Source organism: Sorex fumeus, unplaced genomic scaffold (genome assembly GCF_029834395.1).
Source record: "Sorex fumeus unplaced genomic scaffold, SorFum_2.1 ptg000014l, whole genome shotgun sequence".
Lineage (NCBI taxonomy): Eukaryota > Metazoa > Chordata > Mammalia > Eulipotyphla > Soricidae > Sorex > Sorex fumeus.
This window is the reverse complement of record NW_026606071.1, coordinates 34569641-34713819: the sequence shown is the minus strand read 5'-3', so window position 1 is coordinate 34713819 and position 144179 is coordinate 34569641. Positions and strand designations below refer to the sequence as shown.

At 48.5% G+C, this 144179-nt stretch overlaps 2 protein-coding genes and 1 pseudogene across 2 annotated transcripts; 1 reads left to right on the top strand and 2 right to left on the bottom strand.

Annotated features, from left to right (window-relative positions):
• The first annotated feature begins 32222 nt into the window (after positions 1 to 32222).
• Positions 32223 to 32742, top strand: LOC130021173 (D-aminoacyl-tRNA deacylase 1-like; annotated as a pseudogene).
• Positions 32743 to 48076: 15334 nt separating this feature from the next.
• RPL37A (ribosomal protein L37a) lies at positions 48077 to 50707 on the bottom strand. The gene is made up of 4 exons (XM_056111861.1): positions 50644 to 50707; positions 50198 to 50326; positions 49732 to 49814; positions 48077 to 48187 (listed from the first exon to the last, which is right to left on the bottom strand). Exons 1-4 carry the CDS (start codon positions 50644 to 50646, stop codon positions 48124 to 48126), a joined length of 279 nt encoding a protein of 92 aa, XP_055967836.1. The 5' UTR covers positions 50647 to 50707; the 3' UTR covers positions 48077 to 48123.
• A 9786-nt stretch (positions 50708 to 60493) lies between these two features.
• Positions 60494 to 143921, bottom strand: SMARCAL1 (SWI/SNF related, matrix associated, actin dependent regulator of chromatin, subfamily a like 1). Its single transcript, XM_056111981.1, has 18 exons — positions 143911 to 143921; positions 143826 to 143834; positions 141120 to 141964; positions 139548 to 139598; positions 130550 to 130780; positions 129036 to 129086; positions 121751 to 121931; positions 119708 to 119858; positions 116477 to 116641; positions 113685 to 113750; positions 101154 to 101294; positions 94576 to 94791; positions 86606 to 86676; positions 82329 to 82431; positions 70281 to 70463; positions 69154 to 69254; positions 68312 to 68408; positions 60494 to 60726 (listed from the first exon to the last, which is right to left on the bottom strand). Exons 1-18 carry the CDS (start codon positions 143919 to 143921, stop codon positions 60508 to 60510), a joined length of 2892 nt encoding a protein of 963 aa, XP_055967956.1. The 3' UTR covers positions 60494 to 60507.
• Positions 143922 to 144179: the final 258 nt, after the last annotated feature.

Genomic DNA, 144179 nt, shown 5'->3' with positions numbered 1-144179 from the left:
GGGTTACTCCTGGCTTTGCACTCAGGAATTACTCCTGGCGGTGCTGGGGGGGGGGGGGCCATATGGGATGCTGGGAATCAAACCTGGGTCGGTCGCGTGCAAGGCAAATGCCCTACCCGCTGTGCTATCGCTCCAGCCCCCGCAAATCTATCTTGAACTTACTTCTGTGGCTTCTGAGTTCTCTCATGCCACAACTATCAGAGTTTCTTCAGTTTCCCTAGCACTGCCTTGACCCAGGCATTCCTGTGCTCCTGGGGCCGTCAGCACTGGGTGGGCACAGCCCCTGCTCCCTAGACTAGGGCTCTCGCTTTCCCTTTGCTTCCAACTGGGGCTCCTCCGAGGGTTCCTGGAAGGCCGTCGTCCACACTCCCTCCCCATCCCGCCAAATTCCTGGCTCCCTAAGCCAGGTAGGGAAGCAGTTTCGTTTGACCCAATCTGGCACTTTCTCAGAACTTCCTTTGCCTCTGGCACAGTCTTTGCATTTGGGCAGGACCCAAAGAGCCGGAGAATTCCTCTCCCTCCTTAGCCCGGTCCCGTGTTGGCATGCCAACAGCCCCAAATATTTAAAGCAATCATGGAAATGAACTCGGAGGCCCATGCCAGAGCCTTGAAAGGAATTAGGCTAAAAAGCAAGACAAAGGAAGAGGTGAGGCCAAACGGAAAGTGGCATGAAAGGCTCTGCCCAGCATGGCGGGGGCCCAGGGTGCTCCTCACTGGCTTCATTCATCTGCAGCCAGGCCTGCGCTGGGCGCTATGGGAGCAACGTGTGCTGCATCCGGAGGTTGCCCGCGGCGTGTTCCCCATCCAGGCCTGGGAAGCCAGGCTAGCCCATCACTGCATCGTTGCAGGTCCTGGGACAACACTGGGTGGATTGTTGTGTGTGGTTGTATGTGTGTTTGTGTGTGTGTTTGTGTGTGTGTGTGTCTGGGCCACATCCTGGTTGGCTCAGAAACTACTCCTGACTCTGCTTACTCGGGTGGCAGAGGGGATTGCTCCTGGTGCTGCTTAGGACTAGACAGTCCTGGGTATTGAACCCCAAGTTCCTAAATGCAAAGTACGTGCACAACCCATTGAGCTATCTATCTGGCCCTCCCTATCCCTTTGTTTGGTTTGGCTTGGTTTTGGAGCCACACTGGGAGTGCTCAGGGCTTACTCCTGACTCTGAGCTCAGGGACACCCATTGGGTGCCAAAAGATTGAACCTGGGTCAACTGTGTGTAAGGAAAGCACCCTTACACCCTGACTTGTCTTCTGTAGCATCTCTCCATCCTTCTTTCTCTTTATGATTAAATGCTTCTGGCAGTCTCTATCTGCCTACTGTAAACTAGGCTACACTAACCCCCTATGCAAGTAATCTTGGCTACAACCTCAAAACATCAGGGTTCTTGCTAGTCCCACTTACAGAGGAGAGGTCTCCTCACAAGACAAATGGAAGCTCCAAGAAGCAGTGGAACAGGACAGAGGACATTTAGCAGGGGAAGGCATTAGGGACTGAATAGTGTTGCCCTCTGAATTCAGAGACTCAAATCCAAACTCCCAGCATCTTAGAACACACTTGGAGGTGTGTGTGGTTGTATACTGTGAGGTGCATATTGTGTAGTATATACTGTGCGGTGTGTACTATTTGGTGTATTCTATGTAGATCAGGGCTGGAGCGATAGCACAGCGGGTAGGGCGTTCGCCTTACAAGCGGCCAACATGGCCGACCCGAGTTCGATTCCTCCGCCCCTCTCGGAGAGCCCGGCAAGCTACCGAGAGTATTCGATATGCCAGACACAGTAACAACAAAGTCTCCAATGGAGACTTTACTGGGCTCGCTCGAGCAAATCGACGATCAACGGGAGGGCCTTTACCTTTACCTTTTTATGTAGATCAAGGTGTATACTGGTCAATAGAGTAGATGGATCAGGATGGCTTTGCTTTGCTTTAGGTTTTAATCTCTTTAAACCCCATTTTTCATCCCATGAATTCATGGGATGAAAATCATGCTTTCCAGGCAGGAGGTTCCAGGTTCAATCCCCGGCAATGCATGGTCCCCCAAAAACCCCTGGGAGTGACTCCTGAACACAGAGCCAAAAATTAGCTCCTGATCACCTCTGGTGTGACTTTCCAAACCAAATGTAAATGAATAAGAGATTTTTTCTTGAGTTAATTCGCCAGCGTGGTTTGGCGCATGCCTCAGGCAACCGCAAGCTAACGTCCGAGCTTGCAAAGCAGTGCAGAGATGCGATCAAGGAAGACCTCAAAGAGAGAAGAGCAGAAGTACTGGTAGATGCGGCAGAAGCCGGGAAAAGTATTCGTAAGGCCCGCCTGTCCTTCGCCAACTATAAGAGCAAGATGACTGCCCTCCGACGTCCTGATGGATCCATCACATCCTCCAGAACGGCAATGGAGAAGATTATCCATGACTTCTACTCAAATCTCTTCGATAGCCATGTCCACTTGCCAACATACCAAATTCCACAGGATGGGTATGTTGTTCCCAACGTTCTCCCCTCCGAAATCCGACACGCCATTTCGTCGGTAAAGAAACAAACAGCACCCGGCCCAGACAAGGTCAGACCTGAACACCTGAAGAACCTGCCGTCAGTACTCATCAATACACTGGCTCGGCTCTTCACTCGCTACCTGTCTGAATGCAAGGTTCCATCTCAATGGAAAACCAGCAGGACCGTACTACTGTTCAAGAAGGGAGACATCCATGACATTGGCAACTATCGCCCGATCTGCCTATTTTCTGTCATCTACAAGTTGTTCACTCGAGTCATCCTGAATAGGATTGGCAGAACATTAGATGAAGGACAACCATGCGAGCAAGCAGGGTTCCGCAAAGGATTCAGCACCATCGACCATATCCACACGATAACCAAACTCATTGAGGTTTCTCGGGAGTTCAAGATGCCGCTCTGCTTAACGTTCATTGATTTAAAGAAGGCCTTTGATTCTGTTGAGACGGAAGCGGCCATTGAAGCCCTAGCCAATCAGGGCATTCAAGCCCAATACATCAGGATCCTCCGTGAGCTGTATTGCGGATTCACTACCAGGATCTCACCATTCTACAAAGAAGTGATCGTTGATGTCAAGAGAGGGGTGCGGCAGGGTGATACCATTTCACCAAAACTCTTCAGTGCCACCCTCGAGAACATCATGCGATGACTGGAATGGGAAGGAATGGGAGTGAAGATAGATGGTCGGCAATTACACCACCTCCGCTTTGCTGATGACATTGTTTTAATAACACCAAACATCAGCCAAGCGACACAAATGCTGGCCGACTTTGACCGTGAGTGTGGAAAGGTAGGACTACAGCTGAATCTTACGAAGACAATGTTTATGAGAAACAGCCTTGTTCCTGACGCCCCATTCGCTCTCAATGGAACGACCATCTCCGAATGCAACAGCTATGTCTACCTAGGTCGAGAGGTCAACATGACAAATGACCTGGCACCCGAGCTGCGCAGGAGGAAGAGAGCGGCTTGGAACGCCTTCAAGAACGTCGAAGAAATAGCTAAGAGGATGAAGAACCTCCGGCTCCGGGCACATCTCTTTGATTCCACTGTTCTTCCTGCATTAACATATGCCTCAGAGACCTGGGCCCTACGCAAACAAGATGAGAACGCTATTCAGGTCTCCCAAAGAAGAATAGAAAGAGCTATGCTTGGAATATCACGTTTCACTCAAATGAGAGAACGAATCCGGAGTTCTGACATCCGTCGACGATCAAGGATCAGGGACGCTGTCTCATTTGCCAAGGTGTCGAAAATCAGATGGGCTGGTCACGTAATGAGATTTAAAGACGACCGTTGGACTAGAGCTGTTACTGATTGGATTCCACGGGATGTCAAAAGACCGCGTGGCCGCCCACCTACCAGATGGTCAGACTTCTTCGTCAAGATCATGAACGATCGGTTTGAGGCCCTTCATGTTCCCGGAGCGAACAGATGCCATTGGGCTACACTAGCACGCGACAGGGACAAATGGAGACATTACTGGCGCCCGCTCGAGCAAATCGACGACTAACGGGAAGTTAAGTGATTAAGTGAAGAGATTTTTATGTCTTCTGATTTCATCAAACACAAGTCTCAATTTCATCAAACACACCCATCAATTTCCATGCATCTGGGCACCTCCAAACCATCAGGAGCCCGAACCTCTGGGATGCACTAGGTGGGAGGAGACTCAGGGGTCCTCAGGTTATCTATAGTCAAAAAACAGTGCAGGGCAGCCTCCTGCTGCGGCCCCCACATGAGTTCTGCAGACGTGGTCCTCCAAGGCTCCCCCTGAGCCACCAATGGCTCCCTACTCACCATATTCAGATACTAGGGCTAAATCTAAAGCAAAATCTTCTGCAGGCTGGACATCTGGGGCCCAAATGTGGCCAGGAGTGGCTCTTCTGAAAGCCCTCCCCTGGCCAGGGAAATGGCTGTTCCTCTCTCTGCATCTTCCTGCATCTTCCTTTGCAGGGCCAGTGATAAGGGACTAGGAGCCTCACCAAACTCTCTTTTAACATAATGACTTCTGATTTATTTAGTTATATTTGGGTTGGAGAGTCACACCAGAGGTGCTCAGGAACTCTCTCTGGATCTGTGTTCAGAGGTCACTCCCAGGGATGCTTGGGGGACCATGCAGTGCCATGTAGGATATATCATATGGTATGCAACACACAGCATACACCTCAAAAATACACCTCACAGTAAAAACTTTAAGGCCATGCATGGGTTAAAGGTGATAAAGGGTATGTAGACCGGTTTTTCCACCCTCTTGAGAAGAAAAACTGGTATCTCCACGTTCTCACACTACCTGGACCAGCCCCTGAGAGCAGGTCAGTAATGAGGTCAGCCATCAGCACCTGGGCTCTCAGATTCCTCAAAGCAGGTTAATCATTAAAGGGAGGAAAGAGGAGAAAATGGAATCTCGACGTTTGGCTACATTAAAATTAGTCTGGTTAGAGGGAAGGGTTTCGGAAACCCCAGTTGGTCCTGGAGAACTGAACAGAGGAGACCCCCATGGCTCTGGACTCCTGCCATCAAAGTGGAAGTCAGGAGCCAGAGAGACAATTCAGCAGATTGAGCCAGCTTTGCCCGTGGTAGGCCCAGGGGTGAGCTCTAGTACCACGTGGTCCCCTGAGCACCCACCGGGGAACTCCCATGCCCTGAGCTGAGAGCAGCTCCCGAGCACCACTAAATGTGGCGAGGTCCCCAAACCAAATCTACATACAAGTCACCAGGAGGCCCCAAGGAGCGAGCATGCCACTACTTGGCGGCCCCCAAACAAAACAAACAAACAAAAAAGGCAAGACCTCAGTTGTTGCCCCTGCCAGAGAAGGACCCTAGGTATGACATGGAAGAAAACCTTGTTAAGTGACCAGGGACCAGCCTGCTTTTCCCAGCTGGCTTGTCCTCTGCAGCTGGTGGACATGGGAGCCCCACCCCAACCCGAATCCCAGCAACCTTTTAAACTTAAAACTGCATCCTCTGAGAAGCAGGGGTGGGAATGCATCCCCAGGAGAGCTGGGGAGAAAGGTGCCATGCCGGGGAACTGTAATTTCTCCCCAGCCCCAGACATAATGTCCCTCCCTTAAATAAGGCTGGGAATCAAATTCCTAAGAGCAGACACTCCCATCCAGTCTCCCTGACACGACACAGGCAGTGCATTCCATTTCTCTCCGTGGCATGTGACAGGACACCAAGGGCAGAGAGGGGTTCTGCCACTTGCCCGGGGGCACATCCAGATCTGTCTGACTCCAATGGGAGGCGATGTGAATGCACAGATGAAGTCACTGAGCGGATTGACAGGTGGGGCAGCTGAATGGTCCATAAGGGCTGTGGAGGAGTCGTCAGCAAAGAGGGATGGCTTAAGGACACAGTGGTCATTGAGGGGCTGGAAGTTCTGATCCTTGGCCTGTGCAGGGGTCCATCAGGCTGCAGTTCTGGAGAGTCCAGTTCCACCACCACCATCATCCCGGCCCCCTACCCCATGACTGGTCCACTGCAAGCCAGGAGGGAAGCTGACCGCCAGACTGCCGAAGGGAGACAGGGCCAGGGACATTGAGGCTTGGAAGGTGAGAACTTGGAACTGAGGCAGGAGAGGGGAGAGACTGGTGAGAGCGGGGTGGGAACCTTTGACCCTTTGGGCCCACCCTGTTTTTAATGCCACTTCTTCAGGTTGGCAGAGTCGCATCTGGAAGGTGAGAGCAGAATGAGGAACAATGAAGCCAGTTTGAAGATGGGTGCAGAGAAGGAAGAGACAGGATAGGGGCAAAGGCACTGATCAGACATGTTTGATGCCCAGCACCATCTGTGGTCCTTGAGTCACCACCAAGGGTTACTCTTGAGCACAGAGACAGGAAGAGCCCATGAGCATCACCAGATTGGCCCCCAACACACACACACACACACACACACACATATACACACACACACACACAATACACAGAGTTTAGGCACACAGTTTTATAAGGAAGTCTTGTTTGTCACAAGAAGTTCCCACTTTTTTTTTTTTTTTTTTTTTTTTTTGCTTTTTGGGTGACACCCAGCGATGCTCAGGAGTTAGTCCTGGCTCTGCACTTAGGAACTACTCCTGGTGGTGCTTGGGACCATATGGGATGCCGGGGATTGAACCTGGGTTAGCCACGTGCAAGGCAAACGCCCTACCTGCTGTACAATCGCTCTGACCCCAGAAGTTCTTACTTGTATGAGTGTGATAGGAGGGCATCTGTCTGTCCTTCTCCCCTCCTGAGAGCACAGGAAGGTACCAGGAGGGAAGAGACACTTGCCCAGCCTGCACCCTCCTTCTCAGGGACCCCTCCCTTTCCCCCAAATGCGCACAGTGCATTCCACATTCCTGCCCAGGGCCTGGGTCACATCCCCCTCCCCCTGACCCCCACCCCCACCCCGGGGCCTCCCTCAGCACCAGGGAAGCCCTCCCAAGCTTGCAAGAACAGCTCCAGAGCTGTCACCTCGGGGAGAGCTCCAATCCTCCCAGCCAGAACAGATTCTCTGGGCCTGAGGCGCCTCAGGTCAGTTAGCAGATTCAAATTCCCACATAGTCAGCCAGATGAGCCTCTCCACCCACTTCACCTGTGGTCAGAGGCTCACCTCCACGTGGCCCCTTGCTTGCTTCTTCACTCTTAGAAATGAGGACTGTGTTTTCTCACTTATAAATTATATTGGGGGGGCGGAATTACATCCCACAATGTTCAGGGGTTACTCCTAGTTCTGCACTCAAGCATTACTCCTGACGGGGCTTGGGGGACCAAGTGGGATGCCAAGGGTCAAACCCAGATCAGCTGCATGCAAGGCAAATGCCCTATCCACTGTACTATCTCTCCAGTCCCTCACTCACAAATTTTTGATGAGGGACTGAAGAGATAGTACATTTACATAGGGTGCTTGCCTTGCATGGGGACGACTCAGATTTGATCCTTAGCACCCCATATGATGCTCCAAGCCTGCCAGGATTGATCCCTGAGCACAGTGTCAGGAATAAGCCTTGAGTACCACTGGGTGTGGCCCAAAACAAACAAAAAATGAAAAAAAATTTTTAATAAAAAGTCTAATAAAAGTAAAATATCAAAGTGTATGAATCTGAAAATTCATTAATATTTAATAAACATTAATGATTTCATGAATTCCCAGGAATTCATTAAAATTGTGACTATGTTAGCAATAAGGGGAAGGAAAAATAGTCAGCCATGTATTAGAAGATAAAGTGCAAATTATGGAAAAACCTTTCTTTTAGCAAGTAAAGTATTCATAAAGTTTTGAAATTAAAAAAAAAACAATTTTCAGGGGTTGGAGTGATAGTACAGTGGGTAGGGTGTTTGCTTTGCAATATAGCCCACATGGGTTCCATCCCCAGCATCCCATCTGGTCCTCTGAGCCCCTCCAGGAGTAACTCCCGAGTGCAGAGCCAAAAGTAAAGCCTGGCATCGCTGGGTAAAATATCTACTTTGGGGCACGGGGCGGGGCGCGGAGGGATGGGGGTAGAGGGTTGGTCACTCCCAGTGCTGCTCTGGGGTGACTCCTGACTCTACAGTCAGGGACCACCCCTAGTGGCATTCGGTGGGGGGGGTGGGGGGAACCATATGAGATTGACGGGAATCAACCTGGGCTGTGGCCTCAGGCGAATCCGCTATCACTCCAGCCCCAAATATTTACTCTTTGGTTCTTAACAGACTGCACTGGCCCCAGGTGTGGATCAGGTGGCCCTGACCACCCGCCTTTTGCAAGGAGCGCCCCCTTTCCGTGCCTGCTCCAGTGTGGAGAGCAAGCAGCCTTCATCACAGTCTGAGTTTCCCCCTGGTATGCAGAGCCCGGCGCGGGGCAGCGACCTCCCCTCCTCCCACCTGGTGCCGTGTGAAAATGAGAACTGAAGGCAGCTCTCGACTCCCCCGGGCAGGGGACAGGCCCGAGCAGGCCTGCGGAGCGGGGAGGGGGTTTCAGGAACGCCCGCAGCCCCTGGATTTATGGTCACTTGTCACGTCTTGTTCGGCTTGAACATGCCCGGGGCCCCAGGCAGGAGCAGACAAGCCACAGAACAGGAAAGCGCAGGGACCTCCCAGCCCACCGTGCCCCCACCATGGGCAGAGACAGCTTCCCTGTCTCCCAACCTCAGTGTCCTCATTCGTGACCGGAGAGAGTGGCGCTTCTGCCCTGGTACCTGCAGCAGACAGGTCCTCTCCTCTGCCTGCACACATTTCTGGGTACGTCCCCCTCCAATTGTTCTTCCTCTGTGCCCCAGCGGGCTGAATTCCAGAGAGCAGATTCCGCTCTGGGGGGCATCTATTCCTCCCTCCAGAGAGAACCACTGACAGTCGCTGGATGCCCCACTTTGTAGTGAGAACAAGATCTGGGGATGCTTGGGATGGGGTTCAGGAGACCAGCTCAAACTCCTCCTGAATGACCCCAGCAATCTCCTAGACACCTGGAGTGCCCCTTAGCTATCTGCACCCCTCCAGGTGCCCCGGGAGTCATGCTTTTATGTAAATGACCAAACTCACAAGTGCCCTGGCATGCTGAGGGCCCCTGCACAGCTCACCAAGTTCTGTGATCAAAGAAGGAAGCTGAAGACCACAACACCCAAAAGGAGAGAGAGAACAAAAGAGAATGCCTGAGAGGCAGGGTGGGATGAGGGGTGGGGGATAGGGTGGGGGTGGTGGGAGAGATACTGGGATTATTGGTGGTGGAGAATGGGCACTGGTGGAGGGATGGGTACTCGATCATTGTGTGACTGGAACGCATGCACAAAAGTTTGTAACTCTGTAATTGTACTTCACGGTGATCCACTAATAAAAAAAATTTTTTTTTAAAAAGAGGGAAGCGGAGCTTTACAGGGCCCCAAACCTGGAGAGCTTCCAAAATCTGTGCTATTCCTCCCACACCCCATCAGGATGCCTGAGCTGAGTGTCTGCATGGGGTAGGAGAAGGTGATTTAGACAAATGTCTTAGACAAGAAAACTTGTTAAGCCCTTACCTGGCATCAATCAGAGCATTGACTCAAAGAGTCAAACCCACTCCCCACCATGCCCGACAATGAGCACAGTCTTTTAAAGAATCATAGAACTCTTGGTGAGATTTGTTTTCACTCCGGGGACTCAGTTTCCCCATCTGCCAGCAAAGCTGGAGCCAGAGAGAAGACTCAATGGGCTGAGTGCAGGCATGAAACGCAAGAAGTGCAGCCCTCCGGGGACCCCCAAGCACCATGGGGAATGACCCCCTGAATAACAGATTGGGAGTAGCTCCCAAGCACTGCTGGGTGTGGTCCCCAAACAAAGACAAAGCAGTTTTACAGGACATGGACCGAGTGAGACAAAGCCCCCCCCTCACTTCACGACTTCTCTCTGTCCGTGTGCCAAGAGTGCTTGGATGCAGGATTCATGGCTTGTGTCGAGCAGGAATCCCAAAGCTCAGCCCTGGGGCTAGTGTCAGAGCCTTTAAAAGACAGGTGACAAGTAGCTGAGCTAGACAGGTTCAAACCACAGAACTAAACCGTCAGGGAAACTGAAGCCAGGACTCTATAGAGATGCCTGTCTCCTTCCTAGTTTTCTCCTGCTTAGTTTTGGTACAATTGTTTTCTAAAAGCAACCTTGGCTTCTGATTAATTTTTTGTTTGTTTGTTTTTGAGCCACACCAGGAAATGTTCAGGGCTTACTCCTGGCTCTGCACTCAGGAATCATTCCTGGTGGTGCCCAGGGGACCATTTGGGATGCCGGGGATTGAACCCAGGTAGGGGAAAGTGCAGCAGAAAGAAGGCTGGGGCCAATTATGGGGAGAATTTAGGCAAACTGTGGCAGTATTTTCTTTCTTTCTTTTTTTAATATAGAGAAAATAGGGGCCAGAGAGATAGCAGGTAGACAGCAGGTAGGGTGATTGTTTTGCATGCAGCTGACTCTGGTTCGATTTCCTGCATCCCATATGGCCCCTGGAGTGCAGAGCCAAGAGTAAGCCCTAGGCATTGCCCAGTAATAGCCAAAAAGAAGATAGAGAGATAGGCTGTAGAGAAGGCTTTAAAAGTCTGAGTGCATCCCAAAAGAAGAGAGAGAACAAAAGGGAATGCCCTGCCACAGAGCCTGGGTGGGATGGGGGGTGGAGGGTGGAAGGGATACTGGGATCAGTGGTGGTGGAGAATGGGCACTGGTGGAGGGATGGGTACTTGGTCATTGTATAACTGAAACCCAAGCACAAACATTTGTAAGTCTACAACTGTACCTCATGGTGTTTCACTAATAAAAATTTAAAATAAATAAATAAATAAACAATTTTTTAAAAGTCGGAGTGCATGCTGAAGGAGACCTAGGTTTGATCCCCACCACCATGGGGTCCCCTGAGCACTACTCAGAGTGACTCCTTCGCACTGATCTGAGAACCACTTGTGTGGCCTCCAAACAAACAACCAAACAACAACAACAGCAAAAAAGAGAAGGTGGAGTGAGGAAGGGAGGAAGGGTGGAAGAAGTACTGTGAGGTCTTTCGGGAAGATAGCTGAGTTACAAGTTGACTTCGGTGGGAACTAAGAAGGAAGAAAAGGAGCTAAGAAGGATTAAGAAGCAGAGTCTGGAAATAGAGCTGTCATCAGTGCTTTCAGAGTTAACCCTATGATTGATACTCCACTAAACACACCCTAGAATCCCCTACCCCCATGTCAGTTTCCATCACCATTCTCTAGAAAAGCAAACCAGCTCCTCAAAGAAAGGTTTTCGGACTGAGGCAAGAAATAAAAGCACCAGGAGCATCTTGCAATAATAAGAAACTGAGAAATTCAAATATCAAAATCAAGTGGAGGGGCTGGAGCAATAGCACAGTGGGTAGGGCATTTGCCTTGCACACGGCCAACCCGGGTTCGATTCCCAGCATCCCATATGATCCCCCGAGCACCGCCAGGGGTGATTCCTGAGTGCAGAGCCAGGAGTAACCTCTGTGCATCGCTGGGTGTGACCCAAAAAGAAAAAAAATCAAGTGGAAACTGAGAAATTCACAGCAATTTTTTTTTTGCTTTTTGGGTCACACCCGGTGATGCTCAGAGGTTACTCCTGGCTTTGCACTCAGAAATCACTCCTGGAGGTGCTCAGGGGACCATATGGGATGCTGGGAATCAAACCCGGGTTGGCCGCGTGCAAGGCAAACGCCCTACCCGCTGTGCTATTGCTCCAGCCCCCAAACCAATTTTTAAAAATCCACATTGAGAAGGCCCTGCAGAGTCACACAGGAGCCAGCTAAAAGAGTTGTCACAGACAGAGCTGGAAAAATCTAAGTGGATGGGAATGTAGCTCATCGGCTGGAGAGCATTTGCCTTGCAGATACATGTTCAATCCACAGTGCTGGAAATAGAAAATTCTGAGCAATAAGTTTTAAAAGATAGCAATGGTCCAGGAGAAACCCCTGAGCACCACCAGGTATGGTCCAAAAACTAGAGCTGTTACTGACTGGATTCCACGGGATGTCAAAAGACCAGGTGGCCGCCCACCTACCAGATGGTCAGACTTCTTCGTCAAGATCATGAACGATCGGTTCGAGGCTCTTCATGTTCCCAGAGCGAACAGATGCCATTGGGCTACACTAGCACGCGACAGGGACAAATGGAGATGTTACTGGCGCCCGCTCGAGCAAATCGACGACTAACGGGAAGTTAAGTGATTAAGTGATTAAGGTTAAAAATATGATAAAATCTGGAGCTGGAGTGATAGTAGCTGGTAGGGTGTTTGCCTAGCATGCGGCCGACCCGGGTTTGATTCCCAGCATCCCATATGGCCTCCCAAGCACCACCAGGAGTAATTCCTGAATGCAAAGCCAGGAGTAACCCCTGTGCATTGCCAGGTGTGACCCAAAAGGCAAAAAAGAAAAAAAGATAAAATCCATAATAATAATATCCCAGCATCCCCTCCCCCCCCAGCCCCCATCCCACCCTGCCTCTGTGGCATTTTTGCCTCTCTGGGATATATTCCCAGGAGTGGTATCGCTGGGTCAAATGGGAGCTCAATTTCTAATTTTTTTGAGAATGTCCATACTGTTTTCCAAAAGGACTGAATTAGTCGGCATTCCCACCAACAGTGAAGTAGTGTCCCTTTCTCGCCACATCCGCACCAGCATCGGTTGCTTTTGTTCTTTTGGATGTGGTATGGCAGACAATTTCCCCCATACTCTCTCTCTATTTGGGGGCATTATGGTTTGCAATTCAGATACTGAGAGGCCATCATGTTTGATCCTTTCTCTACTTTCAGCACACAGCTCCCATCCTGATTGATCCCTCCAAATATTATTGACTTAATGATCCTTTCTCTATCCCAGCTGCCTTCTCCCTCAGCTCATGAGGTAGGATGCCAACCATGAAGCAATATTCCTGGCCCTTGACTCTACTGTCTTTGGGTGTGAGTCTCACATTATGTTATTTTATATTCCACAAATTAGTGCAGTCATTTTATATCTGTCCCTCTCTTTCTCACTCATGTCACTTAGCATGAGGTGCCAGCTCTCTTGATTAGGGCCATCCCCTCACCCATGACCACATTTAACTGCCTCACAGGGTCCTATATCCAGCAGACAAATTATAGACAGAAACAAATACTCAGTCTATAACTACATACAAGAGACAATGTACAAGAAATCTTCTGTCACTGTCACTGTCCTCCCATTGTTCATCGATTTGCTCGAGCAGGCCCAGTAATGTCTCCATCGTGAGACTTGTCACTGTGTTTGGCATATAGAATACATCATGGGTAGCTTTCCAGGCTTTGCCATGCGGGCGAGATACTCTCGGTAGCTTCCGGGCGGAGGAATCGAACCCAGCTAGGCCAGACCGGCTGCGTGCAAAGCAAATGCCCTACCACTCCTGAAAAATAAAGTCATGAAAAGAAAAAATATATACTAACCCCTAGCTAGCCGTGGATTTAAATGGAGAAGAAGCCGTGAGACCTAACTTCATGTCCTCCATGAAACCAAAAACAAGGGATATGGAAGGTGAGGGGGTACAGAGGGTGTAGACTTATCCGAGAGCCACCCAGTGGACCACTTTGGACCACGTGATCTCTAAGCCAGTGTTCTCGTTCTGTCTTGGGAAGGGGTTAGGCTGTTTGTAATTTATCAAATTGGTGGTGCCTTATGATTCTGAGATATTTTAATCTCTGTGTCTATGCAGGGGGCTGGAGTGATAGCACAGTAGGTAAGGCGTTTGCCTTCTACGTGGCCACGATCGACCCTGGTTAGATTCCTCTGCCCCTCTCAGAGAGCCCAGCAAGCTACTGGGAGTATCTTGCCCACACAGCAAAGCCTGGCAACCTACCTGTGACGTATTCTATATGCCAAACACAGTAACAATAAGTCTCACAAGGGAGACATTACTGGGCCCACTCGAGCAAATTGATGAACAACAGGAGGACAGTCTGCTACAGTGACAGCGTCTATGTGATAGCTAAGGAATACGAAAAACTCAGCTGAAAGTTAGTCCATGGGAGATTTTTCTTTTTCAAGTGAAGCAAAATCATTTTTACAGAAAGAATATAGAGAAATATAAGGGGAGGAAAAAGAGCTCCATGTTCAAGAGTGAACAAGAGCTTCTACAGAGGGAGTAAAAAAAAATCATGGGAGACTTTGAAGTGCTAAATTTAATAGTGAGTGAAGGTGACACCCGAAGATTTAATTAAACAACGAAACCATGTAATTAAACTTGGATCTTGCTGTTTCCTTTTGTGTGAGTCTTTCTTTTTTCCAGGATTTAAAAGTTTCTAGGCATCAGCACAGACTTTCAGTTGACAGGCCCTAGAAGTAAGTGGCAGCAGAGGTAGAAACCCCCACTCCCCCACCCCAAGTCCCCAAACCAACATCTTCTGGGAAGACCAGCCCTTAGTAGAGGGGTGAGATGGGGCCAGCTCACACACTGTTGGTCAGAGAGTTAAATTCCTTCCCTTCGCTTACTTTCACACAGAGGCTTTAAATCTATGGAAGAGATTGGAAGAGAGGACAATAATTCCTCCAGAATTTCTCCCAGATCCTGTACCAGGCTGAATTGCCCTGGGGCAACCCAGAGTGGGACAGGTGAGCCCAACACCCTCCCAAACAGAACCAAGGTAGCCGAAAACCTCCACACTCTACAATTGTTGCCATGCTCCTGGCTGGACCCCATTGCTCAGATGAGCCTCATCCAGAAATTAATTTGTTGAAAAAAATATGCAGTTTTTGTGACTGTACGCTCCAGCTTTCATGGGGTGAGGGATAAACTACCTCCCCACATCTCCCTGAACTTCTGGAAGCCGGGCAGTCATGACACTCTCCAAGGCTACCAGTCAGTTAAGAATTTAACTCCACCTGTATCACCCCATTAGAAATTTTGGAAACCAGAGCAATAGTACAGCAGGTCGGGTGTTTGTCTTGCACATGCTGACCCAGATTCAATTCCCAGCATCCCATAAGGTCCCCCAAGCACCGACAGAGTAATTCCTGAGTGCAGAGCCAGGAATAACCCTTGAGCATCACTAGGTATGACCCAAAAAGCCAAAAAGTCAAAAAAAAAAAAAAAGGAAAGAAAGAAAGAAAAAAGAAAAGAAAAATTTTGGACACTCTGGATTGCTCTATAACCCTGATAAACCAGGAGTAGCACATGAAATTGGGTCACATGTAATATAAAAGGCAGCCAAGATTAACAAAAAGTAAACACAAAAGGCTTAACCTGTAACAATATCTTAGTAATCTCTTATACAGGGGCTTAAAGGCTCCATGGTGAGATATGACAATCTTCACTAACTTTCTTCTAAGGAAACATTTTTTTATCATCCTTCTAGCAAATTATTTATAACACTGGAGGAGGACACTGTCCTCCCATTGTTCATCGATTTGCTCGAGTGGGCCCAGTAACGTCTCCATTGGAGACTGTGTTGTTACTGTGTTTGGCTTACCGAATACATCACGGGTAGCTTGCCAGGCTCTGCCATGCGGGCAAGATACTCTCGGTAGCTTGCTAGGCTCTCCGAGAGGGGCAGAGGAATTGAACTCGGGTCAGCCATGTTGGCTGCGTGTAAGGCAAACGCCCTACCGCTGTGCTATCGCTCCAGCCCGTGAGACTTCTTGTTACTGTGTTTGGCATATTGAATACTCTCAGTAGCTTGCCAGGCTCTCCGAGAGGGGCGGAGGAATCGAACCCAGCTCAGCCAGGCTGGCTGCGCGCAAGGCAAATGCCCTACCACTGTGCTATCACTCCAGCCCAAAATACATTTTTGCAGGCCTGCTATGGGACAAACTCAAGAGTAGTTGGGAAAATTGGAAATAATGGTGGTGGAACTGGTGTTAGAATATTGAATATCTGTAACAAAATTGATGACTTAATAAAGTTATTTTAAAATAAAATAATTCCTCCAAGCTCCCCACCCATACCCTTGGGCCTTGAAATAACATGCAGTAACCCCCTTCTCAGTATCTCCTATCAGCCCAACAACTCCATGAATGGCCAAAACTCCAAGGACAAACCGCCTTCCAAGTTTTCCCAGAAAGAATTGACATTTAAACGGCACTCGTTTGTGGAATATAAAATGACATAATATGAGACTGACACCCAAGGACAGTAGACACAGGGCTGGGAATATTGTCCTATAATTGGATGCCTGTCCCATGAGCTGGGGTCTCCAGCTGTAATAGCGAAGGGATCACTAAGACAATGGTGGTTGGAGGGATCATTCGGGATGGGAGATGTGTGCTAAAAATAGATAAAGGACCAAATGTGATAACCTTTCAGTATCTGTATTGCAAATCATAATGCCCCAAAGTAGAGAGAGTATGGGGGAAATTGTCTACCATGGAGGCAGGGGGAGGGTGGGAAAGAGGGAGTATACTGGGGACATTGGTGGTGGAGAATGTGCACTGGTGGAGGGATGGTTGTTTGATCATTGTGTGATTGTAACTCAAACATGAAAGCTTTATAACTGTTGTAACTGTATCCCACGATCATTCAATTTAAAAAAAATCATTTAAAAAATTGCCATTTAGCAAAACAAACATGTCTGGGTGGTTCTTGCTGGCCCAGGCCTGAGCAGAAAGACGGTGAAACTGTCAGTTCTGGACTGCAAGTTGGGGCCTGCCAGACCTTCTTTTGCAGTAACAGAGCACAACCCCAACCCCACCCATGACTGTTCTCTGGAAGCCTGGTTCTTGAAGATTGGGATGGCAGAGCACTATGGAGTAAGCATTTCATGTTGGGAACAAACATACAGATGAAGGTGAGCTGGGACCGGAAACAGCCGAACAGACAGATTGCAAAACTTCCCGCCCTAGTCCCAGTTTCTCCTTCCTTTTAGGGGTCCATGGGAGCACCACAAGGTAAAACATTCTGTCTGGCTTACAGGCGATGGTGGTCCATGGCTTTCACGTCTTGCATCTTCTCCTGCGTGTGTTTAGAGGACATAGCAATCCGCTGTACTCGTCCATCTCAGATAGCACCCAGGACACAGAGCCACAAAACCAGCTTTGCGTTTATTCCCCCTTGGTAGGTGCAACTGTGGGTTCTTTTCTCACCTACCACCTGCCCTTAGCCACTGAATTCCTAGCCTGGTTCAGGACTTCACCTGGCCCCCACAGGCCTGCCCAGAACCAGCTGCATGAGCAAGCAGAGAGCACTTCCCTTCACTGGAACCCACCACCAGTCCCATACCATAATGATTCTGATTCCAACTGACAATAATTCCTCCAGAATTTCTCCCAGATCCTGTACCAGGCTGAGTTGCCCTGGGGCAACCCAGAGTGGGACAGGTGAGCCCAACACCCTCCCAAACAGAACCAAGGTAGCCGAAAACCTCCACACTCTACAATTGTTGCCATGCTCCTGGCTGGACCCCATTGCTCAGATGAGCCTCATCCAGAAATTAATTTGTTGAAAAAAATATGCAGTTTTTGTGACTGTACTCTCCAGATTTCATGGGGTGAGGGATAAACTACCTCCCCACATCTCCCTGAACTTCTGGAAGTCGGGCAGTCATGACACTCTCCAAGGCTACCAATCAGTTAAGAATTTAACTCCACCTGTATGACCCCATTAGAAATTTTGGAAACCAGAGCAATAGTACAGCAGGTCGGGTGACACTCTCAAGCTCCTTTCTCATACCAGGGATCTTGTGCATTGCTTCCGTCTGGTCTCTTCTCCAGCACAGAACAACTCTCTGAAGTACAGAACTTTGCTATCACCATTTTACAGATGGAGGGAGACATTGAGGCTTGGAGAAATCCAAAGTCACACAGCTAGAGAGACTTCTGTTGAAAGACCCCCAATGGTCCCCTCCATGAACTCTCCTCTGATCACTGCTTCACACTAGCTGGTGACCGGTGCTCATGCTCCCAATGGGAGGAGCAGTGGCCCTGAGACTGGAAGATGACCTAGGAGGCCAGTGTCTTTGCACGTTTTGCATACCAGAGGCCCAGGGTCTGTCTCTGGTACCTCATGATCTCCCCCAAAATCACACTGGGAGAAGCACCTACACCACCATGTGTGTCCCCACCCAAAAAAGAATCCTTCAAGGGGCCAAACAATAGAACAGCAGTCAGGGCACTTGCCTTGCACGCAGTCAACTGGGATTTGATCCCCAGCACCATAAATGGTCCCCAGCACCACCAGAAGTGATCCCTGAGTACAGATCCAGGAGCAAGCCCTGAGCATCACTAGGTGTGGCCCCCCAAACAAACAGACAAACAAAAGAACCCTCCAAGGGATTCAGAGTGTCCTCAGAGAAGACAGGAGGAAACTCTCCAGAGCCCATAGTTGTTTGACCTGACTTCCTCTTACCAGGTCAGTGATTTCTCTCCAGTCACGACTCTCCTAGGGCCAGAGAGAGGACAAGTGGATAGAGCACTTGTTTTGCATGTAGCTGTTCCAGGTTTGATTCCTAGCATCCCTGAGGACTTCCAGGAGTGATTTCTGAGCACAGAACCAGGAGCAGTCCCTAATCACCGTTAGATGTGGTGCCAAAACGAAACAAAAGAGACTCCCCTAAATCTTCTGTTCCTTGGGTTTCACAGTACCACCCAACTGGCCTTATGTAAAGCAACAATTTGCCCACTAGAGAAAAAAAAAAAAAACATTACTAGTCTCCTAATTTTTTTATTTCTTTCTTTTTTTTTTTTTTTTTTTTTTTTTTTTTTGCTTTTTGGGTCACACCCCGGCAATGCTCAGGGGTTACTCCTGGCTCATGCACTCAGGAATTGCTCCTGGCGGTGCTCGGGGGGACCACATGGGATGCTGGGAATTGAACCTGTGTTGGTCATGTTGGCTGCGTGCAAGGCAAATGCCCTACCCGCTGTGCTATTGCTCCAGCCCCTTTTATTTATTTCTTTTCCAAAATTTATTTTTACTAAAGTACCATGTATCACAAAATTATTCACAGTTGGGTTTTTTGACATACAATGTTCCATCACCAATCCCGCCATCAGTGTCAACTTCCCTCCACCAGTGTTCCCAAATTCCCTCTCCTCGCCTGTCCCCCATGAAAGCCCAACCTGCCATCGTGACAGGGACCCCTTAAATTTGGTTATTAAAGTTTGGGTCCTGAAATTTCAGTGTTTCTGACTCTGCGGTTTGGATATTTAGCTCTATCATTCCTTAAGGTCACCAATGTGCCTGGGTCCTCTTGTCCCCTACCTCCTTTGCTTCTCATCTGTCTCTTCTCTCCTCCTTCACTCTATTTTTTCCCATTTTTCTCTCTATACTCTGGGGCCAAGGGTGATTTAGGACTAATTCCCTTTAAACCATTGCGTTTCCTCATCCAGTTACTCTCAACACCACATATAAGTGATTTCACCCTGTGTTTGTCCTTCTAACCAGCCTTCTAATTCTTTAATATTGACAGAGTTCAGAGGCCCTTGGGGACTGAAAGGAGATGAGTTAGAAAGAGCTCAGTTAGGTGAGGGGCCAGGAAGATAGTGGGCCTTATAAAACCCCTTCCTCGTTTTGCCCAGCTCTGTCCAGCTGACTGCGTGCCACCATCCCTGCTGACCAGGCCTTGGGAAGCTGCCTCCCTCGTCTGACCTTTGCTTCAATTCTCTCCTCTGCTTTCTCCTCCTTATCCTCCCCTGGGACACCTCATTCTTGGGGACCTACTAATGTGAAGAAGAAGTTACTGGGGAGGGTTATAGAAGTTTCCTGAAGGAGTGAGTTTCCTGCCAGGGGCACTGTAGCACTGTCCTCCCCTTGTTCATCGATTTGCTTGAGCGGGCCCAGTAATGTCTCCATTGTGAGACTTGTTGTTACTGTGTTTGGCATATCAAATACGTCATGGGTAGCTTGCCAGGCTTTGCCGTGCTGGCAAGATACTCTCGGTAGCTTGCCGGGCTCTCGGAGAAGGGCGGAGAAATCGAACTAGACCAACTGGGTTGGCCGAGTGCAAGGCAAACACCCTACCCACTGTGCTATTGCTCCAGGGCAGGTTGATATAAATAAAGGCTCTGTCTCCCAGGACCCTAGAGTCATAGGTGTGACATCAGTGATTGAATTCTCCAACACGGCCCTCTTCTCCAGCCTGGCTGGCTTATTGGCTGCTTTATGTGACCTTGGGCAGGTTGCCTCTTTTCTCCTAACTCAGTTCCCTACATTGCAAAATGTGCCCAGGAAGAGTACCCACGTTCACAATGTTGGGTAAAGAGCAAACAAAACAAACCAAGCACTTTGTCAATTCAAAGCTGACAGAGAGCTGCCCCTCGTCTTCAATCTACTTATCACCTTTAGCCTTCATTGGCAGCTACACTCACGAAATGAGTCACAGATTCTACCATGAAATTGTTGTTTGTTGGGAAAGATGAAAAGGCCAACACACACACAACACACACACACACACACACACACACACACAGAGTTAGTCTAAGAGAGCAATCTTGGGGAGCCTATTCCAGACTAAAGGTCACAATCAACAGCCTGGACAGACACTTGCCAGGTTCTCTGACTTTTGCATCATACATCAAAGGGCATCAGCCCCTGACTTATAGGTAATACAAATATTTTTTACTATTCCAATGTATTTCTTTGTTCAATACACTCACCCCACGTTCCCTGGGCCCTCCTCATATTTATCAATATTATGGCTGCTTTCTAAGTAGTAACCCTCAAATTTAAAGCATAATTGAAATAAATTAAAAATAAATAAATAACATACATGATTTTTTTAAATGCCTGTTTCTGGGTTGCACACCCAGAAAAATCTGAGACATGCACCCTAAGTATGTAATATAGACAAGATTTTTTTTTCTTTTTGTGTCACACGCGGTGATATTCAGGGGTTACTCCTGGCTCTGTTCTCAGGAATTACTCCTGGAGGTGCTTGAGGGACCATATGGGATGCTGGGGATCGACTCCATCGGCCGCTCGTAAGGCAAAGCCCTACCCTCTGTACTATTGCTCTGGACCAGACAAGATTCTTTTATTGAGCAAGGGAGCTGCACCTGGCAGTGTTCAGGGGTCACTCCTGGCTCTGCGCTCAGGAATTGCTAGTGCTGGGCTCTAGGGACCATAAGAGATGCAAGGAATCAAACCCAGGTGGGATGTATGCAAGGCAAGTGCCCCGCCCATTGTAATATTGCTCCAGCCCTAGACAAGATTCTTGGGACACTCACTCCAGGCCTGTTTTCAGATCTTCTGCTTTTGTTTAGTTCAATCCTAAAGGACATACATGTATCATTGAATTGCTTGGCACTTTCAGAAAAACCAATTGCTAAGACATGAGAAATATGTTAGTCTGAAAACTGAGATGTTTTTGTTTTTGGCGCCCAGGGCTTAACTCCTGTCTCTGCACTCAAGGATCATTCCTGGCTTAGGGAACTGTATGGGGTGCCAGAAATCAAAGCCAGGTGACCATACACAAGGCAAACTGCCTACTTGCTGTACTATCTCTCCAGTCCCTCAATGCCTACTTCTTTTTTAAAAATTATGTATTCCCTTTATTATTTTTATTTTTTTAATTGAATTGATGTGAAATATACAGATACAAAGCTGTTCATAGTTCAGTCGTACAGTGTTCAAACACCCATCTCTCCAACCAATGAACATTTCCCACCATCAATGATCCCAGTTTCCCTCCCCACCACCCCAGCCTGTTTCTATAGCAAGCACTCTTCTTTTACCTTCCTTCTTTCTTTCCTTCCTTCCTTCCTTTCTTCCTTCCTTCCTTCCTTTCTTCCTTTCTTCCTTTCTTTCTCTCTTCCTTTTTTCCTCTCTCATTTCTCTCTCCATCTCCTCCTCCTCCTCCTCACTCTTTCATGGATTACAATGCAGACACTGAGGGGTTATTAAATTTGTTCCATTACCTACTTTTCTTTTTTCTTTTTTTTAAATTTTTTTATTAGTGAAACACTGTGAAGTACAGTTGTAGACTTACAATTTTTTGTGCTTGGGTTTCAATTATACAATGATCGAGTACCCATCCCTCCACCAGTGCCCATTCTCCACCTCCAGTGCTCCCAGTATCCTTCCCACCCACCCCCAAGCCCCCCATCCCACTCCAGCCCTGTGGCAGGGCATTCCCATTCCATTACCTACTTTTAACATGCAGTTCTTATCCAGAGTGATCATTTCCAACTATAATTGTCATAGTGGTTCCTTCTCTATCCCAACTACCTTCTCCCCCAGCACCTGAGGCAGGCTTCCAACCATGGACCAATCCTTCTCACCCTTGTTTCTAGTGTCCTTGGTTATTAGTCTCATATTATGGGGTTTTTTTATATCCCACAAATGAGTAAATTCATTCCATGTCTATCCCTCTCCTTCTGGACATGAAGAGTATCATGCTGAGTGAAATATAAACTTATTAAAGACACCACAGTCCCAGGAATCATCTCACGACTTTCACCAGCTGCAAGATTCCACCCCTTCTTGTGTGTGTATGGTGGTGGTGGGGACATTAGGCCACACCCAGAGGTGCTATGAGGGTTATTCCTGGCTCTGTTCTCAGGAACAAGTGCCAGCTGCATTCTGGGGACCATATGTGTGCCTGGAATCTGAACCAGGGAACGTGGGGTGCAAGGTAAGTGCTCCTGTACTATCTCTGTCCCTTATTCCACACTTTCTTAAGAATAAAGAAGCCAAACTACTAGGCCAAGTGTTAAAGGTAACTAGCTATCTCTTTGCAGTAAAGAGAAAGGAAAAGAAAAGAAAAGAAAAGAAAAGAAAAGAAAAGAAAAGAAAAGAATAAAGAAGCCTGGGAGAAATATACAGGGTGAGGTTGGTTCAGAACCGAGCAACTTACTGCAGGGATGGCTCCAGACACCAATTATTTAAATGTCTAGAATCCCAGGAGCACACTTGGGCACTTTCAGAGCCTTGCAATATCTCATACTTTTTTTTTCTGCTGTTTTGTTGAATCACTGTGAGATTCAACAGACCTTTATAGACCCTTACAGACCCTTATATTCCCTTCATAATAAAGGTAAAGGTAAAGGTAAAGGCCCTCCCGTTGATCGTCGATTTGCTCGAGCGGGCCCAGTAACGTCTCCATTGGAGACTTTGTTGTTACTGTGTCTGGCATATCCAATACTCTCGGTAGCTTGCCGGGCTCTCCGAGAGGGGCGGAGGAATCGAACTCGGGTCGGCCATGTTGGCTGCGTGCAAGGCAGACGCCCTACCCACTGTGCTATCGCTCCACCTCAAACCCTTCATAATAAGCAATGCAAAATAAATTACCTAGCATCTGCCTGAGGGGCAGTCTTGAATGGTGGTGGTAAACTTAGAGATAATGGTGGTGAGAAAGTGTAATGGTGATGGGATTGGTGTTGAAATATTGAATGTAATCAATTATTGTGAACAACTTTATAAAAGTAAAATTAGAAAACTAAAAAAAAAAAAGGAATGGAGATTTTTGACTCATCTAGGGTTTAAGGTTTTTGTAAAGCTGTTTATAGCACAGCGGTAGGGCATTCGCCTTACAAGCGGCCAGCATGGCCGACGCGAGTTCGATTCCTCCGCCCCTCTCGGAGAGCCCGGCAAGCTACCGAGAGTATTCGATATGCCAAACACAGTAACAACAAAGTCTCCAATGGAGACGTTACTGGGCCCGCTCGAGCAAATCGACAATCAACAATCAACGGGAGGGCCTTTACCTTTACCTTTGTTTCAAGAAATGGGGATGGCTGGAGGGAAAGGGCAAAGGTCATGGTGCTTGACTCAAATGCAGCTATGGCCACAACCTTGGCTCGAATCTCAGCACTGCAGATGGTACACAGCCAGGTGTGCCCCTGGGCACCAGTGGGTGTAGCAAAAATAAATAAATAAGAACAAATGACATTAATAACTTCTTTTTATATTTATTTATTTATTTATTGAATCACTGTGGGAAAAGTTACAAAGCTTTCAGGTTTAAGTCTCGGTCATGCAATTATCAAACACGTTTCCCTTCACCAATACTTATTTTTCACCACCAAGAACCCCAATAAACCCTCCCAACCTCCCTCCCAACCCTCCCAATGCCTGTGAGGCAGATGAATTCTAGTTAACACTCTATCTACTTTGATTAGATTCATTGTTTCGACAAAAGATGCACCATTATTATTTAGAGTTTACACCCCAAAATCTGACCTGCTTGAAAAGGCATTGTGAAATAATTTGTTTTCTACAGCTGGTTACAAGAATCAAATGATGATTCTTGTAACAATTGTGGCCACAATCGCGGCCGCACGATTTTGGATTTCTGATATTTTACTTTTTAAGCCTGGAAGTATTTCTGCCGAGAGTCAGATAATTATGAGATTGGTTTCTGTGTCTCTAGAGCCATGACTGTGCCGGAGAGCAGCTCATGGGGGGCAACTCATGATCTCGGTAGGGCCTGAAAGACGAGCCGGGACTGCCCCCCTTCCCATGAGGTTTCAGTCATCCTGTCACGACCAGCTCATACCTGGCTTTCCAAAAAGCTCCGAGGTGGCCACCGTCTTGCTGTCCAGAGGGGAAAAAAATATAGCTACTCTTTTTAGAGCCAGAGAGATAGTACAGTAAGTAAGGCCTTTGGCCAATCTAAATTCAATCACTAACACCCCGTATGATCTCCCAAACCTCATCAGAAGTGATCCCTGAGCTCAGAGCTAGCAGTAAGTCCTAAGCCCTGCTAGGCAGGACCCAAAAACCAAACACAAGCAAACAAAAAAGAAAGGAACATTAATAGTCACCCCTAGTAATACAGAGAAGGGTTTTTAGTGTTTCGTACTCACGGTAACATTTGGAGGCAGGTGTTTCCATGGGCTCATGCCAAGGACTTCTCACACTGAAACATCTTTGCACAGGAAATTGCTATGCCAGGTACCACTCCTCACCTCTGTCCAGTTACCTCCTATCAGGGATCGTGCTCACCCACACTGTTGAACTCCCTGTGGCCCTATGGTTTGCTTTGGCTCAAAAGTGTGAGCGTAAGTGATTAGAACCCCTTCTCAGCATATACCATGAGAGTAGCCCTGCGCGGAACCTCAGTAAAGAACAAGAAGCCTTGCGCTGCAGCCAAGCCCCAAGCTAAATCACAGTGCACAGATGTTTCTGTTCCAAGCTCACATGCTGGGGAGTTGTTACTGCGTTTTCCTCGGGGCTCATACCCAGATGCCCACGAGTCTTCTTTTGTTTAATGGATGGATGTGTTTATATACAAAGGGGCTGATTGTATGATGTTAGAGACAGCACAGGGCTTAAGGCACTTGCCTTGCATGCAGCCAACTGGGCCTTGATCCCTAGGACCATATATAGTCCCAGCACCATCAGGAACAATCCCTGAGCACAGAGCCAGGAGTGAGCCCTGAGCACTGCCAAGTGTGGCAAGGAAGGGAGGGAGGGAGGGAGGGAGGGAGGAAGGAAGGAAGGAAGGAAGGAAGGAAGGAAGGAAGGAAGGAAGGAAGGAAGGAAGGAAGGCCACATAACATATTTCTCATGTCTTAGCAATTAGTTTTTCTGAAAGTGCCAAGCAATTCCATGATACGTGTATGTCCTTTAGGATTGAACTAAACAAAAGCAGAGGATCTGAAAACAGGCCTGGAGTGAGTGTTCCAAGAATCTTGTCTAGGGCTGGAGCAATATTACAATGGGCGGGGCACTTGCCTTGCATGCAGCCCACCTGGGTTTGATTCCTTGCATCTCTTATGGTACCTAGAGCCCAGCACTAGCAATTCCTGAGCGCAGAGCCAGGAGTGACCCCTGAACACTGCCAGGTGCAGCTCCCTTGCTCAATAAAAGAATCTTGTCTGGGCCAGAGCAATAGTACAGAGGGTAGGGCCTTGCCTTACGAGCAGCAGATGGAGTCGTTCCCCAGCATCCCATATGGTCCCTCAAGCACCTCCAGGAGTAATTCCTGAGTACAGAACCAGGAGTAACCCCTGAGTATCATCGGGTGTGACCCAAAAAGAAAAAAAAATCTTGTCTATATTACACACTTAGGGTGCATAACTGAGGTCTGTGGACCTCAGTTTCTTTGTCTTGTAAAGTAAGGGAGGGGAAGAGAATTTCATGATTATTATATCAGACATTCACCAGGTTCTTATTACATGTCAGGCTGAGCCCTTTAGGAAGAGCATCACATTTTACCTTGTCCACAACCCTATGAGGTGAGCCAGCTTATTGCTGTCCTCATTTGGAGACAAGGAAACAGAGCAATTAGGACTCTGGCCCAAGAAAAGAAAGATACCAAGACTCTTTCCAAGTGATGAACTGCAAATGGCTGAAAGCAGAGCCAAGTCTCTTGACCTCTGACTGTCTGCGGGGTCCTCGCTCAGGCCTTGCCTACATGAGGATGTGCCGAGACCCTGTGACTTTCTACTTGCCATCCTCAGTCCTGCGCTACCTCCGTAGGTAGAAGAAAACCCTTTGGGTTGTGCTTGGAAGGTCCTGAGGGAGGCAATAGGGAAAGAGGGTGAATGTCCACTCCCTGGGCCAAGGCACCTCCCCAGGAAGCATGTAGTCGCTCCAGAGACTCTCCCCGCACAATCGCCCCCTTGCTGTGTGAAGAATGTGCCTCTGAAGCAGAAAGACTTCCTGCTCTCTTGCTGGGAGGTTTTTATTTGTGGGTGAAGGTCGTTTACTGGAGAAGTGGTGGCCAGCAAGGGGCCTCTCCCTGGGCAAGCTGAGGAGAGAGGGTGTGACCTCATCCTGTGGTACTGGACTCAGGCTTCATGCCTCTGGTCTCAAGGAATGCGGCTCCTATTATCCGGAAATCTGACCAAGAAAGAGACTGGCTCTGGGGTGATCAAGAGGGAGAGCACTTTACACACTCATGGACTCAGCCCTGCTCTGGGGCCAGCCTTAGACGCAGCTCTCAAGGAGCTTTCCTAGGCTAGATACAGGCTCCATCGTTTCTAGGAAATATTTTCCCGCTGACACAATGTTTGGAACATGGGTGCTCACGTATGCATGGTTGACACGGTCATCAATGAACACTGTTAGTTTCAAGTTCCATAGAGACATTTATTGATAGCTTCTGTGACCCAGTTTCCTTCTCACCCAAGCACCCTGATTGGTTTTGCTCCCTTGTTCTGTTCTTGCCGTGCCTGTGTGATTGATGACCTATTCATCTTTGTCCGGCTCCTAGGATGGGTCTCTTAGAGGCCCTACCCCTCAGTTCCCCCACTAGACCACACAGGAGGGTCCCTCAGAAGAACAAACGTCCTGCTCCTGTCCGAACACTGATTGGGGGGGGACACACACAGGCTTCCCGGGTGCGTGACCTCACCCTCCTGCCCTTGCATGGGCCGAAAGACTGTCCTCAGATGTTGGCATTCGCGTGGACCTTCTCTCCAGGGCCTGGCTCTTGAGAATGAAAAAATGCTTCCAAGTCCCACAGATCTGAAGAGAGGCTAATTCCTCTGAAGATGAGAAATGTCATAAAGAAAACCTCCACAACTTCATAGCCCTGTGAGCACTCTCTCACCCTGTGAACCATCTCTCATCCTCCAGCCATTTTCAATTCCTCCCAGGGAGTTTAGATTGGGTGCAGCTTTGATCCAATAGTCTCTTCATGGAGAGGGCCCTGAATGATGCTTTTGGTTCTTTGGTCTGAAGTTGTATGAGCTGGAAGGTAAGCCAAATTGCTTCCATTCTCTACATCGGTACCTCCTTCTCTTTAAAAGGATGGTGTTAGAGATAAGGACCAGGAGGATTGCTCCATGGTTTGGAAGCTGGCCTCCAAACCAGGGAAAAGGCAGCTCAGATAGAGAAGGGACCACCAAGCAAAGGATGCTTGGAGGGCTCGCTCGGGATGGGAGATGTGTGCTGAAAGTAGACTATAGACCGAACATGATGGCCACTTAATACCTGCATTGCAGACCACAGCACCCAAAAGGAGAGAGAGAGAAAAAGGGAATGCCCTGCCACAGAGGCTTGGGGCGGGGGGGGGGGGGGGTTGAGGGGGAGTGGGAGGGATACTGGGATCACTGGTGGTGAATAATGGACACTGGTGGAGGGATGGGTACTCAATCATTGTATGACTGAAATGCAAGCACAAAAGTTTATAAGTCTGTAACTGTACCTCACAGTGATATATTAAAAAATTAAATAATAAATAAATAAAAATAAAATGCTGATGTTTGGGGACCAGAGAGATAGTACAGGTGTTAAGGGACTTGCCTCGTATGTGGACAACCCCAGTTCAATCCTTGGCATCACATAAGGTTCCCTGAGCCTGCTACTACCAAGAGTAGTCCCTGAACAGAGCTAGGAGTGAGTCCTGAACACTGCTGGGGATGATTCAGATCTTCTACCCCCAAAATAATGATATTAGATGAGAGAACCTCTAAATGCATTCCCAGAAATGCGGCTCCAGGTGCTGCAGGACCTAGGGTTCTGGGGACAATATGGTATAAGTATCTTGTCCTATCCCATCCACTCCCTCCTTCTTTTGTGTGATTCGAGGGCTGGTTTCTCTCCTTTTTTCTGCTTGGCCTTCCAGTCACCTCCTCTCGCCACAGTTCCCAAGGTGGAGTCTGCCGAGGGGAGGTACGGAACAGTGCCACCGAGTGTCATCAGCCCTTCAGTTTTGACAAAAGAATATGACAGCGTTGCTGTTGGGACTTGTCTGAGAATTTCACTCTGTGCCTTTCCCATCACCCATAAGCCAAGTTCACAGAGATCTGATACCCTTTCGGGATCTCCAAAGTAGAGTTGAAGCGGCCAGAGAGATAGTACAGCAGGTATGGGGCTTCCCTTGCGTGTGGTCGACCTGGGTTCAATCCCTGACACCACATATGATCCCCTGATTCCTGTCCTGAACTCACAGGAGTAAGCCCTGAGCATAGTGAAGTAAATAAATAAGAGGATAGTTGAGGGGCCAGAGCGATAGTACAGCCGGTAGGGCACTTGCCTTGCATACAATCTACCCGGGTTTGATTCCCGGCACCCCTTATGGTCCCCGCATGCCCATCAGAAGTGATCCCTGAGCACAGAGCCAGGTGTAAGCCTTGAGCATCACTGGTATGGCCCAATACCCCCCTCCAAAAAAAAAAATAGAGTTGAAGCCTGAGAGGAATAAAACTGGGTTTCTTAGGGTTGAAGCAATAGCACAGCAGGTAGGGCGTTTGCCTTGCACATGGCTGACCCCGGTTCGATTCTCAGCATCTCATATGGTCCCCTGAGCACCTCCAGGGTAATTCCTGAGTGCAGAGTCAGGAGTGACCCCTGTGCATTGCTGGGTGTGGCCCACAAAGCAAAAAAAAAAAAAATTAAATTAAAAAAAAAGACTGGGTTTCTTTCAGGGCACCCAACAATATAAGGTGATATCTTGTATTTTTCCACAGTGTCCCACCAACGGCTCAGCTCATTGCCCCAATGTCCCCCCACAATGGAGGGACACTCCACTCTGATACTCCTCACCAGGCCTCCTCTGGAGCCACGAAATTCTTCCCCCTCCCCGTGTCCTCCCGCAGCTGATCTTGGCCCTGACTTAGAGGTGCTGACTCAACAAAGAGAAGCGGACCCCTCAGGCAGCGGCCCCTGGCACCGGTCCAGAGCCTACAGGAACGGAGGGAGGGTGAGCGGAGGGGAGGGGGCACCATCCATCAGCCTGTCACCAGGTCTTTGCTGAGTCCCCAACACCCCCTCTCCCTGGGACTTGGCCCCAGGCCGAGCTGCACGGTGGGGTCCCAGAACAGGCCCAGGAGAAGACAGGAGGCTTTGAACTAAAGCTGTGAAGTTGGAGGTCTTTCATTAAAGGGGCCCCCCTCCAGCGCAGCGGGATCTAACCCACCTCCTCTCAAAAAGGGGAGGGGGGCTTGAGTATCAGGAGGTAGCGCTCCCACCTACTGAGCAAAAGCTGGGAAGGGGCTGCCGGGAGGGGGGTAAGAGGGGGATGGGGGGGGGGCGGTGTGGAAGCAAAGCTAGAGATTTTCAAGGCTTTGGAGATCCGATTAAGATGTCAGTTGTTTGGAAGAAAGGGAGAGGAAGTAAATGGAAACTAAGGAAGCGAAAGCCCTGAATCTAAACCCTTGGCCCTCCTGGCCGGCTGGCTGTCCACCTCCTTCACTTCCAAGAATTATGTTTTTTTTTTTCCCTCAATTTGGTCATCATGAAATTACAAAGTTGTTTATTCATGATTGGGGTTCAGGCATACAATAAAGCATTATGCCTTTAAAATGTCCCTGCCCAGATCATGAAGAAAATGATGGCTTGAGGAACCGGTCGGGATGGGAGATGTGTGCTGAAAGTAGATAAAGGACCAAACGTGATAACCTCTCAGGGCCTGTATTGCCAACCATAAGGCCCAAAAGGAGAGAGAGAGAGAGTATGGGGAATCATGTCTGCCATGGAGGCAGAGGGAGGGTGAGGAGGTGAGGGGTATACTGAGGATACTGGTCGTGGGGAATGTGCACTGGTGGAGAGATGGGTGTCTGATCATTGTGTGATTGTAACTCAAACATGAAAGCTTGTGACTATCTCATGGTTATTCAATAAAATTAAAAAATAATAATAATAATAAATAATCACTATATCACGGTCATGCTGTTGTTCATCGATTTCCTCGAGCTGGCACCAGTAACGTCTCCTTCATCCTAGCCCTGAGATTTTAGAAAGTGCCGTATTCAAGGCTCTTTCAGGGTCAAGAGAATGAGCCCCATCAATTGTTACTGGCATTAATGAGTACGCCACAGGGAGTTTCCCAGACTCTGTCATGTGGACAGGATACTTTCGGTAGCCTGCCAGGTTCTCCAGAGTAAGAACTAGAAAATAAGATAAATAAATAAATAAATAAATAAATAATAAAATGTTCCTGCCCAGCATTGCATTTCCGGGGTGGGGGGGGGCACAGTCCTTCCGATAGGTAGGGGCTGAGCTGGAGCCATAATACAACGGGGGGAGGGGGGGACTTGCCTTGCACACAGCCCACCAGGTTGGATTCCCAGCATCCCATATGGTCCACTGAGCCCCGCCAGGAGTGATTCTTGAGTGCAGAGCCAGGAATCAGCCTTGAGCATCTCCGGGTGTGATGATCCCCAAAAACAAAGAGGTGGGATCACAGGAAAGTGACATAGGGGTGAGGGGGAGGTGGTACCCCAGAATCCAGAAGCCAAAGAACAGAGCCCCAAGGCTTGCGGCTGACGCTGTCACATCCCAGCAGCATCCTCGGTGTGATGCAGAGAGGAACAAGGGCTCCTACTTCTCTTAAAGGACATTATATGTGGGTGAAGACCAGGGCGGAGAAGGTCATGACTTCTGGGTCCAGATTGAAGAGTTAAAAACATTGTCCAGGGCGCCCTCTGCTGGCCATTCACTGCACTGCCTGGGCACCAAGGGAAGGTAGAGTTTGGTTTCCATCCCCAATATTGTGTACTCCGTTCACACTGACTTTTTTTTTTTTTTACAAACACGTACTTCCTATATTTTTATTTCAAGTAGACAACTGCATCAAAATACATATACTCAGAAGTTATGATAAAAAATCAAGACATACCAAATAATGTATCTCATAGTTACCGATAAGAAGTGCTTTAAGAGAGGATAGCTCTATATATGTAAGCATTAATATGTAGGAAGTCTGCAAATAATGTCACTTTATGTAATATATTTATGATAGCATTGAGGAGAGGAAAAGCAACTCACAGATATAATCAGTGTGCGGAATTTGCATAACCTCTCCATTTCTGTATGGACTTTTAGTACTCTGGTTTCCTGCTGCCTCCCCCACCCCACTTCCCGCCACACACACACACACACACACACACACTATATATATATATATATATACACATATATATATATATATATATATGCTGCCATGAAGGCTGTGGTACAGCATGTGACCCGGGCTAGCGTCACAGAGTCCGAAAGATTTTATTTTTTTTTCTTAAATTTTTTATTAGTGAAACACCATGAGGTACAGTTGTAGACTTACAAATGTTTGTGCTTGGGTTTCAGTTATACAATGATCGAATACCCATCCCTCCACCAGTGCCCATTCTCCACCACCACCAATCCCAGTATCCCTCCCACCCCCCCCACCCCATCCCACCTACCTCTGTGGCAGGGAATTTCCTTTTGTTATCTCTCTCCTTTTGAGTGCTGTGGTTTGCAAAAGAGACATTGAATGGCAATCTTGTACGGTCTATAGTCTACTCTGATCACGCGTTTCCCATCCTGAGAGGAACATCCCAACACCCTTTATTTGGTGCTCCCTTCTCTATCTGAGATGCCTTTTCCCCTAGCATGTGTGGTTGTCCTCAAAGCCATGAAGTAATCCTCCTGGTACTTATCTCGGCTATTCTTGGGTATTAGTCTACTATTTTTGTTACTTTATGTTCCCCAGATGAATGCAATCTTTCCATGTCTGTCCCTTTCTTCCTGAGAGTCCGAAAGATTTTAAACCTGCATGTATTTGAGGATGAGAATGGAACACACTGGTCGAAGAGTGTGATGGACAAACAGTATGAGGTACTGTGTGTTCGCCAGTTTACCTTGCAATGTGTCCTCAAGGGGAACAAGTCCGACTTCCACTTGGCAATGACCACAGAGCAGGCAGAGAGCTTCTACAACAGCCTCCTGGAGCAGCTGCAGAAGACGTACAAGCCAGAGCTCATCAAAGATGGCAAGTTTGGAGCATATATGCAGGTCCACATTCAGAACGATGTGGACCCGTGACTATAGAACCAAAGTTCCCCGCTCCCGGCACGACTGCCTCGGACCCCAAACAGCTGTCAAAGCTTGAAAAACAATAGCAGAGGGTGGAAAAAAAAGAGCCAAAGGGCCTTCTGAATCCAGCAAAGAGAGAAACGTGACTCAGAAGGAAGATCGGAGCACGAGCAGCGGGTCCGAGAGCGACGTCTCCTCTGAGTGGGAGCCATAGCCGAGGAACATACCGACTTTTGACGTCGTTCTTGCCTTCACCTCCTTCTCGCCCTCCCCACATTTCAGGCCAAATGTTCCCCATTCCTCCAAATCCCCCACAGTCACCACTCTCAGGAATCTATCTCTTTACCTGTTTAAAAAAAAAAACAGACTACTACAACAAAGACGGTTGGAAATGATCACTCTGGACAAGAACCAAGTGCTGAAAGTAGGTAAAAGGAGATACATGACAATTTTTCAGCGCCTGTATTGCAAACCATAAGGCCCAAAAGGAGGGAGGGAGAGAGAGACAGAGAGACAGAGACAGAGACAGAGACAGAGACAGGAACAGACAGATGACGGACAGACGGACAGACACACACACACACACACACACACACACACACACAAGTAAAATGCCTGCCATAGTGGCAAACTGGGGTGTGGTGGCAGAAGAGAAACTGGGGAAATTGGTGGTGGTGAAGGGACGGGTGTTGGAACATTGTATAACTGAACCCCAATCATGAACAATTTTATGAGCGTGTATCTCACGGTGGACTGGAGCAATAGCACAGTGGTAGAGCGTTTGCCTTGCGCGCAGCCAGTCTGGCCGAGCCAGGTTCGATTCCTCCGCCCCTCTTGGAGAGCCCAGCAAGCTACCGAGAGTATCTTGCCCGCAAGGCAAAGCCTGGCAAACTACCCGTGATGTATTCAATATGCCAAACACAGTAACAAGTCTCAAAATGGAGACATTACTGGGCCCGCTCGAGCAAATTGATGAACAACAGGAGGACAGTGACAGTGACAGTGATCTCACAGTGATTCAATTACAAAACAAAAATGCTCCGAGTTCACTGTCATAAAAGACAGAGCCACAGGCAAACCACAGAACTTCTAGGTCAAGTTCCTCCTTCAGCGTCCCATATGGTCCCCAAGCACTGCCAGGAGTAATTCATGAGTGCAGAGCCAGGAGTAACTCCTGAGCATTGCTCGGTGTGACCCAAAAAGCTAAAAAAAAAAAAAAAAAAAAAGAAAGAAAGAAAGAAAGAAAATTGTTGTTTATGGGCTGGAGAAATAACACAGCAGGTAGGGTCGCTTGCTTTGCACACGGCTCATTCGGGTTCAATCCCTGGCATCCCTTTTGGTCTCCCAGGTACTCCCAGAAGTAATTCCTGAGTGAAGAGCCTGGAGTCAGTCGCGAGCATCACCAAGCGTGGCTCCAGTCCCCCAAAAATTGTTGCTTGGGGAGGGGGCAAGAGCTACTACAGGGATTGGAATGTTTGCCTTGCATCCCTCTGACCCCAGTTTGAACCCTTAGTACCTGCATGTTTCCCCGAGGACTGCCAGGAGTCATTTCTGAGCACAGAGCCATGAATAATCCCTGAGCACAACAGGGTATGACCCACCCCACCCGCCCCATAGTTGTTTGGGAGGAAAGGAAACATTGGAGACCTAGAAAGTGAAGAGCTGCCTGTCACCCCTATAATATTGGCCTTTGTTTTGCGAGGTCCCCGGGATCTGACCAGGAGCGCACCCAGGTGAGACATGTCTTCTAGCATGATCAGTGCTGGCCTTAGGTGTCAACAAACTGACCACATGTCCATCATGGTCACCACACGTGCATGGGTACTCACAAGGCCCCTCTCTCCTACTGGCTGCCTTTTCGTCCAGCTTGCACTGACCTCCCCATTGGCTCTGCCCAGTGGTGGCACCATTAGGATGTTTCCCCACACCTGTGTAAATTTTTTGACCTACTTTAACTCTGGTGGTATGGTGGGGATAGGTAAGAGGGTCACAGTCTCACTGAACTCCTTCCACTCGTTCATGTTTTCATTGTTCTACTTACTCAGCTACAAAGCTGAATGCTTCTGGTGGTGTACTTAATACATTTCTCCTGTACTAACCTTTTTATTTATTTATTATTTATTTGCTTTTTGGGTCACACCTGGCAATGCACAGGGGTTCCTCCTGGCTCTGCACTCAGGAGTTACTCCTGGCGGTGCTCAGGAAAACATCTGGGATGCTGGGAATCGAACCCGGATCGGCCGCGTGCAAGGCAAACGTCCTACCCGCTGTGCTATCTCTGCATCCCCATAACCTTTTTAAAGGGGGGGGGTAAATTTAAAAGACTGAAAATATGGTCAGAGAACTGCATGCTGAATGTTGAGAAATATTTTCAAAATAAAATCTTACTCAATTGCACGTAACTTAATGAAGAATTATTAATGCAGAAGAGTTTTATTTTGATATCCGGTAAAAAAATTGTTTTTGACACTATAAGCAAGTAAAAATGACAAGTTAAAACTTTTTCTTCCAAGTAGCAGATCCTACCCAGGAAATAGGCCCACATTCATGTTGATTCTATGTTAGTGGGTTATTTGTTCCAGGAGACCTGTAAGAATTAACTCTGGTCTCTTTTTTTTCTCTACCTCCATCTGCTACCGTATGGGCAATTAAAAATCACTTGGTTTTTACTTGGCTTACTCAATATTCACACGTTTTTAATCTTTTAAGTAAGTTCTTAAGATGAAACAACAAACCTTGAAAATTGAGGTTACATTACTTTCTTCTAGTTACACTGCGTCGCCCCCTGGTGTTTAACACAATTCATGCATCCGGTCTTAGACTATTTTACTGCTTTGAGGACCTATCTGCAGATACATAGTTTTCTGATTGACTCTGAGGAACAGGACACGCCATCCCATGGCCGTGGGCAAAGGAGACCCCACAAAGCCAACGAGGGGCCAAATGTCCTCGTTCGCCTTCTTCTTGCAGATGTGGCGGGAAGAGCACAAGAAGCAGCACAGCCAACTTTGCAGAATTCTCCAAGAAATGCTCGGAGAGATAGAAGACCTATGTCTACTGAAAAGTCCAAGTTTGAAGATATGCCCCAAACTGACAGGGCCCGCTAGGACAGGGAGATGAAGAATCACATGCCCACCAAAGTGCACAAGAAGGGTAAGAAGAAAGAGACTCCAATGTGCTGAAAAGGTCCCCCCACCTGCCTTCCTCCTGTTTTTGCTCTGAATGAACTCCCAAGCGGTCATTCAGAGGGAAGGAAACTGGGGACATTAGTGCTGAGAAATTACACTGATGGAGGGATGGATGTTGGAACATCGTATGACTGAAATCCAATAATAAACAGCTTTGTAATGCTCTAGCTCACAGTGATTCAATAAAAAAAAAATACAGATTTATAAGTACAATTTTTTTTGTATAGCTGATTAAATTCTTTGTAGAAAAAATACTTTTCTTTAAAAAAAAAAGGGGGGGGGAGGTCGTGAGACTCACAAATGAATCGCAGAACCAAGCAGCTCACCCAGGAATGTCTCCGGACCTTGAGCCAGGCTGATTTCACCGGTTACCTCAGACAGGGGCAGGTATCGTCCCTCCACCTGCCCCAAATGAATTCCAGCAGCCTCGAACCTCCAGAACCCAATGAAAAACCCAGGCACATGGGAGCAGTGACTGAAAAAATACTTTTCTTTAAAAAAAAAAGGGGGGGGGAGGTCGTGAGACTCACAAATGAATCGCAGAACCAAGCAGCTCACCCAGGAATGTCTCCGGACCTTGAGCCAGGCTGATTTCACCGGTTACCTCAGACAGGGGCAGGTATCGTCCCTCCACCTGCCCCAAATGAATTCCAGCAGCCTCGAACCTCCAGAACCCAATGAAAAACCCAGGCACATGGGAGCAGTGACTGAAAACTCCGGGCCTCAAGGGACTGGGGATGAGTCATACCCTCCCATCTCCCCAACCCTTCAGGGTCCTGGCTGTCATGCCCACAAACTACTTCTGAGCGCTACAAAAGCACATTAATGGCCATGATTCAGAGACTCACAAATGAGTCTCAGAACTAATCAACTCACTGCAGAGATGCCTCTGAACCCCAATTTAAAACTTTAGAATTCCACCAGCCTGCAGTGGCTTTTGTGGGTTCCTGACATCTCATGCTATTCATAACAAGCAATACAAAATAAATTATCTAGCATCTGCCTGTGGCAGGCAGGCTTGAGTGGGAAAATTCTAAATAATGGTGGTGGAAAGGTGTAACGGTGGTGGGGTCAGTGTTGAAATACTGAACATGGGAATATGGTGCCGCCAGCAGATCAATCTGTACCAGTGAGGCGAGTGCATCAGCAGCCTGATGGCACCTTCAGACTTCCAGATACTCCAAAATTGCTGCTGTACCTTTGGCCAGACCCCAAAAACTTGGGGCAAAGTTTACCAAGAAAAGTAAATGGCCAAAAGTTAGGTATGTGGGAGACACACCCACAAACTACCTCTGACTCAGCTATATAACTGGAGGCATGGCCTCTCTGGTTCCTGATTGAACTGCTTAATGGCCATGATGCCAGAGACTCAGAAACAAATCTCAAAACCCAATGGCTTTTGGCAGAAATGTGTCCAGTCCCTGCAGTAGGTTACCGGCGTCGGACCACCCTAGGTGGCAATAAGTTTCATGCCTTGGCCTGTTCCACCTGGTGGCCCGGTGGCCGCCATCCTCCAGAGACCACTGGACAGTCAGGTTTGGGTCCGCAGTGACAAGACATGCAGGGCCTCATGGGATGGGGGTGGAGCTGGCCCTTTCCTCCCCACCCCAAAGAGACCCCGAGTCGCCACCCATAAACCCGTCTCTCTGGTTCCTGATCAAGCTACTTAAGGGCCATGATCCCAGAGACTCAGAAACAAATCTCAAAACCCAGCAGCTTTTGGCAAAAATGCATCCAGACCCCGCCGTGGGTTACTGTTGCCCGGCCACCCCAGGGGGAAAAGGGTGCTGTCCCTCCGCCTACTCCCCCTTGGTGGCTTGGTAGCCTCCATCCTCCAGAGGCCATTGTACAGTCAGGTTTGGGCCCTCAGTGACGAGACACATGGGGCTTCATGGATGGGGGTGGAGTTGGCCCTTTCCTCTCCACCCCAAAGAGACCTCGAGTTGCTGCCCACGAACTGTCTCTCTGGCTCCTGATCAAGCTGCCTAACGGCCATGATCCAAGAGACTCAGGAACATATCTCAGAACCCAGCAGGTTTTAGCAGAAATCCCTCTAGATTTAATTGTTAAAATTTTGGAATTTCAAAATCACACTGCCACTACTGCAGCCGTGCGACATCATGTGTTATTCATAACCAGCAATAGAAAACAAATTGTTTACTGTTGCCTTTTTGGCAGATCTGTGTGTTGAGGTAAAATCTCAAATAATAATGGTGGGTCTGGTGTCAAAATATTGAATGTAAGCAAAGTAAGTAGAGGGTAATGTGGAAATCATCTGCCCCACAGGTAGGGGGAGGATGCAGGATGGGGGTATACTGGGGGTTTTGGTGGTGGAGAATGGGTACTGGTGAAAGTACAAGGTGTTTCATTGTATGACAGAGACTTGAACCCAAAAGTTTTGTAACAGCTCTCACAGTGATTCAATAAATAAAATTATAAAAAATGGAAAAAAAAAAGTAAGGTGGAGTTCATGCCCAATTCAATCAGCCTAATCAGTGGCTGAATAAATAGCAGTACTCGTACATTTAAAATATATATATTTATATCACGGTGATTTATTGCATTCAATATTCCAACACTAATCCCACCACCACCATTACACATTCCCACCACCATTATTTCCAATTTTCCCAACCACCACCCAAACCTGTCCCAAGAACAGGCCCTGAATAATTTATCTTATGTTGCTTGTTATGAATAATTCACTAAAAATGATCAAAAAACATTTCCTTAGAAGAAAGTGTGTGAAAATTGTTGTATCTCACCCTGGAGTCATTAAGCCCTTGTATAAAAGATTCCTAACATGTTACAGGCAAACTTTATGAAAATAGTTTAAAAATTTAATTTAAAAAATTCCGGTTGTAAAGCTGCAGAGATGCCTTAGGATCCTGTGCCAGACTGAGTCTTATATCCGGGGCATCCCAGAGAGGGAAGGAGATCCCACCATCTACCCAAACAGAGCCCCAGCAGCTGAATACTTCCACACTCCAATCACCACCATGCTCACTGCAGGACTCCACAGGTTTGGGATGAGCCTCATCCAGGAATGAATCTGTTGAAAAAACTCAGGTATGTGGGGATTTTGACCAAAATCTCCAGGCTCTCCCAGAGTCAGTGATGGGCGACCTCCCTGCCATTCCCCGGTTCTTCTGGGAGCCTGGCAGTCACACTCATGAACTGCCTCTGGTACCATATAAGCCCATTAATCGTCCACGATCCAGAGACTCATAAATAAATCTCAAAAGAGATCAACAAGCTGCAGAGATGCTTCCAGACCCCAAAGTCACCATCCAGTTAAAAAAAACATAACTCCAGCTGTAACACCCCATTGGAAAATTTGGAATTCCCGGAGCGACATCTTAAACTCTACACCACTGTTATACCAGGAGTAGTATACCACATTGGTTGGGATGTAGAATAGAAAGCAACCGATCTCAATTAAGAAAATGTCACCACACAGGCTTAACCTGTAACATGTTAGGAATCTTTTATACAAGGGCTTAATGACTCCAGGGTGAGATACAACAATTTTCACACACTTTCTTCTAAGGAAATGTTTTTTGATCATTTTTAGTGAATTATTCATAACAAGCAACATAAGATAAATTATTCAGGGCCTGTTCTTGGGACAGGTTTGGGTGGTGGTTGGGAAAATTGGAAATAATGGTGGTGGGAATGTGTAATGGTGGTGGTGGGATTAGTGTTGGAATATTGAATGCAATAAATCACCGTGAACAACTTTATAAAAATAAAATTTTTAAAAATAATTTTGGAAGTCTGCCAGTGGGGTATTTATCTGGGTAGGGTGGGTCTCCTGTGCACAATTCGATCTCTGGGTGGTTGATGGAAGCAGACAGGGCAGGGTAGGGTGGGGCTCCTGATTAGAATCCCTTTGTCACCTGTGGTGGTGGGAGCAAGCAGAGAAGCTCTGTCCCTGGGTCCGCCGAGCCTGGAGTCCAAGGTCTCAGAGAGTTCCGCTTATCTTGTTCTGTGGGTCTTCAGTTGTGCGTGGGTCTCGGCCGGAGCTGCCGCGCGGGTCCGGAAAGCGTTCTGGAGTGTGGCGACGGCTGGGTAGTGGAAGTCGTGTCCGACACGCCATTTCGTCGGTAAAGAAACAAACAGCACCCGGCCCAGACAAGGTCAGACCTGAACACCTGAAGAACCTGCCGTCAGTACTCATCAATACACTGGCTCGGCTCTTCACTCGCTACCTGTCTGAATGCAAGGTTCCGTCCCAATGGAAAACCAGCAGGACCGTACTACTGTTCAAGAAGGGAGACATCCATGATATTGGCAACTATCGCCCGATCTGCCTATTGTCTGTCATCTACAAGTTGTTCACTCGAGTCATCCTGAATAGGATTGGCAGAACACTAGATGAAGGACAACCATGCGAGCAAGCCGGGTTCCGCAAAGGATTCAGCACCATCGACCATATCCACACGATAACCAAGCTCATTGAGGTTTCTCGGGAGTTCAAGATGCCGCTCTGCTTAACGTTCATTGATTTAAAGAAGGCCTTTGATTCTGTTGAGACGGAAGCGGTCATTGAAGCCCTAGCCAATCAGGGCATTCAAGCCCAATACATCAGGATCCTCCGTGAGCTGTATTGCGGATTCACTACCAGGATCTCACCATTCTACAAAGAAGTGATCGTTGATGTCAAGAGAGGGGTGCGGCAGGGTGATACCATTTCACCGAAACTCTTCAGTGCCACCCTCGAGAACATCATGCGACGACTGGAATGGGAAGGAATGGGAGTGAAGATAGATGGTCGGCAATTACACCACCTCCGCTTTGCTGATGATATTGTTTTAATAACACCAAACATCAGCCAAGCGGCACAAATGCTGGCCGACTTTGACCGTGAGTGTGGAAAGGTAGGACTACAGCTGAATCTTACGAAGACAATGTTTATGAGAAACAGCCTTGTTCCTGACGCCCCATTCGCTCTCAATGGTACGACCATCTCCGAATGCAACAGCTATGTGTACCTAGGTCGAGAGGTCAACATGACAAATGACCTGGCACCCGAGCTGCGCAGGAGGAAGAGAGCGGCTTGGAACGCCTTCAAGAACGTCGAAGAAATAGCTAAGAGGACGAAGAACCTCCGGCTCCGGGCACATCTCTTTGATTCCACTGTTCTTCCTGCATTAACATATGCCTCAGAGACCTGGGCCCTACGCAAACAAGATGAGAACGCCATTCAGGTCTCCCAAAGAAGAATAGAAAGAGCTATGCTTGGAATATCACGTTTCACTCAAATGAGAGAAAGAATCCGGAGTTCTGACATCCGTCGACGATCAAGGATCAGGGACGCTGTCTCATTTGCCAAGGTGTCAAAAATCAGATGGGCTGGTCACGTAATGAGATTTAAAGACGACCGTTGGACTAGAGCTGTTACTGATTGGATTCCAGGGGATGTCAAGAGACCGCGTGGCCGCCCACCTACCAGATGGTCAGACTTCTTCGTCAAGATCATGAACGATCGGTTTGAGGCCCTTCATGTTCCCGGAGCGAACAGATGCCATTGGGCTACACTAGCACGCGACAGGGACAAGTGGAGACGTTACTGGCGCCCGCTCGAGCAAATCGACGACTAAGGGGAAGTTAAGTGATTAAGTGATTAAGTGATTAAAAATAATTTTAAAAATGCAGGTTGTAGGGGCTGGAGTGATAGCACAGCGGGTAAGGCGTTTGCCTTTCACGCAGCCAACCCGGGTTTGATTCCCAGCATCCCATATGGTCCCCTGAGCACCACCAGGGATAATTCCTGAGTGCATGAACCAGGAGTAACCCCTGTGCATCGCTGGGTGTGACCTAAAAAAAGCAAAAAATAAATAAATAAATAAATAAAAATGCAGGTTGTAGATTTTTGAGGGGCTACTACATAGTTAGATTTTAAAGCTTCTGATATTGAATGTTTCTAAATATGTAAGTGTTTCTTTAATTTTTTATCTTGTGTATGGTAGCACAGCAAATTTGTAGAAACTAGTATGATACTAAATTTTGGGTTTTCTTTAGAATGTTTCATTTTGTTTTTTTTTAAATTGTGATAAAAATTATGTATACTTAAGAAAAAATTTTCCTGATTTACAAACTGGGTTCCCACAGAATATATGTAATCCTGTTTGATTGCCAACAGGTCTGCAAGGCCAACATGCACTATATAAACTTTCAAAAATATTTAGAGCATGAAACTTTAGGAAATAAATTCTTGTTGAGAACATAGAGAAAAAAAATTAGGGATGAATAAAGAACTTAAGACTATATCATGACACCTTCCTTACCAAGGCTGTTTTCCAAAGTCAGTACACAGACAGTGAATACATTGATGTAAAAGCAACAGTAATTATTCCCTCCTCTCAGTTGATAGTTTTTGGGATTCCTGAAGTCAATGAAGTCAGTCTTTACACCAATCCCAGAAATAAAATGGAGTTAGTCTTCAGTAACAGAAAAACCATAGAGAAAGGGGCTGAAACAACATTTTAATATGTTTGCTCCATAGGACTATTTCTTAGAAATTATAAATAATTCAAATATCTTCCAGCTTATAACAGTTTCGGTCTGCTGTGTCTTCTTGGTCATTGATTATCTTTGTCGAGTGTATTCGTTTTTCCACTAGCCAGTGTTTCTCTGAATTCTTCCCTTATTTTTAAAATTTCCTTCTCAACAATACCTTCACCAACCAAATATCTAGTGTTCCAGATTTTTACCTGGGACATCCAAATGCAGAGAAATCATGTACAGTTTTGGAAAGAGAGTCTACATCTGATTGTGCTCAGGGGTTACTTCTTGTTTTGTGTTTCCAGGATCAAACCAGAGCTGACCACATACAAGACAAACACGACAATAGTATCTCACTAGTTTCCACATATATCCTTTGTTTAACCATAAAAACACCTTTGTCTTTAATACTTTTCTGGCTTAAACTCCTCTGCCAAATATTAATATAGCTTTTTACAATTGATCTGTGTTGACAGGTATATATTTTTTCATCTTTTATCTTAAATTATTTTCCTTTTTTAATGTGTCTGTCTATCCTTGTTAGGGTAAGATTTATACCCAATTTCTTAATTCTTTAGATTCGTATTGAATCCTTATATTTTATTTCCAATTTGGCTTTCTTTTCATTGAAGTATCTAGCCCATATGCAATGGCACTGCTGATTCATGCACACACACACACACACACACACACACACACATGTTTATACTTAAATCTAATATCTTGCTGTTATTTTTCATACAGGGGCTGGAGTGAGAGCACAGCGGGTAGGGCGTTTGCCTTGCACGCAGCCCACATGGCCAACCCGAATTCGATTCCACCACCCCTCTCGGAGAGCCCGGCAAGCTACCGAGAGTATCTCGCCCACACGGCAGAGCCTGGCAAGCTCCCCATGATGTATTCGATATGCCAAACACAGTAACAACAAAGTCTCCAATGGAGACGTTACTGGGCCAGCTCGAGCAAATCGATGAACAACGGGAGGGCCTCGAGCATTTTTCATACTAGTTTTTTTCCTATTCCTCCTTTCATTTTATTTTCACTGTATTTTAGTAACTTTGTTAAAGATTTTCTCTTAATGATTATCAGAAATTACAATTACATTTGGTTTGTCCTTTTGTTACAGCAGAGTGACATGGTGTTCTTATGGACAGCATGTTAAGATTAGCAATGCTAGGGGCTGGAGAGATAATAGAGCGGGTAGGGTGATTACCTTGCACACAGCTAAGCCAGGTTTGGTCCCCGATTTCCCATATGGTCTCCCAAGCACCACCAGGAGTGATCCCTGAGTGCAGAGTCAGATCCCTGAGCATCACTGGGTGTGGCCAAAAAAGAAAATAAAAAAATTAGCATGCCAACCATCAGTAGGCCTTCTGCTTTACCGTAAATCTAGTACAAGGAAGGCAGGCAAGGTCAGAAGCAGGAGTAAAGGTAGCGACTTCTACAGTGACCTGAGCTTATAAACATTAAGTAGTCTCACCCCCAGGTATTTATTTGGTTTTTGTTTTGGGGCCACACCCGGCTGTGCTCAGGGCTTACTCCTGATTCTGTGTTCAGGCATCATTTCTGGCAAGTTCAGGGGACCATATGGACTACTTAAACCAGGTCCATGGCAAGCAAGACAAGTACCTAACCCCCAGTACTACTTACTACAGTTCTGACTACTACTCTGGTCCCACCACTTGGTTGTTTCTGCTATCTGATTAGCTATACACTATACGATCATCTGATTGAAACAAGCAATGTTTGCAAATAAGGCCAATCAGCTTGCATGTGCCCTTATAAGGGCATGTAAGAAATGATGCCAGTGGTCCTTAATGCAAAAAAGGACTGAAGGATAACCAATCAGAGCACGTATGGAAATGACACCTTGTAATATACTCACTCCGGCAGAGATATGGTTTCTCCCTCCTGGTCCTCTCCCGGCTCAATTCCTCCCTGGCAGTTTGAGCACTTCCCAAACAATGAAAGAATCTTCAAATAGTTTAACATGATTCGCCCATTTTCTTCTATTGTGGAGGGAGTCTGGGGAGTGACAAGTGGTGCTCAGAGGACCCAGGGCTACTCCAGGCAATTCTCAACCTGGCTACACCAGGCCTTCAGTGCTTGGGACTGGCAGGGCAGTAATACACAAGACTTACTTGATCCTGGGGGCATCAGGCTGGCCCCAGTTGTGCTGGGGGACCATGTGGTGCTGGGACCAAACCTGGAGCCTTCACATGCAAGGTATACACTCCTGCCCTTTCCGTTTGTTTTTAGGCCACACCTGGAGATGCTCTGGGCTGCTCCCGACTCTGCACTCAGAAGTCAATCCTGGGAGCTGGAGAGATAGCACAGCGGGTAGGGCGTTCGCCTTGCACGCGGCCGACCCGGGTTTTGATTCCCAGCATCCCATATGGTTCCCTGAGCACTGCCAGGAGTAGTTCCTGGGAGCAGAGCCAGGAGTAACCCCTGTGCATCGCCAGGTGTGACCCAAAAAGAAAAAAAAAAAAGAAGTCACTCCTGGTTAGTGCGCAGGGAACCATATGGAAGAGCAAGCCCAGGTTGGCTGAGTGCAAAGCAAGCACCTTCCTGGCTCTGTTATTGCTCCAGCCCCTGCTCCTGCCCTGAGTAATCTCCTTAGCTTTCACCTTCCTTCTTAAGCTGTATGCTGTTAAAATACATTTTATTATCATATTTAAAACGCATTCAAGCAGTGTCAAGGTCACGGTCCTCCCGTTGTTCATCGATTTACTCCAGTGAGCCCAGTAACGTCTCCATCATGAGACTTGTTGTTACTGTGTTTGGCATATTGAATACATCAGCCCGGCTGTGCGCAAGGCAAACGCCCTACCCCTGTGCTATCCCTCCAGCCCCAAGCAGTGTCAGTTACTTACATATTTTCTTTTTGTATCTTCAAATCTCATTGTATTATTTACTTTTGGTTCAGTATGTGACAGATGATCTACTTTGTTTCAAATTGTCTATTATTTTAGCTTCATATGTATATGTATGTATATATATATATATATATATATTTGCTTTTTGGGTCACACCGGCGATGCACAGGGGTTACTCCTGGCTCATGCACTTAGAAATTAGTCCTGGCGGTGCTCGGGGGGACCATATGGGATGCCGGGAATCGAACCCGGGTCGGCCACATGCAAGGCAAACGCCCCACCCACTGTGCTATTGCTCCAGCCCCTATGTGTGTGTATATTTTTTTGTAGTGCTAAAATTAAACCCAGGGTCTCACACATGCAAGGCAAGAACTCTACCTCTCAGTTACATCACCAGTCCCTTTTGTTTGGAGGGGTGGGGATGAGGGGAGGGTTGGGTCACTTCCAGTGTTGCCAATGTCTTAGTCCTGGCTCTGTGCTCAGGAAACACTCCTGGTGATGCCAGGGATCAAACCAGAGTCAGCTGCAGACAAGGCAAGTCCCTTAACCCTTGTACTATTTCTCTGTTTCCCTATTTTTAAAAAAGAGGCCACTTGGGCCGGAGCAGTAATACAGCAGGTAAGGCCCTTGCCTGATATGTGGCTGACCAGCGTTCCAAACCCTGCCAGGAGTGACTGCTGAGCCCACAGAACCAACAGTAAGTCCTGACTGCAGATGTGGTCCCCAGAGACCGTGTCTTGATGCCTAGGCCTACAAGGGCTGACTGTAGTGTGACATTTTGGCCCTTAAAACTCATTAACATAGAATCTATCCCTAATTTTTCTTTTCCCTATGAAACAGGAGCAGTGACGGCAGGTCTGAGTTCATCCACGGTTCCCAGGTTCTTGGATATTTTCAAGAGTGAAAATACTGAATAATATAGATGCTCAGACTCAAGAGTTAGAAAACAGAAATTGGAAGGTAAGAGGCAACACTACTCTGCAGATGAGGAACTCAGTATAGGACTAAATTAAGTATGGCTTGTATTGTGGAATTTTTATAGGAAAACTGGGTTTTTTGGTATTACTTATCCAAGTATGAGAGGAGTCCCATGTTTTCCAGAAATGTTAATCTGTATTAAGACCTACACCTTGTATGCAGTTAGGGTATTTTAGGGTATGTGATCCTCTCCCTGGGTGTTGTCCATTATCTCTTGGTCTCCAGTAAGTCACAGAGCTCAAATTGTCAGCTACCATGGGAGCTGCAAGAAACAGTTGGGCAAGGGTGGGGGGGGACTGACTCCCCATTTTCAGCTACTGCTTTTGGTCCAAGTGTAGTTCTTCAAGTGGCATCTAGTTTACAAGAGAAAGACAGCATTTAACTTTGCATAGACTGCTGGGTTCTGGATACCTTTCAAGGTTATTACTGCAGGAGAGTCTCTCCATATTCCATCACCCCAGTTTTAGTAGGCCATTTGACTCAGTTGATGCCTCCCAATGTAATGCTTACCCAACCCCAGATGGCAGCAAAATCCTAGCAATCCCAACTGGTAAACTCCTGAAAGACTTGTGCCATTACAAGCCTGATAATTGATGTTACCTGATATTGGTCCTACTGACCTCAACTGTGTCATAGTACAAAAGACAAGATAACATTTCAAGAACCTCAAGTTTACTATGCATAAGGCGCAAACTTAAGAATTTGATAGTTATTAATGCTAGGTGCTAAGGATACAAATTGTAAATAATAAACCAAACCAACCAGACTAGTTAGCACATGTGGCATGTAGTTCTGAAGACAGCAGCAATCCATGGCCAGCCAAAAGCTTTTATCACTATTTACTGGCTTTTTGGGTCACACCCTGCGATGCTCAATAATCACTCCTAGCAGTGCTGGGAGGAGCACTTGGGATGCCAGGGATCGAACCTGGGTCAGCCACATGCAAGGCAAAACACCCTACCCACTATAACTATCACTCTGGCCTCAGCCAAAAGTTTTTAAGGTTTTTTTAAAAAGGATCTACATTGCTTAAAGAACCAAGTCTTTTGTCATGTTGTTTTCTGGGTCATTCCAAGTCCAGCATGCTCAGCACTTACTCTGGTGGGCCTTCGGAGATATGGTCCTTTAAGTGGGGAGACTTTCCTTTTAGGATCCTAAGGGCAGCTCACATTGAAAAACCAACAGCTATCACTTAAGAGAACCAATTGATAAACTGAATAAAGGTGCCAGAGGCTAGTCCTAACTATTCACAACTCCTCAAAGAACTCAAGTTTTCATATAAGTATGTTATCAATTTGAGAAATTCAATCTCCCATGTAGTCAAGCTGGAAACTGGTATAGTTAAAAATACGTCTAGATTTCCTATTTCTGTTATCTAATTCTGACCCACCCCTCAAAAGCAATCATCAAAAATGTTCTTACAATGACACGGTGTAATCAACCAGACAAAATGAGAGGTAGTAATTATATGCCATTCTTTTAGTACTGAAAAAAAAAATTCCATATGGTCCCCTGGGCACCACCAGCAGTGATTCCTTAAGAGTAGAGCAAGAAATAACCAAGCATCACCCATGTGCCCCCTGCCCCCAAACAAGAGTTGGATGATAGTAAAGTAGGTAGGTCTAGTGCGCTTGACTGGTCAACGCCCCAGGCGCGATCCTGAGTGCAGCCAGGAATAAACTGAGTAGAGCTGGGTGTGGTACCCAGAAACAAAATATTTTTTGGGTCACACCACACCTGGCAATGCAGAGGGGTTACTCCTGGCTCTGCACTCAGGAATCACCCCTGGAAGTGCTCACGGGACCATATGGGATGCTGGGAATCGAACTTGGGTCAGCCGCGTGCAAGGCCCTACCTGCTATTGCTCCAGCCCCCAATAAAAATGTTTAAAAGCACAATTTAAAACAATATTATCTCAAAAAAGTTGACCAAACGATACTAAGTGTAATGCATGTCAGAACAGCTAATGAACAAAACAATCCAAAAACACTTTACATAAATTAACCCATTTATTACAGGCTAGCAATGCTTCAGATCGCAGGTCTACTGGTCTTTCAATTCCTTCAGTCTTCTGATGGCAGATTTGACTGTGACAGCAGAGGTGGTACTGGAAAATAGAAGAAATTGGTTTGCAATCTAACTGTTCACACAACCCAGTATATTGGTCTCATTTTCACATCAATGAGGAAAAAAAAGACTGTATTTTCAGGCTCTTGTAGCATCTGACAGCTAATCTCATGCTTCTGGTTTCTCAGACAACAGAGCACGAAGAGGGTTAATAGAATATGAAAGGTAACAAGACACCCAATTTAATTCAGTATCAGGGAAGGGACAAAAACACCAGCACACAGTATAAAAAAGGATAGATTACAATACTGAGGCACTGAACCGGAAGTGCATCCACCTCCCACCCCTTTAGGGGTGCAAGGCTGGCAGTTCCCATCACTACACCAGGAGGGCACTCTGCGCCAGCTGTTTCCAACAAGATGTTAATGAAGTAGGTGCCCGGGGGCACTAAATAGCACAAGTCTCCAAACTGGCACTGCACCTCAATCCTCAGGATACCCAATCAAGTCCAAAACCATAAGCTTCAAGTACTTCCAGAAACAGACAAGAGCTCCTAATAAGCCATCAGCAGATGCTCACCTGTGCTCCCCTCCCACCATAAGTTGCTTAAGTTCAAGCAGTGGGCTTGCTGTTCAAGCCTTGCCTTGACCCACTCCACCCCACCCCACCCCATTTACTTGTCTGTTTCTTTGCTTACTATTTCCATCCTGGAGAAGCCCCTGTTCTCTCCTGAACACACCCATCTCCCTCTTTCCCACCCTCACCATCTTTCTAAATTTAAGTTAACAGAAACTATCTTTTCCTTCACAGAAAATAAAGCTCTGGCAGTGTCCTTGTTTCCAGACGAACAAGCCTCAATCAAGACCTCTTCATTTCTATCAAAACACACCACCATGCAAATCAGGGTTCAGGACAAACCCAGGCCCTCTAACAAAATGTAATATTCGCGACGGCTATGATAACATCACCCAAGTCACTTTATTTCAAGTCGTTTAGGAACTCAGGTCAAGTCCTCAAAGCTTGTTACGTATTTATTTATTTTTTAAAGCATCTCAAGAATATCTGGTTTGGTTTTGTTCAAATTCAAACTCACCCCCTGGGAGATTGTCTGCCATGGAGGCGAGGGGTGGGATGGGGGTAGATACTAGCGACATTGGTGGTGGAAAATGTGCACTGGTGGAGGGATGGGTGTTTGATCATTGTATGACTGAAACTCAAAGCATGAAAGCTTTGTAACTGTGTATGTCTGTCTGTCTTCCCATTGTTCATCGAGTTGCTCGAGCGGGCCCAGTAACATCGTGAGACTTGTTACTGTGTTTGGCATTTCGAATATGTCATGGGTAGCTTGCCAGGCTTTGCCATGCGGGCAAGGTACTTTCAGTAGCTTGCCAGGCTCTCCGAGAGGGGCAGAGGAATCGAACCCGGCTCACTGGGATCACGGTGATTCAATAAATAAAACAAAACAAAACAAAAAACCCTCGACCCCACAGGCTGTCAAACCTAGACTTCTTTCTGCAAGTTCCCGCGGAAACCCTCCACATCCTTACTAAAAGCCCCCCCCCCCACCCCAAGAAATGAACTCACTTGTAGGTCCAGGCGCCCCCCGCGACGGTTTTCATGCAGGAACCACAGTGCCAAATGCCCACGGCCCGTCTCTTCATCTTGGTCTGTTGTAAAAAACAAATTAACAATAAATAATAATAATAATAATAATAATAATAATTCACCTTCCCCATGAACCTTCGTTGTGCTTAATTTTTAACTGCACATCTCTGACCAGCACCCAGCGCTCTGATGGAAACTCAGAAAAAGGAAAAAAAAAAAACCAAAACACCAAAACTCTGCATATTTTCTTATGCTGGAGTTTTGGTGACTTGCTCCAGCATTCCCAAATGCATCCTCCGGGGTGCCACCCCTGCCCTGGCCGTGGCCGTGGCCCTAGGGGAGGTGGCCAGCCCCCGCTTCCCACCCCCGTGGGCAGACAGGTCTCAGTGCTCGCCACCCCCGCCCAGCCCGGGAAGCCCCCCTGGGTGGGGGCGACCCCCTATACCTTGCCGCAGAAGGAGCATGTGTACTTGGCGTGCTGGCTGATCTCGATTTTCTTCACCATCTTCCGGAGGGAGGCGCCGTAACGCGTCCCGTATTTACCCACGATCCCCACCTTCTTGGTGCGTTTAGCCTATTAAAAAAAGGGGGGGGGAAAGGGTTAAAAAAAAAAAAAGTATTTTTAAAACAAGAGCGATCTGGGAGGGAAACAACGTGGGGACTCCCGAGCACCGAATAACCGAGCTCGTTGGAGCCCGGGCAAGCGAGCGGCGCGGCCCGGCCCGGCCCGACCCGACGCCCCGCTGGGTGCCCGGCGGCCGCGGCGAGGGTCGCCGGAACCGGGGAGGGGACGGCACAGGCCAGCGGGCAGCGGCGGAGATAGGGGAGAAGCCACGGGAAGGGCGGATGCGGGCGGATACACTCGCCGGCCTCCTCGACACCGAGACTCACCATGGCGCCGCCACACAGCTCAGGACGCAGAGAGGAAGGAAGGGAGCGCGCAGGCGCGGTTTTAGGCCGGCTAGCGGAAGTGACGAATGAGCAGCCCAGCTAGGAACTGAGCTCTATGACCCGGAGGTTTTTCTTGCACCTCCCCCCCATCCCTTCACAACCACTATCACTAAGGCCAACTTTGGTGTCATTAAATCAATCCAGATTTGCCAGTTTGTAAGGATGAACTACCGGGATCTGCCCTAGGCAGTCTTTCAGTCGCTGCCTCCCCTGTTCCTTTAGAGGAGACAGCCACAGAGAACTAGGATTTTTTTTTTAAGTCCTGGAAGTGGAGATTGCTTTGGGGTGACCAAGGCAATGTCATTTCTTTCCTTTTGTGTTTTGTTTGGGCCACAATTGGTGATGCTGGGGGGGAGGGGGGCGGGGGGCAGCGGTGGTTACAGGCAGTGGTGCAAGGGGAAATCATTTAGTTGCTGGGATGGAACCCGGGCCTTCATACAAAGCAGGCCTCCAGTGCTCTCGGCCAGCCAGCCAGCCTGGAATGTTAATTCTTTACAGGGAAAGCCACAGTAGGAAAGTTTTGCTGCCTTTTCTGAGAAAATGGTGAAATGCGGGCTGGAAGGATAGTACAGTGTGGGTAGGGTGCTTGCTTGCCTTCTACATAGCCACGGGATTCCATCCCTGGCACCACATGTGGTCCCCAGAGACCCACCAGGAGCACAGAGCCTGGAGTGAGCCCTGAGAGCTGCCAGGTGTGGCCCCAAAAGAAGAAAAACAACAGAAAATGGTTAAATCCAAGAAGGGGAAGCAGAGAGAACCAGAGTGAGCAGGTTAGAGCAGACCCATGGTTTAGGGACAAACAAGACTTAAACGCATTGAAGTGTACATCTAGATTCCAGTGGGGACTCTGGTAATAGCTGTACTTGACAAGTTGAGGATAATTCAAGAGTCTTGGAACATTTGTATGTCTCCCCTTTGGTGCACAAGCTTATTAAAAATTTAATTACGAAAAGTCACCCCTGGGAGGCATGGGATAGTATGGTGGGTCTGGCACTTGTCCTAAATACAGCAGACGCAGGTTCGATTCCCAGCAATCTCTATAGTTCCCCGAGCACCCCCAGGAGTAATTCCTAAGTGCAGAGCCAGGAATAACTCTTAACAGTTGTCAGGTGTGGCCCCCAAAATAAGAACAAACCAAAAATCCACCCTGAGATATAACACAGGGATACCCCATTAGCACTGCATGTGGATCAGGTTGGATGTTCAGCACTGAACAACCAGCACTCGTCACCTAAGTAACCGCCAGGAGTGATCCCTGAGCTTAGCCAGGTATGGCCCAAACACACTTTACATCCAAGTCTCAGTTCCCACCACTATTCTCCAACAAAAGAAACAGAATTCCTGGGAGAAATAACAGAGGATGGGGCCCTGGCATATATACAATTAGCATGGAGCATATTCAGAGCCATAGAAAATGTCAAAAATAATAAATAAGAGTCTGTATTGATGGAGTTCTCTCTTACATAGATTTCAAGGAACAGGAGAGTGCCCAGTGGATCAACTTTGGAAAACTTTGAATAAAAATATTAACTAATATTGATGTAGAACCCCAAGAATACTTATGTATAATGAATATTGATGTATGACCCCATAAATATTGATATATAACCTCAAGAATAAAATAAATACCCCATAAAACTATGGTGATGTAAGTGTACAAATCAGCATGTACGCGGAGGAGATAAATTTCTCTAGCAAAATAATTATGTGGGTTCTGTCTCTCAGGAAGGGGAGCATATGCACTGCTCCTTAAATGTGGGCTGTACAAAGCAACTCCTTTCAGATAAAAAGGGTCTATAAAAGGGGGGGAAAGAATAACATTAAGAGTGGAAAACCCTGATAAACACAGTCAGTAACAGTTCCAGGTTAATCTCAATAGCTATAACTCATATAGCTAGAATGTGCCCTACCCCCATGTGTAATGAAAATGGCACCTTATTTGTTATTTATTTATTTATTGCTTTTTGGGTCATACCAGCGATGCTTAGGGGTTACTCCTGGCTCTGCATTCAGGAATTACTCCTGGCAGTGCTTGAGGGACCATAGGGGATGCTGGAAATTGAACTGGATTGGCCGCGTGCCAGGCAAATGCCCTCCCCTCTGTACTATTGCTCCAGTCCCAGCACTTTATTTGAATGATCCTCTCCACCATGTCTAAGCCTAAGACCCCAGTTGAATTGTGAGGGGAAGAAAAAAAATCAAACTCCAACTGGTTATTCACCAGGTACTCCTTGAGTACCTGTGCAGTACACAAAGCTGTCAAGGTTATAAAATAAAGTCTGAAAAATTGTATAACTAAGAAGAGTATAAAGAGACATGAAAAACTAAACATAAAAGGGAGCCTGGGGCAAAGTAAAAACAATAGGTAAAAATGGATTTTAGGGTGTCTGCCTTGCACGTGGCCTGCCCGGGTTCGATTCCTTTGCCCCTCTCGGAGAGCCCAACAAGTTACCGAGAGTATCCCGCCCACATGGCAAAGCCTGGCAAGCTATCCCTGATGTATTTGATATGCCAAAAGCAATAACAACAAGTCTCACAGTGGAGACTTTACTGGTGTCCGCTTGAGCAAATCAATGAACAACTGGAGGACAGTGCTACAGTGCTACTTTTATTTATTTGTTTGTTTTGTTTTGTTTTAGGCCATACACAGAAATGTTCAGGGGTTACTCCAGGTTCTGCACTCAGGAAGTACTCCTGGTGGGGCTTGGGGGATCCTATAGGGTGCTGGGCATTGAACCTGGATTGGGTGCATGTAAAGCAAGAGCCTTACCCACTATACTGTCTCATTGACCTATATATGTATAAACCTTTTACTTCCTCATTATTGGGCTAATCCTGGATCTGTGCTCAGTTGTGACCCCTGCTCAGGGGAGCTTATATAGTGTTGGGGTTTGAACCAGGGTTGACCCAGTGGTCACAGGCAAGGCAAGTGGATCTCCAACTCCCCCTGAAAGTGGACTATAGTGGATGATAATGAATTAGCGTTGGTTCTTCATTGTAGCAAACGTACCACAGTAATCCAAGATGTTAAACGTCGGAGAAAGTGGGAGAGGGCCTTTAGGATCTGACTGGACTGTGGCCTCAATTTTTTTCTGAATCTGAAACTTTTCTCAAAAACCAAATCTATTTTAAACAAACACCAACAAAGTCACCCTGAGAAGGTCTCTTGTCACAATTGTCACAATGGAGACATTACTGGGCCCACTGGAGCAAATCGATGAACAACGGGAGGACAGTGATGTGACAGTGACCTGCTAATGAGGCCTCCAAGTCAGCAGGTGGCGCTCGAGCTCTCTGGTTCCCACCACAGGCCCCATCTTCCTCTGCCCTGGGAGAGTGAAGATCAGGAAGTCGTTTCTTCAAAGAGACACATCCTCATTTAAGGGTGGGGGTTATGATTTGGAGACAGACACCTCCCCACCAAAACTATGCTCTTGCCTCAAAATCAATAAATAACCCTAGAAATTCAAACAAAAGAGTCCAGATATGGGGCTCCGTGGGTATCATGTTTGTCTGGCAGATGTGGGGGCTCAAATTCAGTCCCTAAGCTGCCCCAGCCCTGCTGGGATCCCTGGAGCCTCGATTTGGGAGACTGATTCCCCAGCCACACCCAAGGGACCCCTGGACAATGCAACAACAAAGGGATGGAAGCGGGCTTGGGGGCGGGGAAGGGATGCAGCCAGGTGGCTTGTGGCTAGAGCAGCTTATTCAAGTCAATGAATGTTATTCGTGTTGGTGCAAAGGAATGGGCAGTGGGAGGAAGGTTGAGAAATGAGCTGTTTGAAGATCTTCCTGCCCGGTGGGTGGCCCCGGCAGAAGGGAGGCAGCAGGCTTGGTTGGAGATGACCCCCCACCCCCCTTGGTTCTGGAGGCAGTCAGAGCAGAGGGCAGGGTCCTTAGTGCCTCTAGTCTAGTTCTGATGTCAGAGAGCAAATCTTCCAACCCTGCCCACTTGGCCCGCTGCAGGGGGTCTGAGTGAGCCAGAGAAGTGGGGATGCATTAGGAAGAATGCCATCCAGTAACTGAAAATGAGGCACTCCATAACAGGAGGAAATTGTTCAGGCTCTGGGCAATTTTTGTCAAAACAATTCTCTCTAAATGGCAAGCTCAAGGATGTGCAAATAGCTCTCTCTTGTGAAATCAGCTCTAAGTGACTTCAGAGTATGGTGCCGCTCATCAAGTTCTCAATTTGTCTCATCTGTGGGCTAATAACTCTCCATCCCCATTAGGGGCGCAGCAGGCTTAGAGATTGTTAACTGGAAATGCACACCCATAAATGTTTCGGTAAAAGTCTCTGCTAAGTCACCCCTGCTCCTCGGGAGCACTCAAATTTTATTTTTCTGCCTTTAGAAAAATAAATATGTTTCAACTTGCCTCCAGAGGAGTTCTTGGAGCTGTTGAATCAACCAGTTAGTTCCCTGGAGGTATATATGGAACATGTTATTCTTGAAAGAAATCAGAAGTCCAAGCACCACCCCTACATCTTGTCTCTTGTCAGGGACATAAGGGACCCTTCTCTTGTGGAAAGGACCCCAGGTTCCACTCGGGGCATGCTGGGTTCTTGCTTGCCTTTCCCTGAAGAATCTGGTGACCACTGACAAGTGTGAGATGTGTTCCAAACAGAGAATGGCCCTGGGTCTCCATGGGGCCAGGGGGAGGGGAGGTCTGCAAAGGTCAAATACAGTCACCTCAACAGAAGGGATGGGGGAAGGGGTGTCTAAAGTGGTTCCAGCACACGGATTCCTCTTCCGTCCATCATCTTGCCACACACTGACCTTAAATGAAGCTGGAGAGATAGTACAGGGGGTAAGGCATTGGCCTTGCGTGCAGTTGACCCTATACCATACTCTGTTCTTCCGGAACTTCCAGGAGTAAGACCCAAGCACACACTCCCCAAATTTTAAACTCATTCATTCATTCATCATCCTGTTATTCGTCGATTGCCTCGAGCAGGCCCCAGTAACGTCTCTTTCATCCTAGCCCTGAGATTATATTCAAGGCTCTTTAGGAGAATGAGACCCATCATTGTTACTGGTATTTGGCATATTTGGTGCGCCACGGGGAGTTTGCCAGACTCTGCTAAACTAATTAAACTAATTCCACAAATATTTTTATTGTTGTTTTGGGGTGATGCGCAGGGTTTACTCCTGGCTCTGCACTCAGGGATCACCCCTGATAGGGCTCAGGGGAGCCCTGAGACGGGATGCCAGGGATTGGGCAGCTGCATGCAAGGCAAAGTGACCTACCTGCTGGACGACTGCTCTAGCACCTGTTATATTTTATTTTTAAAGTTTTTTTTTCTTTTGCTTTTTTTTGAGGGGGGGATCATACCTGGCGATGCACAGGGGTTACTCCTGGCTCTGCACTCAGGAATTACCCCTGGCGGTGCTGAGGGGACCATATGGGATGCTGGAAATCGAACCCGGGTTGGCCACGTGCAACCCCTACCCGCTGTGCTATATTGCTCCAGTCCCCTCTGTTGTATTTTAAAGGTTTTATTTTTCTTCTACCATCGTTGTTTTTTGTTGTTATTTTTGGGGGGCCATACCTGGTGATACTCAGGAATTACTCCTGACTCCACTCTCAGGAAGTACTCCTGGAGGTGCTCAGGGGACCATAAATGATGCCGTGAGTCGAACAGGGTCAGCCATATGCAGGACAAGCCCATTACCCACTGTACTATCTTTCCAGCTCCTAATTAATTTTATTTATTTTGGAGGGGTTTGGTTTGGGGACCATACCTGGTGGTGCTCATGGATGACTCTAGTTCTGCACTCAAGGGTCACTCCTGGGAGTGCTCAGGGAACTATATGCAGTCCTGGTGATTGAACCGGGGTTGGCCCTGTGCAAAGCAAGTGCCTATTTGGCTCTCGGTTGTATTTTAAAAAATGAATCTTTCGCACCGTGGATAGGCGTTTGCCTTGCATGGGGCCAACATGGCCGACCTGAGGTCAATTCCTCTGCCCCTCTCAGAGAGCCTGGCAAGCTACTGAGAGTATCTCGCCTGCACGGCAAAGCCTGGCAAACTACCTGCGACGTATTTGATATGCCAAACACAGTAACAATTGTCACAACGGAGACGTTACTGGGCCCGCTCGAGCAAATCGATGAACAACGAGAGGACAGTGACAGTGACAATGACACAGAGCATTTGCACGGGCACTGCATCCATCAGGATGCGGGTTAGATAGCAATTCCTAATTGGGAGGCAGCTGGTGGGGGTGGGTTGTGGAACCGGGGTGGGGGGGAGGGGGACACCTGGAGTTGCTGAGGCATACTCTCAGTTCAGTGCTCAGGGACGCTGCAGGGCCAGGGATACAACCTGGGGCTCCCACAGGCAACACATGTGTTCCAGCGCTTTGAGCCTGTTGGAGATAGAGCCCATCTCCTGAGCATATGCAGTGACTACTTTAAAAGGATAGGGTAGATTGATCTGACAGAGGCAGTTCTCTCACGTGTAGAAAAGAGCTTGTATACTTTCTGTAAAAATACTTTCTGTCCATACTTCTGTCCCTGTGTGTGTGCATGGGGAACCAAACTGCCCCTGGCTTCATCCCACCTGAGCTCTGTCACCGCTGGGATGGAGGGTTCAGAGCTGGAGGGTGGGAAGGGGAGGCAGAAGGCTTTCATTAGGATTTTGTGTGTTTCTGGATGAATTTACACATTTTTTTTCCCATCAAGCTCTCAGGGTTGAAAGGAGGCCCTGCAGGACAGTGCAGAAAACGGATAGACTTTTCACTAGAGTCACAAAGCAAAACCCTCGCCTTGACTGTATCTCGCTCCAGGTACAGAAAACAACTCCAGGTAGATGGTGGATCTCAGCATTCACAGGAAAACAACACGGGTTCTAGAAGCTGGAGTATTTATAACTTTGGGGACGTGCTGATAGGGGTGTATATTTGATCCTATTTTGTTAAACTGTAAATTTGCTTTACAAGCCTGTTTGTGTATTATGCTTTAGGTCTCTCAAAGGGGTGATAAAAAGAGGAAGCGTAATAAAGGATGTTTGGAGGATCCTCCCAGGAGGGGAGATGCATGTCGAAAGTAGACTATGGACTGAACATGTTTGCCACTCAATGCCTCTTTTGCAGACCACAACACCCAAAAGGAGAGAGAGGACACAGGGGATTGCCCTGCCACAGAGACAGGGGGGATGGGGGGATGGGGGTGGGAGGGATATTATCCATGGTGGTGGAAAATGGGCACTGGTGGAGGGATGGGTATCTGATCATTGTATAATTGAAACCAAAGCACAAAAAATTGTAAATCTACAACTTTAAAAAAAAATAAAATAAAATAAAGGGAAAAAAAAAAAAGAGGAAGCGTGTTTGGTGTTCAATAAGGAGCCTGAAATGCATTGTGGGGAAGGGGGCAAGTATGTGGGCAGGGATGTTGCAGAACCAGTAAGTGCTGGCCATCACAACACCCGGATAACAGTGTCGCAGTCTTGTCAGCATGCAGGGGTGTGCTTAGAATCCATTTCCTTCATTGAGACCACACAGGAAAAGCCGAAAGTGATAAAACAGGTGTGAGATAGGGCATTCATCTGGGGAACATAAAGTAACAAAATAGGAGACTAACACCCAAGAATAGCTAAGTACCAGGAGATTCATTCCATGGCTTGGAGGCCAGCCGCACATGCTAGGGGAAAAGGCAGCTCAGATAGAGAAGGGGGCACCAAATAAAGGGTGTTGGGAGGATCCTCCCAGGATGAGAGATGTGTGCTGAGAGTAGATTATAGACCGAACATGATTGCCACTCAGTGCCTCTTTTGCAAACCACAGCACCCAAAAGGAGAGAGAGAACAAAAGGGAATGCCCTGCCACAGAGGCAGGGTGGGATGGGGGGATATGGGGTGGGAAGGATACTGGGATCAGTGGTGGTGGAGAATGGGCACTGGTGGAGGGATGGGTACTCAATCATTGTACAACGGAAACCCAAGCACAAAAATTTGTAAGTCTACAACTGTACCTCATGGTGTTTCACTAGTAAAAATTTAAAAAAAAAATCTTGAATGCACTGTAAGAAGTGAGAAGGTGGTCAGATACCCAAGAGATACTACAGTGGGTAACACGTTTGTCTTGCACACAGCCGACCAGGGCTCAATCTCCAGTATCTCATATGGTTCCCTGAGCCCTCCAGAAGTGATCCCTGAGCACAGTGCCAGGAGTCAGGCCTGAGCACTGCCAGGTGTGTCCCTCTCCCCCACTGAGCAACAAAAAAGTCCAAACAAAAAAAAGTAAGAAGGTGGGGAACCGAGGATATCCCTTTGGCTCCTTTGCACATTACAGGTCATTTTATAAGCATTCAGATTATCTCTAGGCAAGAATGTATCAGCCGGGGCTGGAGTGATAGTACAGTGGGTAGGGTGTTTGCCTTGCACGCGGCTGACCCGGGTTCGATTCCCAGCATCCCATATGGTCCCCTGAGCACTGCCAGGAGTAATTCCTGAGTGCATGAGCCAGGAGTAACCCCTGTGCATTGCCAGGTGTGACCCAAAAAGCAAAAAAAAAAAAAAAAAAAAAAAACCCAAACAAATAAAAAATTAAAAAAATAAAAAGAATGTTATCAGCCTGGTGCCCACCTCCAACACACATACAGGGGTGGGATTCAGGGCCAGCCCCTTTGCTCGGATCTTCACTGCTTCCTACAGAACGAGGGAAGCCACTAAGGGAGAGATGAGATTCAAGCACCAGGGAGCCCAGGCAAGCACGTCCAACTTTAAGATAACAAGATTAAAGAAAGAAGCAGAGTGCGAGGCGGAGAGCTGCCCTTGCATGCAGTACACCTCTGTGCAACCCCAGGACGGCTTTGAGCACTGCTGGGTGTGACTCAAAATAAACCAAAGAGAACAAAGAGCAGGTGTTCGGGTGGGGCTGGAGTCATAGTACAGCAGGTGGGAATTTGGCCTTTGCACGCGGCTGAGCCAGGTTGCATCTTCGGTCCCCCAAATGGTCCCCCAACCTGCCTGGAGTGATCTCTGACCACAGGAGCCAGAAGTAAGCCCTGAACACTGTTGGGTGTGGCTCCTCCCCCCCAAAAAAAGAAGTGGGGGGAGGGTTGGAAACAATAGTACAAAGGTTAAGGTGCTTGCCTACCGTAAGGCCGCCAGCCTGAGCTTGAATGTGACCGAATGTAGTCCCCTGGACACCTAGTGGTAAGGCTGCTGGAAGAATGGGGTGCGTAGGGCCGTGAAACATACAAGACGAACCAAACCTGGGGGGGGGGCAAGGGGCCTGCCTGCAGATACACCCAAGCAGCAGCAGCAGCCTGGCACTGCCCCTTTCTAGGAGGCTCTGCAACCATGAGGGTGACCAGCATCCTCGTGCTGGCCCTCTCTGTGCTCAGCCGGAGGGCATGAATGCAGCTGATTCCCACCTTGGTGTGTGTGTGTGTGTGTGTGTGTGTGTGCGCTCTGCCAGATGGAATGAATGAATGCAGCTAAATACCACCTTGGAGTGTATGTGTGTGTGTGTTTGTGTGTGTTCGAGGTGGGGGGAGGGCACCAGGCTGATATATTCTTGCCTAGAGATAATCTGAATGCTTATAAGATGACCTGTAAAGTGCAAAAAAGCGAGGGTCCCTGAGGCCCAGACCCCTGAGCAGGGCAGGCGGGTTGGGGACCCAGGCCCTGCCGTGGGGACTGGTCACGTCCTATTCGGAGATGACCACACGAGTTGAAAAACAAATGCCTTCTTTTATTTTTTTCATTCTTTTATTTTAATGAATTCTGTGATCTTAAAAAATGACCTTTATTTTTTTTTGGGGGGGGGATTTTCCCTACCCCCTCCCACCCCGTACCTCTTACAGGGGAGAGGTAAAACTGTCCCAGTTATCGAAAAATTCAAATCTTCCCTTCTTGGGGGAGGCACTGGACGAGACGCTGTCATCCGGGGGCTCCTCCTCGTACTGGAAATCACTTCCGGGGTCAAAGGATTCCACGGCCTGCAGGAGCTCCAGGTCGCTCCCGTCCTCCTCAGAGGACTTCTGGAAGAGGTCATAGATCTTCTGCTGCTTTGGATCCTGTATTGGAAAGAAAGAGATGAAAAGATGAAGGAAGAATGTTGGTTACCCTGCAGACGGCCATGGTGTCTGGGTGGCACGCACATGACATCAATCAAGCACCCTACACAGCACGTGACATCATGCTTGCCAGCACATCATGTCACATGCGCCCCTAGTGGCGGGCGCGGACCCTGAAGTCAACGCCTTCGCCCTGGTGGCAGTCTTACTCCCTTAAGAGTCTGATGTGTTTTGCAAGAGAGGCATTGAGTGGCAATCATGTTTGGTCTATAGACTACTTTTAGCATGCTTCTCCCACCCTGGGAGGGTCCTCACAACACCCTCCATTTGGTGCTCTCTTCTCTATCTGAGCTTCCTTTTCACCTAGAACGTGTGGCTGGCCATCCATTCATGGAGCAAAATTCCTGGTACTAATCTCAGCCATTCCTGGGTGTTAGTCTCCCGTTTTGTTGCTTTATGTTCCCCAGATGAATGCAATCTTTCTGTGTCTATCCCGCTCTTTCTGACTCATTTCGCTTAACATGATACTTTCCATGTAGTACCACTTGTATGTAAATTTCATAACTTCATCTTTTCTAACAGCTACATAGTACTCCATTGTGTAAATGTATCAAAGTTTCTTTAACCAGTCATCTGTTCTTGGGCACTCAGGTTTTTTCCAGATTCTGGCTATTGTAAAGAGTGCTGCAATGAAACACAGTACCCAAAAGAAGAGAGAGAGAGAACAAGGGGGAATACCCTACTGCAGAGGCAGGATGGGGGGGGGATGGAGGGGGGGTGGATGCTGGGACCTGTGGTGATGGATGACAGGCACTGGTGGAGGGCTGGGCACTTGATCATTGTATAACTGAAATCCAAGCACAAAATTTGTAAGCCTATAACTGTACCTCATGGTGTTTCACTAATAAAAAAAGAAAAATAAATAAATAAATAAATAAAATTTAAAAAAAAAAAGAGTCTGATGTGGCTCTCTTCCTAGTGGGGCAAGAAAAGGATTGGGTGTGCCCCTGGAATTATGTCCAGGAGAAACCTGGACAAACAGAACTGTTAGCCAAAAAAGAAAAAAAAATCATTATAAAATTTTAAAAATATATATTAAAATAAACCTCTACAGGATATGAATCATATAGAAAAGTCTAAAGAAATGAAATGCTTTGGGAGCAACAAAGAAGCTGGAAATGTACTCTTTCCTCTATTGGTATTTCAACATGGAAACAGCTCCCGAGAGCTCACTTTTTCAAATCCTTTCTCTACTGATGAGTTGTTTAAGCTGCAGTCCTACTTCCAATATCAGTGTGGTGAGTTAGGGCTTGCAGCTAAATTGGAATGGTAAATAAAACATACTTCTACTTAATAGATGGAAAATCAGATGCCCACCGAAGGCATCTATGCATGGATAGCAATGGAGCAGTGCCAGAATCGTGTGCGTGTGTGTGTGTGTGTGTGTGTGTGCGTGTGTGTGTGTGTGGTGGGAGGTGGGGGGGTGGATGCACTTTACAACCACAACCCTCCATGAGGTTGGCTGGCATTGCTGATCTCCCTGAAATCTAAATTCCTGACCCTGATCATTTTAAAAACATCTGCAGGTACCATAAACATCCCAGTTTCAGAACACCAACTCTATCAAACCAGCCCCAGAACCATCTCTCTTTTTTTTTTTTAATTTTTAGATTAGTGAGACACCATGAGGTACAGTTGTAGACTTACAAATTTTTGTGCCTGGATTTCAATTATACAATGATCGAATACCCATCCCTCCACCAGTGCCCATTTCCCAACACCACAGATCCCAGTATCCCTCCCATCCCCCATCCCCCCCTGCCTCTGTGGCAGGGCATTCCCTTTTGTTCTCTCTCTCCTTTTGGGCGCTGTAGTTTGCAAAAGAGGCATTGAGTGGCAATCATGTCTGGTCTATAGTCTACTTCCAGCATGCTTCTCCCATCCTGGGAGGATCCTCCCAACACCCTTTATTTGGTGCTCCCTTCTCTATCTGAGCTGCCTTTTCCCCTGGCATGTGTGGCTGGCCTCCAAGCCATGGAGCAAAATTCCTGGTACCAATCTCGGCCATTCTTGGGTGTTAGTCTCCTATTTTGTTACTTTATGTTCCCCAGATGAATGAAATCTTTCTATGTCTATCCCTCTCTTATCAGAACCATCTCTTAACTTGCTTCTACACTCCAAAATCTGATCCTCCTCCCCATCACTGTATCAGTGTATCACTGTCATCCCACTGTTCGTTGATTTACTCGAGCGGGTGCCAGTAACGTCTCTATTCATCCCAGCCCTGAGATTATAGCAGCCTGTCCTTACTCATCTTTCTCAACAATTGGAGGCTCTTTCAGGGTCAGGGGAATGAGACCTGTTATTGTTACTGGTTTTGGCATATCGAATACACCACGGGGAGCTTGCCAGACTCTGCCTGTTCCTCCTCCCCATATACCTAAGTTTGATTATTTTTTTTAAGCGGGGACATAACTGGCCGTGCTCAAGGCTTACTCCTGACTCTGCAGTCAGGAATGACTCCTAGTGGGCTCAGGTGACCATACAGGGTGCCAGGGAGATAGAGTCCTATTCAGCCACGAGCATGGCAAGCACCCTGCCTGCTGTATTATTGCTTGGGCCCTTATACCAAGAGTTTTTTTTTTTAATTAGTGAGACATCAAGAGGTACAGTTGTAGACTTACAAATTTTTGTGCTTGGGTTTCAATTATACAATGATCAAATACCCATCCCTCCACCAGTGCCCATTTCCCACCACCACAGATCCCAGTATACCTTGAGTTTTGACAGTCTCCTAACATCTACTAGTCTCCCTGCTCACCTAGCCAGGACATTGCAACTATGGGCTTCTATGCCAAACCAGCCTCCAGCTGCTCTCCCATTGGTTCCCTCCTCTCTGTTTCATTCTCCACGCCTGGACCACTTCACTTGGTCCTGCAATTCCAGCCTGAGAGTCAGGCCTCTTTCTACTTCAATTGCTGACAGGTCTTTGGAAGGAAGTTTCCTCCAGGCCATCCTTTAACAAGATTTGGGTGGGGGGGTGTTAGGAAGGGGGGCATGTGCCTCAAATTTCAAGGCTCTTTCTAGCTTCTCAGACCCTTCTGACCCTTCTGAGTGGGATTTCCACAGTTTCCTCATGATTCCTTACCAGAAGCCTTTCACGCAGGTGAAGCTAGCTCCCTGGAAACTGACTGGGCCCGAGTGACAGTACAGCAGGTAGGGCATGTGCCTTGTAAGCGGCCGACCCAAGTCTGATCCTGGGCACAATCCTGGACCCCACACTTGGTTGCCCAAGTCCCACCAGGAGTTGTGGAGCATGGCAACAGGTGCCAGAGCTGGTAAGGTCCGTCCCTGCATAGCTGCTGAGACCTGTCTCTTCATAGTGACCCAGTAGGGAGTGTCTGGGTGCATCTTACAAGCAACCAGGTGTACCCAGAGTTGAGTCTCAACCCCCAAGAATTGTCACTTAACTGCATTCCTAACTGCAGCGTCTAGCCTTAATTGGGATTGGACCGGGGCAGAGCAGAGGTGGAAAGGTGATAGGTCAGTAATGCTAAACTTTAGGTGGTTGGACCATCCTCTTAAGCCGAGACCCTCTATAAAATATGTGTGTGTTCGGCAATAAAGTGAGTGGTTATCAGATGTCTCACAGAGTGTTTTTTTCACGCACCCGTCCTCTTTCGCCCTGTGTCTGCCTGGATCCGGTGCGCAACATGTTTGGGCACGTTGGGGAAACTGTTTCCCAACAAGGAGTGATCACTGAGCGCAGAGCCAGGGTAAGCCCTGAACACTGCCGGGTATGGCCCCCAAACCACCACCACCACCACCACCACCACCACCCAACCCAAAATGATCATGCAAGATTGGTTCAATTGACCTGCATCAACACCAGATGGCTCAACTGACCTGCGGCCCACATCCCCGTGCATTCAGGATCCCAGCCTTTCTGACAGAAAGTGATGCGCAAGATGACTGAGGTTGGTGCCACCTCATCCAAGGGTCTCTGCTAGGATCCCTTTATCCATCTCTCTAAACAACTGCAGGATAAAGGGAACGGTGCCCCCAAGCCAGTCTGTTCCAAGGGAAACATGCTGTCAAGTGCACATGACTGGGGAAGGGAGACTCACGGGCCAGCTCTTGGAGTAACGGATGGAGCAAGTCCTAGGTTCAGATAAACACTACCTCCCCCCCTCCCCCGCAGAACCCCCCCACCTCTGCCAAAGGCAGGCTTCCTGGTGAGATATAACCTCTTTTGCTTTTATTTCCCACACAGAGGCAACATTCCTTTTTCAGGTTGTTGATAAAATGTTCCGCCCCATTTTAAGAGAAAAATAAACAAAATTCATCAAAATATTGATCAGTCCCATATATTTTCCTTGCAATGGTGCTTTACGCAAACATTCTTAACTAATTCAGGGCGACTGAGGGCAAGGTAAGTAAGCATAAACATTTATGCATTATATACAACTCATACACTCTCTCTCAGTGGCTGAGAAATCTTAAAAATAGGTTCAATCCTGGGGCAAAAGAAAGAGTGCAGTGAGTAGGGCATTTGCCTTGCACTCGGCTCACCTGGGTTCAATCGCCAGTATTGAGCACTGCCAGGAGTAATTTCTGAGTGCAGAGACAGGAGTAACCACTGAGCATCTCTGGGTGTGGCCCACGAATAAACAAACAAAACAACAGGCTCATTCTTTCAAAGAGCATATAGTAACGAAGGCTTAAAATATTTACCTTATGGCTGAAATAGAGAGTCCTTTGAACACCTTAAAAAATAAGTGTTGGAGGGCCAGAGAGATAGTACAGTGGGTAGAGTACTTGCCTTGCATGCTGCCAACCTGGGTTCGATCTCTGGAATCTCATATGATTCCCTGGGCACTGCCAGGAGTAATTCCTGAGTGCAGAGCTAGGACTCACTGCTGAACAAAGCAGAGGATGAACCCAAAACAAACAAAAAAGTTTGTTGGTGAGACAATACAGCAACTAAGGCTCTTGCCATGAACATGGTGGGCCTGGGTTTGATGCCCAGCACCACGTATGGTCCTTCTTCCATGCCCTACCAGGAGTGATCCCTGAGTACAGAGCCCAGAGGAAGCCCCGAGCACAGCTGGGCCTGGCCCCCAAATTAAAAAATAGTCAGTGTTAAACTGACTATTGTTTATATTGAAAAGGATAAGTTACACCGTATATTAAAATGATGTCAAAGCATCAAAGAGACAGTATAGTGAGTGAGACGCTTGTCTTCCACATGGCCAACCTGGGTTTAATTTCCGCCAGACTGCATGGTTTCCCAAGCCCTGCCAAGGAGTGATCCCTGAGCACAGAGCCAGGAATCAACCCTGAGCACAGTGCCAGGAGTCGACCCTGAGCACTGCCAGGTATGGCCCCAAACCAAACCAACAAACTACACAGAATGTCAAGGCTTTGGAGGACGAGCACCGTGGTTTAAGAACACCTGCCCTGGATGCATATGGTCAGGAGTTCCAACCCCGGTCGGCCCACATGTGCCAAGTGGGATCCTGGCAGCTCTGCTGTGATCAGCAGTGCCGCAAGCGACTTCCGGTTGCACCACAGCAAGTGGCACAGAAAGGGCTGTGAGCCCTGGTGAGCACTCCAAGTAAATAGAAGTGTGAACACCATGGCCAGGAAGCACGACCTGTGGGACACCAAACCATGTGCCTCAACCTAGAACATGGCCCCCAGGGAGCCAATGTGCGAGCACTGCAGCTGAGAGCAAACCTCGGCCAGCACAGCCACCTGTTGTGTGACACACACCCCCCGCCCCCAGGGAGCATCACAGTCAGGTGTGTGTGTGTGTGTGTGTGTGTGTGTGTGTGTGTGTGTGTGTGTGTGCACTGTTGTCTCAAAGACCACGTTGACAACAACCAAGCAGAAGGGCCGGCAGAGGGACTACAGACACACAACCAAAGGACGGGCTGAGGTGTACGTGTGCTGGCACTTTTGTTTGGAAGAGAAAACCGAGAACTGGTCAATTGTAGGATAACATTGGTTTGTCCTTTCCGCCTTGCTGCAGGGAGCTTAGGTTTATTGAGTTACTCCCATCACAGTGCTCCTATTCCTCTGTGTTTCTTTGCAACTTCCTTCTTTGTGTTCTGTTGACTTGTAAATATTGTTTTTTTCTCTTCTCCTTAAGTCCTTTGCATAGTTAATTCAGAGCAATGTCCTTTTTGTATGGAAGACAGTTAATGCTATGCTTTTGTAACTTGGGAGTTAATTGACTCTGAATGATATTCACCTCCTGGACATCTGTTCTCTCAACTTAAGCCTCAGCTGTCCTTACTTTCTAGCACCACAAAAGCAGGGTCCCGACAAGGGACTGGATGGACCCAGGGCAAGCAGTGAGCTATGTGCTACCCTGGCATCGAAATGGACCTGGCCAAAGTGCCATAATACTTAACTATAAGTTAAGAGCTTGGTCATGGACAAATTCTGTCATGATCCAAAAAGCAATAACTAGGTTTGGACCCTGCTGGGGTTAGGAAAGATTAATCTGGTCTGAGCACTGTAATCTGAGTCTGTGGCGAGATGTCCCCAAGCTCAATGTATCTCTTACTATGTCCATACAAAATAACTAGTATTAAGAAGTAGAATAAAGATGTTAATTGAGATGTTAAGTTATAGGACTAAGGAGAAGAGGAACACCCCTGGGTGGTGTTTCTGCCCTGTCAATAAACATGGCTGCACGATAAAGATCTTCAGCCCCTGAGTCTGAGTGCTGCCTACGAGAGCTGGATGGCCTGCTGCTGCCTGACCCCACAACGATGGGGCTCAGGATCCTGACCGACGACCACGAAGGCACCTGTAAGAGGTGCTGGCCTCCCATTAGAAACTGTTTCTGGAAGTATCATGCTAAGCGAAATGAGTCAGAAAGAAAGGGATAGACATAGAAAGATTGCATTCATCTGGGGAACATAAAGTAACAAAATAGGAGACTAACACCCAAGAATAGCCGAGATAAGTACCAGAAGGTTGACTCCATGGCTTGGAGGTTAGCTGCACATGCTAGGGGAAGAGGCAGCTCAGATAGAGAAGGGAGCACCAAATAAAGGGTGTTGGGAGGATCCTCCCAGGACGGGAGATGCATGCTGAAAGTAGACTACAGACCAAACATGATTGCCACTCTATGACTCTTTTGCAAACCACAGCACCCAAAATGAGAGAGAGAACAAAAGGGAATGCCCTGCCACAGAGGCAGGGTGGGATGGGGGGATTGGGGGTGGGAGGGATACTGGGAGCATTGGAAGTGGAGAATGGGCACTGGTGGAGGGATGGGTACGTGATCATTGTATAACTGAAACCCAAACACAAAAATCTGTAAGTCTACAACTGTACCTCATGGTGTTTCACTAATAAAAATTAAAAAAAAAAAAAAAAAGAAAGAAACTGTTTCTGGGGGAGCCTGAGCAATGGCACAACAGCGGGGAGGGCACTTACCCTGCACGAGGCCGACATGGTTTCAACCCCTGGCATCCCCCTCCCCCCCACCCCTTTGCATGGCATTGTGGGACAAAGTCCTTGGCAGCCCGCCCCTGATGCCAGCCAGGAGCCCCAGGGTGGAGCTCACCTTGTAGAGGTAATCAGTGGCTTCCGTCATCTCGGAGAAATTGGCCTCGGACAGCCCAGCCTCACCCAGCACTCTGATCTTCTCTTGAATCAGGGGCCTGTCGGGGAGAAAAAGGCTGCCATGCACGATGAAAATGGTGGGGGTGGGGGGCATCCTGTCTACACACCCCCTTCCTGCTCTGGGGGAGGGGCTCTGATGCACATCCAGGACACCCTGCTCCTGCTTCAGGAGGGCTGTGACCCGCACAGTCTTTCGTCTGTTGGTCTTGGGCAGAAGCGCCCGTCCTGCAAAGCTGGCGCCGCCGTCTCCACTGTGAGCCAGCGCCAGGCCAGAGCTCTGGGTCTTAGGTCCAGATACCTGCAGGCCCGTATAGCAGGCAGAACGGCTGCCTGGTGGCACCAAGAGTTTTGCCCCTCTTGTTCCGAGCTACCCAGTGAACATGGCAACCAAAACACAGGCAATGGTGGTGGCCAGGCCTGGGGACACAGGAAGAAGTGGGTGGGAGGGCGGGAGAGAGGCGGAAGTAGTGGTAGAAGTCAAGGCAGAGGGTGTCAGGGAGGGGGGACAGACTGGGGGGGGTCTTCCCAGTTTTGGCAGCAGACATGAAGCCCAGGGCTGGCCATCTGACCCCCATCCTACAAAGGGTCCGGGGTTCACGGTCTCTGCCGGGCCAGGGGCAGAGGGGCCCATGCCCAGCCCAGCACAACCCTCCCAGGGCTGGGCCAACCCCCTACACTGTCCCCCAAAGGCAGGGAAGGAGACCAAGAGAAAGCGGGTGGTCCCCGCTAATGGGGCTTCGAGGTGGGTCCCCCAGACCCCGTCTAAGCAGCCGGCAGCCATACCACAGGTAGTCGTCAGCCGTGCCTCTGGCCACCAGGTAGTGGACGCTCACGGAGCTGGACTGGCCAATGCGGTGCACCCGGTCCTCCGCCTGGATCAGCACCTGCGAGGCCCCAGGGGAGGGTCAGCCCAAGGCCGCGCGCCTGGGAGCGCAAAGCATGCCCCGCCCTTTCCCACCGAGGACCAGTCACTGGACACTGGCACCAGGGCACCCAATGCAAGCCCAGCGGGAAGCTAGACCGGCAGCTGCGGGGGGGGACACATCCAACACGATGGAGGGGATGGGGGAGACCCAACGCGGAGTGCACACCCATGGGTGTGGGGCGCAGGGTGGCCCACAGACCCGGATGCGTCTGGAGCGCCGCTGTTTCTGCAGCAAACAGGTGAGCCCACTCACGTCCGCAGGGGCTGGGGGTTGCAGGGGCTGGGGAGGGTTGTGGCCCTCAGAGCATCAGAGAAGGCTGGGGGCAGGGTGGGGCGGGGCACAAGGACCAGCTACAGCTACAGCGCCTAGCAGTTGGCCTGTTGGCAAAGGCAGCCCACAGTGATGCACAAAGGACCTGGACTGTGGTCAGGAGCGCCCACCAGCTGCCAGGGAGGGTCAGCCACGTGCCCCCTAACTGTCTGAGGCCCATTTCTTCAGAGAGGCACCTTTTTATTATTATTATTTTTTCTTTTTATTATTATTATTTTTTTCTTTTTGGTTTTTTTTGGTCCCACCTGGTGATGGTCAGAGGTTCCTCCTGGCTCTGCACTCAGGAGTTACTCCTGGCAGTGGGGGGGGGGGACCCTATGGGATGCTAGGAATCGAACTCAGGTCAGCCGCGTGCAAGGCAAACGCCCTCCCCGCTGTGCTATGGCTCTGGCCCCAGAGAGGACCCTGAGAGGCCTTCAGGCCTCTGAAGCTTCTGTTTTCCCAGAGGCGGGTTGGGACCCCCCCGCCCCCCCCCCCCCCCCCCCCCCCCCCCCCCCGCACGGCTGTCTGAGGGCTGTGGTATGGGCGTTTTGAGGCCCTGGGGAAGTGGAAGGAAGGAGCGGACATGGGATATGGGGTGGGGGTTGCTCAGGAAAGCCCATTTCCCCCACAGGCAGCGGCGCCTGCCACCCCCGGGGCCGGCGCACCCCTCACCCCTGGGTTCCAAAAGAGCTCAGCGAACACCACCAGGTCGGCTGCGGAGAAGGTGAGGCCCATGTTGGCGGCTGTGATGGACAGCACAGCCACGGCGTGCCGCTCCGACAGCTGGAACTGCTGGCACAGGGTCTCCCGGTCTGCAGAGGATGTGGAGCCATCGATGCGGATGTGTGGCACGTTCTGGGGGGGGGGGGGGGTGGGAAAGAGAGAGGAAGAGAGAGAGAAAGAAAGAGAGAGAGAGACAGACACAGCGAAAGAGACAGAGCAAGAGAGACAGAGGGAGAGAGAAGAGAAAGAGAGAGAGCAAGAGAGAGGGACAGAGGGAGAGAGAGAAGAGAGATAGAGGGAGACAGAGAGAGGGAGAGAGAGAGGGAGGGAGGGAGGGAGGGACAGCGAGGGAGAGAGAGAGGAGAAGAGAGAGGGAGAGATAGAGATAGAGAGATAGAGACAGGGAGAGGAAGTGAGGGAGAAAGAGGGGGAAAGAGAGGGAGAGAGAGACAGAGAAACAGAAGAGAGAGGGAGGGAGAAAGAGAAAAGGAGGGAGAGAGGGGGAGAAGAAGAGTGAGAGAGGGAAAGGGGGAGGGAGGGGGAGAGCGAGAGAGAGGGAGATAGAAAGGGAGAAAGACATGGAGAGAGAGAGAGGGAGAGAGAAAGGGAGAAAGACATGGAGAGAGAGAGAGAGGGAGAGAGAGAAGGAGAGAGAGGAGAGAGAGGGAGAGCACTGTCGGTGCTGCCCCACTGGGCTGTCCTCAGCCTGCTGTGGCCACTCTCCTCTCTCACAGGGACTCTGACACTAAGTCACTAGGGCACACAGCAGTCTAAGCAGCCCACGGGGGCAGCCCTTGCCCCTGCTCCTTCACCCACTCCCCCCAACTCTCCTCAGTCACTTGAGGTGACCACCAAGTCCACAAGTTGGCTGCACGAGCTATATGGCGGCAACCGTGACATTCTTCTCTGAGTTCTACTTTGTTTTCTAAAATCTTGCCAACTCTCACCATCCTCAACACTGGCCAGTCTTTTTTTTTTTCTTTTTGGGTCACACCCGGTGATGCTCAGGAATTACTCCTGGCTCTGCACACAGAGAATTACTCCTGGCGGTGCTCGGAAGCGGGGGCGGGGAACCATATGGGGTGCCGGGGATCGAACCCGAGTCAGCCACTTGGCAAGGCACATGCCTTATTCGTTGTACTATCGCTCCGGCTCCAAGAACGGCCAGGCTAGTCTTGACCAACCAGGCAGTCTAGAACTGGGGCTGCCCAGACTAATGCTGGTGCCAATTCAGGCCAGGGTGCTTGGCCTCCCAAGGGGGCAGTACCCAGTGCGGGGCATGGAGATTTCCCAGCTTGTATGACACAGTGACAGATCCTGGTGTAACCCTACCCCCATCCCCCCTCCCCATCCCTTGCTCCTGTCTGGCTGTCCCTGTCATCACTCAGTCCAAACCAGGTCTTCCGTATAGGGCAAGGTAACTAAGACCATTAGGATCCCCGCAGGGACTGTTTTGGGACCATTTGGCACCATGTGGCCATCATTCTCTCTGCATTCCCTGCTTCCCTTCACGTCAGCCGTTGGTTTCTCCCTGCCTTTGGGTTTCCCTCCAGCCCTGTGCATCCTATAGTTTTATAAACAGGTTGCGGTCAGGAGTCTGCGACCCACCACAGGCACTATTCATTAATTTTAAATAAATAAATAAATAAATATTAATTTATTAATATTAATTCCCCCCCCCAGCCAAAGGAAGAAAATTGGGAAAAAAAATAATTTCCCTCTGCTCATCTCCACCCCCAGTGTCTACCTATCTGTCTTGCATTGCTAAAATTTTACTTAGTAAGAACATTCTAGACATGGAATCAAACAGTGTCACCTTTCAGGATAGGCTTTTTTAAAAAAATAAAAATAAAAAAATAAAACAAAACAATATAACCACCCCCTGGAGAGCCATTCAGGGGAGTGTCACTGCAGTCCATCCCTCCTCACTGCTGAGCTCAACCCACAGGTGACCGCTCACCTTTGGAGGGTGTCCTGGGCTGGCTCCAGCTCTGGGCCCCTACACAGCACTGCTGCAGACATGAAGGTGTCGAACAGCCACATTCTCAGCCTGCTGAAATCAAGGCTGGACACTCAATCCCCAAGGCTGTGACATGAGCAAGATTTTTTTTGGGGGGGGGGGCGGGAGGAGTGGGTTTGTTTCTTAGCTTTTTGGCAACACCTGGCAGTGTTCAGGGCTTATTCCTGGCTCTGAGCTCAGGGATCACTCCTGGCTGGGTTTGGGGGACCATATGGGATACTGGGGAATCATATCCCATTGATTGACCACATCAATGCAAGGCAAGTTGCCTTACCCGCTGTAAAATCACTCTGGCCCCCATGATAAGTTGTTTTAGTTTAGTGCATTTTCTCTTAAGGGGCATTGACTTTTATCCTAATGATAAAAAAAATACATGTGTGTGTGTATACATATATTTATATGGAAAATAAAAACATTATTGATCTATTTTTTCGGTCACTATTTCTCATTGTGTATGGTCTGTTTTAAAAGTAGCAGCCCAGAGGGCTGGAGTGATAGCCCAAGCGGGTAGGGTATTTGCCTTGCATGTGGCTGACCTGGATTTGATTCTCAGCATCCCATATGGGCCCCTGAGTATCGCCATGGGTAATTCCTGAGTGCTGAGCCAGGAGTGACCCCTGTGCATTGCTGGATATAACCCCAAAAGCTAAATAAATAAATAAATAAAATTAAAGTATATCATTAAAGAAAAATTTAAAAAAAGGAGCAGCCCAGTACCTACAGCACAAGGTTGAGGCCCTGGATTCAATCCCTGGCATCCCCCTACAAGTAAAGTTTTATTTCTTGCTTTTCTTCAATTAAGAGGGAAGTGAACTAATGAAAAACTTTTCTATGATACACTGCAACAGGTAGGGCATTTGCCTTGCACACAGCTGACCCAGGTTCGATCTTCAGCATCTTATATGTTCCATCAAGCACCGCCAGGAGTGATCCCTGAGTGCAGAGCCAGGAGCCCTGAGCAATGCTGGGTGTAGTCCCAAAGCATAACACTAAAATGAAACTCCCAAACTTTTCTAACAGCTGGAGCGATAGTATAGGGGCAAGGCACTGCCCTGCATGCCGTTGACCCAGCTTTAATCCTTGGTACTACATGTGGTGCCCCTGAGCAATGTCAAAGGAGTCACCCCTGAGTGTACATGCACACGTGCACACACACACACACACACACATCTCTCCTATGTGACAAGAGTATAATTAATCTTTCATCTATTTCTTCATGTTTAGGGGAACTTGTAAGTTTTGCTATTAAAAAAAAAAGGACCGATTGTCAAATATCTACAACCAATAGATGAATGGATTAAAAGTAAACCCAACCTGATCATAAAGTAACAAAAAAGAAGACTAACACCCAAGAACAACCGAGATAAGTACCAGGAGGTTCACTCCATGGCTTTGAGGCCAGCTGCACACTCTAGGGGTAAAGGCAGCTCAGACAGAGAAGGGAGCACCAAATAAAGGGTGTGGGGAGGATCCTCCCAGGATGGGAGATGCATGCTGAAAGTAGACTATAGACCAAACATGACTGCCACTCACTGCCTCTTTTGCAAACCACAGCACCCAAAAGGAGAGAGAGAACAAAAGGAAATGCCCTGCCACAGAGGCAGGGGGGATGGGGGGATGAGGGGTGGGAGGGATACTGGGATTAGTGGTGGTGGAGAATGGGCTCTTGTGGAGGGATAGGTACTTGATCACTGTATAACTGAAACCCAATCACAAAAATTTGTAAGTCTATAACTGTACCTCATGGTGTTTCACTAATATATATTAAAAAAAAAAACTATAGTTAATGCATCACTATGACTATCATCCCATTAGTCATCGATTTGCTTGAGCAGGCGCCAGTAACGTCTCCATTTATCCCAGCCCTGAGATTTTAGCAGCCTCTCTTTACTCATCCTTCCCAATGGTGCCACATTGGAGGCTCTTTCAGGGTCAGGGGAATGAGACCCATTATTGTTAGTGTGTTTGACATATCGAATACGCCATGGGGAGCTTGCCAGGCTCTGCATACAATGCATTAATACAGACAATGGATTATTAGCAATAAAAAAATAAATAAACTTGTAGAGTTGGAGTGATAGGACAGTGGGTAGGTGCTGGTCCTGCATACGACTGACCTGAGTTTGATCCCCAAATACCCCAAATGGTCCTCGCAGCCTTGCCAGGAGTGATCCTTGAGCGCAGAGCCAGTCAGGAGCAGTCATGAGTCCCCAGCGGGGCAGTCCCCCCAAGCGAACAGAAAGGGCCTGTCTGTCACATCAGCCCTGTGGCCCTGTGCTGCCCTGTAGGTACCTGGAGGGAACTGAACATGTTCAGATGTTCTTCTGGAAAGGAAACTGGCATTACAGCTGGAACTTTTCTTTCCAGTTGACCATAGTCCTTTGAGTTTTAGCAGACTAGGTGAAGGATAAATGACCAAATGGGGCACAAAAGAACAGGTCTATTTTAAACTTGTTCATTGCCTAATAGGCTGGAGCGATAGCACAGCAGGTAGGGTGTTTGCCTTGTATGCGGCCAACCCGGCCGACCTGAGTTCAATTCCTTTACCCCTCTCGGAGAGCCCAGCAAGCTACTGAGAGTATCTTGCCCACACGGCAGACCTGGCAACTACCCGTGATGTATTCGATACGCCAAATACAGTAACAACAAGTCTCACAATAGAGATGTCACAATCAATGAACAACGGGAGGACAGTGCTACAGTGCATTGCCTCACGGAGGCATAAATGCCACATACAAGTGGATGGTTTAGTAAGAATAACAGAGCATCTCGGTTAGCCCCAGAAGTCTCCTCATGCCCATTTGAAGCCTCTCTGCTTCTGACCACCCACCCATCTCCAAGTTATCGTGCACCTACTCTTTGTCACTTTAGGTTAGTTGGTGTTTCTCTGAAAGCATTCTAGAAATGTAGGATTATATAGCCTGAACTTTTTTTCTGGTTTCAGCATATTCTGAAGTTCATTGCATATACCAACAGTTGATTCTTTTTTTGATTTCTATTTTTTGTTTTTGGGGCCACATGACAGGGCTGGCTCAGGGGTTGCTTCCAATGGGGCCAAGGGGCCCACATGGGTGCTGGGGATCAGACTTGTACCTCCTGCATTGGCTCCAGTCAGCTGAGCTAATTCTCTGGTCTTGATTTGACAGATATATTTTAAAAGGTAACTTGGGTCAGATAGTATTGATCCCTATATAGGGATGTTTTTTTTCTATCCATGACAAGTTTTTGGTGGTTTTTTCCCCTTTCTTTCTTTCTTTCTTTTCTGTTTTTTTTTTTTTTTTTTGCTGGTTTTTATTTTTGGACCATGCCCAGTGATGCTCAGGGGTTACTAGCCCAACACTTACTGGTGCTTGGGTGACCATGTGGATGATGAGATCAAACTCAGGTTGGCTGAGTACAAGGCGAGTACCCTTCCCACCAGGTGATATGATAGGTCCAGCCCTCTATGACAAGTTTTAACTTATAAATTAGGCACAGGAAGAGATCAACAACTGGCAATAATTAAGTTATAATAAGAATATACTGTTATACGAAGTATGTGAATATGGTCTGTCTGTCAAAATACCCCACTATACTTCTAGAACTTGGTTGATCACAGATAACCATAATCACAGAAAAGAGCAAAACTGCGGATATGAGAAAAGTACAGTATACACACATACACAAACACACACATACACATACATGAATATATAGGGTGGGTTAGGGTTTCTGGTCATACCCAGTGGATTTCAGGGGCAATATCTGGCTTGTGTTCAGAAGTGACCCGTACAGTACTCGGGAAAGAAATGGGGTCGGCTGCAAGTAAAGAAAGTGCCTTACCTCGGGTGCTTCCTGTTTCCCTCTAGCCCACAGCATTATTATTATTATTATTATTATTATTATTATTATTATTGCTTTATTGGGTCACACCCAGCAATGCTCAGGGGTTACTCCTGGCTCTGCACTCAGGAATTACTCCTGGCGGTGCTCAGGGGACCATATGGCATACCGGGGATCAAATCCAGGTTGGCCACATGCAAGGCAAACACCATACCGGTTGTACTATCACTCTGGCCCCATGGCATTATTTTTTATATAGCTAAATAGACTCTTATTTTACGTCATACCTATTGATGAATATTTAGGCTTCTAATTATTCCTTATAAATAACAACATGACTTAAGAGTCCTGTATGTACATCTCTCCGTCTCGTCTGATAATTTCCTTTGGAGAGCGATAGCACAGCGGTAGGGTGTTTGCCTTGCGCACAGCCAGCCTGGCTGAGTCGGGTTCGATTCCTCCGCCCCTCTCGGAGAGCCCGGCAAGCTACCGAGAGTATCTCGCCCGCATAGCAAAGCCTGGCAAGCTCCCCGTGATGTATTCGATATGCCAAACACAGTAACAACAAGTCTCACAATGGAGACGTTACTAGGCCCACTCGAGCAAATTGATAAACAACAGGAGGACAGTGACAGTGTAAATTCCTAGAAAGGCAGCTTGGAAGAATTCACATGTGCACCAAGTTACAGACAAACTGTCCTGAAAAATCACAGCTAATGTTTAAATCAATCATGATTTAATCCATATGTGTGTCGGTGATAGAACAGATTCATATTTTTTGGTGAGGAGATCAAATCTATCTTTTCTTTCACTGTTTTTATTCTTTTTTTTTTTTTGCTTTTGGAGTCACACCCAGCAATGCTCAGGGGTTACTCCTGGCTTTGCACTCAGGAATTACTCCTGGTGGTGCTTGGGGGACCTTGTCGGATGCCGGGGATCGAACCCATTTGCAAGGCAAACGCCCTACCCGCTATGCTATCGCTCCGGCCCCTCACTGTTTTTATTCTTACAAAATTTCCCCATCCAGTGACCAGCTATATGCTGTTCCCCAGCATCTCCTTTCAATACTTTATGGCTTCAAATAGTTTTGACTCACCTGGAATTTAATACGGTAAACAGTGAAAGTATCATTTGACTTTTCCCCTCAATTAGCCAAATTTAATTTGCCGAAGCAATCAAACTTGATTTGTGATCATTTCTTCATCGTGTACTTAATTTTATTTACACGGAAGGGCTAACCCCTCCATCATACCCATCTGGAATCTCTTGCACATCACAGATCTCAGGCCAGTACGGCAGTTTCAGGACACTCAATGTTCCTCTACTCCTGAGTTGTCTCAATGGTTTCTCCTGTGGACTTAAGGCAGCCTTTCAAATATTTAAAGTTTCTTTTAAAAATTCAATCCTTTTTTAATTAACACTGATTAATAAAATTTTTATTCTTTTTTTACTAACATTAGAATTTTTATTAACACGATCACGAGCACGATCATCCTGTTGTTCATCGATTGCCTCGAGCAGGCACCAGTAATGTCTCCTTCATTCTAGCCCTGAGATTTTAAAAAGTGCCATATTCAAGGCTCTTTCAGGGTTAGGAGAATGAGACCCATCATTGTTACTGGTATTTGGCATATTGGGTATGCCACGGGGAGTTTGCCAGACTCTGCTGTGTGGGCAGGTTACATTCGGTAGCCTGCCAGGTTGTCCAAAGTAAGAATGAGATTTAAAAAAAAAAAAAGATGTCGTGCGGCCGCAAATGCGGCCACATGCTTCCGGGGAGCTGGGTTTTATAGTCTCTGGGTCTTGGCTGCTGATGGGATTACACGGCACTGGGGGGTTTCATTGAGTAGGGCTGGTATTTTTAGTCTCTTCTTTTTGTTTTTTTTTGGCCACACTTGGTGATGCTCAGGGGTTACTCCTGACACTGCACTCAGGAATTATTTCTGGTGGTGCTCAGGGGACCCTATGGGATGCCAGGGATTGAACAAAGCAAGTGTTCGACCCACTGCACTATCTCTTTGGCCCTTCTTTTCAGTGAGGAAGAGGACGGGTGTTTCTCCCTATTCTTCAATAGTGGCCACACTCCTCTTCCTGAGCTTATTAGGTACTTTAAACTGACCTGTCACTGTGATCTTCACCTTTCCCCTCCCATTCTAGTTACTAACTCATCACAGCTGACGCTTTAATAAGGAAACTTATTTTACCATTTTTATTTTTGAGCCCAGAACCCATGTCCAGTTTTCTGAACAGTTTTCCAAATATCTCGGGTTTCTTTTCTCTTTTTGCAGCGGGAGTCACAGTTAAGCAGAGCTAAGAATCCGGGGGATCTGGGGGAGGGGGCCACTCCCAGCAATTAGTTGGCCTCTCCATGAAGGCTTGACGCCTCCTTGCTCTGGTTAGGAGTGATGTGGTCCTCTCATCTCAGGTCCAGCGGTGCTCGGGGTCACCAGAGTCAACCTGGCAATACTTGGAGGCCACTGGGGCTTATCTATACCAGGTGGTGCTTGGGGAGCCATGGAGTACCGGGCATCAAACCTGGGGGCTCATGCCTGGAAGGTATGTGCTCCTGCCCTTTGGGTTATCTCCCTGGTCTGGGCTTGGGTTTCTTAAAAATAGTGAGGACTTATTTTTCTGTTTTGGGGTTGGAGTAGGGTGGGTGTTTGGGTCACACTGGTAGTACTCAGGGCTTATTCTTGGCTCTGTGCTCAGTATGGTTCTTAGGGAACCAATGTGGTTCTGGGGATCAAGCTGGGACTGGCCACATGTAACACAAGTGCCTTAACCCCAGTACATCTCTCGGACTCCCTGATTTTTCCTTTTCAGAGTCTACGGTTTTTTTGTTGTTGCTGTTGTTGTTTTGGGGCCACACCAAGGTGTGCTCAGGGCTTACTCCTGGGCTCGGAGCTCAGGGATAACACCTGGCAGTACACAGGGGACCATATGAGATGCTGAGGATTGAACCTGGGTGGGCCACATGCAAGGCGAGTGCCCTACACGCTAGCTATACTATCACTCCAATCCTAGGATTACAGCATTTAATTCTATTGTCTGTCTTCTTATATTACATCATGTGCAAAACTCACAGCAGCCAGTGGGTTAATGATACACCTTTAAAAATTTTTTGGGAAAGGGGCTGTGAAGCCATAGCTCAGAGGGTAAGGCACGCGGCTGACCCGGGTTTGATTCCCAGCATCCCATATGGGCCCCGGAGCACTGCCAGGAGTAATTCCTGAGTGCATGAGTCAGGAGTCAACCCTGTGCATCACGGGTGCGACCCAAAAAGCAAAAAAAAAAAAAAAAAAAAAAAAAAAAAAAAAATGGAGGGGGGAGGGAGAAACACCGTGGGAAAAAAAAAAATTTATGGCCAGAAGCTTGGGGGATGCTGAGTGACTAAAGTCCTTGCTTTGCAGGGGCCAGAGAGAAAGTACAGTATGGAGGGTGCTGGCCTTGCACATGGCCAACCTGAGTTAGATCACCAGTATCCCAGGAAGAATCCCTGAGTGCAGAGCCAGGAGTAACCCCTGAGCATCAATCACCAGGAGTGCCACCTCCTGCCCACCTCCCCCCCCGGTGAATAAAGTGCTTGCCCTACTGCCGTACATCTATGCATGTTCGATCCCCAGTGCTGCCTCCATGTGCCGTCACTCTTGGCAGCTCCACTGTCTGGGGCTCCTGGCTCTGCAGGTGTTCAAGCAAGGGCACGGCCCGGTGTACGAGCCTGGCAACTGAAGTGTGCAATCCTGGCAAGTACTGCAGCTGAAGATTTGAGAACACTGCATCATTGCATCCAGATGTGCAGGTCCCAGAACCAGCCATCACAAAAAAAAAAGGAAAGGGGGGAAAAATATCTTCATGGCCACAATTAGGGAAAGACTGCTTCAACCACCAAAAAAAAAAAACCCTGAAAAACCATCCAGAAATCAGGCCTAAAGTAGAATTACAATCAACTTCAATACTGAGCTAAAGTAGAAAGACAAAGGCGTACGTGATCAAAGGATTCATTAGGCAGAATTTATAAAGAGCCTTTCCAAATCACTAAGAAGAAGACGAGCAACCCTCTGAAAAGAAAAGAAAAAAAAAAAAGCAGGCAGAATGTTCACAGAAGACATGGCTGACATGGCTGTCAGGGAAATAGAAATTAAGGTGAAAGTGAGATGAGATTTCCTTTCACTAGACCGGCAAGTGTTAAAGGTCTGATTATGCTAAGTGTCTCGAGCACAGAGAACAACAGCGATCGGCTGTGGGTGGAATCATACGTCAGAATCATTACCTTGGAGAGCAGATTGACAGTACCAGGGGGGCAGAAGTAAGCTTATCCAAACGATCAGGCATGATCATGCCTGCACACAAGCAAGCATATAGATAAGGTACACCGTGTATGTGTATATGTACACACGCACACACTCACACACACACATGCATATGCGTAAGACTGAAATTTCAGAGTGCAGAAGAAAATTGTCTTGGTTTCTTGAAAACAGCCTGGGTTATAAATGAAATTCCATACAAACAGAAAACACATATTAACAACAGAAATGAAAAAAATAGAAATTATATATCCAGGTATTATAAGTTAAATACAATTACGTTCAAAGTAAGTGAAATTCAACATTCATCAGCAGGAGAACGGATGGACCGTCTCACTTATCCACTGAGATACCCCTCGATAGTTACAGTCAGTGAACAAACGACACGTGCGGATCTGTCCAGAGACATTTCATGGTGACCTTGAGCCCAACATAAATGGTAGAATATTCATTCTATGCTGTCATGTGGGTAAGTTTTTGAAATATACATGAAAAGCAACTGTTGTTTAAAGGTGCATATTTTAAGTGGACAGCCTGTCAATATGGAGGGACAGATTCGGAATAATGGATGTATCTGGGATGAAGGATGGGGAATAGATTAAAGGGCTGGAGAAGGGGCCTATTTAACTTGTGGGGCTGGAGAGACAGTACAGCAGGTGGGAAACTTGCTTTGCTATAGGTCTATGCGTGTTTGATCCCCAGCACCACATAGAGCCTCCTGAGCTCTGCCAGGAGGGATCCCAGAGTGAAGACCCAGGAGCAAGTCCTGAGCCCTGCCAGGTGTGGCCCAAACACCCTCCTATCCACCCCCTCTTTCCCGCCCCCCAAAATTTAACCATAGAGCCAGAGAGGTACACTGGGTTAGCACTGGGCTGACATGGCCGGGCCCCCCTCAAGAAGCAGGCCTCCCTCCACACTGCCAGAGGTGACCCAAACCTACCTCCTCAGCCAGAAAATACAAGGACATAGAAAAATATGCTCCATATCTAGTGAATATTTTTCTGCATTCTTTGATATGTTTGAAACATTCCTGAACGCAAAAGATGATGGAAGACAAAAGGCAATTTCACGATCCTGATTTTAACTTAAACAAACAAAAAGAAGGAAATGGGGATATAATGTGTTTAAATTTTCACAAACACCCCTGGAATTCCTTCTAGATTATTGTTATTTTTTTCAGTTTAGGAAAGCATAAGAGTCTGTCATAAGGTCTAAGCCCAGATTGGAGAATTAATACAGCTACTATCTAACAGGAAGGCAGTACAAAAGGAAGAGAGCAGGATATTCATACGAATCCTTGTCTTTACAGCAGAGTGATTTCTGCTATTTCGTGTTTTATCAATTTTGCCAGGACTTAGATGGATGATGGGAGACAGGCGAGGAGACGTTCCTAAGGCAAGACTCCTCGAATGGAAAAAGTTCAGCTATGCTGCTGGGAAAATATTTTAATCCCACTCCACTGGGGAGTGTTTACCAGGAAGAAAGCTTCATCAGAAAGATCATTTTATTTATTAATTGATTGGCTTTTTTTTTTGGGGGGGGAAGGGTCACACCTGGAGATGCTCAGGGGTTATTCCGGACTCTGTGCTCAGGAATTACTGCTGGCAGTGTTCGGGTGAGTATATGGGATATCTGGGATTGAACCTGGGTTGGCCGCATGCAAGGAAAACACCCTCCCTGCTGTACTATCGCTCCAGTCCCAGAAAGGTCTTTTTAGCAAAGTTTCCAGAAAAACCATTGTCTCACTTCTTTGCTGAGGTCAGACCTCTTTCTGCTCCATATGACTTAAAAGACAACCCCCCAATGAGGAAAGCCCCCCTGAAGTGAATAGCAAAAGCCCTTACTTACCTTCCGGTCAAGTTCTTTAGTCACGGCGTCCAGCACCACCTTATGGTGGGCGAACACGAGGAATTTCTCTCTCCCGCTTTCCAGGAGGTCCAGGATGTATTCACTGTATTGGAAAATGACAATACAAGAAACTTAGTCTCTGGAGTGATAGCACAGCAGGTAAGGCATTTGCCTTGCACGGGCCAACCCAGGTTCGATTCCCAACATCCCATATGGTCTCCTGAGCACCGCCAGGAGTAATTCCTGGTTGCATGAGCCAGGTATAACCCCTGTGCATTGCCGGGTGTGACACAAAAGCAAAAAAAAAAAAAAAAAACCAAGAAACTAGAGTGGCTGTTTCCTGGAGACTGTCGGCAACAAAAGCAGGCAGGGTCAGGGTTCACGCCCTCCCAGTCCATTCCCTTTTATCCCAGAGAGCTGACCTGTCCCCCCCTTTAACCCACGTCAGGTCGCCTGAACTAAAGAAGCAAAACCAGGAGCTGTGGGATGCCATCCTCTGCCAAACACACAGACTTCCTGATTTTTCAGTTGTCTCCCATAAACACAAAGCCTGGAGTTGGGGCCAGAGAGGTAGCACAGCAGGCGGGGCACTTGTCTTGCACATGGTCAACCCGAGTTCTATTCCTGGCACCCCTTATGGTCCCCCGAGCCCATCAGGAGTGATCCCTGAGTACAAAGCCAGGCAGGAGTAAGCCCTGAGCATCGCCAGGTGTGGCCCCCAGACAAAGCCTGAAGTAGCCTCACGACTTGAATGCTGATGTTACTGAAATTTTCTTATTATCTGGGACCTGAGAAGGCAATCAGCAGTTTTCACTTTGGCCGCCATTATCATTTTAATTCATTTTCAAGCCACACTGAAGTGTTTTCTATAGATCTGGAAATCTCAAGGCAGGGGATCCGGGGATTTCTGATGGCAATCAAACTCCTGGAAGCTTCATATTTAAACCATAGCAATCAAGTTGAAGAGCTGTTCTGGACACATACCCCAGCTTCCTCCCACGCTAGACTGCAGAGCAGAGAGGGTGGGCAGTTAAGTCCCTGATAGCTGAATAGCAAAGGGGAAGGAAGCAAAGGGCCTTAGTGGTTTGATCTTTGTTATCCCTTTGACTGACTTCTGTCTTAAAGAAGGTGGCTAGGGCGGGACTGGTGGGGCTGAGTCTTCAGTAGCCCAGTCTGCAGAACCTGGGGCTTCCTTTGAGAACCCTGCTCTGCTGAGTATTCACAACCCCAGTAGAACAGAGGGAAGAAAGTAAGTTTCCTCCAGCACCAAAGGGCTCACCTCAAGTTTCTCCTACAAGGCAGGTGGTGGGAAGGGAAGGGAAGGGAAGTCTCGGCAAAAGACCTCAAGCACTGTTTTCAAACAACACAATGGCCAAGAAGGGCAGGGATTTGAGTTCAACTTGTGAATGGTTAGTACTAATCAGATCTACTTTAATTAGTCTGAGGGACATAAAATTTGCCATGATATAAGCAAAAAAAGTTATTGCGGGAGCATCGAAAAGTCACAAGGCCATAAAATCAACACGGCCAGCTCATAAAAACCAGGGGCCCCAATTTTTCTAACGGTTATCTCCCCTTTATGGCTTGGACACGTGGTTCTACCCTTCCCCAGGCCCCTAAGTTACCAGGCTGGAAATATCTGCCTGTCATAATAACCTTGGCTTCTAGACCAAAAGATGACAATTAAAATGAAAACTAACAACAGCAAAAGAGGAGGTGTGTGTGTGTGTGTGTGTGTGTGTGTGTGTGTGTGTCTCTAAATCAATTAGAGGAAACCGGAGCTTTAAAATTAATAACCCAATACTCATTTCTTGGCTGTGTGACTCAGGGTCCAGGGAGTAAATATGAGACTGATTCGGTGGCTGCATTTTGAACATGGGGGCCAATGTCTCTCATCCTACCCACCTCACAAGGAAGCTGGAAATGAGAAAAGAGGCAACCGATGTCAGGGGTGTGTTGATGAGTATAAAGCCCTACAGCATCTATGGCGAAACTGGGAGAAGGGCGCTGTTTGGTAGGTAAAGGACGGAACGTGTGAACTCTCTGGTTCAGCTGTGGAAACGCTAAGCCTGGTGTGAGGAGATGTGGCCTCAGGATGGGGGGTTGCCCTCAGAGCCCTCAGCCCAGCGCCCTTCACAGAGGGACCTAAGCAGAGTCGGAGCAAGCTCCTGGCCTTTGAGCTTCCCAGTATATTTTTCCGTCTTTCCTGTGGGAAGCCAAGCAAGGCCCATGGAGGCTGGTGTGGCACTAACGCATCAGAGGACACCCTGGCCTTGGACTTCCGGTGCTCAGAGCTGGGCAGGCCCACAGCTGCTCTCTGGCCACATGAAGAGATGACAAGGAACCCTCAGGCGACTTTCTCCTGAGAGCCCCTGCCTGTCCCCTCCTCCCCTACCCCCCCCCCCCGCCTCCCTCTGGTCACCAAGGGTGATTGGCAAGTTTGGGATCTGTCACCTTAGCTTGGGATCCGTCCACACCTGGGCACAGTGATCTCTGTCAATCTAGGTGGCACCCTGGCCTTCTCCTCCCCTGAGCAGAGACCCCCCCCCCCAGCTCTGGGGTCTGTGTCCTGGAGGGGGTTGGGAGCATCCCTCTGGTTTCAGGCCCCAGAAACACCCTGTTCTTTCACAGAGAAAATCCCACCCCTTGTGTCAGGTGAGGAGCCCAGGGAAGTAGGCTGCCGGCTGGCAAGCGGGACAGACAGTCCTTCGCAGACACATAGAGATGGGCTACACTCGTACTCAGGCTTCCCAGCCACCCAGTCCATTCTCCCTCCGTTATAGTAATTCCTTCCGTTACAGCAGCAAGGATGAAGACATGATCTGACCAACGTTTCTGAGGTGGCAGAAATAGTGCGATTTAGAGTTCCAAGGGAAGTGAGTGCTTCTGGGTCTAGCACACTCAGCGAGTCCCAGATGCCGCGGGTCCTGCGCTGAGGGAGGGAGGGCAGGATGTGTGTCTTCGCCCTGCTATTCCTGGTGCAAGGCAAGCACCCTACAAGCTCTAACTATCTCTACAGTGCCCTCAGGTTCTTTTTATATATATATATATATATATATATATATATATATACACTGTGGCAATAAAAAAGGGACTTGGTTCGGAGGGGGCCAGTCAGTCCCTGTGAGAGAGAAGTTTCCAGGCCATGATTAGCACATCTGGAGTTCGTTTGTCTCATAATAACATTTCATAAACACAAAGGGCAGCGCCCAGAGCAGGCAGAGAGCTGAACAACACCCACTAGTCTTTCTTGGGGAGTCTTTGCTGGGCATCAAACTCCCTCTCTCCCCCACACTGGATTGTGCAGGAGGTCGAGGCCGAGGAGGACAGAGGCTGGCTGTCTGTGTCCCAACTTATCCACAGATCCCGGGGAGCGCAGCCAGCCTGGCACGGGCACCAGGCAGCCCACACTCCGTTCATCTTCATTGTCACTTAATCACTTGGACCATTATCCCGTCAGAGCCTCCCAGGAATGTTAATAAGAAATTAGGCAAACTGCCCGTCACGCAAACGGCCTTGGGTTTCTACCACAGTGAGATCTGAACATGAGTGGACAATCGAGATTTCTTTCAAGTCAGTGAGTAGTTTTTAAGAACCACTGTAGCACTGTAGCACTGTCCTTCTGTTGTTCATCAATTTGCTCAAGCGGGCCCAGTAACGTCTCCATCGTGAGACTTGTTACTGTGTTTGGCATATCGAATACGTCACAGGTAGCTTGCCAGGCTTTGCCGTGTGGGCGAGATACTCTTGGTAGCTTGCTGGGCTCTTGAGAAGGGCGGAGGAATCGAACCTGGCTTGGTCAGGCCAGTTGCGTGCAAGGAAAACGCCCCCCCTCCCCCACCCCCCAAAAAACCCCAACCACCCGAAAAACTGATTCCAGCATTTCTTAGGTAGAAGAAACACTTAATGTGTCCCTGACCACCTTCCTATAGCTCTGAACAAACTTTGCCGCTTTGCCTCTTTAGGGTGATAGAAACCTGAGGCTCAAGAGAACTGACCAGAGAGTTCCATGAGGCAGCCTCTGAGGTGTCCCATGACCCCTGTTTGTTCTCTGCGAGTCAGTGACCAGGGTTCTCTCATGACAGGCAAGAAGTCAAGGACTCCCCCATTCTTGGTATAATAGTGTGACAGGATGCCCAGGGGACCCCCCCACCCACACACACACCGCCTGGTGACATGCTGGAGGAGCCTCAGCCTCCTGCCCAGGGCCACTCCATCAGACTGTGAGGCCATGAGAGATGAGGGACACAGACAGGGACCCTGGGGCAACCACTTACATGATGGACGGGATTTTAGCTTCGGCTGTCCTGTTGAAGAAGACGAAGAGGGCTTCTTTCTGCTTCTGTTTCTGGGGAAAGAGAAGTAGAGAGGGTCACGTTGCCCACCTGGAGGGCTCGGGGGTAAGGCCACGTTAACAGCATCCTCACACCACCCACCAGAGCTGGGAGGGCCCGGCCTCCATAATGACTAGTCCCCCTTCACTTGAACCATGGCACAGGAACTGTCTGGACGCGGGGCCCAAACTGAGAGACACGATGTTATGGCTCCCTGATCATTCACGAAGAACTGTTCTGAGACTCAAGGAGGCAAGAAACGTGATGTGACCGTCTATCCTTCACAATGATCTCCTGACAGGACAGAATGTGTATAAAGATTTTTTTGGGTTTTTTTTTTTTTTTTTTTTTTTTTGCTTTTTGGGTCACACTAGGCGATGTACAAGGCTTACTCCTGGCTCATGCACTCAGGAATTACTCCTGGCAGTGCTCAGGAGACCATATGGGATGCTGGGGATCGAACCCAGGTCAGCCGCGTACAAGGCAAACACCCTCCCTGTTATGCTATCACTCCAGCCCCACTTTTTTTTTTAAACCTAGAATAATGAGTACCCGAAATAACTTAACTAGCTGACTAAACATGTATGGAAAATTTATAAGGCCATGAAAGGAAAACACTGCATCTTTCTTGCGTGCGTGAGTGTTTGTGTGTGTGTGTTGGGGGCCACATCTGGCCATGCTTAGGGCTAACGCCTGGCTCCTTGCTGATGGTGGTTGTGTGTGGTGCTGTGGACAGTCTGGACACTGGGCCCATGTTTAGAGGCACACCATTATGGTTCCCTGGTCAAGACTTAGGGAGGCAAGAGCCATGAGGTGGCCCTCTACTTCCAGTTGACCTCCTGACATTCAGGCAAATATCTGGGTCAGCCACAGGCAGGGCAAGTGCCCTACCTGTGGTACTATGATTGCAGCCCAGGAAACACTGTATCTGTTTAGGGCTGGAGCGATAGTACAGCGGGGAGGGCATTTGCCTTGCCTGCGGCTGACCTGGGTTTCATCCCAGGCATCCCATATGGTCCCTCAAGCAACTCCAGGATTAATTCCTGAGTGCAGAGCCAGGAGTAACCCCTATGCATCGCCGGGTGTGACCCAAAAAGAAAAAAAATATAATGCTTGAAAAGCATCTTTCAGGCCACAGTGATAAGACAGGCGGTAAGGTATCTGCCTTGCACTGCAGTTTGAGACCCAGCACACTACAAAGGGTTCCCCAGACAGCACTGGAGGTCACCCCTGAGGACAGAGTCAGGAATCACCCCTGAGCACTGCAGCTCCCATCCCTCACCATCCCCCTTCAAATAAAAAAGACGCATTAACAGCATGGTATAGTTTTTGTAATCCATCCTCTTAAGTTGTGATCCCAATCCTGGTTTCATTTTATTTTATTCATTTATTTTTAAGTGTTTTTATTTTATTTTTTGCTTTTTGGGTCACACCTGGCGATGCTCTGGAGTTACTCCTGGCTCTGCACTCAGGAATTGCTCCTGGCGGTGTTCGGGGGACCATATGAGATGCTGGGATTGAATCTGAGTTGGCTGGGCTACATGCAAGGCGAACGCCCTACCCTCTGTACTCTCACTCTCACCCCACCCCATATCCCAGTTTTAAAATGTAATTATTTACATCCCTGGGTGAGGGATATGGCTCAGTGGTCAAATGCTTGCCTCACATATGTGAGGTCCTGGGTTCTATCTCCAGCACTGCCATAGATAAATAAAATGTGTGTGCATAATTCTTTCCATATGCATTAAGTTATACATAAGAGTGTAGAAAGACAAAGATGTATTTTATTTTATGTATTTTTTTTACTCTGAATTATTTTATTTTATTATTTTTCCAAAGATGTATTTTAAAGCAAAATATATATTTTATAAAAAAACATTAACATATCTGCTGAAATATAAGTTTTCTAAAAGATGGGTGAATTTTTTTTGTTTTGCTTTGGTGTCACATCTGGTGATGCTCAAGGGTTACTCCTGGTTTCCCGGTTTTGTACTCAGGAATCACCCCTGGAAGTGCTTGGGGGACCATACAGGGTGCCAGGTATCGAATCTGGGTCTGCCTGGGAGTAAGGCAAGCACCCTATTCGCTCTAACTATCTCTCCAGGCCCTCAGGTGAGCCTTTTTATAGTATGGCAAAATATTTGACAAATGTGATTTACTGGACGTTCCTGCCATTCCCCTCCCAATATTTTATACAATAGACATCTATTATACTTTAAATGTGGGAGAAACAGCTTTCTCTTGAAAAAAAAAAAAATCTTGTGAAACTGGTTAGACACAAGACCAGCCCATTTGTAATCTCATTTCTTTTGCCGCCCCGGGGCCAGGACATTTTAAATCCCAGGCCCTCTTTGTTCTGCCTCCTAGGCCTTTATTAAATCAGCTCCACCGAGGTTTGGCACTGACTTTCTGAGCTGCCATCTGAATGGAGAGTCAAGTGCGGAGGGGAGGGAAACGGTCCCCAGGAAGTCTGCATGGACTCGCTCCATTTCTCAGCTTCTGGTTTTGCTGATCAAAAAATGGGCTCTAGACAAAAGATGATTAGAGTCAGCTTTTCTTGGCCTGTGAAGAGGCCGCTATTATTTCGGCTGAAAACGAGCAAAAGATTTTGCTCTCATTGTATTTTTATAAATTGCCAGCTTCACCCTTGGTGCCTGTGATTTAAAGCTTCTTTAAACAGTGTCTTCCTTCCTATGGGAAGGGATGAGGGAACCAAAAAAAAAAAAAAAAAACCAAAACCAACTACTTCTAGATGGGTCAGCAGTGACCGGCTAAAGCCAGCATTGTGTAGAATCAGGGAGATGAGGTGCTGCTTGGAGGTTAGCGATGAAAGTGGGGTGTGAGCTCTGCAGATTAGCAAAGCCTCCCTGTTCAAGGAAATTCATAAAACCATGAGGCCCGATCACCTCTGTCAAGTCAGGGCTTCCAGGCTGGCCGAAGTGTGAAAGCACCATCTATGACCAGTCTGTCTTTTTCCAAGCAACACCGGCTCCCCTCCCAAGTCAAGTTGGGGTGTTGTTCCCAGGGGGCCCTGTTGCACCACACCCTCATCTGGAGAGGAAGAAAGGTTCTGAGTGGCCAAAGTCCCTCAATTCCTCTGAATTTTCCATTATGCAAGTGAACTGACATAAAGGCACTCAACAAAAGGGAACCAAGTATGCAAGAATTTCACCTCCTCTTATTGAAATAAATTGTTCCTTTCTTTTCTTTTCCTATTGAGCCACACTTGGCAATGCTCAGGGGGTCACTCCTGGCTCTGTCCTCAGAAATTCCTCATGACGGGGTGCATGCGAGTCCATTATGTGATGCCAGGGTTCGAACCTGGGTTGGTGGCATGCAAGGCAAACCCCCTGACCACTGAACTACCTCCCCAGCCCCAGAAATGAAGTGAGTTTCTGGCATCCGTGTCCTATTGAAGGAAATCTGTCCCAACTCAAATTCTCTCTTTCGGGGACAAACTTTTAATTTTTCTGAAGTCTCCAAGGAAGCAGACAGCAACTATCAAGCCCTAGGCGGAGAGGAGCCGTGGGTGCTTTCCCAGCTGGAGTCCCCTGGGATTGCCCTGGGGTGCAGGCTTCACTTCCATAAACCGCAGAGCACCATGAAGACTGCAGGTGAGAAAACAGAGAGGACAGTCCCCACCAGGAGGCACTCAGCACTGAGCACTGTCTGTCTGCCATACCTTCCCTGTACCAAGTGGATGGTGTGTGTGTGTGTGTGTGTGTGTGTGTGTGTGTGTGTGTGTTTGTAGGTATGTGTCTCCCTCTATTCCAGAAGAAAATTTACAAACTATCCCAGAAATTTTTTTTTCTTTCTGGGTCATACCCGGTGATACACAGGGGTTACTCCTGGCCCATGCACTCAGGAATTACTCCTGGCTGTGCTGGGGGGGGGGGGGGGGGGGAGGTGGAGGACCATATGGGATGCTGGAATCAAATCCCGGTCGGCCTCATGCAAGGCAAACATCCTACCCACTGTGCTATCACTCCAGCCTTTATCCTAGAAATTTTTAAGGAATTTAGCTACGGGAGGTTAAAATGCAGCCCACCTGCACACACTCTTGCTTTCTAAGGCTCAGCTGAGTTCATTTCACATCACAACCGGGAAACTCCAGCTTTCCAGTGACACCCAAAATCCCGTTCGGGAAGGGGGTCACCCACCTGCCTTGAGGAAACAGACCAGCTGTTTGTCTCATGGGAACCAAAGTTAGTGGGACGAAAGGTCTACAGAAGTGATAAGAAAAATGGCTTCTTGCCCCCAACAGTCAGAAAGGGATCGCTAAGCTGGACTGTAGCAAAAGGACAGCTTGGTCCTATGAGGCTCCGAGGAAACAGAATGAGGAAGGGTGAGCCTTGGCTGTCCAAGCAGGCAGGTGCTTTCAGGATTTCACCACAAAGAGAGCAGGCTACTTGGTTCTGCTCCTCTGGGCCCTCCACAATCCTCCGTGCACACAGCATGAATGAAACCCAAACTGGCAAGTTACAAGGCAGCTTCTGGTGCCAGCCAGGCTTGCTCATCATATGGAAAGGTAAAGGTAAAGGCCCTCCCGTTGATCGTCGATTTGCTCGAGCGGGCCCAGTAACGTCTCCATTGGAGACTTTGTTGTTACTGTGTCTGGCATATCGAATACTCTCGGTAGCTTGCCGGGCTCTCCGAGAGGGGCGGAGGAATCGAACTCGGGTCGGCCATGTTGGCCGCTTGTAAGGCAAACGCCCTACCCGCTGTGCTATCGCTCCAGCCCCATCATATGGAAAAATAACATAAAAAATAACATAAACCCCCCCCCCAAAAAACAAAAAAAAAAATACTCGGGGCTGAAGCAAGAGTAAATAGCACAGTGGGTAGAGCATTTACCCTGCACATGGCTCACCCAGGATCGATCTTCGCACCCCATATGGTCACCCCAAGCCCACCAGGAGTGATCCCCAAGTGCAGAGCTAGGAGTGGGCCTGAGCACCAAAACCAGCCAAAAAAAAACAACCCCCACTATCTTAAACTAAGAAGCTTCTGCACCTCAAAAGAAACAGTGACCAAAATACAAAGACAATCTACAGAATGGGAAAGGATATTCGCGGAATACACATCTGACAAGGGGTTAATATCAAGGATATACAAGGTACTGGTTGAACTCCACAAGAAGAAAACATCCAACTCCATCAAAAAATGGGGCAATGAAATGAACAGAAACATTCTCAAAGAAGAAATCCGAATGGCAAAAAAGCACATGAGAAAATGCTCTACATCATTAATCATCAGGGAGATGCAGATCAAAACCACAATGAGATACCATCTCACACCTCAGAGACTGGCCCACATCCAAAAGAACAAAAGCAACTGGTGCTGGCGCAGATGTGACGAGAAAGGGACCCTCCTTCACTGCCGGTGGGAATGTCGACTGGTTTAGCCCTTCTGGAAAACAGTATGGACGATTCTCAAAAAATTAGAAATTGAGCTCCCATTTGACCCAGCAATACCACTCCTGGGAATATATCCCAGAGAGGCAAAAACATATAGTCGAAGTGACATCTGCACTTGTTTGTTCATTGCAGCACTCTTTACAGTAGCCAGAATCTGGAAAAAACCTGAATGCCCAAGAAAAGATGACTAGTTCAAGAAACTTTGGTACACTACACAATGGAGTACTATGTAGCTGTTAGAAAAGATGAAGTCATGAAATTTACATACAAGTGGTACAACATGGAAAGTATCATGCTAAGCGAAATGAGTCAGAAAGAGAGGGATAGACATAGAAAGACTGCATTCATCTGGGGGACATAAAGTAACAACATAGGAGATTAATACCCAAGAATAGCCGAGATCAGTACCAGGAGGATTACTCCATGGCTTAGAGGCCAGCTGGGCATTCTAGGGGAAAGGGCAGCTCAGATTGAGAAGGGAGCACCAAATAAAGGGTGTTTGGAGGATCCTCCCAGGATGGGAGATGCATGTTGAAAGTAGACTATGGACTGAACATGACTGACACTCAATGCCTCTTTGGAAGACCACAACACCCAAAAGAAGAGAGAGAACAAAAGGGAATGCCCTGCCACAGAGTCAGGGTGGGATGGGGGGGTGGGTGTGGGAGGGATACTGGGATCCATGGTGGTGGAAAATGGGCACTGGTGGAGGGATGGGTATTTGATCATTGTATAATCGAAACCCAAGCACAAAAATTTGTAAATCTACAACTGTACCTCATGGTGTCTCACTAATAAAAATTAAAAAAAAAAAAAAAAACCCAAATCATGCCTACTCTCTCTTTTCATTCTTAGTTACTTCGTAATCTCCCAGCAGATAAAGATCTCATCTAGATCTAAGTGTTTTTTTTTTATACAGGGTAATAATAAGCCCAGATAACGCTTTATGATAATGTCAAAAAATGTCAATGGCTGCTATTTTCCTAGTAATGAAAACCACCCGGTTTCGTCCCAAGAGGACAGCAATGGAGCAAGTATAGATGACTCTGCTCCGCTCAGCACGGCATGACACTAAAGACAGAAATGAAATAAAAAAAAAAAGTATTTTGAAAAACTGAAACTGCAATAGCAGAAAGAATCCTAAAATATTGGGGCCGATGGTCTGGTTATGGCTTTAAAGCTACTTCTGTGTAGCCAAATGGCAGCTGAGAGTCTATCGCAAGTCTCTGGGGGCCTCCGTTTCCCTCCCTGAAAAAAAAAAGGTGATGAAAATGCCCTGTTATCCATACGTGACCATGCATAATGAGGCGTCAAAGGACTAAGAGGTGGAGAAATGCTTACTTCACTATATCAAAGCCTATTTGCTATTCTGATCCAAGCAAAGGACACAAGCTAGTTAGACAGTTGATGTACATACGCAAGACATACAAGACTAACTTACCCAACTGGAACTCGATGTGAGGGATTCTCGAAAGACACTGGACATAAATCCCACCTTTCTTGGGGGCATTTACATTATACACCAATTCCTTGTGTGTGGGGGGGAGGGACAGTACAGTGGGTAAGCTCTAACCTTGCATGCAGCCGACCCAGGTTTGATCCCCAGCACCCTGAGTACAGAGGCAGGAGTCAGCCCTGAGCATGGCCAGATGTGATCCCAATACAATTTTTTTTTTTTTGCTTTTTGGGTCACACCAGCGACACACAGGGGTTACTCCTGGCTCATACTCTGAGGAATTACTCCTGGCAGTGCTCAGGGACCATATGGTATGCTGGCAATCGAACCCAGGTCGGTCACGTGCAAGACAAATGCCCTACCTGCTGTGCTATCACTCCAGCCCCCAATATATTTTTTTTCCAAAATTTATTTATTTATTTTTGCTTTTTGGGGTAACACCCAGCGAGGCTCTCAGGTTCCTCCTGGCTCTGCACTCAGGAATTACTCCTGGCGGTGCTCGGGAGACCAAAAGGGATGCTGGAGATTGAACCTGGGTCAGTCTCGTGCAAGGCAAACACCCTACCCACTGCACCCTGGTTCTAGCCCTACAATGTCTTTCTTTTCTTTTTTCTTCTTCTTTTTTTTTTTTTCTTTTTGGGTCACACCCAGCGATGCACAGGAGTTACTCCTGGCTCATGCACTCAGGAATTACTCCTGGCAGTGCTCGGGGGGCCATATGGGATGCTGGGAATCGAACCCGGGTCGGCTGCGTGCAAAGCAAACACCCTACCCGCTGTGCTATCGCTCCAGCCCCACTTTTTAAAGCAGATTATATATCGCTCTCCAGAAGTGGCCCACCCGGCAACTGACACCAGCATAAAACTGCCAATAAGTATGCGATCCTAGAAGCTGACCAGACCAGGCAGGCCCACTGGCCTTGACCAGGGGAAGGGAAGAGGTTGGGGCCAGGCCACTCCCGTCCGAGATCTCCGGGTCCCATCTGCAGAGCCCCTCCCCATCAAGGCAGGAGCCCCGTCCTTCCCCTGCCCTGGACTCACTGTGTTCTTGGTGGTCATCTCCTTGGCCGCAGCGTCCAGGGCGGCCCTGGTCTTGGCACTCATGCGCTCGGGGGCCACCACCACCATCTTGCGCTGCTTGGCGGGGAGCTGGGACAGGACGTCGCTCTTGAGACGCCGCAGCATCACCACCTCCTCCAGCAGGATCTTCAGCTCCCCCAGGTTGGAGGAGCCCGAGTAGTCCCATCCCCAGGGCTGCTGTAGGATGCGGGAGGGGGGGAGAGACGCTCGTGAGTTACAGGGGGCCTGCCACCTCCTCCAGGGAGGCCACCATCCTCATCACTGTCTCCTCCTGGTCTCGACTTTTTCACTCCTTTGCACCATCACCCAGGAGACCTCTGGACTGGAGAGGTGACTGACAGGACAGCGGCGAGGGCATTGGGGCCTTTGTCTGTGCCTTGTCCCGTTGTGGTCCCGGCTCCACACGTTGTCCCCTCTAGAGCCCTGCCAGGAGGAAGCTCCCGAGCACTGTCAGGTGTGGCCGCCCCCAAACCAAAACCCGAACAAGAACACAGGAGACCCAGTAAGGCAAAGGAGGAAAGGTGGGCAGGAATGAATGAAGGGGAACAGAAACCACAAGGAGCAGGGGGCGAGGGGGAGAGGGGGGTGTCTGCTATCTGACACCAAGTTTTCTAGCAGCAAACTCCAAAAAGACATCAAGAGATGGGGGAGGCGGGCTGGGAAGCGGGGGTTGTCATGACAGGCAAAAATGAACAAAAAGTGATAGCACAGCGGGTAGGGCGTTTGCCTTGCACTCGGCCGAGACCTGGGTTCGATTCCCAGCATCCCATATGGTCCCCCAAGCACAGCCAGAAGTAATTCCTGAATGTATGAGCTAGGAGTAACCCATGAGCATTGCTGGGCGTGACCCAATAAGCAAAAAAATAAAAAATAAAAAATAAAAGAACAAAGCCTGTAGCCTGTCAGGCGGATGCTGTCTGCGAGGTACCCAGAGGCCCTGCCTGGAAGGTTCCCTACCCCAGAGCGCGGGGCCCAGTGTGGTCCAGCCCACTGCCCAGCACCTGTGTCCCGAGGTTGTGCAGAGAGGAACTGAGATCGAGGCCCCTGAGCACGGGTCACCCCAACTCAACCACATGAAGTGAAGTAAATGCAACTGAAGCTCGGGGCAGGGAGTCAGGGGGCTGGAGGAGGCACCCCAATAGTCTGGCAGAACCCAGACATGGGTTTGATATGCCAAGGGGGGGTCCCCCATAAACATAGGCCCCTCTGCTAGTGGCTCAGGGGAGGGAGCGAGCAGGAACATCAGCAGCTAGGGATGCTCCCGACAGACACTGAGGAGGCAGGACTGACCTCCACAATCTCACAGGGTATTTTAGCTGCTTGCCTCCCTTCTTTTCCCTGTCAACTACCTCCTGCCGGGGGCCCGCGGCACGCCCATTGCTGAGGGCCGAGGAGACAGAAGTGGTATATCCTGGAACCCGATGTTAAGCTGAGACTAGAAAAAGACAGTCAACTCAACAGGAAGTTCTGAGCAAATGACTTCCTGCCACGGGGCTGCAAATGAGCTTGGTAGGGAACATTCTCCCCACTGGCTTCTCCTAATGCAACAAGCTGGGAACACAGATGCCCGTGAGCACTCCCCGGGTCCCTGAACACTCCCAGTCTATCCGCTGCATCAAATAGAAGGCACGCTGGGAGCAAGAAGATATTTTTATTAATGTGGAAGGTGGATATCCTATTCCTACATTCTTCTCCTTTTTTTTTTTTTCTTTTTGGGCCACACCCGGTGATGCTCAGGGGATACTCCTGGCTGCTCAACACTCAGGAATTACTCCTGGTAGTGTGTGAGGAACCATATGGAAGGTCAGGCATTGAGTCTGGGTCAGGTATGTGCAAGGCAAACACCCTCCTCGCTGGACTATGGCTCTGGTCATCCAGACTCCTTCCTACATTCGATTACTGGCAGCTCTTAATATTGCAGATTCCAACTCAGTAATACCAAAGAGTTTATATCAGACTTTTTTTTTTCTTTTTGGGTCACACCCAGCAATGCACAGAGGTTACTCCTGGCTCTGCACTCAGGAATCACCCCTAGCAGTGCTCAGGGGACCATATGGGATGTGCATGCAAGGCAAACGCCCTACCCGCTGTGCTATTGCTCCAGCCCCCCAGACTTTGTATTCTTTACTTGAGGGCCGTGCCCCGCTAAGCTCACGGCTTACTCCTGTCAAGGCTCAGGGCACTGTTTGTGGGATGCCAAGGATGAGGTCGGCCTTGTGCAAGGCAAGTGCCCTTTCTGCTGTCCTATCTGTCTGGTCCCCCATACTGGACTTTGGAATGAACACTTACCCGGTATTGGGCACTGGGTTGGGGGAAAGGAAGAGAAAGATGAGGAGGGCCCTATTGGCTTTCAATAACAGGTAGAGGTGAGAGGGCAGGCAAGAGAGAAAGGGCCAACTAGAGGCTGGCAGGAGCGGGCAGGGTGACGCCAGACGGGAAACCCAAGGACAGAGAGCTCACGCTGAAGTCCATCCTGAACATCCCTCCATCGTGGACTCACATCACCCCAGAGCCCAAAGACATGAGAGGAGAGGATCCCTCCAGGAAGTGGATCATTTGCAAAGGAGACAGACACATGAATCACTCATGAAGAGTCGGGGGTGGGGGGCAGGGGGGAGGAGGGAGGAGAGGGAGGAAGACAGTGATTATATACAATCAATCTAATCAGGACTGATGGGGGGGTGGGAGAGAGGGGTGGGGGATGGGGGGTGTGCTACAAATGCTATTTAAAGCAGAGAATGGTTTTATTGACACTTAATCACAGAAATCTCCTGCCTGAATAACCAGCTAAAAATAGTTTGCCATTAACTTTGCAAAGGACAACAATTTACACTGGAAGTATTTTGTTTGACTATTAGCGGATTATTTTAAAAGTACTTGAGAAGGTGGTAGAAAACATGGCGAACTCTTCAAGTCCGTGCTCTCCCTTGAACACGTGCCTCCCCTGGCTGTCTCTATGTTTCTTTGCTTGCCTACTTCCACTCTAGAGAAGCCTGTGTTCTCTCTCAAATGCATACTTCTCTCTCTCTCTCTCTCTCTCTCTCTCTCTCTCTCTCTCCTCTCACATCTTTCTAAACAAGTCTCAATAAAATCTATCTTGCTTCACACGCCCCACCCACCCAAGGAAAAAAGGTGATAGAAAATATACAGTGTACATGAATCTTAGGAATGAAAACGCGCGCACACACACACACACACACACACACACACACACACACACACAGAGTTTTCAGCCTTCCTTTCATAAATGTAAAGAGTCAGGGCTGGGAACTAAGCTCAGGGATAAAGCCTGGGATGTGAGTTCGATCCCTGGTACTGAAAAAAATAAAGTTCCAGGGACAGGAGCGATAGTACAGTGAATCAGATACTTGCCCTGCATGTAGCCAATCCAGATTTAATCCTCAGCATCCCATATGGTCCCCTGAGCACTGCCAGGAGTCATTCCTGAGTGCAGAGCCAGGAGTAACCCCTGAGCATTGCCGGGCTGGGCGATCCAAAAACAAAAACAAAAAAAAACCCCATAACAATAAATAAATAAAAGGTTACTGATACAAACAGTTGCTGGGTATATCTGTGATTCCATCACAAAAATGGGGAATCTGAAGGTCAGAATCAATGAGGCGTGAGTCCAGATCCTTCACTCTCTAGCAGCCATGAGCCAAGTTGTTCAGAATTTGTGTCTAGGGTATAGTCTAATGTTGTGCCCCATAAATAAGACTGGCCTGAATGACTGTTTGCTTTACCCTAACAACTTCTGGGACAGGCATGATTTCCCTTTCTCTGTCAGAGGACCTTCTCCTCCTGGGCCAGAATGTCTCCTTGTTCTCTCTGGACCCATCTCTGAGATGCAGCTCAGCTGGGAGCTTTCAGATGCAAAGTCTCTGTCAGAGGCACTGCTCACAGTTTGGTGTGAATGGATTTAATCGCACATCAGGAAGAATTTGGGGTTGGGGTGAAATGGAATTTACACGTTTAAATATGGTGGGCAGGGCTGGAGCGATAGCACAGTGGGTAGGGCGTTTGCCTTGCACGCACCAACATGGCCGACCCGGGTTTGATTCCCAGCATCCCATATGGTCCCCCGCGCACTGCCAGGAGTAATTCCTGAGTGCATGAGCCAGGAGTAACCCCTGAACATCGCTGGGTGTGACCCAAAAAGCAAAAATAAATAAGTAAATAAATAAATATGGTGGGCTTCCCGAGGACCACCAGGAGTGATTCCTGAGTTACAGAGCCAGGAAAACTTGAGCATTGACGGGTGTGACCCCAAAAATTAAAAATATATATATATGGATAGATAGACATTCACACACACACACACGCACACATATATACTTTTGGTTTTTTTTGGTTTTTTGCTTCTTGGGTCACACCTAGCGATGCATAGGGGTAACTCCTGGCTCATGCACTCAGGAATTACTCCTGGCGGTGCTTAGGGGACCATATGGGATACTGGGAATCAAACCCAGGTTGGCTGAGTGCAAGGCAAATACCCTACCCACTGTATTCCAGTCCCTATAGACAGGCTTTGTAACTGTCTGTGTTTCTTCTGATCAGATATGTGATAAGAGAGCAAAAGGGAGAGGGAGCAAATGAATGAGCGAAAGAGAGGAAGATGGTACAGGCAAATGAAAGAACGGGCTCATTTTAGGGAAAAAAACTGCATCCTACTTTCACTTCTCCATGTCATGAAATAAACATTCCCTCCCCACCCCCCCCCCCATCTTAAAAAACTGAGCAGGGGCTGGAAAGATAGTACACAAGGTCTGGCCCTTGAGGGCAGACCCAGGGTTCAATTCCTGGTATCCCACAGGGTCCCCCAAGGCCTACCAGGAGTGAGCAGAGCCAGGAGTCTGCCCTGGACACAGCCAGGTGTGCCCCCAAACCAAACCAAAAACAAACAAACAAACAAAACTGACCATGAAACTAACCCTCTTAGTACAGCCTAGGAGAACAGGCATTCACTGATTAATGATCAGGTCAAGGAGAAAAATAATCCCCGAGAAAGTAACTCTCAGTCCTGTCATATTTGTGTGAATGGTCAGTCGCCAAAGAACATTAGTTGGAATCAAGGTTCCAATTCAAGGTCATTCAAACCTGAGTTGCCAGGGTTTGGCGAAGTCTGGCAGAATTTGCCGTGTTCTCACAAGATAAGACTTTTCCTCTGTGAACACACACAAAGGAAATACTTGCAATGCCTGTACGTGTGTATGTGTGTGTTGGGGGGATCGAGGTTTTGACCATTGTGATTTTGGGTGCAGCAGTAGTTTTCACACACTTCCACGGCTGCCCTCTGCCAGTGTTGGAGAACTGAAGCTGGCAGACTGTAAGGTCGCTGGCAGCTGGCAGTTCTCTAAGGCGGCTGTTCCACGGATATTGTGGTCACAGAAATCAGCTGCAAGACAAGGCTTCAGAGAGCTGACCGGACACAACTAACTAGTCCATGTTTATGTTTTTGGGTGTGTGTGTGTGGGGGCGGGGGGGTTGGATTTCTGGGCTACACCCTTTAGTGCTCAGGGCTTACTCCCAGTTCAGCACTCAGGAGTCACTCCTGGCAGTGCTTCGGGGCCCATCCGGGATGCCGGAGGTCGAATTCAGTTTGCCCCCATGCAAAGCAAGTACCATGGGGCCAAAGCAATAGGACAGCAGGTAGGGCGTTTGCCTTGCATGCAGCCGACCCAGGTTCAATTCGCAGCATCCCATATGGTCCCCCGAGCACCACCAGGAGTAATTCCTGAGTGCAGAGCCAGGAGTAACCCCTGTGCACTGCTGGGTGTGACCCAAAAGGAAAAAAAAAAGCAAGTGCCGTACTCACTGGAACTTACCCATCTCCAGTCCCAGACAAGTCAATGTGTACAAGCAAAGGTTCATGGCCTCAGCTGCCCAAGGCGGCACCAGACCTTGCTCCTCAACTCACAGACCTTTTTGTAGAGAATGTTTTTATATTGCTCCATACCAAGTCACCTTCATTTGCCTCATCCTCTTCCTTCCCTCTTCCGGGAATTCAGATGCCTCTGCATCTTTCAGGTTTTGGGAGGACGGCTGCTGGCTTTAGTTCTCCAAAGTCCCACAAGTCTATGAGTTAGTGACCAGTCCCTTTGCTGGAAAAACACTAACCCGCATCCCCACCAGCCCCAGGAGGCTGAGGAATGACAGTCTCTCATCCTTGAGGACACACCAAGGTCTGATGGAGGAGCAGAGAGAAACTGAAGTCTGGGTCCAGGGGCTGGAGTGATAGCACAGCGGGTAGAGTGTTTGCCTTGCATGCAGCTGACCCGGGTTCGATTCCCAGCATCCCATATGGTCCCCCGAGCACTTCCAGGAGTAGTTACTGAGTGCGCGGGCCAGGAGTAATCCCTGTGCACCACCAGGTGTGAAACCCCCCCCCCCCCAAATAATAATAATAAAGTCTGGGTCCAGCGCCCTGGTCTGAGCTCTGCTGAAGCCATAGCTAAAGAGAAGGGTCTGGAAGATGAAGGCTGAAACTCAGGGGAAGGAAGTAGGAAGAAGGGTAAGGAACAAAGAAGGGGGACCAATACCCGCTTGGCATCACAGTAGCGAACTCCGAAGAGATGGAAGTGCGGGAAGAACGTGGGCTTGACGGCGATGATCTGCGTGTAGAGTTCCGCGGGCCGGGACATGGCTGGCGTGCCCGACAGTAAGATCACCCTCTTGGCCATCTGGAACGCAAGCAGACAAAGGCTCTGAGCACACAGGGACAGTCCCAAATGCTCCAGGAAGTGAAAAAGTCCCTCGCAAACTGGCACAGACCGCCTTTCTCTTCCAGGGCCCTGCTGATGGCTGTGGGTGGCTGTGGGCTTTATTCATCTTTATTCACCACGGGAGGGGGCAATGGCACAGACCCTCAGGAGTGGCCTCCCTGCAGGGCTTTAGGGCCCCCCACTAGAAGCCTTTAGGAAAGGAAGGGACGACAGTCAGAGAGAAGGGGTAGGTGTGGGCAAGGAAGCTCCTGGCACACCCCAGGCAAGGCAGCTGGACAGCACCCTCTTCCTTTGAGTGAGTCCTCCCCAGCTGCCTGGCCAGCACCGTCTGCCCACCTCTATATTAGCGCTCACTGTATTCCGCAGAATCCTATCTCGTCTGTCTCCCTCGGAGGACCACTAACTCCTTGCCGTCAAGGAAAAGGCGAGATGTTCGCCTCTGTTTTCTGTAGCACTGAGCAGAGCATCAATCCACGTCTGCTCTGCGCTTGAGCAGTACTGAGAAGGCAGACACTCGCTGAGCTTGGGAACAAAGAGCAGACGCAGAAGCTTGGGCAGCGGAGGAGGAAATGGACACGGGGGACGGCAGCAACCAGGGCTCGGCTTCATCCAGGACGGACACCCCACAGCCGAGCTCGAGCAGTCACCAGACGATGGCACTGAAAAGTAGCCCTCTCTCACCCGCAGGGGCTGCCGAAGTATATAAATCCAATTGGTTTTCTTTTTCTTTTTTCTTTTTGCTTTTTGGGTCACACCTGGCGATGCACAGGGGTTAATCCTGGCTCTGCTCTCAGGAATTACGCCTGGCAGTGCTCAGGGGACCATATGGGATGCTGGGAATCGAACCCAGGTTGGCTGCGTGCAAGGCAAACACCCTCCCAGCTGTACTATTTGCTCCAGCCTCACCGTTTGGTTTTCTTTAGCAGGCAACCAAAAGAGGTGCTCAAAAGCTGCCTTAGAGCCCAGGGATCCCTGCCTCCATCCCCTCCACAGTTCTTGAGGGCTTTAAGGATTGGGAACGAGGTGCGTTCGTTTCCTGGAAGCCCCGGCCAGGTATGCAGCAGCTGCTCAGTGGAGGCGGTTTAGAAGTAAACAGCTGGTTCATTTCAGTGACAAATGCCAAGTTCCTCACTCTGCTGACATCAAGACCAGACTCAAGTACCCAGCCTCTTACTGAGATGGGAAAAGAGGGCCAGGAGAGGGAGAGAGGGAGAGAGAGAAAGGGGGGGGGGGCGTACAGAGAGAAAGACAGAGAGAGAGAGAGAGAGAGAGAGAGAGAGAGAGAAGAGACCACACAGAGAGAGAAGAGGGGAGGGGAGAGAGTGCATAGAGAGAGACAGAGAAGAAAGAGAAGAGAGAATGCACAGACAGAGGAGAGAGTGTGCAGAGAGAGAGAGAGAGAGAGAGAGAAGAGAGACTGCGCAGAGAGAGACAGAGAGAGAGAGAGGAATGAGCACATAGAGAGACAGACAGAAAAGAGAGAGAGAGAGGAGAGAGGGAGGAGAGATGAGAGATCGTGCAGAGAGAGAGACAGAGAAAGAGGAGAGAAAAAAGAGCTTGCAGAGAGAGAGAGAGAGACAGAGAGAGAGAGAGAAAGGAGAAAACCAGAATGATAGCACAGAATAGCCAAAAATTACTGAAGGTGAAATTCATCCCAGCTCGGGAGAGGAGAGTGAGTGCTGTGGCACTGGGTTGTCTAGAAGCAGCTTGTTAACCACCGTAACCTTGAGTTAATGACAGTGGTAGACTGCGACGGCAAGCAGTAAATCACCCGAGGGAGGAAATTAGGTTTTCAAGTGGATGCACAGGGTCATAGAAATAAATACAGAAATAGATAAATAAAGATGCAACCGAGAGAGGAGGTGGGGGGGTGGGGGAGACATGATTCTTTGTAAATATACAATCCATACGGCTCTCCAGGTGCCCTTCTGCCCTCCCAGCAACCGCCAGGACCCAATTCCATCATGACAGGAGAGCTATGAATTTTCAGCGCTATAATTTCCCACAGTTCAATTACCCCAGCCTTCTAATTTCCTGCACGGCCTAACGTGGCGGGCTCATTAAAATAACAATGAGCTTCTTGAGTGACGTCCACAGCCTCCTCGCCTGCCTTGGCGGGTGACCATTTCCAAGAATTGGGAAAATGGAAAGAATCATGGCTCAGAGAGAATTGGCCCCTCACCCCAGCGAATAATGCTGCCTGGGAATGGAAGTGGGAGGCAGAAGAGCTTTCCAAGTGCAGGTGATGGAAGTTAACTCCTGGGGGGGTGGGGGGGGGTGTCTCTACCAAGACACAGCCAGGAGACAGACGTTCAACTTGAGTTCTCCCAGAAGCTGCCCCTGAGAAGGATCTGATGGATTCGCTGAACAGGAAGGTGCGTGGGTGTTTTAAAAAAAAACACGCGTGGAGCCAGAGTGACACAGTACAGCACACAGGGCGCTTCCCTTGCATGCACCGACTAAAGGTTTGATCCCTGCCATCCCATACGGTCCCCTGAGTCTCCCAGCAGCCTGTCCCCACATGCGGAGCCAGGAGTGAGCCCTGAGCACTGCTGTGTATGCCCCCTCCCCGCAAACAAAAGAAAACAACTGTTGGTCTGGCTCAAAAGCCTAACTTCCTGCAGCCCTTCCACAGAGAAAGTCACGATGACAATTTGTTTCTCTGACACAGCCTTCATGGTAGGACTGTCTGAATGGCTACAGGACTTTTCGTGTTATGGGTGAGTCTCATAATCTAACTGCTTTCGTTCTTGTTTTGTGTTAGGCATGGTGATAGGGGTGAATACAGATGACACAAAAAATAAAACAAAACAACCCAAGAGCGACAGAACAGCGGGTAGGGCACTTGCCTTGCACATGGCCAACCCGAGTTTGATCCCTGGCATGCCATCTGGTCCCCCAGTACTTGCCAGGAGCGATCCCTGGGCAAAGAGCCAAAAATAAGCCCTGAGCATCACCAGGCGTGGCCCCACCCTCACCTGAAAAAACAAAACCAAAAACCTAATAATAAAGCACAGTCAGCATGATGGCAAACGAACATGACCAGCTTTAGAAAGAAGTCCTCCCAAAGGGAGAAGGGTCTTTGGCTCTTCCTGTTGGTGGAGGTGCAATGATTTCATAAAAGCATTAACAATAATACTATTGTAACCATGTTGCCTCAATAACAACAAATAAATTTAATTTTTAACAAACTATAGAAATGATCCCTGAAAGTATATAGTATTACAAATTTAATTTTTAATTACTGTCACTGTCCTCCCATTGTTCATCAATTTTCTTGATCGGGCACCAGTAACGTTTCCATTGTGAGATTTGTTGTTACTGTTTTTGGCATATTGAATATGTCAGGGGTAGCTTGCCAGGCTTTGCCAGGCGGGCGGAATACTCAGTAAAATCAATAAACAAAAAGAAGTCCTCCTTTAGGACAAAGGAACCGCTGCCACCTCCTAGGCCCCAGTCATGTTCAAACTGTCTTCTCTGTCACCCAGTAGGTCTGGAATGGTGCCCCGATGCACGTGGTTTATACGACGCCCTCCATCTCTGAGAACTTCCCACTCGATGAAAATCCAAATGCACAAAGTAACACAAATTAACATGGAACTGAAACTTCACCAGTTTCAAAAGAGACACCCAAGACACCCACAAGGTATAAAAACAATTTCCATTTGTTGCTGAAGAGAAAGGACGTGACTCACAGGAGCTGAGGGCCTTGGAAGGCAGCTAGGTGTTTCACCCAAGCTGAACTTCCTGGCTGGTGGAGCCCCCCAAGAAGAGGTTGACAGGAAGACAAACTGATAAGACCTAACCTGGCGATGTGAACCCAATAAAATAACTCCCAAGTAATGTAACCTGCATAGAGAACTTAAAACCTGAACCAAGAGAATGGTCTACTGGAAAGAACTGAAAGTGCTCTGGGAATTCTCCATCACTTTCTGTTGTTAATCCCCTCCCCCAGCTAAGCCAGTAACTCAGTAAATTGCTTTTACCAGATTACTCAGATTCGCTGCCACATTATCCCACCAAGACCTCAGGCGAGGGGGCGGAAAAAAAAAGACCTGCTCCCTAGTCTCACATCCAACCTTATTCCTAGGGGGTACTCTAAAAATGTATGCTGCAAAAATATAGCACATAGTCCCTGACTTAGAAGTAGGCTAAGAAAGTACAGGTGACGTCAAAGAGAAGGTTAAGGCCAGCTCGCGCACAGGTCTCGACACACATCAGCCCAGCTGCGGCAGGGATGCAGGGGCAGTGCTTTAGTTTTGTTCCATTTTAGCATCTCCAAGAAGTTAAGAGTAGTGGCAGAGGCAGTGTGAGGGGGACAGCGACACTGATGAAGGAAACGCAGAGCTCACTCACAGCTGGGAGTCAACTAGAGGCATGGCACCCGGAAAGCAATCCATAGCCTGAAAAGAAGGAACTGCATGTTTGGGGGGGACATCTAGTGACAGGGTTGTGGGGAGAAGACTGGGGCCCCTTCTGCGCTCTGTGTCTGAGCAGCCGCTTCCCCAAGACAGAAAAGACCAAAGCTAGACACACAGTGCCTCAATAACAACTAAATTTAATTTTTAACAAACTATAGAAATGATCCCTGAAAGTATAGTCTTATAAATTTAAGCCCGGCAAGCTACCGAGAATATGTTGCCCGCACGGCAAAAGCCTGGCAAGCTCCCGTGGCGTATTGGATATTGGTGTATTGGATATGCCAAAAACAAGTCTACTCAGGAGTAATCCCTGAGCATCACCAGGTGTGACCCAAAAAAGCAAAAAAAAAAAAGTGAGCCTGATGGGCGGGAAAGATAGAACTGAGGGTGGGGATTTTGCCAGGTTCCACCCCTGGCCCGGCATATGGTCCCTGAGCCCTGCCAGGAGTGATCCCTGGGAGTCGAGTCAGGAGTAAGGCCTGAGCACCACCGGATGTGGCCCCCAAACAAAAACTAACAAAGAAACAAAAAATAAATTAGGCTTGAAAATCCCAAGTCAGGGGGCTGGAGTGATAGCACAGCGGGTAGGGCGCTTGGTCCCCCGAGCACCACCAGGAGTAATTCCTGAGTGCATGAGCCAGGAGTAACCCCTGTGCATCGCCAGGTGTCACCCAAAAAGAAAAAAAGAAAAAAAGAAAAGAAAATCCCAAGTCATTTTTCACCACACACTTTTTTGTGTTCTTCAAACACATCTTCTACTGACACAGCTCGAATGACAAAGTAGCAGCGCAGACATTTTGGCCTACTATTCTCATCTGATGGTGTCAATCAATAGAGATATAAAAAGGAATCTACTTACATAAAAAGGAAGGGCTATTTATTAGAAAAGCACGATCCCGCTCTGGAGGCCTTTTTCCCCCCGCTTTAAAGAAACACTCAAGGGCTGGAGCTATAGCACAGCAGGTAGGGCGTTTGCCTTGCACGTGGCCGATCCGGGTTCAATTTCCAGCATCCCATAGGGTCTCCTGAGCACCGCCAGGAATGATTCCTGTGTGCAGAGCCAGGAGTAACCCCTGAGCATCGCCAGGCGTGACCCAAAAAGCAAAAAAAAAACCACTCAATTACTGTATCACAGGGGAAAAAAGCACCATAAACAAATCTCACCTACAGAAAACCCAAACCCACACCTCCCTGTGAAGAAGGAAGGGGACAGATGGAGGGGTCTGGGGAGAAAGACCCCGTGATGGGGCTCACGCCAGGGGCAGGCCTGGCTGGCTGGATTTTAGAGGCACCCTCAGCAGCAAGATCAGGACCCTGACATGCCGAGTGTAGAAATGGGTCCTCAGAGAGCAAAGGGTGCAAGAGACAAATATATATGGGTGGGGTTCACTTACGGAATCACCCACATGAGTGTAACATGAAAAAAAAAAGACTCTACATTCCTCATCATCACAGAAAGACAAATCAAAACAATGATGAGATATCAGGTCACACCAGGGCGTCTGGCAAACACAGAAAAGGACAACCATGGTTGCCATGGATGTGAGGGGTAAGGAGCCCTGATCCATTGCCGGTGGGAATGCTGACTGGTTTACCATTTTTGTGTTGTTGTTTTTTTTTTTGTTTTTTGTTTTGTTTTTAAGCACAATAGTTTTTATTGAGACATATCTAGAAAGACATGAGAGAACAGGAAGAAGAGAAAAATACAAGCTCAAGAAAGAGAGCATAGGCTTCTCCAGGGTGGAAACATGCAAGCAAAGAGACAGAGAAAAGCAAGAGAGAAGTCAATGTGCACATTTCTCAGAAAACTAAGAGTTGAGCTTCCGTAGGATCCAGCAATGCCACTAATTGGCATCTACCCAAAAGAGACCCAAACTCAATTCCGAGACTCTATTTGCATTCCTATGTTCACTGCAACACTATTCATAACACTGAAACGATGGGAAGAATCCAAGTGTCCAAGAATGGATGAAAGGACAAAGAAACTCTGGCAGGCAGGCACACAGGACAGAACGCTGCTGTAAGATGATAAAACCAAGCACTCTGCTGCTGGATGCATGAATGTGGAGAGCACAGGGCTGAGGAACGTCACTCAGGAGAAGGACAGGCACAGATTGGCCCCTCTCTTATGTGGGGTACAAGGAAACATCGGAGGGGAATAACAAACGCCAAAGACAAAGGCTCCTGGGATTAGTCTACAGAACTGAGCTTACCATGGTGAGGGACGGGAGGGCCAGGAAGGTTTAAATTCAGGGGGGACAGTTCTCTGGTGGCGGAGAACATTGTATGTCTAAGTCCTGTGCCACACGCCCTGGTGTGACCTGAACAGTCTTGCACTTCACAATGCCTAACACAAAGCAAGAGCAAAACTGTGTCCAAAATGGTTCAATTATGGGAAGTATCCCTGACATGGAAAGTCCTCCAGCCATTAGACATTGGTGAGCTGGTCTTACAAGTAGGCTGTGATAGAAACACAAACTGCTGGGGCCGGAGAGATAGTACAGCGGGGAGGGTGTTTGCCTTGCTACAAACCCAGGTTCGATCCCCGGCATCCCATATGTTCCCGCAAGCACCGCCCGGAGTAACTCCTGAGAACAGAGCCAAGAGTAACCCCTGAACATTGCCGGATGTGACCCAAAAAGAAAAAAAAAAATACAAACTATTAACAGTGATTGTCTTCTCTTAAGGATTAAGGGCAGTTTTGCTTGTTTGTATGTTTTGTTTGGGGGAGCCATACCAACAGTGCTCAGGGCTTACTCCTGGCTCTGCTCAGGGATCACTCCTGATGGGCTTGAGGGACCCAAAGGGTTACCAAGGGATTGAACCCAGGTCAGCTGTGTGCAAGGCAAGCGCTCTGCCCCCTGTACAATTGCTCTGGCCTGGATTAAGAGCAGTTTTAATTTTGCTCTTCAAGATTCTGCATCTTGCCTTCTTTCCCACATTTACGTGCTGGGCCAGGGATGGAGTTCGGTGTCTCACAAAGCAAGCCCTGGGCTCTACTGCAGATCTGTTTCCCCAGTCCAGAGGTTTCTTTCAGTAGCATCGGGGGTCAAACGCAGGTCTCATGCACACAAAGGCAGGCATTTTACTGCTAAACAACCTGGCAGCTTCCACACACTCGTGTCTTTATTTATGTGCTTTTGCATTCGTTAACTTTGGGGCAATGCCTGGCAGTAGTAATCAGAGGTCGTTTCTGGAACTGCTTGTGGGGTCAACCGGTGTCAGGTCTCTGGGTCTCGGGCATGCAAAAGTACATGCTCAGATTGTCCAGCTATAGCCTCACTCTTCACACTGATTAAGAAAGAAATCCCAAAGCTGGAGCGACAGCACAGCGGGTAGGGTGTTTGTTTGCCTTGCACGCAGCTGACCCAGTTCGATTCTCAGCATCCCATATGGTCCCCCCAGGAGTAATTCCGGAGTGCAAAGCCAGGAGTAACCCCTGTGCATCGCTAGGTGTGACCCCAAAAGCAAAATAAATAAGTAAATAAATAAAGGAATCCCCTGCTCATTGGCCCCAGCAAACAGAGGTTGGCGGGGGGCGGGGGGGTTGCGGAGGAAAGAGGTCTCACACTTCTCTGGGGCTACCAGCACTGGTTTCTGTGTTGTCTGCATGGAGCCACCTCTGCCATTCATGTCTTCTGGGTATGACCCAGCCCTGCCATGGCAGCGACCACGTGACCCAGCCTCCATTCTCTTATCGCCCACGCTCAGCGAAAATGCATTAGAAGTGACCGGCCAGCACACACATCCAGGAAACGCACTTGGGGAAACAATCAGGAGGTCGCAAAGCTGGCTTTCCCAGGCATACTTTACTTCCTCTCAACTCTCCTTTTGGCCTCTAAATGTTTAGAAACTCAATTACTTAAGGGTATCTACTCTCAGCATGCTTCTCCCATCCTGGGAGGATCCTCCCAACACCCTTTATTTGGTGCTCCCTTCTCTATCTGAGCTCCCTTTTCTCCTAGCATGTGTGGCTGGCCTCCAAGCCATGGAGTGAAATTCCTGGTACTAATCTCGGCCATTCTTGGGTGTTAGTCTCCTATTTTGTTACTTTATGTTCCCCAGATGAATGCAATCTTTCTATGTCTATCCCTTTCTTTCTGAGTTATTTTGCTTAACATGATACTTTCCATGTAGTACCACTTGTATGTAAATTTCATGACTTCATCTTTTCTAACAACTACACAGTACTCCATTGTGTAAATGTACCAAAGTTTCTTTAACCAGTCATCTGTTCGAGACCAAACATGATTGTCACCCATTGCCTCTTTTACAAACCACAACACCCAATAGTAGAGAGAGAACAAAAGGGAATGCCCTGCCACAGAGGCAGGGTGGGAGGAGGGGATGGGGGGTGGGAGGGATACTGGGATCAGTGGTGGTGGGAAATGGGCACTGGTGGAGGGATGGGTATTTGATCATTGTATAATTGAAACGCAAGCACAAAAATTTGTAAGTCTACAACTGTACCTCATGGTGTCTCACTAATAAAAATTGAAAAAAAGAAAAAGAGTATCTAGATCAGTGGTTCTCCACAGAGATGACAAGAAGTGATTTTTGTCACTCCCCCACCCCCTCTCCTCAAGGGACATCTGGCAGGAATCTGGAGAAAACTACAGAGGTCACAATTTCAGTTGTCGCTGTCATGGGCAGAGGCCAAAGGTGTTTCTGGACATCCATGGCGCACGGGGCACTCCCCCCACAAGAACTTTGGTAGCCCCAAGTGCCAGTGCCAAGCGTGTCCCAGCTGAGAAACTCGAAGTCAAGTGAAAAAACTCCAGAGGGGAGAGGTTTGGTGGACAGAAACAACTCAGTGCATGATGGTGCCGGCCGGAGGGGTGGCTGCCAAACACTGCCCCCAATGGGAACGTGGGTCTTTCTGAAAACGCTCGTGGTCTCTGTGGCACATGGACAGCAAATGTGCTAGCTAGTAGTGAAAAGGCCTGCTTAAAATGTGTCTCTTATGAAGTCATGGAATTTGCTAGTAAGTGGATGGACGTGGAGAGTATCATGCTAAGTGAAGTAAGTCAGAAAGAGAGGGACAGACATAGAGGGACTGCATTCCTTTGTGGAATATAAAAATATCATCATATGAGACTGATTCCCAAGGACAGTAGAGACAAGGGCCAGGGATACCGTCCCATAGTTGGAAGCTTATCACATGAGCTGGAGGAGAGGCAACTGGAAGAGAGAAGGGATCGCTAAGACAATGATGGTTGGAGGGATTGCTGGGGATGGGAGATGTGTGCTGTCAGTAGATAAAGGACCAAACGTGATAGCTTCTCAGTGTCTGTATTGTAAACCATAATGCCCAAAAGTAGAGAAAGAGTATGGGGGAAATTATCTGCCATGGAGGCGGGGGAGGGTTGGAAGAGGCGGTGGGGGGTGTATACTGAGGACATTGATGGTGGGGAATGTGCACTGGTGGAGGGATGGGTGTTTGATCATTGTACGGCTGAAACTCAACGCATGAAAGCTTGTAACTATATCTCATGGTGATTCAATTTAAAAAAAAAATGTGTCGCTCTTCTAATACATAAACCCATGCTATTGAAGACGGAAAGGCTGTGTGATGAGGGCCTTGGTGGAATCCAGCTTGCCTGACCAGGGTCATTAACAAGAGGGCCACCAAGCAGCTTTTATATTCTGCCTCTAATCATCCAATCAGCTGTTTTCTTCTTCTTCCTCCTCCTCCTCTTTTTAAACAAGCACTTCCTTAAACAAGCAGGAGTGCAGATTTAATTTTAGTAACCCTTGTAATACTGGAACCACGCTACTGATGCTTATTAACATTTTTTTTCAGTAGAAAATATATTAAAAGGTCTCCCAAACAGGGCCATTACCCTGGGAGAAGGCCTTTATTGATGTATTACTGTATCACTGTCATCCCATTATTCATCTATTTGCTTGAGTGGGCACCAGTAACATCTACATTCGTCCTAGTCCTGATATTTTAGCAGCCTCTCCTTACTCATCCTTCCCAATGGTGCCAATGGAGGCTCTTTCGGGTCAGGGGAATGAAACACATTATCGTTACTGTTTCTGGAATATTGAATACGCCATGGGAGTTTGCCAGGCTATACCATGCAGGAATATTGACATATATGTCCATAAAAGACTCTCAGCCTATGACAATTGAATAGGAAATATGTGCAAAAGAATTGAGTCTTCTAAGTAAAGAACACACACACATATATATGCATATATAATATATAATACACTGTCCTCCCATTGTTCATCGATTTTGCTTGAATGGGCCCAGTAACGTCTCCATTTTGAGACTTCTTGTTACTGTGTTTGGCATATCAAATACTCTCCGTAGCTTGCCGGGCTCTCCGAGAGGGGCGGAGGAATCGAACCCGGCTCGGCCGGGCTGGCTACGTGCAAGGCAAATACCCTACCACTGTGCTATCGCTCCAGTCATATAATATATAATATAGGACAAAATATACACATATACTTTGTAACTACGTAACTAAAATAGTTACTGAATCACCTTGAGAAACACAGTTACAAAGTTGTTCATTATTGGGCTTCAGTCATACAATATTCCTACACCTACCAGATTATCTTCCTTCACCAACAGTTGCTGTCCTAACTGTACCATGTCTCCCAATATTGAGATAAACCTCACTGTGAAAGGATGAGAGGAATTTGGGGGCCTTCTCTCTGCCATGTGGGGGATGCTGAACACAGGCCTGGAGGAAAGTACCAGATAGATTACAGAGCCCATGATTCATGTCAAAGTACAAATATCCAGATTTAAAAAAAGTGAAACAGGGCCAGAGAGATGGCACAGCAGGGAAGGTGCTTGCTTCGTACGTGGTGGCTGACCTGGGTTTGATCCCCAGCATCTGATATGGCCCCCTGAGCACCGCCAGGAGGGATCCCTGAGTGCAGAGTGGGAGTAATCCCTGAGCACTGCCAGGTGTGGCTCAAAAATAAGCAAACCCCTCCCCCAAACCCAAACTACCAAAACTAAAAAAAAAAAAAAGTGAGCCTGGTGGTTCACACATCCCTGGACTCAGCAGCAAGCATTCAGGGATGAGTGGAGACCTCAGAGAGGGGGGAACGGAGGGACAACTGGCCTTTCTCTTGGCTAAAGAGCCTTTGTGTGGCCTCGGTAAAGGACCCAGCTGGACCGCACTCCCGTGGCTAGACTGTGCATCCCTGCACCTCATCTCTCCTGGCCCCAGCTCCGTGGGGGAGGGGCCTTTGCCTTTTTTTTTTTTTTTTTTTTTTTTTTTTTTTTGCTTTTTGGGTCATACCCCGCAATGCTCAGGGGTTCCTTCTGGCTCTGCACTCAGGAATTACTCCTGGCAATGCTTGAGGGACCATATGGGATGCCAGGGACTGAATTGGGTCGGCCACGTGCAAGGCAAACACCCTCCCTACTGTGCTATCCCATTGGTCCCCAAGAGGCCTTTGCCTTTTCCACGGGACTTGGAAGACAGAGTTTCTCCAGAGCCGTCCGGAGGACACATCGTGGGAAGTTCTCCCTCTGCCTTGTGCAGGCACCAACTTGTCACCTTCCCCGTACCCTCATGTTTGAGGAGTAACACAAGGTTGTTCCAACCATGGTATCCTTAGCAGGCTGCAAGAAAATCAGGATGGGCACCAAAGCCTGACGGAGGGGCTGGGGTGACAGCACAACGGGGAGGGTGCTTGCCTTGCATGCGGCCGGCTCATGTTTGATCCCCGGCCTCATTACAGGGTCCCCTGAGCACCACCAGGGGTGATCCCTGAGTGCAGAGCCCAGGAGTAAGCCCTGAGCACTACTGAGTGAGCCAACCTTCACCACCACCCCCTCAAAATCAGCCCAATGGAGAGATGCCTTCAGTTGATGCCAAGTCATGCCCACGGCCCCCGGCCCTTGCTGCCCCGCCAAGTCACAGCTGCCTGGGTCCAGGCTCTCCGCAGGACTCACCTTGAGGATGGGCATGGCCGCACGACAGCGGGCAGTCTTACTGTTCTTGAGGAAGTGTGACTCATCCTGAAAAGGAACAGTCATGGAGGTTAGGACCGAGCCGCGACAGGACTGAGAGACCCATGCTGGGCTGAGGTCAGGGGGTCTCACCCTTTTCTGGATCGGTGAGTTCATTTCTCTGTGGGTGTGGGGGGCTCCCCTTTCTTCCCCTCCCTGGCCTGCCTCACAAGATCCACTTCTGAAGGCCCTGAGCTGTGTTCTAATAACAAGAGTGCATGCACACACGTGTGCTCACGTGTGTGCTGCTGTGGCGTGACTCCTGGAGCACGGTTTTAGGGAGGAGGGGGCTGATTATCTTCCTCCCAGACTCTCAGCACACGGAACAGTCAGACAAAGCCCCGGAGGAGAGCAGCTACAAGCACTAGCCCAGTGCTAGGAAACCAAGACGTGGGGTGGAGGCTGCAGTGACCTCTGCGGGCCTTCCCAGGCCTCCCAGAAACTCTTTCCTTCCTTCCTCTCTAGATGAGAAGCATATCCCCATTTTGAGCCAAATATTTTTTTTTTTTTTGCAGGGGGAGAGGGGGGCACTGTCCAGAGAGGATTCTATTTTTTTTCTTTTTGGGGGTCACACCTGGTGATGCACCAGGGCTACTCCTGGCTCAGGCACTCAGGAATTACTCCTGGCAGTGCTCAGGGGACTATATGAGTTGCTGGGAATCGAACCTGGGTCAGCCGTGTGCAAGGCAAACGCCCTACCCGCTGTGCTATCGCTCCAGCCCCCGAGGATCCTATTATTTAAGAGGATAAAAGTACGGCTGGATTTTTAAGTTCACAAGCTTGAATCAAGAATAAGGAACTACATGTATCTGGAAGAACTGGGTCTGTTTGGCTCCAAAAAAACCCAGTGATAAACTTCCATTGGAAATTCTCTGAATGTCAGTGGCTACCCGGGCTGGGGTTGAGGCAGGGGCAGACAGGCAGGGATGGCACCCTGTTTCCCAGGGCTGTTTGAATAAACCGAACTCTGGTGGGCGGATAGAACCGAGGTGGCTGGACTTCCTTGGGAAGCTCCGGGACTTGGGACAAGGAAATGCAGGAACGGAAGTGGCCGCCACCTCTGGGAGCAGGCCCCGCTACTAAAGTCCTCTTTATTTTAATTCTTTTTATTTTGGGAGGGGGGCGATTCCCAAGTGGTACTCAGGGGAAGGCCCAGGAGGTCCCACCAGCAATTCTCAGCCAACCAGGATGGTGGTTCAATGCAGGGGCCTGAGGATGCTACTCAGGTCCTGGAGTTCAAGGACACCCTGGGCCACCCCGGCAAAGTGCTTGGGGTTCTCCAGAGCTGTACACCCTGTGATGCTCGGGGGAACAGAGGCAGGGTCAGGGAATCAAACTGGGGTCCGTCGCATGCAGCGCAAGGGCTTTAATCCCTGTCCTCTCGGAACCCATTGGAGTCCCCACCTCAATGCAGGAGGGGCTTGGGCCATACAAGGCAGTGCTGGGGACTAAGCCCAGCTTTGCTGTGGGTGAGGAAAGTGTCTTACCCACTGTACTATCTCCCTGGCCTGAAAGGCTTCCTCAAAGGAACAGTTAGCATTGGGGTGACAGCTCAACAATCCGGAGGACGAGCTATGCTGATGGGAGGCCTGGGCTCCAGCCCCACCACTGTCGGGAGCGAGCACCAAGCCAGGAGTAGCCCCAAGCTGCAGGGTGGGGCAACAAATTGCCCAAATAAACCAAAAAAAAAAAAAAAAAACGCAAAATGCTAAGTGGGAGAGCACCTGCACTGAGGCCCAAGTGGCTCAATCTTGGACATTGCCCACATGGCTGAGTGTGGCCATAGGCAGTGCCATCCTAATGAGGGGGGGGGGGGGGGCCAGAGGGCTGCGTCCAGCACACCACAACCAAGCACGCGACTCCCTGAGACTATTACCACCACCACCACCACCACCACCACCACCACCACCACCACTGCAGGGCAGCGATGCCAGGAAGGGAGAAAAGGCATTTAAGACTGAGGCAAAACAAAACTCCCAATCACGTGCTATTTGTAGGAGGCAACACAAAATGAAAATTAAAATGCTATCAACACACACACACACAAACACACACAGCCCTAGGACAGTTAAAAAAAAAAAAGAAAAAAGCATTTTGTGCAGGGCAGGGCCATCTTCCATCTTTGTGTTGGCTGGAAGATGAAATCACACCCAGATGTCCAGCTGGGCTGCAGAGGATGAAGCAGGAGCCTGCTCCTGAACCCTCCCCCGCAGCCCTATGCCAGGGAACTGTAGCACTGTAGTACTGTAGCACTGTCGTCCTGTTGTTCATCGATTTGCTTGAGCGGGCACCAGTAACATCTCCATTGTAAGACTTGTTGTTACTGTTTTTGGCATATCAAATATGCCAGGGGGAGCTTCCAAGGCTCTGCCATGCAGGTGAGATACTCTCGGTAGCTTGCCGGGCTCTCCAAGAGGGCGGAGGAACCGAACCCAGGTTGGTTGTGTGCAAGGCAAACACCCTACCCGCTGTATAAACTGCTGGCTGGGAACTAGTAAATCTCAGGGGGGTTTTCCACTTCCCCACAAAAGCCCCCCAGAAAGATTCTAAGGTGTAGCCAGGGCTGAGAACTGCCCATGCAGAGGAATCAACAGCCAGTTCCCTGACCAAATGCAGGGGGATGTCTGTTCTCCCAGAAACCCAAGTGAGGCTGCTGGGGATGGGATGGGAAAGTTCCCGAGAGTTTCTGGAGGAGGGAGGGCCCAGTGTGAGGGCCCTTGGCCGGAGTCACTTACAATGATGACGACTTTAAAAGACGATGCAGTTTTCAGCTGCTTCTCCACCTTGCTCAGAAGGTCAAAACTGACGATGCTGACCAGGCCAGCAGCCAACCGGTCCTTCCCGCTCACCACGACGTTGATGCTGTCCTCACTCAGGGATGGTAGCCACCGGAGGAAGGCCTGGGGGTGAGGGGAGAGAGCCGGCCGCACAGTCACCAACCGGTCTGGGAACCCCGGCCGGCCCGAAAAACCCCCATCTGGATCCCTCAAGGTCCCCCTCCGCCTGCTCTCACTTGCCACCAGCTTCCTTCCTCTGTTAAGCACAGGTGCCAGTGGGGCCCCTGTGCCGGCTTGCAGACTTGGCCCCGGGGCTCTAACCAGACAGCATTTCAGCGGGGACAGGCGGCGGCTCCGAGAGGGGCTTCAAGCAGAACCTGGCCCACCGGCTGCAGCCAGAGCAACCACGGAAGTACCTTTTTTCATTTTCTACAAAACCACAGATTCTCTTTCGGGGCTGCAGCCGGCCATCTGGAACTGACGGAGGGACCCAGGGCTGGTGCGTGGGCCCCTGGGCGGTCCTCTCCAGATATCGGTGGCGGGGGTGGGGGGAGTGGGCAGGCGGGGGGTTGTCTCAGCCTTGAGCCTGGACTCCACCCTAGCATTCATGGGGCTCGCTCAGATTGGGACTGGGCCTCCTCCCCCCAACCCCCCAGTTTTCCAGTAGCTTGGCAGTCACACCCACAAGCTACTCCCCTCCCCCCCTGCACCATGTAATCTCATCAATGGCCAAGTCTGAGAGACAATGAACTAAAGCTCCCAGAAGAGAGCACTGCAGAATTTCCCGGGAGCACGCAGCCGCGATCTCTTATGCTCTACCTCACTTACTTATCAAAAGTATCACACATTTGTTTGGTTTCTCACACACTGGCTTGTATTCTCTCTTACTCGGGCTTAAATAACTCCAGAATGAAACACAACAACCCTCACACACTTCCCTCTTATTGTGGTGGGAAGTTGCTCGGTGGTGGGATTGGTGTTTGAATATTATCTGTAATGAACTATTGTGAGCTACTTTTTTTTTTTTTTTTTTTTTGCTTTTTGGGTCACACCCGGCAATGCACAGGGGTTATTCCTGGCTCATGCACTCAGGAATTACTCCTGGCGGTGCTCGGGGGACCCTATGGGATGCTGGGAATCGAGCCCGGGTCAGCCACATGCAAGGCAAACGCCCTACCTGCTGTGCTATCACTCTAGCCCCTGTGAACTACTTTTATGAAAATATATATATAGAATTCGTGGGGCCCTACAGCACAGAGTGGGTGCTGTGCTTTTCCAGGCCCCGGTAACCTTTAGAGCGCAAAGGACAGGACAAGGATGAGGTGCTGCTCTGACACGGCCCCTACAGCTCGGCCTCTCTGCAGCTGGAAGGGGCACGTTGTGGGCATAGGCAGAGCTGCCTCTTTGGAAGGCAGCGCCCAGGGGTTCGGGAAGAAGCCAGGCGTGAGGGAGCCGCCGGCTGCCCAGGGGCAGCACAGAGCAGGACAGGCCACAGACAAGGAACCTGGGCTTCCTCCTGCTCTGGGTTTGCTGACATGGGTTCCGTCTTTTCACGGAGCCGCTCAGAGGCCTGGATAGGTGGGGGGGGAGGATGGGGAGGGGGTTGAGCCTCAAGGTGGATGGCGACACTGTGTCATGCCTGGTTCTTTATAGGCCCCCAAGCCCCTGCTGGATAGGGACCATTCTGTCCACGCCACCTTGGAGAGCTGAGTTTCCCCTAGAGTGGGGAGGGGGGCGGCTGCAGCCCTGGGGATGGGAAACACTCTTTTCCTCTTTTCATTTGCTCCTTAAGGAGAGCAGATTTCTGGGGTGGGGGAGAGGCGTTGAGGAGGGGGGCACTGAGCCTAGGAGGAGTGCACGCCTCTGCTCCAGAGGATGCAAGGGCCTGTGTGGGCTCTGAAGTAAGGCCTCAAGTAGGCCCTGGCCCTGGAAGGCTTCTCCTTCTCAATTTAGTTTTCCTCCCTCCCTCCCCCTTCCTCCCTCTCCTCTCCATCTCCTCTCTCTCTCCCTCCTGCTTCCTCTCTTTCTCTCCTTCCCCTCCTCTCTCTCTCCCCCTCCCATCCCCCTCTTTCCTCTCTCTCTCTCTCTCCCATCCCCCTCTTCTCTCTCTCTCTCTCTCTCTCTCTCTCTCTCTCTCTCTCTCTCTCTCTCTCTCTCTCTCAGCATGGTGACTTACAAACTTCTCCACAGCTGAGTTTCAGGCACACAGTGTCCCAACACCAGTCCCCACCGCCAGTGTCAACTTCCCTCCACCAGTGTCCCCAGTTTCCCTCCCACCTAGCCTGCTTCCTTTGATAAGCACATTTAAATTTTGATGGTAGCGGCCTGGGGCACTTTGTTTTATATTTTGGTTTTGGGGCCACACCCGCTGTGCTCAGGGCCTACTCCTGACTCCGCACTCAGGAATCACTCCGAGTGGTGCTCAGGGGAACCCTATGGGATGCTGGGGACCGATCCCAGGTCCCAGCTGCACCAACTCCCGGGGGGCCCGGCTGCTATGGTGTGGGTCTCCCGCTTCCTGTGTTGTGGACTCTATGGTTCGGATCTCTACCTAGGCCCCTGTGTGTCACCACTCAGGAACCTGGGGCTCTTCAGCCCCGCCCCTGGTTACTCCTCTTCACTGCTTCTTGCTACTTTGCTAATTTCTTTTCTTTTTTTTCACTCCTGGCTCTGTACTCAGGAACTACTCCTGGCGGTGCTCGGGGGAACCATGTGGAATGCTAGGAATCGAACCTGGGTCAGCTGAATGCAAGGCAAACGTTCTACCCACTGTGCTATTGCTCTAGCCTCTGTCAATTTTTCCCCCCTCTCTCTCCTTCCTGTATCCTGGGGTCACGGGCGATGCAGTTAACCCCCCTTTAATACTGGTTCTCTCCTCTTCTGTGGGGTTGACATGTATCAAGGTTCCCTGTGGGGCTCACGGAAATGAAGGAGGAAACTATTCCGAGGTGGAAGGGTGATGGGGCTGAGGGGTCGGCAGGCCCTCAGGTTGGTCTACGTTGAGTCTGAGCTCGGGGGTAACCCCTCGGCTGACTCCCCCCTAAAGGCACGATCTGGTTCTATCTCAGAAAGCCCCAAGCTGGAGCCAGGCTCTCATCTCATCTTGCCAATAGCCGAGAGGGTCAGAGGGTCAGATGGCCCCTGGCTGTCAATGCCATCACGGCCACCTCCCTGGGTGCAGTCACTGACCTGCTTCCAGGTGAAGCGCACGGAAGACGGAACCACCACCAGCAGCGGCCACTCCTTCCGGTAATAGGCGGCGATGCACAGGGCCTGGATGGTCTTGCCCAGGCCCATGTCGTCAGCCAGGAGCAGGCGGCCTCCCTTGGCTATGGCGAAACTGAAAGTGGCCAGGGGTGAGGAGGGCGGCGTGCTTCCCCAGGGGGCCCAAGGTCAAGCTGCCGCCATTGCCATGCTGGACAGCTCAGGCCCTGCCCACAGGGACCAGTTCCCCCACAGAGAAAGAGCCGGGCAGGACCCTGACAAAGAGAGGCCAGAGAGGGCAGTCAAAAGGCAGAGAGCTCTGAAAAAAAAAAAAACCCGAGTGCCCTAGAACACATGACTGGTTAAAGAAACTTTGGTACATCTACAAAATGGAATACTATGCAGCTGGTAGAAAAGAGGAAATCATGAAATTTGCATACAAGTGGATAGACATGGAGAGTATCCTGCTAAGTGAAATGAGTCAGAAAGAGAGGGACAGACATAGAATGACTGCATTCATTTGTGCAATATAAAGTAACAGAATAGGAGACTAACACCTAAGCATTGTAGAGATAAGGACCAAAAGGATCGCTCCATGGCTTGAAAGCTAATCTCATGTACTGGGGGGAAAAGGCAGCTGGGATACAGAAGGAAACACTAAGTAAATGATGGGTGGGGGGGCTTGCTCAGGATGGGAGATGTGTGCTGAAAGTAGACTATGGACCGAACATGATGGCCGCTGAGTAGCTATACTGCAAACCATTACACCCAGAAGGAGAGAGAGAGTAAGAGGGAATGTGCCTGCCACAGAGGTGGGGGTGGGAAAAGGTAGGGGTGGCGGGGGGGGGGGGGGATACTGGAAACATTGGTGATGGAGAATGGGCACAGGTGGAGGGATGCATACTGGAACACTGTATGACCAAAAGGTAACCATGTAAGCTTGTAAATCTGTAACTGTATCTTTCGGTAGCACTGTAGCACTGTCCTCCGTTGTTCAAGACTTGTTGTTACTGTTTTTGGCATATGGAATACATCACGGTAGCTTGCCAGGCTTTGCAGTGTGAGGGAGATACTCTTGGTAGCTTGCCGGGCTCTCCGAGAGGGACGGAGGAATCGAACCCAGGATGGCCACGTGCAAGGCAAACGCCCTGCCTGCTGTGCCATTGCTCCAGCCTGTATCTCACAGTAACTCATTAAAAAAAAAAAAAAAGCAGGGAGGAGGGCTGCCTGATAACCAGGTGGAGGAGGCCAAGGGAGCGAGTGTCCATGGGAGACATCTGCTTTCAGTGAGTGGGGGGCACAGGAGAGAGCTGGTGGGGTTCAAGTATGGCCCTCTGAGGAGCAAGGATGATGGGAGAAGCCTGAGAGAATGGATGGAAGGGCTAGCATAGATGGACACACCGGGGGAGAGGCACCAGGGGAAGAAGACCAAAGCGAGGATATTTCCTAAAGTGGGAAGCTCAACCTCAGCCAAGTGCTCGAGCTGCCAGTAGCTCCAGGGTCCCCCAAGTCCTGACTGAGGCTTCCAGGTCCTGAGGTGCAGCAACCCGAGCTGAGGAGCCTGATACCCCTTGGACCCAGGCTGGGACCCCGTCCCGGGGCAGGGAAGTGCTTCTCTTACCATAAGAGTGCCACAGGAAGGAGAAAAGTCACACAGACAAACACTCACAAAGACGGGCGGGAGTCACCTGGTCAGTCGATGACAAGCCGAAAAGACCCCCCCGACAAAGAGGAGAGCGAGGGCCAAAATATTACTGGTTTGGGGCCAGCGCGATAGCAGGTAAGGCATTTGCCTGCATGTGGCCGAGCTGGGTTCGATTTCCAGCATCCCTTATGGTCCCTTGAGTACCACCAGGAGTAATTCCTGAATGCATGAGTCAGGAGGAACCCCTGAGCATCGCCGGGTATGACCCAAAAAGGGAAGAAAGGGAAGGGAAGGGGAGGGGAGGGGAGGGGAGGGGACGGGAGGGGAGGGGAGGGGAAGGAAAGGAAAAGATCTGAGCACGTGAAGAGAGATCAGGGACCTACTTGACTCCAACTCTCTGGAAAGGCAGCAGGCTGGACACAAGCTTGGTGTCCACTCCAGAAAGGTCCGCCTCAGGAATGTCGACTTCCACGCATGTCTTCTTCAGCTGAGAGGCGAAAGCCTGGAGCAGCGTGTTGGGCAGAGGCTCCAGCAGAACTTGGGGAACGAGGCGTGCTTGTTCAACTACAAGCAACAGAGGCCTAAGTCAGGAGTCTTCGGGCCGAGAGAGCGAAGGAAAGAGAATGGGGTTGGGAAGACCAAGCTCAGTGCCGGCCATCGTCTCTGAAAGAAGCAACTAGAGAGGAAATGGAGAGGCACTTCCTGTGACAAAGACTCAACCCCGAGAACTAGTTTTCCCTCCCTGGCCTGTGACTTCTGCAAGGGGTGAGGGCAGTCAGTCATATGGACTTGGATTCCTGGACCACACTCAAAAAGAACTGGACAGAACTGCCAAGTGTTATGCCTGGATTCTGAGCCTCAAGTCATGGGAAGATGATGGGAGTAGTCCCACTCTAATACAAACAAACTCACAGTCCTCATAAAAGAACACACAAAAAGTGAGACTTAGACATAGATTCCCCCCCTCCCCGCCCCCTTTATTTTCAGGCCAACCCCAGGCAGTGGCTCTGCCCTCAGGAATTACTCCTGAGAGCTGTGTGTGTGTGTGTATGGGGGGGGGGGGGGGTGAGGAGGAACCATATGAGATGCCGGATATTGAACCCGGGTCTGTTGCACGCAAGGCAAGCACCCTGCCAGCTGTACTATCTCTCCGGTCTTGTACTAATTCTTTTTTTTTTTAATTTACTTTTATTCACCTTTTTTTTTTTTCTTTTTGGATCACACCTGGCAATGCACAGGGGTTACACCTGGCTCTGCACTCAGGAATTACTCCTGGCAGTACTCAGGGGACCATATGGGATGCTAGGAATCGAACCCGGGTCAGCCGCGTGCGAGGCAAATGCCCTACCCACTGGGCTATTTCTCCAACCCCATGTACTAATTCTTTTTATCTTCTCTTTCGGTTTTGATGTTTGAAAAGTCAGAGAACTAAGTAGCAGTCAATTACGAGAAGACATTGTCTTCTGCTCAGGGAAGCTGTTGGGCGTCCCTAGGGAAGATCAAACAGATGGCAGGGCCCCTACAAAGGCCACGGGGTGGGGGTGGAGGAGAGAAGTACGTGTGTGTACGTGTATGTGTGTGTGTGTGTGTGTGTGTGTGTGTGTCTGGAAGAAAGCCATAGTTTCTGACGGCAGTGAAGCAGGGAGAAAATCCACTACTCTGGAGGTGACCCACAGGCCCCAAAGCAGATGTTGGCAAGCAAAGGCGATTTTTTTTTTTTGGTAAATGCCCGTTTTTATAAACGGAGCTTTGTGGGCGCCCTGCCATGCCAATTTGTTTATGGATTGGCTATGGTTGCTTTCACTCTACAGTGGCAGCGCTGAACAGTTGGAAGAAACGGCACAGCCCACAGAGCCTAAGATATTTTCTAGCTGGCCTTTTGCCCCAAAAACAACAAAACAAAACTTCTGCTAAGTTTCGAGCCAAAACTGTTCCTAGGAGGGTCCACTACTCTCACTCCTCCCAATTAAGGCTTAAGTTCGGGGGTCTTTACTCTCCTTCCAGGTGAGCTGCTTCTAGACCCCTGCACAAGAAAAGAGGAAATGGAGCTATTCACTCAAGTGAGAAAAACGTAAGATCCTTGGCATCTACGTGGAAATAAAAGCAAATAAAATGCGTCCGTTGATTTCATTTTTTTTGGAAAGAATTTAGCCTCAACCTCATTTTAAAAGGAAAAGGAATAGCCATCATTTTACAGAGAAACCAGAAAAGGAACAAACCAGAAAAGAGCAAACAAAATGCTCAATTCAAAGGGTGAGAGAAGACAAGTTAAATTCTTGTTAAGTCAGAGATGACACACGGAGGGATGCCCATCACAGAACTAACTACTAATTACAGTTTTGCTTGTAAGGGCCCTCTGTCTCCAAGATGTTCTTCCCTCGTATCATCATCCTCTGAAAGATCTAACTAGAAATATCACCATTTGTAAACAGACCGCCAATTGCTCTTTAACTTTTGCTTTCCAAGAGCACTCTGGGATACGCGGCACGGTGATTCACCAAGGGGGTAATTGTCCTCAGGACTTCAGTCAAGGGAGCCAAAGAGACTAATTATGTGAATTTCACTTCTGCCCAATAGGATTCGAAACTCTGAAGCTGTTAGCTCTATTATTTCACACAGTCCTGTGTCTTCTTAAAAAAAAACAAAACTTACAAACTTTTCACAAACTGTCTACAACCATCAACTGGCAACTATAGCAAATGCAGATGTGAATACAGAGGCTGAGCTATGCATGGAGCCACCTTCTGTGTTGGCAGTATTTTTTTTTTCTTTTTCTCTTTGGGTCACACCCAGCAATGCACAGGGATTACTCCTGGCTTTGCACTCAGGAATTACCCCTGGTGGTGCTCGGGGGACCATATGGGATGCTGGGTATTGAACCCGGGTCAGCCACATGCAAGGCAAATGCCCTACCAGCTGAACTCCAGCCCCAGCAACGTGTGTGTGTGTGTGTGTGTGTGTGTGTGTGTGTGTGTGTGTGATAGTCATACCCAGCAATGCTCAGGGGCTACTCCTGGCTCTGCACTCAGGAATTACTCCTGGCGGTGTACGGGGGACCATATGGGATGCCGGTATTGAACCCAGGTCGGCCCTACCTGCTGTACTATTGCTTTAGCACCACAGGCAGTATATTTTTAACCCCATTCCCAGCCCTTACGAAATACATGCACGGGTCATTTCTGGAAACAGAATCTACGTGAACAGAATCACCCAAGGTGGAAATCAAGGTAAAGCCGGTGCTTTCATAGGAAGGCAGAGCCAATGCTGGTGCAGAAAAATGTGCCATGCATCCAGAATTAAACGGAAGCACGTGGATTCCTGCAAATCTTGGGGAGACTGAGCACAGGTGCTCCCAGCACTCAATTCCATCTTACTCCTACTGATTTTCAGCACTCAAATACCTCACGGGAGTGAAGGGCTAGTTGGTGATCTGCCGGGTATGAGAACGTGGTCCTTTAAAAGCACGACAGCTAGCCAGTCAAGCACAGCCGCCCGGCTTCCTACCAACTCCAGTCTCCCAAATCGCACCCAATGGGGGATGGGTGGGGAGGAGGCGCATTTCTGAGCAAGGGTCCATCCATGGTCAGTGCCTGCCACTCATCCTGGCACTGTACTGGTGCTAGGCAGGAAAGTGAGTTGCATCTGTGCTGCTTTTTTCTGGCAGGAGGTCCCAGAGCCACTGGGATATTACTGTTTCCAAATAGTAGCTGAGGAGACAAGATCCGCTGAGGGGGGAGGCAGGGCCCTTCCGGACTGTGACAGTCAAGGGAAAACAGGTCTTGTGCCTGTTTCAGAGCGAACAAAAGGCCTCCAGTCACTTAGGAAAGGGAGCGAAGGGAAGCTCTTAAGAGTCTTCAAAATAATGGTTCTGGGAAGGTGTAATGGTGCTGGGGATTGGTGCTGGAATAGTGAATGTAATAAATTGTTGTGAACGACTTTATAAAAATAAAATAAAATTCACTGTCACTGTCACTGTCCTCCCATTGTTCATCGGTTTGCTCGAGCGGGTCCAGTAACGTCTCCATCGTGAGACTTGTTACTGTGTTTGGCATATTGAATATGTCACGGGGAGCTTGCCAGGCTTTGCTGTGCAGGCGAAATAAAATTGAAAAAAAAAAAAAGAGTCCTCTACTCAGAAGCAATAGAACAGTAGGTAGGATGTTTGCCTTGCACATGGCTGGCCCAGGTGTGTTTCCAGGTTCACTCTCCCAGCTCATCATAAAACCAAAAACTGACCCTCTCATTGCATGGCTGCATGTTGATGTGCAGAAGACTCTTTTTTTTTTTTTTTTAAGGGCTGGAGTGATAGCACAGTGGTAAGGGGTTCGCCTTGTGCGCAGCCGGCCCAGCCCAGCCGGGTTCGATTCCTCCGCCCCTCTCAAAGAGCCCAGCAAGCTACTGAGAGTATCTTGCCTGCACGGCAAAGCCTGGCAAGCTACCCGTGATGTATTCAATATGCCAAACACAGTAACAACAAATCTCATGATGGAGACGCTACTGGGCCCGCTCGAGCAAATCGATAAGTGATTTTACTTATTTATTTTTTGCTTTTTTGGTCACACCCAGCAATTCTCAGGGGTTACTCCTGGTTCTGCACTCAGAAATTATTCCTGGTGGTGCTCAGGGGAACATGTGGGATGCCAGGGACTAGACCAGAGCCCGTCGGGTGCAAGGCAAGCGCCTGACCTGCTGTACTCTCTTTCCGACTTCAATTCTTATCAGATTTTTTCAAGGAGTCTGCGGCCCACAAAATACCTGGAACCTTTTTTATAATGCTTTAATGGCACATAAGTTACATGTCAAGGTTTCTCAAAATTACACTTAGCTACCAACGTTTAAGTATCTTGCTTTTGGCTGTGCCATAACAGTACGCCTGTAGCACAAACAAATTTCTGTCTCGATGTTGTTCTGAAAGATGAGGAGGTGAGAAGGGGAAAAACTCATTACTGTTTCTCATCAAACATTCAGTCTTGGTCTGCTCTGAATCACAAGCTCCAAACCGCAGCAGGATTTGGGCCAGAGGGTCCCAGACCAAATCAGTCATCTGCATCGGTCCATGATTGCTGATGATCACAGCCAGTGAGAACGTCACCTGCTAGTTGGGAGCAGATGATCTTTCCTTATATTTCATCTGTCAGCAGCATAGAGCTGGATTAAAGAATCCCTTTACTGACTGAGAGAACAGACAGGATCCAGCATGCATGACCTACTTGATGCGACATCACAGGTCATATCAGAAGATTAAAGGAGAAGGAACCCAACTTTTCCCTGTTTTGTTGAACCAAGGGGGGCTGAAGGCCAATGACTCAGAGCTTCCTTGACTAGACTATGTCTCTCCTGGCCTAAGTAGTTCCAAGGGGGCTGGGGGGGGTGGTTAGCAGGCCCTCAGGTGGCCAGGTTGAAGAAATGCCAAGACGCACCAGTGACTATCCTCTGTAGGACTATGACAGCCCGAAGATGCATGACAGCCTGGCGTTCGGGACCCGAAGGCTGAGACATGACCATACTCCCTTTCCTAGGCAAACTCACATTTACTGTCCCTCCCAGGTGTAGGTGTAGCAGAGAGGACAAAACAACCAGCCCAAGGCTTTCCCTTGTGGTCCTATCTCTGCAGATATCCCTTTCTTGGCCAGCTTCCAAGATGCTCATCAAAACGTTTTTAAGTGCCCGCTCCTGGGCTTCTGCATCTGAGACACTCCTTCCTTTGAGGATCACTCGGTTCTAGAAGCAAACCCAGAGCCTATTCTTAGAGGCCAGCTCAAGTCGCACCCACTTGAGTGACTCGAGGCCTTGTGAGCTCCCCTGAGATTTCCAATATGCACAGAATCCTCCCTCGGAGGACTCCTCTGATGAAGGAGAGGTTTCAGAGGTCCCAGGAATCTGACTGGAATGGACTCATTCTTTCCCACCCCCTACCCCCCTTACTAAACATTTGGGCTGGAGTGATGGCACAGTGGGTAGGGCATTTGCCTTGCACACGGCCAATCCAGCCGACTGGAGTTCGATTCTTCCGCCCCTCTCGAAGAGCACGGCAGCTACCGAGAGTATCTTGCCCACACAGCAAAGCCTGGCAAGCTACCCATGACATATTCGATATGCCAAACACAGTAACAAGTCTCACAATGGAGACGTTACTGGGCCCAGTCAAGCAAAATGATGAACAACAGGAGGACAGTGCTACAGTGCTACTAAACATTTATTTATATCCCATACATGGGAGATAATTTTCTTTAAAAACTTATTGTGGATGTGGTGATGATGTGCTTATACATCCTTTGATGTAGTTTTTAAAAAAGAAACATAATTCACTCACAAATTAAAGTAAAGCCTCCTTGCTTGGGGGCTTATGGAATGGACTCATTTTGACGGGAGTAGTGACCCAGTCAGGAAAAGCTGTCACCTGAGTGGGCTTGGATGAGGCTGCTGAAGAAACTGCCTCATCTCCTCTTCCCTACACAAGCAGTGCGTTGCCACAGCAGAGAGAGGGAGAGAGCCTTAAACACGTCAAGCAGGAGAGCCCACCACCTGCTCCAACAGCGCCCCAGAAGCCAAAAACCACACTCGACAACTGCCGCCATGCTCATGGCCAGACTCTGCCGCTTAGGACGAGCCTCATCCAGAAATTGATCTGCTGAAAAACTCAGGTATGCAAGTTTTGTGACTGAAATCTCCAGACTCTCATGGACTCGGGGATGAGCGACCTCCACACACCTCTCTGTTCTCCTGGAAGCCCAGCAGTCAGGTCCATGAACTGCCTCTGGGCCAAATAAGCTCATTAACCGGCCATGATCCAGAGACTCATATATCAATCTCAAAAGAGATCAACAAGTTTCAGAGGTGCTTTCGGATCATGCGCCAGGCTGATTTGTCTGGGCACCCAAAGTCACCATCCAGTTAAAAACTTAACTCCAGCTGTATCATTCAAAATGTTTGAATTTCTGGAGCGTATGGCTGCGAATGTGACATCTCAAACTCTGTACCACTGATAAACCAGCAATAGCACATCACATTGGGCGGGATGTAAAGTAGAAGACAACCAATCTTGAGCAATAAATATTAACACACAAGGCTTACCTGGTAACATGTTAGTAATCTCTGTTCATGGGCTTAATGGCTCCATGGTGAGATATAACAATATTCACACACCTTCTTCTAAGGAAATGTTTTTTGATCGTTTTTAGAAAATTATAATAAGCGCGGCCAACCCGGCCAAGCAGGGTTCGATTTGTCCGCCCCTCTTGGAGAGCCCGGCAAGCTACCGAGAATATCTCACCTGCACAACAGAGCCTGGCAAGCTACCAGTGATGTATTCAATATGCCCAACACAGTAACAACAAGTCTCACAATGGAGATGTTACTGGGCCCGCTCGAGCAATCGATGAACAATGGGAGGACAGTGTCTGTTTTTGTTTTTATCATAAGCAATATAAAATAAATTATTTGGGCCTGCTACAGCAGTAGGCTTGAGGGGTGGTTGGGAAAACTGGAAATAATGGTTGTAGGAAGGTATACCGGTGGTGGGATTGGTATTCAAGTACTGACTGCAATAAACCATGAAAAACTTTTATCTAAATAAATTTAAAAAAAAAAACACATGCCAGATTAAAGCAGACTATTAAACCTTACAACAGTGTGATGGAAAAACAAGGCAAGTGGGGGGCATCTTACTCAACACGTTATGCTCCTCCAACAGAAAGTTCCACTTCCTGGTCTTGGCATCTGCAATGAGAAGAAACAAATAAGCAAACACAACCCCCACCTTTCTGCTGCATCTTCACACGTGCCACTGCCTGGGAGCAAAAGTGTCCAGGAAGCTGTGATGATACAACTCATTTTTCTCGCCAAGGAGCTGGAATGGCCAAATGGTTAAGGTCTCCTCGGGCCCGCAGGGAGTCCTGGGAGGTTGACCTTATGATCTTCAGTTTGCCTCACTGGTACCCAGGGTCATACTGGTGGTCCACACTTGAATGTGGCTTCAGTTAACACAAAATACAGTGCTAGGGTCAATGTGTACATCTTCCAGGTCCCCTGGAATGCCTGGGAATGGACCAGTTTGGGTGACAATATTTTAGTTGTCCCTGGCCACACCAGAAATAATCTTACTTCGTTTCTCTTTTTGTTTCTTTTTTTTGGAACGGTGGGATGAGCGGGGAGTCATACGTGGCAGTGCTCAGGGCTTACTCCAGGCTATGCACTCAGGAATCACTCCTGGCAGGGCTTGAGGGACCATGAAGGGAACTTGGGTCAGACATATGAAACACTCTATCCACTGCACTATCTAGAATCCAGCCCCACTAGGAATGATTTCAAAGATCACTTTATTTATTTATTTATTTTTGCTTTTTGGGTCACACCCGGCGATGCTCAGGGGTTACTCCTGGCCCTGCACTCAGGAATTACTCCTGGCGGTGCTCAGGGGACCATATGGGATGCTGGGATTCGAACCTGGGTTCGCTGCATGCAAGGCAAACACCCTACCTGCTGTGCTATCACTCCAGCCCCCTCAAAGGTCATTTTAAAAAAAATAAAGAATAAAAAGAAGACACAGATTAATCGGCCCAAGCTCAGGTCAAATACTTCAGGGGGCGAAACCCCTTAGGTCAGTAGCTCACTGGGCTAGGATGGAATCATGGAATCTCTCATCTAAGCCCGTGTTCAAGGCTGAAAACCACTTTCTGAGAATCCATAACGGTACTTGTTTTCATGGTAAGCACTAGTTTCTCAATCCTGCTAAAGACAACATACACGTTGGTGGGTTTTTATGGGGCTGGAGTGACTATACAGTGGGCAGGGTGCCTGCCTGGCACACACACAGCCAACCCAGGTTTGAGCCACCCCCGCCTGCCAGGAGTGATCCCTGAATGCTGCTGAGCCAGGAGTAAGCCCTGAGCACCTCCAAGTGTAGGCTTCCCCTCAAAAAAAAAAAAAAAAAAAGCAAAAATCAAAAAGTCTTTGGGTTTTTTGCCAGGACACAATGATGTGGGGAACAGAGAAAATCGTAGCTTTGTCTCTTTAAGGACAAAACACATGAGTTCCCTGCGTGGGATAATTTAGGGGTCACCTTCCGGCCATGACAAGAGCAGGTCAGAGAGGTTCTACCCAAGATTTCTGAATTTCTGAACATTCACTCAGAGGGGGGGTCACAGACCATGGGGCATCCTGGGGACAGGGCTGAGACTTGCCGTAAATCTTGGACTTCATCTTCCGGAAGAGTTCGATCAGGTCTTCGGAATAGCCGATGTCTGCCTCGAAGCGGGACCTGGAGATGAGCAGGCACTGCCCTTTGACAAAGGAGAGCGAAGCCGCTGGAGGCAGGCGGGCGTCGCTGGGTCCCGCAGTCTGGGGCTCCCTGTTTCCGGGGGCCTCTTCCAAAGGCTGCAGGGTGACCGTCGGAAGGTTCTGGACCGCTTTCACTGCAGAAAAGCAAAGGACCGAGGGTGACAACCCCGCTGGCTTTTATGAAGGTTCTGGGAGCTCAGGCGGTGGCGGAGGAGGAGGAGAGAGGGAGGAAGTCTGGGATGGGGGGCAGTGAGGAACGGCCTGGTTCCTCGAGGGAGATGGGCAATGGACTTTGGGATCTGCACCAGCACAACTCTTCAGGTCTCTGCTCCATAAGTTTTCTTTTCTTTTTTGGGGGGAGGCGGGGCTGGGATGGAGCACACCTGGTGATGCTCAGGGTGATACTTATATCTGTGAGCTCAGGGATAACTGCTGGGCTTGAAGGACCCCAGAGAGTGTTGGAGACTGAACCAGGGTGTACCAGGCATCTGCCCTGCTATCAATCCAGGCCCCACTCCTTAAGTTTCCAAACGAAAATCCTTAGATGTCAGAAATTAACAGCAGAAAAGGAATCTCTGCGGGGTGAAGAAACGTATTCCTTTCTGCAGAGGAACCACTGAAGGCAACCAGAGAGATCACTGACCCCTTTTTTCAGGGTTCCGCTGACCCAGGCATGGACGGCAAGGCGAAGAGCTCAACAACACCAGGCACAAACTCAGTTCTGAACCGGAATGTGTCTGTCATAGACGCAATTTATGGATGAATAGATTTGGCTCCATAAAACAAAAACTGTCAAAAACATGAATTGAACTGAAAGACGAAACTACTAAATAAAGACATCTGCAGGAAATACAGAGGGTGGTGGGGATTGGGTGGGGTGGGGGGGAGCAATGATGAATAAACATTTGGAGAAATGTTCAATTTCACAAATGATTAGAGAAATAAAAAGCTATATTTTACTTATCAAAACTGGCAGTGTGTGTGTGTGTGTGTGTGTGTGTGTGTGTGTATGAGTGTGTTTTAAAGGATAAGGCAAGCGATACAGCTTGGTGACAGGTAAAGTATATGCATACCTGGGATGCCAGAGGGTCTGGACTCAATCCCTGGCAACACACACACACACACACACACACACACACACACGGAAGAAAAGGTATCTTCACTGAAGGGTGGAAATCAAACCTTTTGTAAAACAATTTGGCAATACAAAGCAACAGCCCTAAAAAGTGAAGATAATGATGCCATTTCTAGGAAATCTATCCTAAGAAGCAACTGAAACCCACCTCCCCACACCCCAAATCGACAAAGGTGTTTCTTACCCTGGAAAAATGAGAGCAAAGTGAAACTAAACCGAAACACGTAAACAACCTAAATAAATATGTATAATAAACAATTATTTAAGTAATTTATAGCACATTCATGAAATGGGATGACTGTAGTTCAGTCATTAATTTTTCTGAAGAAATCTGGGGGAAGATAAAAGTGCAAAACCCAAGATGAAGTTCAACAATATAGGATCATTTTTTTTAAGAGGTCTAAGTGGTCTATAACAAACACCCACATTTTCATCTCTGAGAATTAACTGTTAACAGTCACTTTCAGGGTAAAAATGCTTCTACTGGAGAACTGGTAAAGGAAAGATAAAAATTAATCTGCATGTAACATTTGGATATTTGAACACACAGAGAAAAGGTTGGAAGGGAAAAGTCCCAATGATAGTAACAGTGGCTGAGTTGGGAAAATTATATGGGGGAAGAGAATTTCTTCTCTGCACAAATGACAGACTTTCCATTAGGTTTATGAGGTGGCCGAGTTAGCACTGTAGCACTGTTCTCCCATTGTTCATCGATTTGCTCGAGCGGGTCCAGTAACGTTTCCATTTTGAGACTTGCTGTTACTGTGTTTGGCATATTGAATACGTCACGGGCAGCTTGCCAGGCTTTGCCGTGCAGGCGAGATACTTTCAGTAGCTTGCCGGGCTCTCCGAGAGGGGCGGAGGAATCGAACCTGGCTCAGCCAAGCAAGCCATGCACAAGGCAAACGCCCTAGCACTGTGCTATTGCTCCAGCCCTGTGTTACTGCCGAGTTACAAAGACAAAATCCAGGTAAGAGATAAAGCTCAGTCATCATAGAGCATATGGAGCCAGGAGTTCGATTCCTGCCCCCCGCCCCTAAGACAAAGCGAAGTGATGTCCAGGCCAATAGAATCAAGGGCCTGGAGGCACGAGAACTTCCCCCGTCCCCCACTCACCTGAGTACCAGCCAGGTAACTGTTTGACCAGAAGCTCAAATGCCCCAGGTCCCACATAGCATTTGACCAGAAGCTCAAAAACCCCGGATCCCACACTGCTGGAGCCCGCGTGTCCTTCTAAAAGGGATCCCTGGTGCCACATTTTCCAGGTGTGGTACAGGCAGGGGTACGTGAGCACCACAAGAGGGGGGATGGGACTGGTGAGCACCGTAACTCCCATGAGGCAGGATGCATGCCAGGTCCCAGAGATGTGAGCCGGAAGCACGCAGGCAAGCACGCAGCTGAAGAAGGCACATTCTGATGAGCACTAGGCACAAGTCCCTCAGCTGGATGTGTGACACCCCCCCCCACCCCGCCCTCCGCCAGGGAGCACCCTAGCTAGAAATGTGGGTGCCCCAGAGCCTGGCATGCCTACAACATGAGGCCCCCTCCCCAGACGATGGCAGTCAATTTTCTGGGAAGTAATAGCTCTGAAGTTACAAAGGCCAACCTTGCAGAAAACATGAAGTTAAGTCCTGACAAGACCCTCACCTGGCGCCAGCAACCTGGACCCTGAGGAGGTTGGATTCCTCCTCATGAAGGAAATTCCTCAAATACCCTTAGATCTCTCCCTTAATCCAATTTACTTTAGTGATTCAGCCCAGAGAAGACTCCAGAATGTTCCGGATCAAGACAACCCGAGAAGTGCCTATAAAAGCCAACTTGAACAAAGGAACGGTGCACATCTGTGCTGTTTGTGCCCACCTGGCCAAGCACATGTGTCGCCCGCATCTCCCGTCTTGAGATGTAGACTTTCATGCTTTCATGTCTAATGCTGGGATGTGTATAGGGGCTCTCTCCGCCCTTCGAGAAGCCCGGGTTTTCTTTTGAGCATGTTACTCTCCACTCTCTCCCACTTTCTCTTCCTCCTTCCCTCCAAGACCTCCAATTTAAAAAAAAAAACAAACCCTATAATTTCACTGCTCGTCTACTCCTGAAATTCCTTTCTGCGAGGCAAGACAAGAACCCAGTAACCCTGGGTCCTGGGTGGCAGAGGCTTCACCCGTGGGACCCACTGGCATCACAACTACCCGGTCACTGCAATATTATCAACAACAACAAAGAGCAGATGGGGGAAGGGGGGAGAGACAGGGAGTAGAAACAGAAAGAAAAAGGACCAATTGAGACCGTTTTTATGTTACACTGATTAAAAGGAAGATTCACTAAAACACAATGAATTCCAAGTGTTTCTGAAAACTAAAATGGAAGACACCCTAAGCACTTTGAGAGTGTTGAAACATTTATTTCTCCATACTATTACAGATTTTTGCACTGAGGAGATTAATGATTCATGATCAGTAAAATCCCACTCAAAGTTATATAGAGAATTTGGGTCCAATAAACAGCTTTGGGGACTGGATGGGGCACTGGCTATGTGGATTCAATTCAGGTTTGAATCCAGATTGATCCAGGTTCAATCCCCAGCATCCCATATGGTCTCCTGAACACTGCCAGAAGTGATTCCTGAGAACAGAGCCAAGAGTAAGCCCTGAGTACCACTGGGCATGGCCCCAAAGCCAAAACAAAACACAAAACAAAGGATAAAGTTTTGAAAAAAAAAAAAAAACAGAGGCTGGAGTGATAGTACAGTGGGTAGGGCCGTTTGTCTTGCATTTGGTCGACCGGGGTTCAATCCCCAGCATCCCATATGGTCCCATATAGTCCCCCAAGCACCACCAGGAGTAACTCCTGAGTGCAGAGCCAGGAGGAACCTCTGAGCAGTTCCAGGTGTCACCTCCCCAGCCCCCCAAAAGAGCAAAAATAAACAAATAAAATAAACAACAAAAGATAAAAATAAAACAGGTGAAGCATTACAAAAACAATCACTCCACAAAGACAATCTGAATTAATCTGCAAAAACAGAAGTTGTTCAAGCTACATGACATCACAGACCAGGAGCAAAAGAGCGCAACAATGGAAATTACCAATTTAGAATCAAGTTAATAAAGAATGTGTAAGACTTTTACATGGAAAGCTATTAGTCATTATTGAAAGAAAGAGGACAACGGGAAATGGAAAGTATTCCATGTGGATTAAAGAATTAGCATCATCAAAATAACCATCCTCCCCGAAGCATACACATGTCAATGCAATCCCTATCAAAATTTCAATGACATTCTTCAAGGACGTAGAAAATATGACAAAAAAATTGTATGGAAACTCCCCAAATAGCCAAAGTTATTCTGAGAAGACGAAAGATGGGAAGTATTGCATTTCCTGACCAAAGTAATCAAAACTGTGCGGTACTGGAATAAATAGAGACTCCGGCCGATGGAACAGAATAGAGAGCCTAAAGATAAGCCCTCAGATTCACGGACAGTTAATCTATGACGAAGGAGATGGGTGCATGAAGCGGAACAAGGAAAGCCGCTTCAACAGATAATGCTGGGAAAACTGAAGAGCCACATGCAAAAACAGGAAACTGGATCCATCTCTCTCTCACCAGACGCCAAAGTGAACTCAGAGGAATAAACATCAAGATAAGACCAGAATCATAAGATAAATTGAAAGAACATAGGCAGAACTCACCAGGACCCGGACCTCAGGGGACTTGCCAATGATTTCTCTTTGTTTGCCAAGATAACAAAAATAAACAAACAGGTCAACATCAAATTTAAAGGTTTTGGTAGGGCAAAAGGTTGGACTAATACTAAGACATCCCACTGAATGGGAGAAAATATCCACACAACATACATCAGATAAAGGGCTAATATCAACCCTATAGAGCACGCACATAAAAGGAACCAATGGGGGTATGATGCCTCCAACGGGTCAACCTGTACCTGCAGGGTGAGTGCATCAGCAGCCTGATGGTGCCTTCAGGTTTCCTGACACCCCAAAATTGCCGCTGTGCCTTTGGTCGGACCCCAACAACTTGGGACCAAGATTACCAAGAAATTAAACAGCCAAACGTTACGTATGTGGGAGCCACGCCCACAAACCACCTCCGGCTCAGCTATACAAGCACAATTATTGGCCTTCTTTCAGAGATCAATACATAAATCTTGAAAGAGACCAAAAACCACAGTTAATCTCAGACCTGCACATGGCTGAACAGACCGGGGTAAATTGGGGGGGGGGGGGGGGCAGGTTGGCCTGTGCCTGCCCAAGCAGAGCCCCAAGCAGCCGCTTGCTTCCACAATCCGAAATCACTGCCATACCCCCAGCCTGACTCCACCGGCTCAGGACGGACCTCACCAAGATATAATCTGCTGAAAATTCGGGTATGTGGGTTTTGTGACTGAAATCTCCAGGCTTTCACAAAGTTGGGTGGGCTATCTCCCCCCGCTCCCACTTCTCATCCACTTCTCAATACACATGGAAGCACTGGCAGTCACCCCCACAAACCAACTCCAGCCCCACCCTGTAAGCTCTATAATGGCCTTGCTTCAGAGACCCATAAATAAATCTCGAAAGACGTCAAAAGCGAAAACACAGCAGCAAGTCCCAGAAGACACTACAGAACTGAAGATCTCTCCAGGCCCTAGATCGAGCCAATTTCACCAATGCATACCAGATGAAGCAGGTGCAGTCTCCCTGCCTACTCCAGATGGAATCCTGGTGACCAAGAGCTTTCACAAGCAAGGCCCAGGCATGCAGGTTCCAGGACTAAATCTCCATGCTGCATGGTGGCAGAGGTGACTGGCTGTCCCTCCCCAGCTCCCCACCCAGTCGGTGACCTGGCTGCCGCACCCACAATGTGCCTCTAGGCACCACTTTAGCGCACCAACAGCCCTGGTCCAGAGATACCCAATTGAATCCCAAAATGGATTAGTGCCCTACAGAAATGTCTCTGGAACCCAACCATCTCAATCTAGGATTCCAGAAGCACGTGGCCACAACACCCAAGGTATTCAAAATGAGCAATGGACAATAAATGATCTACCATCTGCTCCTGGCAGGCAGGCTAGAATGGTGGTGGGAAAATTCGAGCAAAACATAATGCCCAAAAGTAGAGAGAGAGTATTGGGGAAATTGCCTGCCATGGACGCAGGGTGAGGACTAGGATGGGGGAAGATATACTGGGGACACTGGTGGTGGAAAGTGTGCAGTGGTGGAGGGATGAGTGTTTCATCATTGTACAACTGAATCTTGAACATAAAAGCTTTGTAACTGCATCTCACAGTGATTCAATTAAAAAAAAAAGTAATATGAAATCCATGTCCAACTCAATCAGCTTAATCAATGGCTGAATAAAAAGTGTACTCCTACATTAAAGAAAGGAAGGAAGGAAGGAAGGAAGGAAGGAAGGAAGGAAGGAAGGAAGGAAGGAAGGAAGGAAAAAAAGAAAGAAAGAAAGAAAGAGGGAAAGAAAGAAAGAAAGAAAGAAAGAAAGAAAGAAAGAAAGAAAGAAAGAAAGAAAGAGGGAAAGAAGGAAGGAAGGAAGGAAGGAAGGAAAGAAAGAAAGAAAGAAAGAAAGAAAGAAAGAAAGAAAGAAAGAATGCCATGAGATTGACAGGGAGAAATTCCCCAAAGAAGACTGGGGTGGCCAACAGATACATAAAAAAGTGTTCATTGCCATTTTTTATGAGGGAAACTAAGACAAGAATGAGAAATCATCTCACATCAATGGAAATGGCCTATTCAAAAAGATTGGAAACCACCAGTGTTAGGACGGATGCAATGACAAAGGCACCTCATCCGCTGTTGGTGGGAGCATCATCTGGTTCAGACCCTCTGGAAGACGGTGTAGCAACTTATCAAAGAATGAAAAATAGAACTCCCATTAGATTCCACTCCTTAGCATCCATCCCCAATATACAGAAATAATCCAAAAAAGATATATGCAAACCTATGTTCATTGCAATGCTTAAAACAACAGCCAACAGCGGAACTGGCATGTCCTTCTCACCCCAACCCCACCAAGACCACGAGTTGCCCCCACAAGCGGCTCTCCAGCACAGCCATGGACCCAGAGGCACACAAACCAATCTCGGAACTATGCGGTTTTTGGCAGAAATCCCTCCAGACTTAACTAGTAAAATATCAGAAATCCAAAATGGTCTTCATAACCAGCAATAGAAAACAAATTATTTCATGATGCCTTTTCAGCAGGTCTGATTGTTGGGGTAAAATTCCAAATAATAATGGTACATCTTTTGTCGAAATAATGAATGCAATCAAAGTGGAGAGAGAGAGAGAAGCTGAAGTGACAGCACAGTGGGTAGGGTATTTGCCTTGCACTCAGTCAACCTGGGTTCAATTCCCAGCATCCCATATGGTCCCCTGAGCACTTCCAGGAGTAATTCCTGAGTTCATGAGCCAGGAGTAACCCCTGAGCATCGCTAGGTGTGACCCAAAAAGAAAAAAAAAGTAATACAGGGACAATGGTGGAGGGTCCTGGGCCCCTCTGGGGTGGTGAGGGGCAGGAACTTCGTATACCCAAACCATAAACCTTAAAACTATTGTAACCATGTTACCTGAAATATAATTTCAATTAAGAAAGAAAGAGAGAGAGAGAGAGAAAGAGAGAGAAAGAAAGAAAGAAAGAAAGAAAGAAAGAAAGAAAGAAAGAAAGAAAGAAAAAGAAAGACGGGGCTGGAGTGATAGCACTGTGGGTAGGGCGTCTGCCTTGCACGCAATCGACCTTGATTCGATTCCCAGCATCCCATAGGGTCCCCCAGTACCGCCAGGAGTAATTCCTAAGTGCATGAGCCAGGAGTAACCCCTGTGCATCGCCAGGTGTGACCCCAAAAAGGCAAAACAAAAAAAAGAAAAAAGAAAAAGAGGAGAGAAAAAAATGATCAACAGTGAGAACCCCAGGAATCAAGATCTGTGCCCAAAATGCAGGGCCCTGAACCCGCCACTGCTCCAAACCAAAGATTATAGTGAAACCAAGCCACCTCCTCCCCACCAGCAGCAACCACAGAGTGGGGCCCACAAAGGCCACGCATTTCAAGTGCCAAAAGACCATGGAAATGAGCACAATTCAGCTGGGAGTTGCCCTGACACTACCCAGAGGCTGCTCTGCTGACTCCCCAGATTACAGCCTCTGCCCCCACGTCTGCTGGGGACTGAGCCAGCCAGGTTTCCTCATCTTGTCTCTTGTGAGTGCATCAGAGAAGAAGTTCCCAGGGAGTGAGGAGTCAGCACAGACACCAGAACCCCAAGGTGGCCCAGTGGAGATGCAGGTGCAGACTAAACCAAAGCCCAGAAGACTGAGTGATCTTCTTGGGTGGCCCCGCAATAACTGGACACAGGGTTGCCCAGAGTTGTTCTCCTTAACACCCTTCTCTCTGCAATCGAGGCCCCAGGCTGCTCAGTAAACCTTCAGGGTTTGTTCTGTCTGCACCCCACCACCTTCCTGGGGCCACGGTGGTTGCTGCCGCCGGCTATGGCTGCAGTTCAGGGGGGATTCACTCCAGAACCAGGCTGGGCCTCAGCTGCTGGCTGCGTGGCCCTACGCCAATGACTCAGCCTCCCTGGGCCTCAGTTTCCCCATCTGTAAAAAGGTTGTCATCAAGGACATAAAAGTTAGCACCGCGCTCCCTTTCGCTGACTTTGCCAGTGACTTTCACCCAAGGTAGCTTGGCTCCCCAGATGGACCCAGGGGAGAGCCCGCTCACCCATGCACAGGGCCCTGGACTCTCTGCCACAGCATGCCTACTTACTCAGGGCGCCGTAGTCGGTCATGCTGAAGTTCCACGTCTTGGACTCAGGGTCTGAAAGAACAGATGAAGTACTTCTTAGTAGTTGTGTCCAATGGACGAGACAAGGTGAGTGCAAGGGGATACGGTTGTAGGACTCTGGTCCAAAGGGAGAGATGAAGCTGGCTCCAATTTTCCCTGTGGCGTTGCATAAAGGCTTGCTTCAGGAATGACTCAATGCCCACACACTTTGGTCCAAGAGAGTTGACTGATCAATCAACCACTCTGTTTTCTAAATTTCTTAAGAGAGCAAAGGAGGGCGAGGGGGAGGGAATGGAGGGATAGTACAGTGGGGTAGAGCAGTTGCCTTGCATGTGGCCAACCCGGTTCGATTCCCAACATCCCACATGGTCCCCTGAGCACCGCCAGCAGCAATTCCTGAGTGCAGAGCCAGGAGTAACCCCTGTGCATTGCTGGGTGTGACCCAAAAAGATGGGAGAGAGAGACAGAGAGAGAGAGAGAGAGAGAGAGAGAGAGAGAGAGAGAGAGAGAGAGAAGCAGTTACAAATAAGAATGATGCGGCTATAGACCAAACATGATTGTCACCCATTGCCTCTTTTGCAAACCACAACACCCAATAGGACAGAGAGAACGAAAGGGAATGCCCTGCCACAGAGGCAGGGTAAGATGGGGGGGGATGGAGGATGGGAGGGATACTGGGATCCATGGTGGTGGTGGGAAATGGGCACTGGTGGAAGGATCGGTATTTGATCATTGTATAATTGAAACCCAAGCACAAAAATTTGTAAGTCTACAACTGTACCTCATGATGTCTCACTAATAACAACAATAAAAATTTTTTAAAAAATTAAAAAAAAAAAAAGAACGAAGCAGGGCTGAAGTGATAGCATAGTGGGTAGGGTATTTGCCTTACATGCAGTTGACCCGGGTTCGATTGCCAGCATCCCATATGGTCCCCCAAGTACCGCTAGGAGTAATTCCAGAGTGCATGAACCAGGAGTAATCCCTGTGCATCACTGGGTGTGACCGCCCGCCCCCCCCCCAAAAAAAAAAGCACAAATACGAATGATGCTTAATTTCCCAATTCCTAGATAAAGCATCTGAAGAAGTGCATGGCTGTGAGGTATTGCAGTTGGTCACACACCCCCGGCCCTGCCCTTCTCCAGGAACTGACCACATGACTTCAACTGGCTGAGCCCATGGCACCATCGGTTCCTGGGGAATAACAGCTACTTCCCCTACAAAACAGTTAGCAGAGGCCTGGGCTACAGCGCACTCGGGGCACCTGGCAGGGGAACCAGCCTCTCAGGACACATTCATCCCCTCTACAGATGGCCACATATGGCCACGCAGCAGCCCCCCACCCCCAACTTTGGCAGCTGTCTGAAGGAGCGTCTATAACAAAAGGAAGCTTTTGCTAAAATAGAACATTGTGAACAACTGGATGGACAGAATGTGCCAGTGCCTTCTCTTCATATTTATGAGAAACTGATTCAAAGAGATTCTAGAAATAGAAAGTTTAAAAAAAAAAAAAGAGACACCAACATCTGAAGAATCAGACCAAAGACTCATTACCATAACGTCTGCTGGGCACACTCTTAAACACTGCAATGAGCTTGGCGTCATAGCCGATCACCACCTGGAACCGATCTCCCTTCTTTATGCACTTGCCCTTCTGCACTTGCCCTCTTCCTTCCGGCCCGGGGGGAGGCACACTCCCTGCACCCAGCTGAATGCCGGAAACGGCCTGCCCTGACGGGGACGGGGATGGCCTCGCTGTCTTGGTCTGTGAATCAGGGTCCTTGGGGGGCTGTCCAGAGGAAGAAGCTAATGTCTCTTGGGATGATGTTTTGCCTTTGCCCAAAAGTTCATGAGTTGTGTCATGAGAGTGTGTTGGTTGGATCTCCTGAGAAGCCCGTGGAGGAGCTTGACTCGACTTGAACCCCGAAAGCAATTGGCGGGTGAACTCCGAAGGGCTTTGTGTCCAGGGGTGGGAGACGGAGGCCGTGGCGGCGGATGCCATTTGACGTGGTGGGCTGTGGCCTGGGCAGGCCGTGGGCATCGCTTCTTGCTGCTGCCCTAGTCCCTTTGCCGGCTTGGGTGTAACGAGATGAAAATCTTGGGAATCGTGAGGTCTTGGGTGGTCACCACCATGTGAACTACTGAGGTTCTGTTGCTTGAGAGTGGCACCATGGTCCCCGGGTGTTGAAAGATCCCTGGGGAGACTTGGGGACGCAGCCTGGGTGGTCTGGGAAGGTTTGGCAGCAAGATGGGAGGTCGAGCCTACACTCCGGTGCTGTTCTGCTAGTAATTTCTCAGCTCTACGGGCCAGAGCCCTTTGTCGGTTTTCTTCAATCTTCTTCCTCTGCTCCTCTGTGAGAGGCATTTTAACAGGGAAACGTTTACACAGAAAATTCAGTCTTTAAGCAGAAACTTGGCAAAAGCTGAGGAACGAGAGGGGGGAAAAATCAACATAAACATGAATGATATTTACTTGCCATGTTCCTACCTTGATTTTCAACAAGTTTTGCCTTGGGAAATTCAGGAAGAACGCAAACAGAAGATTTATTAAAGTTTCTTTTGTACTGTACAAAAACAAACACGGGGAGAGTAGGTATCATATGCTAATTTTAAAAAGGGGGGAGAGAAAAAAATAATAAAAGCAGGATCAGAGAAAACCCAAAGCCAAAAATGTCTTTCAGAAGGAAGGAGAGATAGTACAGCAGGCAGGGCACCTGCCTTGCATGCGGCCAATCTGGGTTTATCCCCAGCAACACATATGTCAACACATATGGTCCCCTGAGCCCACCGGGAGTGACACCTGAGTGCAGAGCCAGGAGTAAGCCCTGAGTATTGCTGGGAGTGGTCAAAAAAGCAACAATAAAATGTCTTTCCAGGCGCGAGAGATAGTAGCACGGTAAGGTGTTTGCCTTACCTGCAGACAGTTGACCCAGATTCAATCTGCCGCACTACATATAATCCTCCAAGCAGTGCTAAGAGGGATGCCCAAGAGCAGAGATGGAAGTAAGCCCTGAGCACCACAGTGTGTGGACCAAAAACCTTACCCCATCCACCAACGGGGTTATCAGACCCCAAAGACGTTCTTCAGTGCAGCTGAAATCCATCAGATAATGAAAACGATGACATTCATTCCAAACTTAGAAAGGGTAAGGGATGAAGCCGACAGAGACCAAAAAAAAACGTTTCCTCCGTACCATGGCTGGACGCATGTCAAAACTTCCTCCTTTCAACCTGCAAGAACAAAAGGAGCATAAGACTCACACAGATGGCAAATTTGATTCACCCCTCAAGTTCGATGCTCTAGTCGCTCCCAGGGAACCCATCTGTAGGAGTCCTGGTGTGTCTAGCAGGGCCAAAAAGCCTGCCTCCCAGGGACACTTCAGAGGAACAGAGGGGCTCTTGGAAAAATAAGCAAGAAAAGGAAAGGAATGCAGATGCAGGACACAAATTCAGGAGCTATGACATAAAGAGCAAAAATGATTCTATAAAGAAGTCCAAGTGTTGTTCAAAGTCGTGCTTTTTGTATACAGCAGGGTTCTGATATTTCTGAAATACATCCTTTGTGGCTGGAACCATAGCACGGCAGGTAGAGCACTTGCCTTGCACGGGCCGACCCGGGTTTGATTCCTCTGTCCCTCTCAAAGAGCCTGGCAAGCTACCAAGAGTATCTCTCCCGCATGGCACAGCCTGGCAAGCTCCCCCTGATGTATTAGATATGCCAAAAATAGTAACAACAAGTCTCACAATTTGTCGTGAGACGTTACTGGTGCCCACTCGAGCAAATCGAGGAACAACAGGAGGACAGTGCTACAGTGCTACATCCTTAGCAAGATAAAAGGATTGACTACAAAACAGAATCATCATATATTTTGTATCCTGCTTTTTCTCCTCCAATAAAATGACTTCAGGGTACTTTTTAAAATTATTACTTTTTTTTTAACACTATTCTGGAACCAGGGAGCCGGACCCCAAACTTCTCTGGTTTGCTTCTATGGAGCTTCCATCCAAGTGAAACCTACCAAAGAGGGGGTGTGGGGGTGTCTTCCGCCTCTGGGAAGCGGAAGGTTTCCTTCTTGCGGGGGACATTGCAGTTCTGGCCTCCACACATCTACCCCCCAAACCTTCCACCTCTTCCGACCAGCGGCCGTTAGGAAGGGGCGAGGGTAAGGCACAGCGACCAGGTCGCAGCTGAAACCTTTAGGACCCCTGCAGAGCGCACGGTGCACCCCAGACTCTCCAGCTGCCAGGCCTGGGCCCTACCTGCTACCACTAAAAGGCGAGGCTGGGGAGAATGGGGGGGGGGGGGGTGTGCACTGATCGCCCCCAAACTCCAAAGCTGCCTCACCCTATGGGCATCGCCCCCCTTATTCGGATTCACCATCGCTGCACGCGGCAAGAGTGTGCCAAGCCCCAGTCCCGCCCCAGCGCGTCCACTTGGGTTCACCCATTCCCAGCTCGGCGCCCGGTGCCCTCCTCCACTCCTTGGCATTTGGTCTCGTCCACTTCCAACGCTTTCCTCCCGCTTTCTACCTTCTTCCTCGCTCAGAACACCGAGCCAGGCGCGTCTCCGGAGCTGCCCCGAGCTCCACGACCCCCCCGGATGGGCAGTTAGAA

Bases quoted from the DNA above. Each gene is read 5' to 3' on its own strand.
- RPL37A (XM_056111861.1), bottom strand. The intron at 49,815-50,197 runs GTATAGGGGGTC...TTTTTACAACAG, and splicing joins CATGCTCCTTCTGCGGCAAG to ACCAAGATGAAGAGACGGGC. The intron at 48,188-49,731 runs GTGAGTTCATTT...TCTATTTTCCAG, and splicing joins GGGGGCGCCTGGACCTACAA to TACCACCTCTGCTGTCACAG.
- SMARCAL1 (XM_056111981.1), bottom strand. The intron at 94,792-101,153 runs GTATTGGTCCCC...CGCATCCTACAG, and splicing joins GCTACTGTGATGCCAAGCGG to CAGCCCTGGGGATGGGACTA. The intron at 69,255-70,280 runs GTGAGGGGTGCG...GGGGCCTCGCAG, and splicing joins AGCTCTTTTGGAACCCAGGG to GTGCTGATCCAGGCGGAGGA.